Source organism: Bemisia tabaci, chromosome 7 (assembly GCF_918797505.1).
Source record: "Bemisia tabaci chromosome 7, PGI_BMITA_v3".
NCBI classification, from domain to species: domain Eukaryota; kingdom Metazoa; phylum Arthropoda; class Insecta; order Hemiptera; family Aleyrodidae; genus Bemisia; species Bemisia tabaci.
This window is the reverse complement of record NC_092799.1, coordinates 42,975,792-43,119,970: the sequence shown is the minus strand read 5'-3', so window position 1 is coordinate 43,119,970 and position 144,179 is coordinate 42,975,792. Positions and strand designations below refer to the sequence as shown.

At 38.6% G+C, this 144,179-nt stretch overlaps 6 protein-coding genes across 10 annotated transcripts in view; 4 read left to right on the top strand and 2 right to left on the bottom strand.

The window, feature by feature from the left end:
* LOC109034910 (solute carrier family 35 member F3) overlaps positions 1-50,138 on the bottom strand; it is a 60,531-nt gene extending 10,393 nt beyond the window's left edge. The window contains exons 1-11 of one of the 4 annotated variants that reach the window (XM_019048330.2): positions 49,962-50,138; positions 47,029-47,187; positions 42,428-42,537; positions 41,178-41,324; positions 38,421-38,589; positions 36,899-37,077; positions 34,419-34,547; positions 32,732-32,921; positions 5,536-5,625; positions 3,217-3,346; positions 1,408-1,437 (exon numbers count right to left, since the gene is read on the bottom strand). In XM_019048330.2, the coding sequence (XP_018903875.1) occupies positions 1,408-1,437; positions 3,217-3,346; positions 5,536-5,625; positions 32,732-32,921; positions 34,419-34,547; positions 36,899-37,077; positions 38,421-38,589; positions 41,178-41,324; positions 42,428-42,537; positions 47,029-47,167 (1,313 nt within the window). In that variant the 5' untranslated portion in view covers positions 47,168-47,187; positions 49,962-50,138. The remainder of the gene's footprint in view (positions 1-1,407; positions 1,438-3,216; positions 3,347-5,535; positions 5,626-32,731; positions 32,922-34,418; positions 34,548-36,898; positions 37,078-38,420; positions 38,590-41,177; positions 41,325-42,427; positions 42,538-47,028; positions 47,188-49,961) is intronic. The other 3 variants (XM_019048327.2, XM_019048329.2, XM_019048331.2) reach the window with 3 other exon arrangements.
* Positions 50,139-56,948: 6,810 nt separating this feature from the next.
* On the top strand, positions 56,949-91,781 carry LOC109034930 (zinc finger CCHC domain-containing protein 24). The gene is made up of 5 exons (XM_019048361.2): positions 56,949-57,095; positions 67,382-67,550; positions 68,701-68,822; positions 77,273-77,593; positions 89,814-91,781. Exons 1-4 carry the CDS (start codon positions 56,955-56,957, stop codon positions 77,591-77,593), a joined length of 753 nt encoding a protein of 250 aa, XP_018903906.2. The 5' UTR covers positions 56,949-56,954; the 3' UTR covers positions 89,814-91,781.
* A 5,260-nt stretch (positions 91,782-97,041) lies between these two features.
* garz (Sec7 domain-containing protein garz) lies at positions 97,042-114,683 on the top strand. The gene is made up of 14 exons (XM_019048326.2): positions 97,042-97,297; positions 98,593-98,692; positions 99,342-99,449; positions 100,036-100,148; positions 100,788-100,896; positions 101,486-101,586; positions 102,316-102,433; positions 103,128-103,265; positions 104,381-104,526; positions 105,705-105,822; positions 106,814-106,894; positions 107,449-107,684; positions 108,620-108,718; positions 109,160-114,683. Exons 1-14 carry the CDS (start codon positions 97,196-97,198, stop codon positions 113,042-113,044), a joined length of 5,454 nt encoding a protein of 1,817 aa, XP_018903871.2. The 5' UTR covers positions 97,042-97,195; the 3' UTR covers positions 113,045-114,683.
* Positions 114,684-117,281: 2,598 nt separating this feature from the next.
* GPHR (Golgi pH regulator) lies at positions 117,282-131,608 on the bottom strand. Of its 2 annotated transcripts, XM_019048317.2 has the most exons (10): positions 131,160-131,608; positions 130,425-130,588; positions 129,155-129,261; positions 128,205-128,430; positions 127,433-127,629; positions 126,839-127,020; positions 125,828-126,013; positions 125,089-125,154; positions 124,113-124,361; positions 117,282-119,781 (listed from the first exon to the last, which is right to left on the bottom strand). In XM_019048317.2, the coding sequence occupies exons 1-9, from the start codon at positions 131,199-131,201 to the stop codon at positions 124,143-124,145; spliced, it is 1,389 nt and encodes a 462-aa protein (XP_018903862.1). In that variant the 5' UTR covers positions 131,202-131,608; the 3' UTR covers positions 117,282-119,781; positions 124,113-124,142. The 2 variants fall into 2 exon arrangements, with proteins under 2 accessions (XP_018903862.1, XP_018903861.1); XM_019048316.2 differs by lacking the exon at positions 117,282-119,781 and having other exon boundaries at positions 123,762-124,361; positions 131,160-131,607.
* Positions 129,688-133,402, top strand: LOC109034906 (DNA-directed RNA polymerases I, II, and III subunit RPABC3). The gene is made up of 3 exons (XM_019048318.2): positions 129,688-130,327; positions 131,652-131,728; positions 132,832-133,402. The coding sequence occupies exon 3, from the start codon at positions 132,834-132,836 to the stop codon at positions 133,287-133,289; it is 456 nt and encodes a 151-aa protein (XP_018903863.1). The 5' UTR covers positions 129,688-130,327; positions 131,652-131,728; positions 132,832-132,833; the 3' UTR covers positions 133,290-133,402.
* Positions 133,403-138,707: 5,305 nt separating this feature from the next.
* Positions 138,708-143,395, top strand: LOC109034876 (F-box and leucine rich repeat protein jetlag). The gene is made up of 4 exons (XM_019048254.2): positions 138,708-139,380; positions 140,210-140,386; positions 141,167-141,327; positions 143,034-143,395. The coding sequence occupies exons 1-4, from the start codon at positions 139,186-139,188 to the stop codon at positions 143,242-143,244; spliced, it is 744 nt and encodes a 247-aa protein (XP_018903799.1). The 5' UTR covers positions 138,708-139,185; the 3' UTR covers positions 143,245-143,395.
* The last annotated feature ends 784 nt before the right edge of the window (positions 143,396-144,179 follow it).

Genomic DNA, 144,179 nt, shown 5'->3' with positions numbered 1-144,179 from the left:
TCAAGCAGGTAGTAATGGATTCTTATAGTTGTGCTATTTGCATTGTAGATAAGCAACTAGTCGTTGATTACGCGTTTCATATAGGTAACGCACCACCATGATCTAGGACTACCTACTGTATTTCCTGGGATCAAACATAATTAGATAGTCCAGAAACCCCTCCATTTTTCCCCCTTTATAGGCCGAACCTAATTTTTTAAAAATACCGTATAAATATGAAACTGGTTTCCGCTTTTTTCTTATTATGAAAACTAGTTGGTTTTGTGTGCGTGAAAGTGGTTCAATGTTCATTACTCTATATTCCATAGATATAGAATAAAACATAATATTATTTTTTTTTCAAAAAAAATCTAAAATATAAATTTTATAACTCCAAAGCAACTCAAATTCTTCTACATTGGATGAACGCCTATTTTTTTTTCATCAACAAAAGGATTTGTTGATTTAAACCAGAGGAAATAAGCAGCCTTTGACTAGAGTCCCTTTATACTGGTAGTATAGCAATGCGAATCCATTTTTGATTGGTTCCCGTTTTTAGGCCTTCACAGTGTCACAAACGGGAATAAAGATTAAATTTTCACCAATTGCAAAGCTTATAAACTGGAATGGACCGGGAAATTGGGGGTACGGCAAGGAGCAAATGGAATGAGAGAGGAAACGGAGATAGGAATTCGGGAATGGGTTGATCAAAGATTACAAAAAACGTCCTGATTTGTGTAATCATTATTCCGTTTGTGACATCCATAAATCGCGTTGTTCCAACTCTCTCTATAAGAGGACTCTACGCTTGACCAAAGCTGCTTGTTTTCCTCTTGTTGAAATCATCGTATTGCATGTGAAATATTCGGGAAAAGGATGTCAGATTAAATGAAAAATCCTCGTAGGCATATGCAAGTAACACTGAAATATTGATTTGCATTAAGTGTTCTCTGAATTCAAATGCAAAATGTCCAATAGTTATATAGAAGTAACGATGTTTAAAATCCATTAACGTCACATGCTAAACTTGTGGGAAAAAATGTAATCACGGAATCATCGGGCATTAAAAACATGCTTAAAACCGAAAAACATGTTTCAAAAGTTCACATAAAATTGATGACAAACATGCATTTTCAGATACTTAGGTATTCAGGGTTTTTTTGCTGTCATCCTGTCCTTGAACATCTTTCGTGTCAATCATTTTTGTACCCACGATTGTCACTAGTTCATATTTCTATCTTCTATTTCTTTTGGAATATAATTTCATTAAAATTATCAAAAATTTTCGAGTTGGTTGCCTTCACGTATATCATCAGGTTAAATCTTAAAAGAAAATGTTTATCGGACAGAAATTCTGAAGAACGATCGTATTTTTAACCCAGTTCACCATTTCTAATTCATGCTTACGATTTCCGGAAATAGACTTACCGCGCACTGTGCGTTAGTAAAATGATGTTTCTGTAAAATTGTAAAAAGAAAGAACATGAGAGCCTCATCATATTACATACGATTATAGTGTGTTAGATATTCTGTGAGTACCTCATGAGGTGCTTATGACCTTACGATGTTACACAAGCAAAGGTTTTCACGCGCTTGTAAAACCACCAAACCACCGTACGTCTTACATAAAACTATGGGATGATTTTATTCCCTTTAATTTAAGCAGGAAAAGTAATAGTGCTATGTGGAAGCCAATGGGTTTTATTTTCGCGCTACGTTTCAAAACTACTCAACCTTAGTGAACTTGGCCTCTTCGGAACATACAAAGTTGATTAGACCTAAGATTAAACTCAGATATCAATTGTCATACGGGGAGGGCAAGGTATGATCTAAATCACGCTTAATCTACTTTATTTACGACGAAAATCTAGAAAAAGGTACTGTAATTGAATTAATCAACTGGGTTGCTTCAACCCTTAGACGCCTAAGCCGGGTCAAAGTGGCCCAAGGCTTGATAAAAGCACGTGGTCCGCAGGTTGTGGGGGGCCGGCACATACGACCCTTAGGTATAGGTCGGGTTAGGTTAGGTAGGTTGGGTTAGGTTCTACAAATACACCCTTGAAAAAAACCCAGCCGAAGATAGCAGAGATGTAATCGGGCCTCGTTTTTAACTTTTGTCTCGAATCCGAGTGACATCCTTTGGCAGCATATAGCGGAGCATTCACGTCTCGCGCCAGCGCGCCTTCAATTTTGCAGATGCAACACGGACATCCATCAAGCACGAATAGTTGTATCTCTGCGCCGTCACGGACGCACGTCCTATCCTCCGCGCTATACCTACATACTGTGTTTGTTTCCGTTTGTCTAACTTTATAGTGATACTTCAGTGGCCGTGTAAGCGACACAGGCGCAGTTAAAACATACGTAATTTGGCCGTAACTTTCTTCCCGAATCCAAGCGACACCTCACTAGCAACACAGAGCGGAGCATGACGAACTGCCAAGAAGACCATTTTTAAGAGATCTCCCAAGTACCCTGAAGGGCACGTCTAGATATTAGTAGTTTGGTGAGAGTTGTTTCGTGTCAGTGTTTTTTTTTCTTTTTCTTTTTTGACGATTATCCCTACAAATCCCAAGCCGGGCCTATATTGTCCCGCCTGTCTTTTCTGTGGGATCAATACATGGCGGATGAGGAGTGGAGGAGAGAAGGTGCCAATTTTTATACCAAAAAGGTGAAATTTTCAAAAAAAGTATTTCTTATACCTTCAAAAACAGAGAAATCACATATCGACGGTGTAAGTCGGCAATCACATAACTCATTTGCGGTGCCTGAAAATCTCCGCCTCTATGTTCTTTTTTAAAGGTGAGCGAATGGCCATCATTCCGTGAAGTTTTAGCACAATTTCCATCACACAGAGAAGAAAAATCACGACAGTTTCAAAGAATTGCCGCCGAGTAGTTTTCCGTTTTAAAAAACAAAGTATGACAGGAAATCTGCGACGTCGCAAATCGAGTTATGTGATTGCCGACTTACACCGTCGATATATAATAATCCAAAAACTATCAGACTCAATGTATTTATAAGCACGAGTCAATTTGAAACTTCACGTATAGACAAAGTCTTGGACATCTAAGGGTTAAAGTATGTGAAGCTGGTAAAAAGACGGAACTTCTTTGAGGATCACATGAATAAGGAAGACTCCTACCGAGCTTTATCTCAATCAGCTTCTCTAGTAGAAAAGGAATCGATGTCTCCTTTATCGATGATTGCGGATAGAAATAAAAGCTTACTACATACCTGAGCACTCGAGTGATGTAATCCGGCCAGTTGTTGGGGAACATGACCAAGAAGAATCCTATTGATATTAAAATTATTCCCGCTAGTTTCATGCCTTTGAAATCTGCGCCGTATAGAACAACATCTAGAGCTGGAAAAGATTTTAAAAGTAAAGTTATGTACGTATTTATGTCAAATAGGGTGCTATAGAAATGTGATCATCAATAGCCATATGGCAAAAGGTCCTTAGTGCCGAAGATCTAATAGTTGAAGTATTAAAATATCTGCGTGGACAGGCGTACGGGCGTCTTACGTGCGAGTTGACACAGCAAACGACGAGAAGTATCCAACCGGACCGGTGCTAAGATGATTTAAAGTTTGCAGTTTGAAATATTACGATAGACCTAGGTACCTAGTGCGATAGACTGTTTAAAATAGGTAAAAAACTCGTAACTTTTAAAAGGATACCCTTAAAACCTATTAAGATGTTGGAGGTAGAAAACATTTTTGTTTTTTTTTTGTTTTTTTTTACGTAAAAATGCCATCTCACCTTCTCGCAAGTTTTTTTTATTACTTTACTTCGGTGAATTTTAAGTTATAATTCGTAAAAAATTTTAGTTCTTCACTTCGTATTTTTTGAAGTTTATTTAATGTTTAGTATCGATATGAGTGATTTCTAGAAGTCATCAAACTTCATTTACATACTTTTTTTATGACAAATTTCACATGAACATTACTTGAAAAAGAACAGAGGGGGTTTCCTAAGCGCGTACATGTTTTAATTTCTTTCTTTTTTTTTATTCGCTCATTTTAACAATATTTCAAAGTCCAACAGTTAATGCTATTTGAAGTTTCAATCTTCCATATTCGCAGCTAAAATTGTTGGATTTCACTTGTTTAATTTTTTCTATAGGTACAAAAGTGAAGTATATGAATAGCTCGTTCTTCGAAGTATATTACCCAAAACCTGACATTCTTATTAGTCGGTCAAACTTCACGAAAGTCTGCTCTATGTGAAATATCTCTCCGTGGAAGATACGATTTCTGCGGATAGTCAAGTGTTGCTTTTGAAGATCACTTACAATAGTATGAGAGAAGATTTGCTTGTTTCGTCAAAGCTGAAGCTCTCTTTGAATCATTGCACTTTTCACTGACCAACTTAAAGGTTTAAGGCGGAATTTTGAGTTTCACAGTTCTATTTTAATCTTCAAACTTATAAAATTGAAGAAACTCCAGAAAGCTCATCAAAATCAGAAAATTTTAATTATAATGCGCAGAATTCTGGCAGCGTGTTGTACGAGAGTATATTTTTAAATATACGAGGTCAAATATAGACCTGCTTATAAGCGCCCTGGTAAAAATTGGCGATAAGAGTTGCGTTTCAAAATACCATAGGAATTCTTATAGCCGGCTAAAAAAGGCTACAGAAAATCATATAGCTGGCTGTAGAATGCGGAGAAAATCATACGGCCGGGCTATACGAAGCGATAAAAAATTATGCAGCCGGGCTATAGTTCCTATAGCCGGGCTTTACACTTTATCGCCTGGCTGATGCTTTTTCGCCATCGATTATAAAAGGCTATAAGAAATTGTGTAGAAATTCGTGTGCTTTGGAAATCATTAAGTTTGATACGGAACCACCTTAATATTTACAAAACACACGTTATATTTTCCTTTAATACATATTTTTTTCATCAATTAAAACGAGAATAATCCATACAGGATGTGCAAACATTTCAAAATCATGAGTTGAATAACGCTGACTCCGCCAAATTAAATATAGAGCCTAACACAAAGAGGAGCGGCGACGCACTGGCGCCTACAAACCTAACAGGGATACTGCACGCATTGCGCAACGCGTGAAGTATCCCTGTTAGGTTTGTAGGCGCCGATGCGCGTCTCGCGCTGGCTGCCCGCCTGCCACACCGCAGCGTGCCACGGCGCTTGAAGCAACTATTTCACACCAGAGGTATTACACAGTATCATACGAAACTGAAGGCGCTCTAATATATTAGGAATGGCAGGCATCCATCAAAAGTACGGAGCTTTCCTCGCAAAATAAATCAAGATACTGCAGCCCAAAAAGAGAGCAGTGGTCCAAAAACTCACTAAGTCCTAGCATCCGTAATTAGTGACGTTTAGCATACACTTCATCGCCTGGCTGTGAGTTGCTTAATCGCCATCGGCTATAAAAGGCTGTAAGAAATTGTGTAGCCGGCTATAGAAGAATAGAAGCTATTGGAAATCTTACAGCCGGCCGTAGGTCTATGGTATTTTGGAACACAGATTCTACTGCCAATTTTTACCAGGGTGGTACGTAAACAATGATTTGCAACTTACCGGCTGACACAGGAACTGCAGTTATTAGTCCTAGAGTGATGAAAAGGTCGTAGGTCACAGCAACGCAGAAGTTACCGAGCAAATTTGCAACTGGAACACAAGTAGAAATTTATTAGGAAAAATGCAGTGAATAATGTCACTTCCCTTTAATCATAAAGGTGCAGCAGAATAAGACCCGGTATCCGCCTTGACCGCTGTGGCGATTCTTGAAAGTCTAAAAACTGATTTTCCTCCATTTAAATGTATGGAAAATAATCGATTCTTAGTGAGGCAGCTTGCCTCACGCAAAATCTATATTTTCAATGGATTTGAATGGATGGAGATCGGTTCCGCCGAGCCCGGCAAATAAACGGCGGAATCGACAGAAATGTCGGTCCTGAGTTTTTGTAAAGACCTTGGAGTTTTTCCTGTTTCCAGTATTGCCAATTTGGCAACTCTCGGATGTACATACGGCGTTTTTTCTTAGCGAGGTAGAGTGGATGGATTCATGCTTAGGAGAGTTGCGATCTCTTCTAGGTCTCGATAAGAGAATTTTCTCCGACACCGCGCCGCCGCACACAAGTCGGACAAAATCTGGAAACTTTGAAATGCTTGTGCTTTCGAAAATATGAAACGAAGCAGTTTGAGGGCGGTTTCATCGGCTTAATGGTGAAATTTCCCCTCATTAACATCCTCAGAAATTGAATTTGTAACGAAAAAAACATCTAAATTTCCAGTTTTAGTCAAAAATTTCACGTCCGACCTCTCCTGTAGACTCGTTCCACTGTGCGCCGGCCGGCCGGCCGCCAAACCGAGATTCTGCCGAACGGATGTTCAGCGTATCTGAAAACGCAGTGACCACCCCTACAACAGTCCTAGCTCCCCCCCTCCCCCCCTCCCGAGACTGATCGGACGCATGAAGTAAACGTCCTGCACGTGCCGCAGTCGGGCACGTTAAACCGAGGGAGGCGGTTCACCTCTATACAATAGCTTGCGATTTTGAGGAACTAATTTTTTCTGTAAAATTCGACAGTTCGCGGGCCCGATAAAAGCGATTGTGATTTTGAAACGCTACTTCTCCGGTCTAATTCTAGAGTTTGCTAAGTACCACCGTCAGCAGTGGAGCTAGTATTTTCTCATTCTTGTCAGTTGTGAGAGTTTTCGGTGGCATTTTTTTTTTCCGTGACTTTCATGATTTTCGGTTGGAGGATATCGTTCTGGAAGTCATTCTGTCCCTGAGTATGCGGTATGCGCTTCAGCAGTATTTATTTGGTGAGTTGCTTGCATTTATATCACTGAAAATTGTATTTCTTCGAAGGAGATATGGTTATGTGTAGTATACTGCCGTGCTAAGGAAGAGCGCCGTGCGAACATTCGAGAGTGGCCTTTCCTTCAGTAAAAGGTTTATTTTTTAGGAAAGCTAGGAATAATTTTCCTTGAAATTTTCAGGAACTTTGGGTGAAATTGCGAAAAACATTATCTGAAAAATTGGACGAAACATATTTATGAGTTTGTACTCGGAAATTCGTGTTTTATCAATAGGACTGGCTTAAACTGCGTTGCTCCTTAGCGTGGCAGTGTAAGACGTGTAAGCCCTCGGGAGGCGATTGTTTACGGAGGTGCAAAAATTGTGGAGGCTGAGATTTTTTTTTTTTTTGTTAGATATTTCAGATTTTCAACTATGGTAAAGGAATGCAACTCTGGCACACATTCTAAAATTAAAGCGGTAAATGCAGAAAGGGCATTATTTGGTTGCGGTGTTTTAGGATCGCGGTTAACGTTTCATCCACTAAAGTTAAAGCAAATCCATGGAATTCGTTAAAACTTTTACTGAATTTTCTTTACGATTTCACGATGCTAATAATTGAAAGTTTCAGAAAATTCACCCAATAATTTCATCTCTTAAACTTATACTAACAGTGAGGAATCTAAAACACCTCAACCAAGAAATACCCTTCCCGCACCCGAAAACTCAATTAATAAAAAATTCCACAAAATTTTGACCGGCGTGTTGTTATATCTTTTTGCGAAAACCCAGCGCATGGCAGAATATTGCGGAGGCCTAGAACAATTTCCACCCCCGATTGTTCATTTTGATTTTCTCGAAACCCCAAACAGTTGCACCCAACAGTTTCCTCTCTAATTAGTGGTAGAAATTCTGAAACACCGCACCCAAGAAATACCCTCTCTGCACCCAACGCCTCAATTGGACGTATTTCTATCAAACGAAACTATGCGCATTATGAAGTGAGCCCTGTTATGCACATATTCTTATGGGTCTCAGGGCTCATGTCTTAATCCACATAGTTGCGTTGGATAGTAATACGTCCAATGGACCACTAGACAAGGTACGGATTTTAGCATTCTGATACATGTTTCTTAATCAAAATTTCACGTAGAACACGATGCGCACAACGAAAATTACCAAAACTAACTCCTTAAAAAGATATTTAATGATTCTTGATGCGTGAATTCAAATCACCCGCGCATGAAAACTCAATGCTCTACGTAATTCGCATCGCGCACTAAACGTTATCATGACAGTATCTGCGATTTAAAAATCTGGTAACCTCAATTTTGACGCTTTGGCTCAGCTATAGCAAATTGCTTATAGTTTGAACAACACATGGTGGGAAATGAACATTGCTCGTTTGAGAAGCTTGCTGAAGCCGTTGTGGTGCGCGATTTGACTCACGTAGAGCTTTGAGTTTCTTGTGAGCGGGCAGTTCAAATTCCTCGGAACCAATGTGAAATAAAAACGTTAATATCTTTGTTAGAAATTGGTTTCATTAGTTTTTTTTGTGTGAATCGTGTTCTACGTGAAATTCTGGTTAAGGTGATTCGATGGACGCCATATTTTGTGTCAGAACGGCATGCGATATATCGCATCAATTTGTTCCATATTTTCAGCTACTCGTCATTTTTCTCCTATTTTGAGATCGCACTTCTGTTGTCAGGAGTCTAAAGCACTCACTTACCAATTTTAGCAAAGAAATTCAACTCAATAAAGGCGTGGTTTTTTCAGAGAGAAAACATCGCATTCGATACTGATATCGAAACTGCACTCGAATGCGATATTTTCTCTCTGAAAAAACCACGCCTTTATTACGTTGAATTTCTCTGCTAAAATTGGTAAGTGAGTGCTTTAGACTCCTGACAACAGAATTGCGATCTCAAAATAGGAGAAAAATGACGAGTAGCTGAAAATATGGAACCAATTGATGCGATATATCGCATGCCGTTCTGACACAAAATATGGCGTCCATCGAATCACCTTAAGAAACATGTATCAGATTGCTTAAATTCGTACCTTGTCTAGTGGTCCATTGCGACGTGGTTTCGTCCTCTTGCTTTACTTTGTCCTTTGTAGCAACGGAGCTAGAGATTCGTGCTTTGGGCAGGTGTGACTATCCGTCACCGTCCCACCCTTCCTTGCTTAAGTTTTCCCCCTGATATTTTGTCATCACCACTTCGACAACACCCGGGCTCTATCCCTTTTATACAGGGTTATTCAAAAGTCACGCACCACTGCCATGAGGGGGGTGGCCATTTGAAATGTTTGAGTTGCCCCCCCCGCCCCCCTCCCCCGAGTGAATAAAAAACTGGAATGTATCTAAAGAAGTTTCCCCCTCGATATGAGGAAAAACGTCTTAAACCGCAAGTCGATATCATAATTAGAACCAAAGTTATGGCCAGTGGTGAGTGACTTTTGAATGACCCTGTATACTGCCGATTTCCTTTTTCGTCGGAGCCTCGATAAGAGAATTTTCTCCGATACCGGCCACCGGCCGGGCTGGTGGTGCCTGTCGCCAAAAGACCAGACAGAGATTCTACCAAGCGGATGTTCGGCTTATCTGACCACCCATAGCCCCCTCCCTATCCCCTTACCAGAGACTGATCGGAGACGCTACCTGAAGCGTCTTGCGGCAGTCTAGTGCGCAGGGTCCGTGAAATCGGAGGTGACGGTTCAGTCCATTTCAGTGGGTTGTGATTTTGAAGAGTTGATTTTTCTGTCAAGTTTATTGATCCCTCGCCCCGCTATCACTTATTTTGAAACAAAACTTATTCTGTCCGATTCGATTTTTTGCTGAGTCGCTTTTGAGTCGGATGAGAAAACTTGTATCCGTTGTCATTGTGTGAATTTCCGCAGCCGTTTTTCCGCGATATTTCAATGATATTTGACCAGTCAGTTTGTTCATAAACCATTTAGTGTTAATTTGGTAAGTCACTTGCTCATATCATCAAAAATTGAAGGGTTGGGTGCAGAAAGCGCATTTTTTCGTTAAAGAATCTTCATTGTCGATTTCTATTATAGAGAGCGGAGCACTAGGAGAATTTTCTAATTTGTTTAATTTTCAGCATCAGTGGCGTGGCGTGAATTGCGATGTATCGATTGTTACGCCATTTAAATCTACGGTTAAGAATCGATTATTAAGGTGTTCGCTGCGAACACCCTGTTTATCGATCCCTTTCTATAGGTTTAAATGGCATAACAATCAATGTATCGCAATTCACGCCACGCCACTGTTCAGCATTGTAATATGTTATAGAGGATTCAGTTTAATTTTAAGGAATTTAATTAATTTACTTTCATTTTAGTGGATAAAACGCTAACGGGCATAAGACAAGAAAGAAAGCCCCATAAGAAGAAGAAGTAAGAAATGCCCATTTTGCACTCGGAGCTTCAATTTTCCTTTTTAAACGAAATGTTGTTACGTACTGAATCTGACCCGAGTCCCTAAGGGGCGATTTTCTCTTCAGATTTCCTCGGGATTTTTTTTAATTCTGGGAGTTTCACAATCAATGGAGTTACTTTTTTGTCACTCGTGCCGGTTGTCATTGTATGCGTTATCGGTAGCCTTTTTTTCATGATATTTGGTTTGAAGTTATCGTTTTGGAAGTCATTTTTATTTTTGTTCTTACGTTTACTCCCTCATAAGTCACTTGCTTTGATCGAAAAATCTTTTAACTACTCGAAGGAGATGTGGCCAAATACACTCGTACATCCTCTGACTTATGAGTCCTAAACGTAGGGGGGTGGAGGGAGGGAGGGAGGGGCGATCGTTTCTTTTGATTTTTCCTTTTGCAATCCTATGGGATAGATGTAAATGCGATGATACAGTAGTTTGTTGGATTTTTTCGCAGCAAATTGAATTTCTCTTTGAAAAGCTTGTACTGAGTAAAATATCAATTTTCCGGAAACTGGTGGGCATTGAGAAAGACTTGAGGTCATTTTCAGACGCAGCGCTGAAGATTACATAAGATTCAACCGGCATATTCCCAACGATCTTTTTTGCAGGCCTGCGTAATTTTTGAACCAAAATACGGTGCAAAAAATATTTTTCACTCAGGAAAAAAATTCAAGGCAATCAATGACCGATTTTCATTTTACAGGATATGTTTTTCTAAAGTACAGTGACGTGGCGTGGATTGCGATGTATCGATTGTTATGCCATTTAAACCTGTGAAAAAAGATCGATTATCGGGGTGTTCGCAGCGAACACCTTAGTAATCGATTCTTCACCGTAGCTTCTAATGGCGAGATATCGATAATCGATTATTCACGCCACGCCACTGCTAAAGTATTCCATGATAGTTTCCCGCTGTAAGATTTAGGGGCTGCGAGTTTTTGTAGACTTTCGTTAAAGTCACCCGTGCTGTCAGAGAGGTTGTTTCTAGGTTCCTTTCAGCCTCCCTCCTCCCATGTTGCAACCCTGCGCTGGCCAGTCGGAAAAATCAGGTCCCTACGTTCGTCCCTCTCGTCTCGTCTCGTCATGTCGGCGTCGTCAAAAAGAGAGCTAGACAGCTTCTTTTCATCAACAGGAAATCTTAGACAGATGACAGAGTCTAGACAGGGTAACAATAGAACCGGTCTGAAGAGGGAGATGGAACTGCCAAATCGGTTTCTCTAAACTTCGAAACGATTACATAATAGGGAGCGACAATGAGACTGAAACTCTGAAACGTCAAGGGTAGGAGAAGGGCTAGGCCCAGGCCCACAGCCCACACACGCACACGCCTTTCGCCAGACCAAAATCGCCGTGCTAAGGAAAAACGCCGGCGTATGAACATTCGAGAGTTGCCAAATTTCCCTCAATAAACGTTTATCAATGAGGAAAGTTGTGAATATTTTTCCTTGAAATTTTCAGGAACGTAGGGTAAACTTGCGAGCAAAATTATCTGAAAAATTGGAAGGAAAATATTCATAAGGTTACCAGGAAATTCGTGTTTTATCAAAGGAAATTTGGCATCGCCTGGAGGTTCCTACGGCGGTTTTCCTTATCGCGCGAAAAGTCCCGGTGGTTTCAGATCGTTCGAGCACACGTGCGAAACCCCCCCCCCCCCTCCCTTCAAACGATGCCCGGCCTATGGCATTTCCTTTTGCCAGTTACCTGTTCATCAGTCTAGTTCAGAGATTGCCTCCCATTTGCGCGCAGTATCCGACCGGTGACAGTAGCCGCGCTTAAAATTTAAAATCTGATCGCCATCGTCAAAACGTTTCTTTTACGGTTGTGCTGTTCTTCTTGAAGTGCTTGTCAACTGTCTTTTGAGGAAATTTCAAGGTGTCGTGAGCAAATCCTCGCTAAAAGTAATCGTGGTGAGAGAGGCATTTTCTTTGTAACGAATTCTTGATCCGATCAATTCACCCGCGTGTTGAAATTCAGTTTGCACCGCATCATCTGTGGTTGCTTCGGACTTTCAGGGGCGTTTCCGAAGGCTCCGTTTGCGTTCGCGAAATTCATAAATGACTCTACATGTGCGTACTCTCCTAATCGTGACATATTAGCAGCTTCAGCCTTACCTAGTTCGAAGTGAGTCTATCTTAATTAATGTTTCCATGGACGGTCGGATTATCAGACAATTGGATTGTGTTTTTACTTGGTCCTCTTAAAATGGGTCTTCAATATATTTACAACTCGATGTTTTTCTCCAATTTTTTAATCGAAGCGAGATTTTGCAATGATTGAAACATGTATGGGGTTTGATCATTTAAATGCCTTAATCGGGCATCACCTACGGTGTAAATTAATATTTCAGCTAGAAACAAGTAGGCACCTAGGGATTTATACGAAAATTTGAACTGTTCATGGGGCGATAAGTCATAATTTGCTGATTAGCTATTCGAGGATATTATATTGCAGGTGGAAATCAATTTGGGAAGTATCCAATATAGGATGATCCAGCAGGGTTAAACGGCCAGACTGCGGGAGCCGAGGTGTACCCCCTCTTTAAATTGAGATTTCGATTTTTGCGGATCATTTGTCGGCCTCCTATGGTGTAGTGGTTGTAGCGCTTGCTCTATAATCGGGAGGTCCCGGGTTCGACTCCCGGCCAGGCGACCCGGGTTTGATGGTCTCAAACAATGGTTGCCTGGGGCTGGTTCGGTAGGGACGGAGGGGGGATGGGACTTAAAGCGTGGGATTAGCCTTTGTGGGCTATTTGAAGTAGTAAAAAAAAAAAAAAAAAAAAAAAAAAAAAAAAAAAAAAAAAAAAAATTATGAATTTAGGGCTTAAAAGTGCAGGGGTGTACAAATTTTCATGAGATTTGGTTACAACCGTTGCCAAAATTCTGGATGAACTATCTACTTTCCGACATTTGGGGGGGGGGGGCGTAGCTTCGACTGGGGGCACTTTTGGAAAAAACTTTCTACAACAAAAATGTCTTATTTTGACCCATAGATCACGCTCCTGACCGTTTTAATTCTGGATCACCCTGGATAATACGATGGAAATGAATGACTTTACTGGTTTTTGCATCATTAACTTGGCCTTAAGAATCCCAAATCATGCTTTATCTAGTATTTTACCTTTGTGTAAGAGGATTTGTAAGGTGATTCGATGGACGCCATATTTTGTGGCAGAACGGCATGCGATATATCGCATCAATTGGTTCCATTCTTTCAGCTACTCGTCATTTTTCTCCAATTTTGAGATCGCAATTCTGTTGCCAGGAGACTAAAGCACTCACTTACCAATTTTAACAAAGGAATTCAACGTAATAAAGGCGTGGTTTTTTTCAGAGAGAAAACATCGCATTCGAGTGCAGTTTCGATATCAGTATTGAATGCGATTCTTTCTCTCTGAAAAAACCACGCCTTTATTACGTTGAATTTCTTTGTTAAAATTGGTAAGTGAGTGATTTAGTCTCCTAACAACAGAATTGCGATCTCGAAATTGGAAAAAAATGACGAGTAGCTGAAAAATGGAACCAATTTATGCGATATGACACAAAATATGGCGTCCATCGAATCACCTTAAGATCGAGTAGAAGTGATCACTCCTACCGCCTAAATTTCCACCACATATCTCCATCTGCGCAATCTACATAGTTTCAAACTCGTATTATTTTTATTATTCTAATTATAAACTTAAAATGTTCCGAATCCCATATTTAACTCGCAGACTTATTTCTCCCATCTTGAAAATAGTAGAGAAACAAGGGAAACGGGAAACGAGGCTAAAATAGATACAAGAAAAAAAGAAAAGAAAAGAAAAGAAAAAAAAAAAAAAAACTCCCGAGACGTTTCGACTCAAAACTGAGTCATTTTCAGTCCGAAATATTACAATAAAAATTTAAAAAAACTATGAAAAACCCGAGTTCTACATGGTGGTGGCCGGAAAATGTGACTCCCAATTTTCATTGTTATTCATGGCTCTAATCCTTTTGATACATTTCGATTATTATTTTCTTTTTGTTTTATTTTTCAGATTTTCCAGCTTTACAACTTGTCTGTTATGAACTTACGAGTCGCTGAAGGTATGTAGTCTTATTTTTTGATACTACCGTATGTTTCAAATTTTCCGCTTTTTCCCATTATGTTAACATTCCAATTATGCGTAGACTCAACTCGTTTTTCAATTTTCCCTGACAAATTATTTTCTCCTTCTGCATCGTATTTTATACGTGGCATTTGCAAAGAATCTAAATTCTTGTATTTACTGGCCGTTGACTTCCCTCCTCTCCGTTAATTCACCCCCCCCCCTCCCCCCGAAAGAACGTAACTCCATTTAAATGTTGCCAAATTTCCCCTCGCGAATTGCATATCGACAAGGAAAATTTCGGGCATTTCTAACTGAAAATTTCACTGATTATTCCTCAGATTTAATGGAATAAAACAGAAAAATGACTAAAAGTTGCACAAGTACATTTGAGTCAAATTGATGAATATTTTGAGTCAATTTGGCTACCTTGGAATGGGGTAACGTTCCACCGCCCGGGATACTACGCATTTGACCTGCCTCTCACGAAGGAGAAAAATCACGGGGTTTTTAAGAATTTATTTTAAGGTAGTATTTCACCTAAAAAATTATAAACGACAGAAAATCTGCAACGTCGCAAACCGAGCTACGAGGTTTGATTGTTGCACCGTCGATATGAGGTTAATAATCCATCAAACCTTAAAATGTTTGTCCTTTGCCCCTTCATCGGCCTCATTAAAACCCGTGCGGGATGAAGCATACGACTTATCGAGTTTTGCGTGTGCTGTGGTATCACTCGAAATTGAAGGCACTCTTTTATTCCTGTGAGCCTGTCGTTGCGTCACCCTGAATGTCTCTGTCTCTGTCAGTGGTCATACCGGATTTAAACTTTTCATTGGACTTTTTTTCGCTGTTTAGTGGTGAAAGTTATCTGGTTACGTGAATTTTAACTGGTTAAGTGAATTTCAACTGGTGAAAGTTATCTGGTTACGTGAATTTTACTGGTTAAGTGAATTTCAACTGGTTAAGTGAATTTTAACTGGTTAGTAGTGAAAAGGTTCAGCTTGAAACACTTTTACACCTGTTTCCTACAGGGGGGGGGGGGGAGAGGGGTTAATCAGTCGGCCAAAATGGCTTAGGTATATTATTTGAACGAGCCCCTCTTGAGAATTTTCTGTGTTGGATTTACCGATTTCTTCAACTTTCTTTTATAGTCAGTGCTACTAAGACGCGGCAACTGTCTCAATCATTTAGCGAAAATCTCATCGCCTTTGGATGTCAATAGACTGATTTAGTACCTACGTCATAGTTCAAGTGTAAACAAACACATGACCTTATCTATGATTCGAGTCCTTCGCGTCATGGTGGTCCAATTCGCCCGCAAGTGTTTCTTGCAATCGAAATTTCTTGTTCTTGATGAGTTCTCAATTGTTTATGGTCTGTCAATACCTAAATTGTAATGAATTAACTCACGAAGTTGCACGGGAGGTCATATAAGGTCAATATATCAGTTTTGGTTTGGACCAAGAATTTGATATCATATCAAATGACGTAGTCACTAAATCAGTCTATTCTGTTCATTCAAAGAAGACTATATTTTTAAGAAAATTTCCACATAGACTTCATACATTTGAGACATTTGGCTCATTTCATGGTGTCAAATGCCACGCTCAAAAGAAGTTACCTAGACGTCATGGCGCTTATGATGTTTTAAATTCTAATATACGGATTATAGAATGAGCACCTCTATAAACCTAGATTTCAAGCTTATTTCAGTAATGAATAAAATTTTTATGGATGAATTATTGTAGACTATACGTGCACTGAATTATGCCACAATGGAGAGAATGGAGATGTTGCATGTGTGAGGGATTTGCGATTTGACTGTTGTTTCTTATACAGGGTGGCCCAGACCTACCGTACCAGGCCTTTTTTTCGGTTAATTTGGGTCGCACGAAGTCCAGGATCGCGGGGATGAATAGGGAATTGACCCCAAGGAATCCGAATTTCATGGTTCCAGAGCCCCCCTGGCGTCCCTTGGGGAGTAAAAGGGGGGTCCGTACTTCAAAAGTCAGGGTTAATGTCCAAATTTTGAAATTATTTCATCGGAATCAGAACATACGGAAATTTTTAACTGAATCGACACCAAGAAATCCAAAATCGGACCATCCGGGTCCAAAATACCGACCCCTAAAGGTGGGGGACAGAGCCCCCTTTAAAAAAATATCAAGTTCGTTAAATTGACGTGGAGAGTCGGAAAAAATGTGTATTCATAGGTAATCGACCCCAAGAAATCCAAATTTGAGGGTCCCATTGTCCTCAGACACTTTTCTGATGGGGCACAGGGGGTCTCTGAACTTTTAAATTTAACTGGTGTGGAGGTTACCCCTGTGCCCCATCAGAAAAGTGTCTGAGGACAATGGGACCCTCAAATTTGGATTTCTTGGGGTCGATTACCTGTGAATACACATTTTTTCCGACTCTCCACGTCAATTCAACGAACTTGATATTTTTTTAAAGGGGGCTCTGTCCCCCACCTTTAGGGGTCGGTATTTTGGACCCGGATGGTCCGATTTTGGATTTCTTGGTGTCGATTCAGGTTAAAAATTTCCGTACGTTCCGATTCCGATGAAATAATTTCAAAATTTGGACATTAACCCTGACTTTTGAAGTACGGACCCCCCTTTTACGCCCCAAGGGACGCCAGGGGGGCTCTGGGACCATGAAATTCGGATTCCTTGGGGTCGATTCCCTACTCATCCCCGCGATCCTGGACTTCGTACGACCCAAATTAACCGAAAAAAAGGCCTGGTACGGTAGGTCTGGGCCACCCTGTATAAAAGTTCGCGGGAAACACGATGGTGCCACTGGTTTTCTCTGAAAAAAAAACCTCAAAAAAGCTCTCAAAGTGAGGCCAAAATGGAGGGGATATCCTGCCCTACCCTGAGAGTCCACCTCTACATCAAAACAAACTCTCCATGCAAAGATAGGGAGCAAATACATTAGCAGGGTTGCCGTGTTTTCAGTTTTGGAGTCCCCAAATGAAGTGGCAGCCCCGTCAATGTATTTGCTCCCTATCTTTGCATGGAGAGTTTGTTTTGATGTAAAGGTGGACTCTCAGAGTAGGGCGGGATATCCCCTCCATTTTGGCCTCACTTTGAGAGCTTTTTTTGAGCTTGGGAGATTATTTCACAGAAAACCAGTGGCACCATCGTGTTTCTCGCGAACTTTTACATAAGAATCAATGGTCAAATCGCAAATTCCTCACAAATGCAACAACTCCATTCTTTAAAGATCCTTTCAGAGGCGCAGAATTTCCACAAACCAACGACCGATTGGTCGTTCGCGAATTGCGTATAGGCGGTGGAAAAATTGCGTGGGCTACAACCTTGGATAATGGATGATAAAAAATGTACAGTGGATATCGGATATAACAACATCGGTTATAACGACATATCGGGCATAACGACGTAAACTGGTCGGTCCCGGCTGAAATCCCATTCATTCAATGTATTTATGTATCGGTTATAACGACATCGCATATAACGACATATCGGTCATAGCGACGGAGTTTTCGCGTCCCAACAGATGTGGTGATCGGTTATAACGACCTGAGCGACAGCAACAGAGGCCAAAGAGGAGAGGATCTCGTTTCCAGACGCCCTAGAAGCCATCACAACTGTTCAAAAATTCCTAATTTTGAACCCAGAATAGAACGATTCTACTTTATCACACTTTACGCTCGGCCCATAGAGCGTTACAAAAAGGGTACGCGAACACGATTGTGAAGCAAAAAGAAATCACGGACTGTTATTCAAATTAGAAGTTTTATACTTCTTCGGTATTGCGCATATGTATTGCAAACATAATGTAGTGTGTAGTGCATGTATTCTCAATATTATAAAATACCTTGTTTTTACAAATTCAAACAAAGTGTTTTAATTAAAATTAGTCCTAGAATAAAAAAATAAATGAATTAAATAAATATTCAATTCAAATAAAATTAGATAAAGCTAATAAACAAAGGTGTCACTGAAGAGATAATGAATCAGCAGCAAAATTCACCGGGCCCTGGAATCCCACCTACAGCACAGCCTTGTTCTCAGCTCTTTAACATAGGGTACGTGCGTAAAAATTCCACTATCGGTTATAACGACTATCGGCTATAACGACCGAATATGGCTGGTCCCTTCAAGGTCGTTATATCCGATATCCACTGTATTACGTTTTGATCAAAACGTGCTCCATTTTTGCGTGCACCTTCCGAAGTTTTGTGCGCGCACTGTCCCACGCATTTCCAAATTTCGCAACCGCATTTCGGAACCTATACAATGGAGATCGTCCAAAATTTGATGAATTATGCGTTTAAGTGGAAACTACTGAGTAAACTGTGCACGAGGATACCCTTCGTTCATGAATTTAACTATTATATGAGATGTATAACAAAGTGATCTATTCCGCTAAATTACGTGCGTTGAAATGGGAAATGTCGCTAGATGAAATCACTGGGTGCATTTTCTCACTTCGAAATCTATTTTTATACTATTTCCCATATCAGAAAAAAATTATAAAAAATACTGTGAAATCAGCTCTTTAAGGTGATTCGATGGACGCCATATTATGTGTCAGAACGGCATGCGATATATCGCATCAATTGGTTCCATTTATTTCAGCTACTAATCATTTTTCTCAAATTTTGAGATCGCAATTCTGTTGTCAGGAGACTAAAGCACTCACTTACCAATTTTAGCAAAGAAATTCAACGTAATAAAGGCGTGTTTTTTTTAGAGAGAAAGTATCGCATTCGAGTGCAGTTTCGATATCAGTATCGAATGCGATGTTTTCTCTCTAAAAAAACAACGCCTTTATTACGTTGAATTTCTTTGCTAAAATTGGTAAGTGAGTGCTTTAGTCTCCTGACAACAGAATTGCGATCTCAAAATTTGAGAAAAATGACAAGTAGCTGAATAAATGGAACCAATTGATGCGATATATCGCATGCCGTTCTGACACATAATATGGCGTCCATCGAATCACCTTAAGTACGTTCAGACGAAGCAATAAAAAATGTGCACGTAAATTCTCCATTAGAGCGATTCGCAGGGCAAGAGGCGAGAGCGAGAGCGGAGATCGTGCGATGTTTGAAGTATCCCAACAGTTTTGCAGGCGCCTCCCGTGATCGCTTTTCGCGCCAAGTTCAAAGTTTCGGAATATTTCTTCCGGAGGATGAGGTCTCTTTTCACAGATCCGGTCCCAGTTATATGAAGCAAGGAAGCAACGAAGCTTTCTCGCGTATCCGCAACAATGACAATGAGTTCGGTCTCTTTCCCGCTGTCTCGGAGGTTTAACATGGAGTAAAAAAGTTGGACGGGACGAAACGCGTGACGTAACCATTTCGATTTCCAAGAGGGTAAAAGTGAATCGGTCAGTAACAAAATGGCTCAAGTACCAGTTAGAAAAATACAAGAAAACAGTTGAAACTGTATTAACCAACCCGTTTCAAATAACAAATTAATTAATAACGTGATTAAGTAATTCATCGCTTTAATATTTTAGAGCTCTGAGATTTATACGGGGTCAATTAAAACGATTATCCCCATTTTTCTCGAATTCTCATTATTATTGGTGCTTGTCTCTTTTGTAACTGATTGATTCAATTGCGTTTCACACAATGGAGAAGACACCCCCCCCCCCCTCGACTTAGAGACTTCAACGCAGGAGTACAAAAGTTGAACACGTGATACAACTATTTCGACTTCCGAGGTGATAAAATTGCACATCGACGAAATGAAGGAGAATCTCTTCTCGGCTGACTCAAAGACCTTAACGCAGGAGTACAAAAGTTGAACGCGTGATACAACTATTTCGACTTGCAAGGTGATCAAATTGCACATCGACGAAATGAAGGAGAATCTCTTCTCGGCTGACTCAAAGACCTTAACGCAGGAGTAGACAAGTTGAATGGGCTAATTGTAAGATTCAAGAACCGAGAGCGAGACTAGACATCAGGTTGCACCGCAAGCTCGGCGAGATGGCGCGGCGCGATGCGTGAAGTATACGACGTATTCAGTTTTGCAGACTCTTCGCGATCGTTTTTTCGCGCGAAGTTCAAAGTTTTGGAATCAGAATTACATGCCTACCATACATAGAAACTTTTGCGTGCATTCTCTGCGATACGTTTTAAACTTCCGGGACTAGTAAGTCCTTCTAAGGTAGAGCTTGTAGTATTCATGAAGGATAGGCTTGTAGTGGCAATTAAACTTCAATTTTGGCTTTAGCACAACCCTAATAGCATGGAGTCCTATTTTCTGTCTGGCACTAATTTAGAAACTGTCTATTTTCGAGACAGAAAAATAAAATAGAAAGAAAATGGAAAGAAAATAGATGTATCAAATAGAAGTAAGAAAATTATTAGAAAACTTCTATTTCCTATCTGTCAAATACAAGGAAAACAGTAAATTTTGCTGTCTCCATTCAGTGTTTTTTCTTTCTGTTTTCTGAATTTTAAATTTCTCAGAAATAGATAAAGAAAATGTCCAATTTTTCTCTATTTTCCATTAGGTTTTTGGATCATTTTTCTTAAGGAAATAGCCCTATCAATTTTCTAGACGGAAAATAGATCCATTTTGTAGACAGGAAACTGACCTATTTTCTTTGGTAAATAGTGACACTCACTTTAAATTTTCTGTCTATTTTCCATAGTGCTAGCTACTTTGTCTTTATTTATTAAATTTTTTCCATTAATTCTTTTTTCATAAAATATTTTCACTTTGCTACTTGGGAAGGCGGCATCTTATAACCCGGGGCCTTATGTTCATTGTTCATCCTCATTTTTCTTTAGAGGTGTAAATGGCCTTAGATGCTAAAGCACCGCTTTAAAATAAAATTATTTTACTACTACTACACACGTTCATTTTTTCAACTTTTCTAAGGTGCGACTATAGCTTGTAAGAGGAGCATGTAATCTTTTGTTAAGTTATTCTAGACGCGTGTGGAGTAAGAATACTAATAATTGAAATGACGCACGGTAAACGCCTATTACCTCCTACACGCTGCGCTCTTTCTCATAACAGGTCCATCATTCATACTTCGCAAATATCCGTGCATTTCCGCGAGGTGGAAAAGGAAAGCTAACAAGTTTGCTTAAGTTTTCTTCCTAAATCTGTAAAAACCAATCCAGCCGCATATTTCAAAACCCAGGAATTTTTCTTTTTCTTTTTTCTTATTTTCTTCTTTTTTCTTTTTAAATTAACAAGTTAAACCCACAATCTGTATTTCGCAGATGAGCCATTATTGTGGTCGGTATAAAATTCCATTTTTCTGAGCCGTAGGGATCGTATACATACATCTTTATAACACGTCAAGGGGTAGATGGTGGGAGGATGGTGTCAAATTGTGCTTCCAAATAAAAACAGCGCAAGTTATGTTCCAATAAATTGCGATTACATGAGAAAGTTACTGCAATCAGATCGAAAAGATGCGTATCGACGGTGAAACTACCAAACCACGTATCTCGTTTGCGGTGTTTAAAAATCTACGCTCACATTTTATTTTTTTTAAGTAGACCAAATCAATATCATTCCTTGAAATTTTCACGGAATTTTCTCCGCACAAAGAGGAAAAATCACAGAAATTTTCAAGACTGGATGTTAAGTAGTTTTTCATTTAAAAAAATGAAGTATGACAGGAAGTTTGCGACGTCGCAAACCGAGATACGTGGTTTGGTAGTTTCACCGTCGGTATGTTGTCTATTCTCCATTTGAGGGACTCCTCTTTTCAAAATTTATTAGAATAAAATCGCGATAAGGCACACTTTTTTGTATTGCAAATTGCCTACTGCCCTATACATAGAACTATTTGATCGCTTACAATGGGAATTCATAAGATGTAAAAATAATGCAATTTAAATAGTAAAAATTGCAGTTTTTTCCATTAACTTGTACCATTCTTTCAAATTTCCATTGCTCTATGCTCCATGGGAACGATATTATTTATTGTATGACTATTTTATGTAGAATTTATCTATTAAATCATTATTTTCTTTCTTTTGCAGTTACGAGTATGTTGTGGTCTCTCCAACATTCGTCAAGGCGGTGTACGAAGACTAAGAATTTTCACTTTGCGTCAGAGCTGCTCCTGACTTTACGGATCATCGCTTCATCACGGTAAAATCTCTCCAACTCCTTCCTGCTCTCAGAATGAATTGCGAACGAATTGCAGAATATTGCAGAATATATGTAATTGCAATTACATTTTGCATAAGAACATTAATGGCACTTGCGCTGTTCTAAAAATGAGTCTTAAATATTAACTAGGGGCTTATGGGGCTGCTTCGCAGCCCCTTATTTTTCCTGTACACTTTTCACTTTCACATGTTTTTTTTTTTTTTTTATTTATTTTCATTTAATTTTCTGTTTTGTCTTTGAATCGGGTCTAATTATTTTTTTGAGAGAAGAAATATAACAAATGTTTTCAAAAATTGTAATTTTATTTAGTAAACTTTAAACTAAAATTTTGTTTTAATCTTCATACAAAATTATTTTTTAGGTTTTACATTTGTTTTCAAACTAATTTTAAAGAAGATCTTTTTTTATTTTTTAAATACTTTGCTTTTTTTTCGATTAAATTGTTGATTCTTCTTTTGCCATTTCTGTCCTGCTTTTCTTCCTATATTTCCTACAACTTTGCTCTTCTTCTTTCCTCCTTTTGTCTTTTCTTTTTTTGCTTCTTCTTTTTCTTCTTCAGTAGCTGTTCCTTCTGGTTCTTCTTCTTTTTCTGCTCCTGTTTTAACTTCATCTAATTTTTCCGCTTTTTCTTCTTCGTTTTTTCCATGTTCAGTCTGCATTCTGGTTCCGGTAATAAACTTACCTATATATGGATCCTTGAACTTTAAAGCAATAAGGTCCATCACCCGGAATATCAATTCGATTTGCAGAGAAAGAGGCAAAAGCAACAGCACTATTATAATTTCTGATATGCTTTATGAAATTTGGAGAATATAAAAATAATGATTTCAAATCGGTATTTGTCCGAATACTCGGTAAAGAAATTAAGCCATTTTGGCAGCAGTTATTAAAATGACCATTGGACATTTCACCCTGAAAATGGCGAGCATCACAATGATGACAAATTATATTCATTGAACCGACTGAAAATTTGGTAACAAAATTTTCATCAAAGTTCTGATCATCAATTTTATACTTCCGAAATGAAGAAATGAAACTTTGATTTTCAATACTAATAACAGAGTTAAGTTCTTGCTTCACTAAACGAACATGCAAAGAATTCTGGAAAACGCGACCACGTTTTGGAGGACGACCGCCTCGGTCATTGAAAATTTCACTCATAACAACTGTTAAATTTAAAATTAAAATTAGTAAAAATTATTATTATTTTAACAAAATCATAACTGAAAAGTTCAATTTTTAAATTAAAAAAAATAAATCAGAAGAAAAAGGATGAAATGAAAATGGAAATTAATAATAAACATATTTATACACATTGAAAAGAAACAGCGTGAAAAGTTCTGATCGGAAATGAGAAAAAAAACTTGGAGGTTATTGACTTAATGAGGAAAAATTAACAATAAGAAAAAGATGGAACCAATCATGAAAAACCGTAAAAAAAAAAAAAAAAAAAAAAAAAAAAACGCGGGAAAAGAAAAATGTAAGTTGATGGCAGTTGAGTGTTGGAAGTAACCTCACTTAATGATGATTGTTGAATGAAAACAGCTGATAAAAAGACAGCAAACGGTAAAGTAAGATGCGTAGCAACAAAACTTTTCCGAAAAACAAAAAACAAAAAACCCCCACTTCCCCTCATCCAATTTATGAGTTTTTAGGGATTTAAAAATCGGGGACGAACCCCAGAAAATAATTTATAGTTTTCCCGAAGCATTGAGAACAACACCTTTCAAATGAACCAACGCCCCTCGCAATTAGTACAGTGGTTGATTCACAATTTCATTCTATTTTTCAAATTAAATATTAAGATTCCTCATTGCAAAATAGTTTGACACCATAGGAATGAAGAATTTCTTTTGCTTCTTTTTTTTGTGGTGTCACGTTATCAAAAAGATTTCAGTTTTTTAATTTCTGAGCGGCAGGGATGTATCTAACATATGACGGTGAAACTACTAAACCGCGTATCTCGTTTCGATTGTATGAAATCATCGGAATGGATGGGAGTTATTGGTGAAAGAGGGGTGAATAGAGTCATCGTGAGGGTTGTACATTTGGAAAATCAAGAAAATTTAGAATGGAATTTGTGAATATTATCTTCTTTGTACATTCCATCGATTATCTTCATTTCGTTCCTCTTTTTTTTTATTAGTAATGATAGTTGCATCCTTGTTAAATATTTTATTCCATAGCAATAAATTATTTCATTAATACAATTTTTGTTCTGGGGCTGCAATGCTCCTCTCTCAAACATAAATTCAGAAATTTTGCAACGCTGGGCCTCCAAAGATTTGCCATTGATTCTGTGTTTTCTTGCATCAAAAAACTTTATCAATTGAGTGAGATTTATTCTGCTGGAGAAGAAATAGAGATAGGAGAAAAGAGAAGAAAAGAGAGGAAAAGAGAGAAGAAAAGAGAAGAAAGGAGAGAAGAAAGGAGAGAAGAAAGGAGAGAAGAAAGGAGAGAAGAAAAGAGAAGAAAGGAGAGAAGAAAGGAGAGAAGAAAGGAGAGAAGAAAGGAGAGAAGAAAGGAGAGAAGAAAGGAGAGAAGAAAGGAGAGAAGAAAGGAGAGAAGAAAGGAGAGAAGAAAGGAGAGAAGAAAGGAGAGAAGAAAGGAGAGAAGAAAGGAGAGAAGAAAAGGGAGAAGAAAAGGGAGAAGAAAAGGGAGAAGAAAAGGGAGAAGAAAAGGGAGAAGAAAAGGGAGAAGAAAAGGGAGAAGAAAAGGGAGAAGAAAAGGGAGAAGAAAAGGGAGAAGAAAAGGGAGAAGAAAAGGGAGAAGAAAAGATAAAGGAAAGCATGAAGAAAAGAGAGAATAAAAAAGAAAGAGAAGCATGAAGAGAACAGGAAGAAGAGCAGGAAGAAAAGAGATAGAGAGCAAGAAGAAAAGAGAAAGAAGAGCAGGAAGGAAAGAGAAAGAAGAGCAGGAAGAAAATAGAAAGAAGAGCAGGAAGAAAATAGGAAAAGAGGAGAAAAAGAAGAGAAGAGAATGAAGAGAAGAGAGAAAAAGAGAGGGGAAAGAAAAGAAGAGAGAAAAAGAAAAGAAAGCAGAACAAAAAAAGAACAAAAATTCAATTAACTTTCGTAGTTTCAGTCCCTCCCCCTCCCAAACAGAGAGTGGTCTTGGGGATTTTAAATATTCTAGCGTCCAGTTTTATTAGAATGGGGGGCGTACGCTACCGCAGCTTTTGGTTTGGGGCCGCAGTAGTGCTTGCACTTCCGTTGGACGGTCGGCAGCCATGGCATCCTTTGAAGGCCGAAACCAATGACCCAGGACCCGGGTGCACGGCAAGGCCTGAGGGCGGTAGAGGAAACCCCTTCAGCAGATAAAGAATGTCTGAGTTGGCAGGGGTCTATAATGACGGGACGAATAATTAAAACCTCCTCGTCCTCTCTGTTTTTTTCTTTCAGTTTTCGTTAAAGAGAGGATTGGTATAGGTCTAATGGGTAACGAACTATTTTTTTTTAACTTTTCTTGATAATTCAAACGCACAACACTCACGAAAATTCTATACCCTCCTCTTTCACCAATAACTTCCATCTATTCAGGTGACTTCATTTGATTATCTTCATTTCGTTTCTCTTCCTTTTAATTTGCAATGATAGTTGCATAATTGATAGTTATTTTTGCTAGCAATAAATTAGAGCTACTTACCCCTATCTTTTTCATTAGTACAATTTTTGTTTAGGTGTTAAAATGCTCCTTTCTCTGGCATACATTCATTATTAAATAGAATAAAGGATGATTAAGGAAATGAGTGGCTTGCGAAAAAGAGAAAGAAATAAAGAAATAAATAAATTAATAAATGAATAAAGAAAAAAAATCGATATAGAGAGTAAAAATGAGATGCTAAAAGTGCATTAGGAGTTTTAAAAATAGAGTTTGATGCCATTGAACAATATTTTCGCCGTAATACCCTTGAGACCCAAGGTGCCAAGGTGTCAATCTGCTTGCCCCCGTAGCGTCGCCTGAGTAGACCCGTGAAATTGTCATGCGTACGTCGGTAGAGTTCCCAATATTCGTGTTGCCCCGAATATATTAGATATTTGTTCTTTCACCGATAAAAAATTGATTGCCCGGAGATTTGATGGAAACAATTTTATTGAATCAAAGGAAAATATACCGTAAGTTCAGCTATACAAATTTAGAGTTGCAGTGCACGTCCAGTGCTCTTATTTACCTATGTGTCCTCCTAGCCTGACTGCTCATCGAAGCAAGCTACGTTTTTTAGCATCTCAAAAGCAGCATCAACTCCATTATGAATACTTGTGGGTAAGACACAATAGAGACATACGGATGAGAAAAGACAGACTCCATTAATACTTGGAGTTATTTTCATTCGAAATTCATTTGATTTGCAATCATTACAACATGCAGCCCCTGATAATGACAGGTTGAATCCTACCTACAGCAGATGGAGGCACCGTTTTTTGTCAAAGTTAATGATTCATCATCTTTAGACTAATGCATTTGATTAAATTTAATCGGTGACTGTGCTTTATTTGAACTAGTATCTGGACTTTAAAGAGATGAATAGGAGATGAATAGGAGATGAAAAGGAGATGAAAAGGAGATGAAAAGGAGATGAAAAGGAGATGAAAAGGAGATGAAAAGGAGATGAAAAGGAGATGAAAAGGAGATGAAAAGGAGATGAAAAGGAGATGAAAAGGAGATGAAAAGGAGATGAAAAGGAGATGAAAAGGAGATGAAAAGGAGATGAAAAGGAGATGAAAAGGATGAAAAGGAGATGAAAAGGAGATGAAAAGGAGATGAAAAGGAGATGAAAAGGAGATGAAAAGGAGATGAAAAGGAGATGAAAAGGAGATGAAACGGGGATAAAATGAAAAGGAGATGAAACGGGGATAAAATGAAAAGGAGATGAAACGGGGATAAAATGAAAAGGAGATGAAAAGAAGAGGCGATGAAAAGAAGAGGCGATGAAAAGAAGAGGAGGTGAATAGAAGAGGAGATGAGTAGAAGAGCGAGATGAATAGAAGAAGAGATGAGTAGAAGAGGAGATGAATAGAAGAGGAGATGAATAGAAGAGGAGATGAAAAGGAGATGAGATGAGTAGAGAGGAGATGAGATGAAAAAGAGACGAAAAGGAGATGAGTTGAAAAAGAGATATAAAGGAGAAAAAAAGGGGATGAAATGAAAAGAAGATGAAATGAAAAAGAGATGAAACGGAGATGACAAGGGGATGAAATGAAAAAGAGATGAAACGGAGATGAGAAGGGGATGAAATGAAAAAGAGATGAAAATGTGATGATAATGAGATAAAATGAAAATGAGATGAGATGAAATGAAAATGAGTTGTGATGAAATGGAAATGGGAAGAGATGAAATGAAAATGAGATGAAATGAAAATGAGATGAAAATGAAAATGAGATGAAAATGAAAATGAAAATGAGATGAAAATGAGAGGGGGGCGGGTCTGGTGCCGGAGCCTCCTCGTGGTGGACCTGGGGCGGGTCTCCGACTCGTGCCAAACGCCGGCAAACCTGTTGTGATTCTGCACCCTCCCTCGCCTCAGGTTGTTAGCCCATATCTCTTCACACATCGTAACGAGCAATTTAGGATCAAGCGCATCCTTGGTACGTTATTACCTTGGTTGTTAGCCCATATCCCTAATACGCTCGGGCATGGATCAACCGCTTCCTTGGTGCCCTGCTTCACGCGCAGCAAGGCTGTTTACACCTTGGATGTTAGGCCATATCCATTGCAGCCTTGGATCAAGCGGAACCTTGGTACGTTATTACCTTGGTTGTTAGTCCATATCCCTGGCTTACGGAAGAGATCAAGCGGAACCTGAGGAACTTGAGGGGAATGATGATCTTCAGAGGACCACTGATAGTAGTTAGGCCATATCCTTGAACCGCGAGGTGCAAGGATCAACCGGTACACAGTGGTCTGAAAATCCCGATCTGTGACCGACTTTGCGCGATTCGTCAGCGACCAAATGCAGGGGTGACCGATCGAAGCCTGGCAATCCTGTTCTGGTCAACCTCCGGTATCTGCCGATGCTTGCGCATAGCTAAAGCCGTCATCCCCCCGGGACACTTTAGACCAGGCAAAGTCGGAACCGGAGGGTCGGACGCCTCTCAAACGGGCTGGTGGTTGGGGCGATGTTGCAGATTGAAGTAGGTTTTGATGCAGGAGAGCCGAATACTTCACGAGAGTTCCGGGGCCTCGTGGCTCAGGGTATTCTGTTCTCCTGGGCCGAACAAGCCGGACAAAGTTTCAGCAATCTCTATCTCTGTAGAGAGTATCCAGCTACGAGTTTGTTGTCTCACTGCTGGATCGCACGGTGGTAGAGGAGTTCCCTGCATTCGGTCATTGGCGAATTGTTCACTGTTGTGAGTGAGGGTGCGCGACCTCGAGGCGACCCAACTCTTCATGGCATGAGATCTTGAAGAGGTCACTGGTTATCCTTACTAAATCTCACTCGACTAAACCTCTGATCTCGTAGGAACTGAGTAGATCCGTTGTGCTTCGTTCGCGCGGGAGTCCGTGTGAAAAAAGCAGAACGGAGAAGAGATCTTAAGGAGGAAACTGGTCGGTCCGGACCGGCTATAGGGCATCCGATCTCGAGTGAAACAAAGGCATGAGCCCCATGCCTTTGTCTTTTAAAATTTCTTCTCAATTTCTTCAAAATTTCTTCAAAATTTTGAATTTCAAATTAACGTAATGCCATGGGAGTTGTAAGTTGGACGGTGGAAGCGTTGCCGTCTGATGTCGGTTCCTCCTCGTGGTGGACGGTGGAAACGAGGGTTTTACCCTCGGCTAATCGCCGACAAATAGGTGCTGGTTTTGGTAGTAATACCTACACAGGGGTCGATAGCATAGACAAACTATTATGTCTCATGCTCCTCCTTTTAGCACCTTTCATGAATGAATGAAACACTAACTGATAGTTTTTGACCATTCTCTTGCATAAAAATGAAAAGTTTCACATGCGATCTTCTAGTTCTCACTGCCGCTCCTCCCAATTTGGTTTATCTCTCACAGGCAAGTAATCTTGACGAACGAAAGTTAGCTCATTTACGCGTACTGAAGCGTGAAACTAGAAACAATTCCATTGAAAATTACTGGAAATTCCAACTACATTGCTTCTTTTTTCTCGTTGAATTTTTTATTTAAAGTTCTGCAATTTTGGAGAAGTGCCACGTTTCTTCGCAAACTTGCTCGAATATTCGATTTAAAATATAAGAATTTGTATATTTTCTGTATATTATTAGTTTGGGTTTCTATGGTGTATTTTTATTTTAGAGTAAATGTGTGCAAATGCCACGCGAAGACAAAAGCGAATACATCGATTACAGATGAAGAATTTAGATTTTTTCGGAGTTGATCCAAAATGACTTAGCGTTTGATTAAAGAGAATTCGAAAGAAATGGGAAAAACTGTGAAGAGTTACTTTTCTTCTGATCGTATCAATGACCTGTGAACCAATATTCATGTTTTGCCGACAAGCGTATTGGAGACAATTAATCAATGCAAAAGTTATAGACAAAAGTAGCACGAATTGCAATAAGTAGCAATTACGTTGTAAAAATATTGCAATTCCACTGAGTGTTGTGTATGTTGCCCAGCTCCTATTTGAAGGGGTTCCATTCATTGAAACTTCTTGCAATAAAATTGAAATGAGTTGAAATTTTTCACTGCATTGCATATTGCGTATCTTTCTGACACATGAAGCTCATTCTGTTGATTGTTTAAAATCGTCATAAATTGACTAAATGATGTAAAAATATTGCAATTTGATGGTAAAATAATTACAATTTTATTGAAATCAAATTGCAATTTAATTTCAATATTATCGTTGCACTGTGCTACTATGGGAGATGTAATGACTATTCTTGACGTAGCAAGGTCGATTTGTACTTGGAATAGCCGACGAGATACTTTAGCAACGCTTGCCGACGCACTGCACTTGTATCTCCAAGTGCTCATATTGTTCTATGTTTTTTTTTTCTTCTTCTTAATTAGATTGTAAACAAAGGCATTTGGCTGATTGTAGGAATCTGTATTTTTTTAATCCAAATTTGTATTTACTTTCATAATCTCGTCTAAAAAACAAAGTTGTTCCTTCCTGGCGAGTGCAATGAAGCGTTATGCTCACAATAAATGATTGTTCACACCTCCGAAATACATTCGAGGGACTTGGAGCAGAAGGCACGTAAGTACAGTGTTTGAAAAAATTGAGATATTAATGAATTCATGTAAAATTAAGTCTTAATGCATATTCTGAGAAAAATTCGCTCCCAAATGCCAATTTTTAAGCATCAAAAAGTCAGTTTGAACTTTCTTTGCACCACAGGATCCGTGTAATTTCGAAACTTCAAACATGTATTTCTCAAAATAGCAGGAACTGCACTTGCGCCTTGTCCTCCAAGCCTTTCATTTAAGGCGCGCAAATCTACGATGCATGTTGAGGATCAACGACAAAATCATAATGTTGCGTTCAAAAAAATTTTGAAATTCTATTAATATCTTTCAGCAAATCTTCAAGCCAACTTCGGTCGTTAACTTCCGCGGTAGATTTGCACGCCTTAAGTACCTCATCTTTTAATTTATCGGCGGAAAGACTCCTAAAACGATATTTTCAAGTAGATACTCGAATATTTGAACTTTGAGGAGAATATATGCGAACGGCCTTCAAAATTTTGTTTATGCCACAAGGAAATCGGTTCAGCATTGGTAACCTAATGAACGTCTCTGTGCATCTATCATAATTCAGTGCAGATAGTTGATAATGCCGTATTCTTACAGAGCTTATGTAACTTTAATGTATTTACTTTTAAGACATCGACTGTTAGTTTAATACTTTTATTGCATGTAGAAAGGTACGAAACACCGTTAGCAACTGTTTAATTTCTTTCTAATTGGAGAAAATTGTATTTTTTTCAAAAAGAAAGAAGATTGTATGTAAAAAATTGTATTAAAATTGTATGTAAAAGTTTTCTTTGGTGGTTGGTAGAATTGTGAAAACAGAAATTTAAAATGAATGGGAAAAAAATAATTTTATCAAATAAAAGAAATTCTAATTTACAATTTTGTTACTTTATTAGAATTTTTGTGTCCTGTCTTATTCCGTTCGTCAAGATACCAGTTAGGTAGTAGTCGCAATTCGCAAGTGCATTCTGTTATTTATTATTTTCTTAGTTTGACTACATCAAACTTCTGAATTTTTTTTATTATACCTAGTGTGAGCCTATTGAGTATTATTTGTGTCTATTATTTCTTATTTATTGTAGTCATCTTCTCGTTTTTTAAAGAGACGGTTTCTTTTACAGCCGATTGCCGGAGGTAAATTAGACCTCTGGGGCCATCGCTTCAATTCATGACTTTTCGCTTTTTGTAGGGCCACCTGTAGCACTACTATTTTCTGCAGAGATGTTAGGTTGTACTCTGCTATTATTCTCTCCATTTCCTCGGTGATAATTTGTATTAGTGCACTTGTCTCGCCGATTTCAACAGGAATCGCTACTGTTTTAATAAAAACAGTTAATTTATTATTTTGATGCTTATTCATATTAGAGAAAATAAACTTCTCCTGTACAGTCTCTAAAAGTGCATAAAAAGGATGAAGGGAGGAAAGTAGAAATCGAATTGCTCAAGCTTTCTTTCCCTTTTTCCCATGTAAGAGGGCGTAAGTATTTAGGGGAGGAAGGTCTAATAATAAAGAAAGTGCATGACGTCAATTATAGATGGTCGCAAATGGTGTCTAAACTCTGGAGTGCTTTTATACTGAGGTCTTCTTAATTTACTTTTTCACTGTCAAATTAAATGTGACGGATTCCATTAGCTTTGCACAAATTTTGCGACTGCGGACCCTACATGATCTGTTAAAAAACATGTGCTAACATCACGTCACATGACTTCAGTAAAAAATACATAGTCCCTTTCCATCCACTCCTCCCCTCTGTCGGTAACTACACTCATATTTGTTATCAATCTAAGCATTTGTCAAACTTGTCATCTTGTGAGTGCATCCATTTTAATTCAGAGCTTATGTTAGTTATACCTAACTAACTCAATCATCTAAATCAAATGGATGGAACAATGCCTCAAAGTAAAGTACAGTGAAGGCTCACTTTTGTGAGACTACATAACCGTGGTAGAGCACACGTCAAATGACTTTACGCACATTTTGAATGCGACAAAAGAGTCGTAATCTTTTATAATTGTATTTTTACCTCCAACGCTAGACTGAAGACAGATGTTCCTCTGTCACATTAAGAGTGCGTAAATTTATTTGGAATGGCTTTGTTTGCTTTAAATTTTTCAAAAGTGAAACTTCAGAAGTTATTTCTACAAATATATTCTCGTGCACTCACCAAGAGATAGTATGCTTGCGGAAAGTAACGCAGGCCACGGTATTTGATCCCAGTGGATTACTTCGACGCCAGTGAAGTAAAGCGCCAGGCAAAGAGGCCACAGTAGAGCTGCGTTTATTAGGCCGATCACAGAAAAGAAGAGCGCTATTTGTCCGTAACTGGCATTTCCTATGACCTTCTTAAAAAGCACCTGCAATCGGAAGAAAAAATATGAAGATTGTTATTCAGAAAAAATATCTACCTATGTTTTCCTCAAGCTTTGTATCTTTGTGCGTGTTGAATACAGTAATCCTAAATTCATAGATTTGCCTAGTGGTGTTCAGTTTTTCCACCTCATATGATCTCGTTATGATCAGATTCGAATGTGACAATTTAGCCCCATGCAACAATGTAGGTAGCATCTTCCCTCAGCTTTTGATGGACTAATTCGATGTAATTGATAAATCGTCATCCTTTTAGGATGATAATGGACCACTAGACAAGGTACGAATTTAGCATTCTGATACATGTTTCGTAACCGAAATTTCACGTAGAACACGATGCGCACGACGAAAATTACCGAAATTAACTCCTTACGACGATATTTAATGATTCTTGATGCGTGAATTCAAACATCCTGCTCATGAAAATTCAATGCTCTACGTTATTCACAGTCTCTGCGATTTGAAAATCTGGCAACCTCAGTCCTGACGCTTTGACTTAGCTATAGCAAATGGGCCTGTTGCAAACTTTTGCTAGAGCAAAAATAAGAGTTGTTTCTTGTAGATAATGCCTCAAAAATCACGATGAGCGCATCGGCAAAGTCTGAGATGCACTCATAACTTCACAATCTGCGTAAGAAATTTGCGTTTTTTTAAGCTTCCCGCTTTAAAAACGATACTACGGCACAGGTGAACATTTTGTTAGAGGAGTCGCTCCATCGTCGGCGATATTCATCATGGCCGACGCTTGCGCGCAGTTCCGCGCATAATTCGAGGAGAGTTCAAGGTCAATCAATTCGGGCGTGGAAAATATGAACGATAACACACCGATTGTTATCTGGTCTAATCCAGTTCAGGTGTTATCTCGTCCCATCAAACGTGTTTTGGCGGATTGGCGTCGGCCATGATGATTATTGCCGACGATGGAACGACTCCTCTTACAAAATGTTCACCTGTGCCGTAGTATCGTTTTTGAAGCGGGAAGCTCAAAGAACCGCAAATTTCTTACGCAGACTGTGAAGTTATGAGTGCATTTCAGACTTTGCCGATGCGCTCATCGTGATTTTTGAGGCATTATCTATAAGAAACAACTCTTATTTTTGCTCTAGCAAAAGTTTGCAACAGGCCCATTGCTTAAAGTTTGAAAAATACATGGCGGGAAATGAACATTGCTCGGTTGAGAAGCTTCCTGAAACCGCTGTAGTGCGCCATTTGACTCACGTAGAGCTTTGAGTTTCTTGTGAGCGGGCAGTTCAAAATCATAGAGTACATTCAAAATCCTCGTAACCAGTGTGAAATAAAAACGTTAATATCTTCGTTAGGAGTTGGTTTCAGTGATTTTCGTTGTGTGAATTGTGTTCTACGTGAAATTCTGGTTAAGAAACATGTATCAGATTACTTAAATTCATACCTTGTCTAGTGGTCCATTGCCTTAAGCTTAATGTAAAGGCTGTTAATGGGATTATAGTAAAATAATGTATGCATACTTTGTAAACTGCTGATCCAGCGGCTGAAGATGCAGCTAAAACGACGCCGCCTAAAGTTGGACTGTCAGTAATGCCGTCCATGTACGCCAACAAAGCCACGCCAGTATCGCATAAAATCACAGCAACGATCTATGATAATACAGAGCAAAATAATTAGGTACTTACTCGCCTTTCCAAATCAATATTATTTTTTCTTTCCTGATTATTACAGTATGAATGGCTGAAGTCAAAAGATGTGCATCTCTGATAGCGGCTTTGTAAAACTCCGCTCATGGCGTATTTCTATGAGAAACCAATCACCAGCGACTAATAACCATTACCAACAATTTTCTGTAATATTTTCGGCGAATGTCATACCTTAATTCATCCAAAAATATTTATATAGACTATCAATGTGATATTTTTTCTTGTTACTTGTCAACAACGAAAAAAAGAAGCACCACTGAGGATTTTTGAACGACGAACATTTTTTTTTTATTTTAGCTTTCCATATATTTTTTCAAGTTTTGGTTTCAGATTTTTTCATGATGCACGGACTTTACCTTCTTCGTTATAATTCAAATAACAGGCTGTTACTTCATCTCAGGGAATCTCAATTTTTGTGTTGGTGTTATTGGAGGTCGCGTGATTAGACTAATGTTAGGGTCCCACTGTTGTCCCTGTGGTGGCTGTTATTTTTTATATGTTAATCCGCAAGGTAGAGAATATGTAAATCTTGGAGAAGTAGTCGGTCATATACTGATAGCCTACAATAGCTTTATAATGGCACGTGTCTCTTTACTCATAAAATTGTACTGAGTTAAGCAGAAAGGAACCAACCCACAATTTGGAAAAAATTGAGTTATGAGTGGTTTTGAACTCAACCACTACTCTCCTATCGATCGCCAAAAATTCAAAGTACTGGTGGGAGCAAATTTTGGAGAAATTGAACCTGAAGTTTATCTTTTACACTGAGTCTTATGCAGGAGCTAAACTTTAAACCTCTTTTTCTCGGTTCGATCCCGATGTGGCTTGGTTCCTTTCTCTTTAACTCCGTCCAATTATGGATTGATAGTTGCACTGCATAGATGAGAGGAAAATAATTAGTGAATATAAAATACAAGCGGAGCTTAAAATTATCTCTCGTTGAACAATAAAACTTTCATTAACCTTTAGATGCAAAAGACTTGTTTAAACACAAAATCCCAAAGGGGATCAATTTGACCCGACGCACAGTGGACCGAGTCAATAGAGCAGGTCGGACAAAATTTGGAAACTTTAAAAGCTTATAACTCCATTTTTACAAAATTTTGAGGTTCTGAAAGTGGCTCTCATGGTTTCCTCGTGAAATTTACTATTAGAAGCATCCCTTAAAATTTAAAATGTGACGAAAAAAACGTCAAAATTTGCAGTTTTAGTCAAATATTTCATGTCCGATCTCTCTAATCCACTGTGCGACGTGGGACCCGGTTAAGATTCAGGAGAAAAGTTAAAAAACGAGGCCCGATCAGCGATTACGCCTCTCCTATCTTCGTTATTGTTGCTTAGGTAGCTCTTGAGGCACCACTACAGATCAGGCAAACGGAACGGAACGACACAACTTGGAAATAAAATAGAGAACGAGTCAGGAGTGACAGGACCCGCGTTGATGCGGCGCTGAGATACAACTATTCGTGCTTAATGGATGTCCGTGTTGCGTCTGCAAAATTGAAGGCGCGATGGCGCAAGGCGTGAACTCCGCTCTATAGCAAGCTGCCATCAAGATGTCGCTCAGATTCGGGAGACAAGTTAAAACACGAGATCCGATTACATCTCTCTGATCTTCGGCTGGGTTGACACTAGATTCTCTCCTTTTTTTTCAATTCAATGTCTTATTTTTTTCTATGATGTATTTGACCCACGTCAAATGACCTACGTTTGATGATATTGACCTACGAATAAAACTTGCATATACCGGTATCATAACACCCGCAGAGAAGATAGTCGGGTCAATTTATCCTGGCTTGGGATTTCTAGGGGTAGTTGTCAACAAAAATTAACACCCTTTTTTTACGATGCATTTTGTAGAATTACATCTAAAGCTCATATGCAGCAGCCTCATACAATCCACGGGCGAGGTGTTTTCAGGAAGCCTCGGGTCAATTTAACCCGGGCTGATTATTGAAACTGATAGACAAAGCTATAGACAAAGACGACAAAAGGGATTTGGAGGGATCCTATTGGTGGAAGCGAGTGGTGGCAATGGACATAGGAGGTAGGTAATATACTAACTAACGGCAACCCACGAGAGACCCGACAGTTAGTCTATCATTTTCTCCCTTTGTCTATAGGAACCACCCATTTCAACCAATAGGATCGCTCCATACTCCCTATGTCTCCTTTGTCTATCAATTTCAACAATCGGCCCGCAGGCTCCGGCATCTAAGGGTTGATAAGGCTCAGGCACAGTCAGAATATAATGTTGGCAAATTAATCTTGTGAAAACCTCAAAGTAATCTTACCCGGACTCCGACAAACTGTTGGTGTAAAATTACCCACGATAAGAGGTAGACACAAGACACGTTGGTTGCAAAAAGGGCCATCACCTCTGTCGCCAGTAATATCCGCAATGAATAAACGAACATGTAACTCGTGCCGACCCATAGCATGCAGAATAAACTGCATCTTGTGAGGAACCTAGCTGTGGATTGAGAAAAAAATGAATTAAAATGACTTTTATTCGATGGAATCGGAAAATTGCGCTCTCGCACGTGGTAAATTTTGATACTTGTAAAAATTGACGGGGAAAATTACATTTATATTCACATCGTCAAAAAATAGATAAAAGTATTTGGTCTGCAAGAAAGGAACCTTGAGTCATTTTCATAAAATAATCATGTGGTTGGAGGAGGAACCGTGGCAGTCTAAGATATACGTGCATATCAGCTAGGTACAGTAATTGAGGGACTTGGAGGACAAAGGCTCGTACAAAGTGCAGTTTTTGCTATTTCGGGAAATATAAGTTCGAAGTTTCGAAATTGCACGGATCCTAGTGGCGGAAAGAAAGTTCAAACTGACTTTTTGATGCTTAAAAATTGGAATCTAAGAGCAAATTTTTCACAGAATATACATGAAGACTAGTTTTACTTCAAATCATTAATATCTCTATTTTTTCAAAAACTGCTCCTACGCGCTTTTTCCTCCAAGCCCCTCAATTAATCCTCCAGAAATTTAGATTATGTGGACTGCATTTTGGAATTTGGAGCTATAAATTCTGGCTCATCTGAAAAAAACACTTATGTGCATAGGGAAGCTAATGGCACCTACGTTGTTTTTAAACCGGGCCGGAATTTATAGTTCCTAATTGCAAAATGCATTCCATATAACATTTAGGTAATCATCGGGGAGCAGGAGAGCCCCCCCCCCCCCTCGGCGGGGCCCCGTCCAGTCCCACGGCCTACTTCCACACAAACACGCTACTCGGGTGAGGAGGGCCCTTACGACGAGCTGTGGGTAAGTCCTTTTATATATCATTCTAGATCAAAACTTTTTAAGGGATGTCAGCATTTTATTTTTTCGTAAAATAAAAGATACAAATCAAAAAACAGCTTGAATTATTGGTCCTTTATTAAGTAGTTGGCCTCTTTTTGATGAAAGTAAACAATTTTCTCTGTACAAATGCGTAAAAATTTAAAGGTTCAAAACCTAAGCCTTCTTGATCGCGCTACAAGCGTGAGATAGAACGTAAAGTCAGTAGGTGTCATGCCGCCAGTAATGCAACAATAAGAAAAAATTTTAGTGACAGAAAAGTACTCAGCAAGATTCATTTTGTGTCTTGTTTGAGTTAGCTATTAATTTAAAGGGAAACGAGTCGTAAATATATTTAATACCATAAAATCGTTTGATACCCATAGAAGATTTAGAGCAAAATAGTTCTTAAGCTTGTTCAAGTCAAGAAGCGGAAACAAAGAGTTTTTAATATGTTTTTTTTTTCTTTCATATATATATAAAAAAACCGTATCGAAAATATGAATGTACTCTTACCTGTTGTGAATCCTTTGTCTCTAAAATTTTGGAAGCTTTCTCGAATGAGTTCTGGCGTGGACGTACATTTGTTTACAGTTAATTGGTATATGAAATAAATTGGGAAAAATAGTGTGGTCCATGCTGTGCAGAACCATGTAGTAAAAAATGGAGCGTCAAAATGAACTAGCTGAAATTACAAATCGATTAAAGTGAGCGAGCAATGTCGAATAAAAGGTAAATGCAGTTCAGAAATAAGGCAGTATTGAAGGTTATAAGAATAAATCTGAAAGTTGAACTTGAATAATTCAGGACCTAAAGATGTCGATTGACAATTTTGGAATAATTGAGGAATCAGTTGTGTCGAGTAAACTTAGTCTCAAAATCAAACGCGAACATTGAAAGTCATATCTTAATTGTTATAGTCTTACAATACAGCTTTAAACTTATTTTAAATTCAAAATCTTACGTAATTTTCCAGCCTCGAAACATTTTCCACGAAATCATACAAGCGTAATTTAATATTTTTTTACACTTTACTTCTCAATTATCAAACTTAACGCTCAATCTAACATACGTACAAATCGACGGTGTAAGTCGGCAATCACATAACTCGGTTTGCGACGTCGCAGACTTCCTGTCGTACGTTAATTTTTAAGGGGAAACTACTCAACGGCATTTCTTTAAAACTTCCTTAATTTTTCTTCTCTGTGCAATGAAAATTCTGCATAAACTTCAAGGAATGATGTCAATTTGTTCTCATTTAATAAATAACATATAGAGGTGGAGATTTTCAGACACCGCAAACGAGTTATGTGATTGCCGACTTACACCGTCAAAATGCAAATTATTTCCTATACGCGGTCAGTAAACAAGCTTTAAATAATGAAAGTCCGTTGTTACTTAGATAGTAACTGAATATTTTTGGAGAGCATGATGTCTACTCTCCAATCAACATTCATTTTTGTATTATTTGTCCAAAAATCAATGTTGAATCATGTGTCATGGTCCTGATTTTTGAGACATTTTTTTCATGAGTCAACTTTTGTTGCACAGCGTCATGCCGTTATGAATATCGGCATTGCAAACGGTATTAAGGAAGATCTTCGCTAGTTTTCAGAGATGCCCGTATTTTTCAGAAAAAACTTGGCAACATCCAAGTCTACATACTGTGTTTTTCCTCAAACAGCAGAATGGAAGGCCCCTGAAGAGCGATTCGCATGCAAAATCAGTTGAACTGTTTATGGGCCAGCGAATTCTTGAACGTGTTAGGCTTATCAGTTTCCATGTGAGTAAATTGATGTTAATAGGGACAAGCCTTACTCATGCACGTGATGGTGTATTTGCGGATAAGTATTGGTGTAGTTAGAGGGTGGAGCAGGGTTAAGCAGCACCGTCGCGTGAGGCGGAAACGCCTTTGACCTTCATGTTTTTATCAATTTAGAATTAGCTCCGTTTTCGTCCTCAGGGTCCTGCTTCGCGGCCCGGAAAATCAATCATGATCGTTTTCTCGTGTCTCTACGTGATGACGAAACTGCGCAAATACGCATTTTAGTTGCTTCGTTTCGAAGCGAAAGCTGAATTTATTTATTTATATATGTAAACCAAGAAGAAACCAACCAGAAAAACGTAATCATTGAAATCAAGAAAATTTTAATTATTGAAATGACGATGAAATCATCAAGAAATCATCAGGGTATACAAACATAACCAAAGAAATAAAAAAAAATAGACCCAACCTAATCTTTAGTCTATAAGTAACTCAGCATAAGGTAACATGGCCGGCACCTGAGACGATTTGGGAAAAAATTTCGCTCACAGGGAGATGGTCAGAAAAAAGGGATTTACCAAAGATTTAATACGAAGAACATCGAGATTTTCTCGAAATCTTTCGCCGTCTTTTAAAATTCTGCGATCGTTCTTATATAGACGTCGGAAAATTAAAACTTGAAAGAGAAAAATTGAAAATTTTGGATGCAATCAAAATTAATGCCACCAAGTTTTCCTCTTTTTCCGCGATGCGGGTTGATCATTGGTTGAAATAAGCCGGAGAATAATTGTTTTCTTTCATTTGTAAGGGGGGGGGGGGAGAAAAGGGAAGGAGAACGATAGAAAGCTAGAGCGGTTTTTTTTTTACTAACTTTCATAGACGCTCTAATTTTAAGGCGGAAAAATTGCAGGTTTCTTCTCTAATAATAATAAGAAAGTATGATAGGAATAATGTACAACGTTGTAAACAGAGACACTTGCATTTATCATCAAATTATCCTATCTGTGCTTCTTCTTCTGTGTCCAGTCATGTCCCTTGCCGTCCCTTCACCAATATTTTATTCACCGTTAGTGAAGTGGGCAGGCGCGGTCATAGACATGACTTTGAGTGCGCCTTCAGATCGGAGGGTATGCAATTTGAGCTAACGGAAAGTTGAAATAGTTGTATCACTCCGCCTTGAATTCTTGAGTCCCTTAGTTTCTTCCTACTAATGATCACGTTAAAGTCGCGTCGAAGATTATAGGGGTCGCAGGGCTTCAATTTATGTGCTCAATCACTAGGATAGAACACAATTATAGATACTACATGTCCAACCAAGATTTTGAAAAACACATAGAAAGCCTTTGAGAACAAGAACCTCAGGCATTAGGCTGAAAAAAATTAAAATTAAAAAAAAATGGAAGGACAGCAGAAAAAAATGAGTTTTTGAAGAGAATTCTCTTACAATTTGAAGAAAATTCAACCTTTTGAGTACCCAAGGCGCTCAACAAATGAGAAAATTTACTCACTTTTGATTGATGTGTGGATGAAAAATTGCTATGTGGGTTGTAATGGTGATGTGTTTTGTTTCCGATGTAATAAAGGTACTTGAAAGAGTGAGTTGAGCCCACCCATGAGGCTGTCACGCATACTGTGACACATACTCCAAAATATATCTGTAAAATAAAAAGAAGTTTGCGTAAGCTGATGGTGGATGGTCATCGAGTTTTATCAGCAATGTGAAGGAATCATACCTGCCGCAATGCGCATTTGAATTTTAACGAACTTCGCGAAACTACTTAAAATCAATGGTGAAACTTCCAAATCACGAATCTCAGTTCGGGACGTTGCAGACCTCCTGATGTCATACTTCATTTTTTAAATGAAGCATTACTCAACGTCAATTTTTAAGAACTTCCGGGAGTTTTCTTTCCTCGTGTGCGCAGTAAATTCTGAAATAATTTCAAGGAATGATGTTCATTTGTCCTCCTTCAAAAATATAAAACAGGCATCGGAGATATTTAAAACACTGCAAACGAGATACTTGGTTTGGAAGTTTCACCGTCAAAATATACATCGAGACATCTCCTGACATTTGTGGCTGGGCCTTAACAATCAGTGCTGATGCTGGTTTGGCTCAATTTGAAGTAATGAGGGGGTTATCAATCTTGCCAGATCGCAATGAGAAGTATTTTTGATGCCAGGAAAGGAGGAATTTTGTGTTTAGGACTATATACCACGTAGCCATGGTCAGGTCCAGCAAGTTCGCAACATTGTTTTCTCTTTATTAACACCTATGGAAATGTATCGATTTTTGGAGGGACTGAGTGCTCCGACAAGAATCGATTATTCAACACAGGTTTAAATGTAAGGAGGCCAATTTTTACCAACCTGCTGGATCCGTCTCTACTACGCACAAAATAATTCAGTGAATCTGCAGAAACTATCCAAGGACTGTTTATGGGCGATAAAAAACTTATGATTTACTCAGTTTTCCACCTCACGATATTTGATGAGTAAAACTTATTGAATATTTTAAATATTGATGCAAGTTGGATTAAGCCATTTATGAAGCTAGTTTGTCAAACTAGATCTTGCTTGCTAAGCACATTGCATCGGAATAAAATCGTGTCGAATCCCGAAGGCGATACATTGTAGGAAACCTACACCACAGGATTTTTGAATATTTTCTTTGCTTCTACCTGGGAAAGGAAGATTTAATGAGACAATCATTTGTAACAACAAAATGCGCTATTTATCACAAGGAAGGTTGCATTACCTTTTTGGCAGATTTTGAACAACATGAGTTTCTACAGCTTTTCAGCTTTTCCCCGGCACCTCCACGTCTTGATTCATCTGGAAGGGAGTCTTTATTCTGACTGCCGGACACTAGAATTTTAAGTAAACAGGCCATACTTTAAAATTCAGTTAAAATACTACAAAGATACGTTCACACACTAAATCTTATCAGAGGTGATTTCAATTATGTTTATATTCATCTCTTTCTCTCTCTCCCTCTATCTGTCGATATTTTATATTTAATCTCACAACCGTAGTTTTCATCAATTGGGCAAGGTCACGGTCTTTTACGTTAAAACTAATATTTTACTCAAACATATACTTCTATCCCCAAAAACGTATGAGAACCCTTTAAAACTACACCTATTTTTCATTTTAAGATTATGCCTTCGACATAAATAGAAAAGGCTATCACGTCCTTTGCACATAAAAAATGTATTAAGAGAAGGGTGAGGCTATCATCGCCTTTCAGGCAAATAAGTTAATCACAAAGAAATCTTACAGAAGTACTTCAAAGCAAAACAACGTGAATTAAAACTCGTAAAATTAAAATGCGAGTTTTTTTTCTCTTTTGGAAACGAATGAACGGAACAACTTTTAACTGGAGAAATTTATTCGGAATTAACTGTAAGTACTTCTCTTCATCTAATTTCCTCTTATGCTTTATTTTTTTACAGGGAACTAATAAGCTACTCACCGCCTTCCGGCTCTCTTCAGCTTGCCGAAACTTTCTTTCAATATACCCGAGATTATGAAGCATATTTTACTCGCAAATTTCAAGTTTCAGCGTCGCTTCGTTTTCAGTTTTCTGTTTAAAAAATGAAGCTTGAGTGGAAATTAGGCAGGGTCTGATAAAATCAGTGTAGTTCCGGTTTAATAAGTCAACTCATTTTTCAGGATAATAGAGTGTCTCCCGTCGATAACTAATATTGAGACCCTTCAACTCATTTCACTGAAAAAGAAGTCCGGTCGCACGTACCAAAGTTCGGTGTTCCGTATCATCCCAAATAATTCGGTTCGTCAAACTGAATTTTCGGTTTGTCCAACTGAATTTTCGGTTTTTCAAACCGAACTTGTGTATCAAAGAGAACTGAAGCTGTTTGGTCATATATGCCGAACGTTTGGTTACACGAACCGAAAGTTCACTCTGGAACCGAATACTTGGGATGATATGGAACACCGGACGTTCGGTTCACACGACCGAATTTTTCTTATCAGTAATGACAAAAAATCTTTATCATGCAAAATTTGGTTTTACGGACGTTCACATTTCGTGCAAGACCACATGGAATCAACTAAGCCACGCACTGAAAAAAAAAATCTCGGTGTATTTACTAAGAAAAGGGTAAAATTACCAAAAATTCAGGGCTCTATTTGATCCCAGTTTTTTCTTGGTAAAATTACCATTTATGGAATTGGTAATCTTACCGAGAAATCTCGGTAAAATTATTGAACTTTCTTGGTAATTTTACTGGACCTTGGTAAAAACGCCAATATTTTTTATCGACTGTGGTAGGATTACCGAGATAAAATGGCAAAGTTACCGGGAATTGATCACCAATAAAAGTAGTATTCTTACCTAAAAAAAACAGTAAAAATACCGGTTTTTAGGTAAGCTTACCAGTCTGTCTTAGTAAAATTACCAATACTTGGTAAAAAAAAAGAGATGGTAAAGGTACCAACGGACCTTGGTAAAAACGCCGAGAATTTTTTTTCAGTGAAGTTCACTCTGGAACCGAATATTTGGGATGATATGGAACACCGGACGTTTGGTTCACATGATCGAATTTTTCTTATCAGTGATGACAAAAAATCTTTATCATGCAAAATTTGGTTTTACGGACGTTCACAATCACATTTCGTGCAAAACCACATGGCATCAACTAAGTCACGCCATGGCCATGCATTTACCGGTGCTTTTCGCAAACTGCGGCAGTACATTCACAGGCAAATACGTGAGCCTCGAATTGAAAAAGATATCCAGCGACTGACTCGACCGCGACCGCAGGCCGAGGGGCGACATTAACACCCCCTAATGCGGCGAATTGATTAAGAGTGACGGTTTTCGGGCCATCCCCGCGAAAAGCTCCCCGCCCTCGGACATTAATCTTCCGGCTGCCAACGAAGCTTTTGATTCGCACATCGCTGCCGCTGCACCGCTAAACATCCAAATTTTACCGCGAGAACCAACGCTAGTTACGCGGATTTCAACCTGGAATTCGCTGCGGTGGGTGGGTGGGTGCCCGCCTATTCAACCGCTTCCTCTATGGATCTTTCAAAAGGAGAACTTACCCATCAATCAGAGAAATTGACGTGAATTGCGAAAAATACGACTTGGAACGTGCCGCACCCCCATAAAACATGCTTAGGTTCGTGGAGAAAAACCTAGGATACACGAACCGAGAAGTTCAGTGGGCGCTTTTGTGCTCGGAGGACTGCTCTGCCGTGCTAAGGAAGAACGCCGTATGAACATTCGAGAGTTGCCAAATTTCCCCGCGTAAAACATGTATTTTTGAGGAAAGTTATGCATATTTCTCCTTGAAATTTTCAGTTATTTTAGATTAGATTGTGAACAAAATCGCCTGAAAAATTTGAGGAAAAATATTCACAATTTTCCCAGTTAATTCGGTTTTTATTGGAAGAAACTTGGCAACGCCGGAAGTTTCATACGGCGTTTTTCCTTAGCACGGCAGTGCTCTCTGTTGCGCGAGCCGATTTTTTGGTTGACTGAACCAACATTTAGTTGAGAGAATCGAAGGTTCTGTTCTTCAAGAGTCTCGATTCACCCATGGAGAATATTAGATTAAAATTAAATGGAGAAAACTTCCATCGATTAATTATTTGCACGGAATTTCTGAAGCGTAATTTTGACATCTATATAAGTTCTCATGAAGATGATGATCATTCTTGAAGAGCCAGTAACAATAAAACGAAAGGGAAAATATTGACCAACAACTCATGCAAATAAATAAAACAAAAAAATTAATCTAGAAGATCGTATCACATGTTAATAGAGTTCCACCATCTATACTGGTGACCTTAAATCCATACTAGCAGCTACCCATTTCATACCATAAAAGTCTTGAATTCGGAAACAAGCAGAGTAAATGAACAGAAAACAAAAATTCATTCATCTTCAGGATTCGAACAATAAACCGTAATTCCTAATATGCCGCAATGGCCCATTACGCAGACAATAACAAAATAAAGCACTACGTTTTACGTTTTGTTCTCAAAGTTTAACGTAGAAAACGAATCACGAGATGGGAAGTTCAGATGAAAATATCCGAGCAAGATATTAACATGTGTACTTTTAACATTTATCAAATAGAAAAAAAATATCATAGTCGTGATATCAATTGTATTTTTACCATTTGACTAATACAATTATAAATAATGATATTTTCATACGATTTGTTTTCCACACTTTACGACATGCGAATAATTTTTTCCGCGTTCGGAAGAGAAAACCACGTAAACGGAGTGCTTTAGTTCGAACCTTACAGTTCTCTAATCGTCGCTCCTCTAAATGGAGGAGCTAATGTAATGGCGTATCCCGATTTCCATGTGAGCCCTGTTCTCCGTGTATCCCTTCGCTTTCCGTGGGTCATGTGAAAATAGAGATCCGTCCTCACGTCAGAGGAGGGATGAAATTTCCCACTGAATGGCACCCACCGTCAACCCATTTCGATGGTGATTATTTCTAGAGTCCCTTTACAGAGAGAGTTGAGACAACACGGCTCATGGATGTCACAAACGGGAATCAAGATTACACAAATGGAGCGTTTTTCGTAATCTTTGATCAACTCATTCCCGAATTCCTATCTCCGTTCCCTCTCTCATTCCGTTTGTTCCTTGCCGAGCCCCTAATGGAGATGTTGCTTGTGTGAGGAATTTGCGATTTGACTGTCGATTCTTATGTAAAAGTTCGCGAGAAACACGACGGTGCTATTGGTTTTTTTTCTGAAATCAACTCCCAAGCTCAAAAAAAGCTCTCAAGTTGAGGCCAAAATGGAGGGGATATCCCTCCTTACCCTGAGAGTCCACCTCTACATCAAGACAAACTCCCCATGCAAAGATAGGGAGCAAATACATTAGCAGGGTTGCCGTGTTTTCAGTTTTCGAGTCCCCAAATAAAGTGGCAACCCTGCTAATGTATTTGCTCTTGTAGGGTGGGATATCCCCTCCATTTTGGCCTCAACTTGAGAGCTTTTTTTTGAGCTTGGGAGTTGATTTCAGAGAAAACCAGTAGCACCATCGTATTTCTCGCCAACTTTTACTTAGTAATCAACAGTCAAATCGCAAAAATCCTCACACATGCAACATCTCCATTCCCCGGTCCATTCCAGTTTAAGTATAATCTTTGCAATTGGTGAGAGTCTAATCTTTATTCCCGTGTGTGACACCGTGGAGACTTAAAATATGGGGTGTAATCAGAAATAGATTCTTATCGTCTTTACTCTCAGTATTATATAGGGACTCTAATTATTTCATGCTTGAGGATTGAAAACTGGCTAAGCATGCAGCATGCAGACTAAGTACGCGTGCTCAAAAATGTCATCCCGTATCTTAGGATGTTACCTGAATCTGAGTGAGTGAGTGCTGGCGAAAAGGGACCGTTGGAGGCGGTCCCTGTAACTACAAGATTAGGCGGTGCTCTCACTCGGTGCGGGTTAAAGATCGTGGGGATATCCCCTCCTCCCTCTACGCCTCTACTCATGATATCAGCATCTTACGTTCCTTCACACCATCCAACAGGGGGTAAAAAGAACAAAAATTAACCGCAACCCTTGACCGGCATGTCTACTATTTAAGCTTTATTGCACTGGAAAAAAAAAAACATTGGATCTAGAGTTCCGACTCTTAAAAACATCGAAAAGAAAAAATACTCTTGATTCAATCAGATTTAAGCTTAAATCAAGAACCAAGCCTCTTAATTTGAGCGGATTTTCTTTTGATTGAAGCTTAAATCTGATTGAATCAAGAGTACTTTTTCTTGTCAATGTTTTCAAGAGTCTGGACTCTAGATCCAATGTGTTTTTTTTTTCCGATGTCCTTCGTCAAGTGACCTTCATCGACAAAGCCTTGTCTCGCTGTGATATTTGTCCTACAATATCTGCGGGCTGATTGAATGAAAATTGACAAACAAAGCTATAGACCAAGAAGACAAAATGTCCCTTAGTCTATAGGAACCACCCATTTCAACAAATAGGAGCGCTCCATACTCCCTGTGTCTCCTTCCTCTATCGCTTTGTCTATCAATTTCAACAATCAGATTGACATTTCGACATTTCCACTAGACATTTTCGATCTAGCTTCAAGTTGGGTCGTAGTAGACTTTTTCCGTGGCAACATCATCCTATACATCGATGATCGATGGTTCCAACGTAAAAAAAAAACATAAAGTCAAAATTCTACGTTAAAAATTCATGGTTCAACCAGGGCCGGATTTACCTACTTGCCGCCCATGGGCTGCCTGTATTTTGCTGCCCCCTCCTCATTCGTTTTGAAACATCAATAAAAACCATCAAGTGAACGTGCCGGAGGAAGAGGGGTGCATAAGACGCGTTTACCTACTCGTGTTGAATACATTTTTTGCGAAAGCCCTGCCAACACTACTAGCAGAATTTCACGGAGCTTTGCGCGAAAGTCAAGTTCCGTAAACCTAGCTCTGTGTGGACAAGGTTCTCCATTTATAAGAAATGAACCAAAAAAATTATGGAAGAACAAACATAAATGTGCTTTAATTGTTTTAACTTCCGCCGCTGCGCCGCGCTGATCGCACTGTGTGTGGCGCAATGCATGAAGTATTCCTGCAGTCTTGTAGGCGCTATGCGTTTCGCGCCAACCGCTCCTGACCGCACTGTGTTTGGCGCAATGGGTGAAGTATTCATGCAGTCTTGTAGGCGCTAATATGTGTTACATGCCGACCGCTGCGCCGGGGGCTTGTCCTTTTCATCTCAAGTCCTCGTCATCATTCCTCTCTGCGCTGAGCCCCAGGCCAAATTGCGTGTTTAGTTCCTCTCTGAACTCGGCTAATTAAAGATGCTGTCTATTGTATCACCGAAAAACGACAAAATTAGAAATTACTATACTCTCAGGAAAGAAAGATTTTGTCCCCTTTTCTCATTGATAATTTTTTTTCTGCATCCGATTTTTTTTATACCTACATTTAAAAAAATTGCAAAATTTGCTGCCCCCTAAATTTGCCGCCATGGGCCGCGGCCCATGTGGTCACCCCCTTAATCCGGCCCTGGTAAAACTAATTGACTTATTGTTCTATTAACAAAATACGATTCCGTGATCCGCGCGCAACCGAATCATCTGGAAATGACAGATTTGGATGATTTTCCCAAATTTTACCCAGCTTGAGTAGTTGCACTCCATTTTCCCTCCAAACTAGATCATATTTTTACAATGTTTTCCGTGAAGATATATGATGAATTGATTTTTTCGGGACAAGTATTACTTCAATAATCTACTAATTTATTTATTTATAAGTCACCTTGGTGAGAAAATATATCCCTAAAAAAGAAAATACATATACTTAGGTATGTTTTTGCTTTATATTTTATCACGTCAAAAAATCTGTGGAACTAAGATGCTTCGCAATGCCTTTAAATTTGATGATTTTAATATCATTACATGACTAACACCGTTTCATCCTTTTATCATAAATGGTAAAAAGCACGTATCTCAATCCAAGATTTTGTAAATTTCCAGTCCGATTCAATTGAATTGCGAAAAACTAATCACTTTTTGTTGTAAACATCCAGTGTAATTTCTTTCAAATATTTTGAGAATATTGAAACATTTCACACGAAAATCACGGTTTTCGTTTAGTTTAAAACGAATATGAAATACCTACAGAGAAACATTAATAAACTTCTTATTTAATAATACTTTTTTGCCACATCTACGACTAACGAGCAGAATTGTTTATATACTAGTGAGCGTAATTTTTAAATTTTATCCCTGTCAATTTATTTCCATTGTCTATAAGCCTTTTGACTTAGTCATAGTCAACAAGATAAACTTTACTGCTGACCTACCTCACCGTAGATTCCAATTTCCTTCATCAGCTCACAAAAATCAAAACCTGCCGACGGATTCGCACGTGTTTTAACAGCTCAAAAATCTGGTCAAATCTCGCAATCTTATCCCTCGTGACCAATCCATAACTTATGTGTGCAACAGTTCGATATACTGGTGACATTCATCACGGGAGGCAAAACTGGCTGACCAGTGGCCGCAGGCTCAAACTTCCCTCGAATCACCAATCGATCCCCATCAATTGATTTCTGATGTTGCCGAGATTCCTCCCAATTCCCAATCTGATGTTGAATTAAAATAGGCTCCCGAGGAATGAGGACACACAGCACATTAAGTGTAACACTCGTGTGCAAGCGATTCGTGGCCCGATCACTTGCGGAGATTTGAGCAGAGTGCCATGAAAAATAAAGTAGGTTACGGGTCGCACGACGTATTGACGTATTGAAAGTATCGGAACTTACTCGGGGGGTTGCGACGGCGGGCTCAGCAGGGATGGCCTGGCATTCCGTCGGACGGGCTTTGTAAATAAACTGGGAAACTAGGGGGTGGATCGGGGCGACATCGATACCGCGGCAGGGACTCCGTGCGAGAATGGGAGACTGATCGAAGGCGAAGGGACCGTTGGGAAACCCTTGCGTCGGGGGTGCGTTGGCGCGCGCGCGCGTCTCGCTTTGCCCGGGCGCGGACCCGCGATTGTGTCGCCCCTGGCGGCGCGCCTCGGCACTTCGTCGATCCGTCCCTGCGTCGTCATTCAAACCGCTCGAGAGGACTCGTTTCCGTCCTTTGTCTCGCGCTAATCTGCTTCCGGACGGAAAACCGCGTAAGTTTTATGGATGCGCCGTGGGAGATAGGCGGTTTCTGCCCGACCGGGTGTAATCCCCCGTGGGCGATCCTCGAATGGGAACAAAGCAAATGGAAAAATTGAACCAGTGCAGACGTGCTTAGGAAAAACGTCCTATGAATATTCGACGCTGTCAGATTGTCCGTGATAAATTATTTAATAGAGGAAAGTTAGATTTAATTTTGCATTGAGGAATTACTATATCTGGCTCATTTGAGAAACGAGGTATGTGTCATAAGTTTCTCAGTGCAGATAGGTGTTTTTACGGATGAGTCACAAGTTGCGATTCCTTATTGTAAAAAGTCCAACTTTCCTCTAAAAAAAAATTTGTCACGGAGAATTTGACAACGTTGAATATTCGTTGAAATGAAGTCCGGTTATGACTACCTTTCATTGAAAATTTAGATACTATAGATTATTTGCGAATAAAATTACCACAAAAAATTGAAGGTAAAATAGACTGCATTTTGCAATTTGGACCTATGAATTCTGGCACATCTGAAAAAACACTTATGTGCATAGGGAAACTAATGGCACATACGTTGTTTTTAAACCGGGCCTGAATTTATACGTCCAAATTGCAAAATGCAGTCCAAATATGCAAAAGTTTTCCTGAAAAATTCGTACTTTATCGTAGGCAATTCGGCAACACCTGACACCTGGTAGGGAAAAAATACTTCTTTAGTTTTAACCCATTTGTACATCGATCTTTTAGGGTCAAATACGTCAAATCTTGAGCGTTTGGTTGCGCGTACACCTCGCTGCAGCACAGTGAAAGCACAAAATGTAAAAGAAAAAATTGAAGTGCTTTGGAAATCATTAAATTTGACACGGAACCACCAATATTAAAAAAAAAAATCACACATTATATTATTATTCTCCTTTGATAAATAGATACATATTTTTTCCCCATCGATTTAAATGAGAATTATCAATGCAGAGTGTGCAAACATTTCAAAGTCATGAGTTAAAAAACGCTGACTATGCGAGTATAAATATTAAAGCCTAACAGAGCGGAGCGGCGTGCTGCCAGCGCGAGAGGCTCAATGGCGCCTACAAACCTAAGTGGATACTTCGCGCATTGCACAATGCTTGAAGTATCCACTTAGGTTTGTAGGCGCCAATGCGCGTTCCGCGCTGGCCGCCCGCCTGCCGTGCGGCGCACGGTGGATCGAGTCAATGGTACAGGTCGGTCATGGGCGATTCGGGCGAATCGCATTTTTTAAGGGTCAAAAGTGTTCCTCAAGAGTTATATTTTAAGGATCTGACATTGATTTGGAACGAAACATGTTCATTTTTGTGACAGAAGGCATCAAAGAGGGGCTTTGCGTAACTCTTTATTTTAGCGAAAAATCGTCAGAGTCTTTCTATTCCATTTAACTTGCTTCTATTTACATTAATGCTAATTTCATTGACATATTCTTGTTCTTCAGAGTCTGGAGAACACATTGCACTAGTAATTTTTTGTATTCGGCCCATTTTTTAAATGATTATGTTTGCGCTAACGTGCTCATCTCAAAAAGCGAAAAAAAAAAGTTTAGGTAAACTTTTAACTACCCATCCGCCACCATCCGCCAGAAAAATGTGAATAGGCATGTTCGTAGAAGTCCTGAGAATACGATCCCGCAAAATTTGGGTGCCACTTTGCGCCACTTTGGCCGTGACGTCACTTTTTCTGTTGCGTTCCGAGATTGTGCGCGAGCCTTATCTCGAATATTAAGCGACCGGTTAGCTGCCGCGGCACTTAGCTTGCCTCTGTTTAAATTAATGCTGGTTTCATTAATTGATTCTTATTTTCCAGAGTCTGGAGAACACATACCGCTAATAATTTTTTGTATTCGGCCCATTTTTTTCAATGATTATGTTTGCACTAATGTGCTTATATCAAAATGCAGAAAAAAAAAGTTAAGGTAAACTTTTAACTACCCATCCGCCACCATCCGCCAGAAAAATTTGTATAGGCATGTTCGTAGGAGTCTTGAGAATACGATCCCGCAAAATTTGGGTGCCACTTTGCGCCACTTTGGCCGTGACGTCACTTTTTCTGTTGCGTTTCCGAGATTGCGCGCGAGCTTTATCTCGAAAATCAAGCGACCTGTAAACTCTCGTAACTGCTAAATGACCCAGGTAGGTATGATTCCTGTTCATCGGAAACTGAAAAACAAGTTTCACCATCAAGACGTGCTCTTTGTCCCGTTTTCCGTATTTTCATTATTTCCTAAACTACATATCTATAGGAGAACTAAAAAAAAAATCGGGCATATTTTCACTCGGACATCCCTTTATATCCCTTATAGAAAGCTTTTTTGGGACGTATGCGTAGATAGCTTGAGGAAACTTTTAGCAAGTAACCCCCCCCCCCCTTTACTTGCCTGGCCCCTAACTATGATGCCATTTTATCTGTTTGCCTCCGCGATCGCGCGCGACCGGTCACTGGTATAAACTCTGATAACTGATGCTTCTTTCAAATACGTACATATTTTTTAATTTTTCACCTTTTTCGATGTAAACAAAGCGCAGTTAGTGCGAAACTAATTACACTGCGAGTACGTTTTAACGTTACAAGTCCGGGAAATTTTGGAATTTTTGCGGTTTTTTGCGTTGCTTGTTTTTTAAGTTTGATGCGGTTTGAAGAGCGGAAGACGAGGATGAGAGTGATGGGGAACTGAATATGAAGAAGAAGAATAAGGAGAAGCAGATGACAGATGACTGTTACATGTTTAAATTTTTTTTTTCTTTTCTTTTTTTTTTCTAGCCATCTAGTGTTTTTCCTACTCTAAGTCCCTGTTCCGTCCTCTGAATGTAAATATGAATTTAAAGTAAAAGTGATCTTGAATATTTTTCAAAGAATTCATAAATGTATTTCATTTGTTTTCTCACCGATCTTTATGCAGAAGAATGATATCTTATGACAAAGTTTCGAAATTAACTTTGCAGCTTGAAGGGGATGATTTATCTAATGCAGCAGCTCATAACTGGGGAGGTATTTTTGCGTATTTGTGACACTTATTAGTAAGTTTTCATAATTTTATTCATAATTTATCCTCTTCCATCATGAAAAATTAAAAACTCCGTCCTACGAAGTAAAACACAGACGCCTAAACTTTGCACCTGTATAGTTTTCCCGACAAAATGCACAAATACGGGTCTTCAGGTACGTTTTTCACCAAAAATAACATCAAAAATGAATTCTACGCGAAAAATTACATGTGTTAAGTGATACATAATCGATCAAATGACCAGGAATATTCGTTATCCTCGTAATATTGGAAGCGCAACGCTCCATGACCGACCTCTCCCATTGACTCGATCCACCGTGCGGCGGCGCTTGAAGCAACTATTTCACAACAGAGTTGTTGCATTGTACTATACGAAATTGAACGTATTAGGAATGACAGGCATCCTTTAAAAGTACAGATCATTCCTCGCAAAATAAATCAAGATACTTATCGTGCACAGAAAAAATCTAAGAGCCTTTAGCTGAGGCAAATATAGAGATTTATCCGGTTCAGGTATAACAAGGTGGGAATTTCTTGAAAGATAATTAAGTCCTGTTACACCGAAGAGGTGTAGAGAGTCTTAGTGAATTTTGTCTGATGGAATTGACGCTCCCCCATTTGTACCAAAACTCTCAACTATATATTATTCTCCGTTGGACCAAACAGACAAAAAAATAAAAAAAAAACAAAACCTCATTCTTCCAAGACATCATACATTTTCATCCAAAAACGTCGTGAGCAATTGTCGTTTGTATTTACATCTGGGCCAATTAACTTTGGGTCTCAACTGGCTCGTGGACCAAAACTCCCGTGCCGAAAAATCGCGTGGACGTAAATTACTGGAAAAAACAGGTGCGTGGACAAAAAATCGTTGACGAAATGTCCTATATATAACCCTGTAGGTTGGTGATAGATGATGACACGCTTCACAGAGGATCGAGCCCATCAGAGAGGTCGGACAAAATTTGGAAACTTTAAACGCTTATAACTCCGTTTATACAAACCTTTGAATTTCTGAAAGTGGTTCCATTGGTTTACTCGTGAAATTTTCCTCAAGAGGCACCCCTTAGAGTTTAAAATGGGACGATAAAAACATAAAAATTTGCGGTTTTAGTAAAAAATTCATGCCCGACCACTTTAATTGACTCAATCCACTGTGCGCCGCGCCGATCACGGAGCTACTTGCTGCGAAGACACGACAAGCCAGAGCGCCTTCAGTTTTTTGAATATGCAACACGGACATCCGCAGAGCACGAATAGTTGCATCAAGGCGTTTTTATCAACTATTCAACACATCCGACAGCTTTCTTACGCACTATCCATAACTACTCATTCATTCTACGGGCTGTAGGAGAATTTATCAGATTTTTCGTGAGAGCTGAGTATATTCGAGACAGATTATACTTTCCTCATGAGAATGTATCATTCTGATCATCGAAAAGCTTGTGATTGAAGTCACGGGTCTAGATGCTTTGCCATAAATTATAATTTTAATAATAACTATTCACTTCATAAAATGTGCAGTTCACCAGGATTTATGGGGACAACTAGAGACCGGGATTTTTTTGATCGCCGTAATGGGCCACTAGAGAAGGTCTGAAGTAAAGGAAGTCTAGTTTTAGTTGAGTTCGTAAAAATCTAATATTTTTCAAAAACTGCACTTAAGCGCCTTGTCCTCCAAGCCTCTCAATAATTGATACAACTAATTCTGGCGTAGGAACATCCGCGCGTAAGTTGCCAGATTTCTGTTCATGAAACACTAATTTTCTATGGAATTTAGAGAGGAAGGGGAAAAAATCAATCTTTCAGTATGCACTTTAATCTCGTCTGTCAGATTTGGGGGAAATTATTTACAACTATCCTAAACAAGTAATATTGTATGAGGAGATATTTGGTAGCAGTCAAATGGACGCGCGCGTTAAACAGAAAGGAACCAAGCCACATCAGCTATTGCCAAATTTAATCGGGTAATTTAATTTTTTACACGAAAATGGTCGCGCAGATTTTCGTGCAAATTCTGGAGAACTTTCTTCACACACTGGAAAAAAAACACATTGGATCTAGAGTCCAGACTCTTAAAAACACCGACAAGAAAAAGTACTCTTGATTCAATCAAATTTAAGCTTAAATCAAGAACCAGCCTCTTAATTTGAGCGGATTTCCTTTTGATTTAAGCTTAAATCTGATTGAATCAAGAGTCATTTTTCTTGTCAATGTTTTCAAGGGTCTGGACTCTAGATCCAATGTGTTTTTTTTCCCAGTGCAGTACGAAGCACTTCCTAAAATTTTCAAAGGAATCCACAATCACGTTCTCTCGGAGAAAATTAAATTGCCCAGTTAAATTTGGCAATAGCTGATGTGACTTGGTTCCGTTCTGTTAAATGCGGTCCAAACGCTCTTACGACGTTCTTTCATAGCATTGCAGCGAACTCAGCGAAGCCTCCGCGAGAGTGGGCGAGAGTCGAAGGCCGTGGTCAGCGAAAACTGACCCTCGTGTAATCAGCAAGACGAGGACAGGAGGGGGATGACGGGCCACGCAAGACTTCGCTGCGTATGCCACGCGGCGTTATCAAACCCCAAAAAGAATGCTGCCGAGGAATCGGACCCCCGACTATGCAGATTGCCATGTATGCGGAGGAACTCCTCTCTTTTCTTCTCACCTAGAGTCCCTGTATACTGAGAGTCGAGACAATGTGAATCCATTTCTGATTGGTTCCCGTATTTTAGGTCTTCACAGTGTCGCAAACGGGAATAAAGATTACATTTTCGCCGATTGCAAGGATTATAATCTGGAATGGACCAGGGAGTTATGGGTTCGGCAAGGAACAAACGGAATGAGAGAAGGAACGGAGAAAGGAATTGAGAACGGGCCGACCGAAGATTACGAAAAACGTTCGATTTCTGTCATCTTTATTCCCGTTTGTGACTCCATGAGGGGGCGTTGTCTTGACTCTCAGTCTAAAGGGACTCTATTCCATAGAGTACATAGAGTCGTAATGTAAATGGGAGAGCTGGCGCCATGTTCTGCTCGACGAGTTCCGAGCCCGGCTTGCGCCGAGTTCGGGTCACTTTTTCGATACATGTTCGATCCAAATGGCGGTGTGGAATACGTGGTGATTCCTATCTTCTTTGTTTGCATCGGATGGCCGGGTACCCGTGTATCGCAAACAATCGATTATGTATCGAAAAAGTGACCCGGTGTCACACAGGTGTCTCGGAATTCGGGACCTGGAAAATGCTTAAAAGTGGCGCCAGCTCACCCACTTACATTACGACTCTATATACTCTATGCTCTATTCTCACCTATCATGGAAAAATCTAGGAATTTAACGAAATATTTGACAACGCTGCGGCCCGCAGCGCTGTCACATAGTTCATAAGCAAATGACATTTCCGCGTAAGATTTACTGGAGGCTGGGTGGATTTTGGCAAGGCCGTGCATGCAGCTTGCAAGGTGGGAAGGAGAGAGAGAAAGAAAAGTTGGCAGCGGCCCGACCTCGTGAGAAAAATGAAAGACGGGCATACTGGAGGGGGGTGGCCCCCCGCGCCCCGGGCAAGAGCCGGCGAGACGCTTAGCGGCACCGGCTCAGTACCACCGGAACCCGCGGTTGTTGATGCACCCCCGGCAAGTGACGAGTTTCCTCGAAAGTCGCGCCCCCTTTCCCGAGCCGAGTCTCTGGCTGGTGCCCGACCCCCCGCCCCCGCCGCCCCCACCGCAACGCGCCCCCAGGACCGTCTCGCCCACGACCATGCTGGTAAATCTCCCGTCTTATTCATGAGGGCAGTAGCGCCCAAATTTTCCAAGTCGACTTTTTTTTTTTTTTATTGTTTCTCAAACACAAGATATACATACAATGAACACTAATATTACAATGAACAAATCGTTATCAGTTCTCTAACCTTATCTGTAACAAATATAATATCCAATATGACATAGAGAAAAAAAAGGAGGTGTTTGCATCTTGAAAATTTGTACCCACCTACGTCATCAATGTAAACAAGACGCTCGTTGAGGGTTATATTGACGCTGTAAAAACGGACCATAATGTCCGATTTTTTTTACTTAAATCAACTCTTTATATAATTTCAAGCACTTGTTATAAAATGACTTTTTCCCTTAAATTACACCATTTCCAAGAAAATCGACAGGATAAAAACGTCGCTGTACCCAATGACGTCATCAAACCTATAGATACTCTATGAAAAATTCCAAGATGCCCGAAATGCAAACACCTCCTTTTTTTTCTCTATGAGATATACATACAATGAACACTAATATTACAATGAACAAATCGTTATCATTCCTCTAACCTTATCTGTAACAAATATAATATCCAATATGATACTTAAACTAAGTATCTGTGATTCGAGACACGCCGGAATTACCAATCGGTGCATCATCGGCTGGGGGGGGGGGGGGGGGGCAGTGGGTTAGCAACTGTTACTTAATTATTATATATTGTTTGCTTAGTAATTAAAATTCTCTGTATAAATTCACTTATCTGTTTCCATTTTAACTTATTCTCTGTCGTTTCTTTTACGATGTTATCTGGAGTAAGTGTGATTCCAAGTTCTGTATCAATTTTATTTTTCTCGCTTACAAATCTGGAGCACTCGAAGAAAGTATGTTCCGGCGTGTCTCGAACCCCAGTACAAAATTTACAATTAGCGCTATCGATCAATTTAAACCTGGACAAATAAGAACCAAGTCGACTTAGCCTTCTAAATTCCAAAAAACTAATTCAAATGAACTCCACGGAAAGAAATTAAATGTTGATTTAGCATTTATACTGTTAAAAAGATGTCCGACAAGTTTCAAATGTTGATTTTACATTTTAACAAATGCTAACGTAACTACGCCCACTGCAAAAGGTACAAATTAAAATGTTATGTTAGCATTTTTGTATTGTAAAATCAGCATTTGAAACTTGTCGGACATCTTTTTAACAGTATAAATGCTAAATCAACATTTAATTTTTTTCCGTGTCGGATGAAAAAGTAAACGTCGCACGGTGGATCAAGCCGATCAGAGAGGTCGGACATGAAAGTTTTGACTAGAACTGCAAATTTCGATGTTTATTTCGTCTTATTGTAAGTTTTAAGGTGTGCTTCTGGGAGAAAATTTTACGAGTAAACCAATGGATCCACTTTTAAAATCTCAAAATTTTGTTTAAACTGAGTTATAAGTTTTTGAAGTTCCCAAATTCTGTCCGGCCTCTCCCGTTGACTCGATCCGCTGTGCGTCGTCTAATTTGAAAAAAAAAAACAAAAGTTTTGGAAAAGCCGTATGTGCGCAAAATTTGACACAATTTTAGGCATTACAGCAGTGAGTCCACAAAATTCTACGAGGGGACTGTCAGGTGTCTTGAGCAAAACGATACCGTTTTCTTGCTAATTTCTAACCTTAAAATTTGTTTGTTGCCCGTCCAAAAAGGTAAACACGCCGAGGATATTCCATACTGCTGTCTTACCTTACATAAAATGAATAAGGCACTTTTTGCGTACGGTCATATTCAATAACTTAAAAAACGTTGATTTTAAATGTATCAAACAATTTCTAAGATTTCTTTTTTATGATAATCGGCGATTTTACAGAGGTCGGAGGATCCTTTCGAGAAAGTTTTCCACTATACGCTGCCATGTCTATGTTCTCGAAATACCATTTTTGCGCCTCCGGCAAAAACTGCGTCTACATATTCGGGGGCAAGTTTTTCCACCGTTCATACTTTAGAGGACAATAATATGCGTCCAATCCATCGCTCACCGATAGCAGCCGTTGATTTTTTTTTTTTTTTTTTTTTTTTTTTTTTTTTATATCATAACCAGTTAAAGGTATTGTTTCGATCTATTTTCAGGGGCCCCATTTTTCAGGAATATTTATTGTCGCTCCTCTGACGTAAGGGCTTATCTTGATTTTCACGTGAGCCATGTTTTACGTATGAGGCCACGCTTCCTGTGGCTCATGCGGAAATCAAGGTACGCCCTCACGTCAGAGGAGCGACGTTATGCTCCACTTAAAAACTGGCATAGAGAAAAAGAAGGGGGTGTTTGAATCTTGAGGTTTGTTTACCCTGTGACGTAGGTCGGTACAATACCTGCGGCCAGCGAAATCCGGAATTCGAAGTATGAAAAACGGACCATAATGTCCGATTTTTTTACTTAAATCAACTCATGATATAATTCCAAGCACTTTTTATAGAATGACTTTTTTCCATAAATTACACCATCGCCAAGAAAATCGATGATAAACTCGTTGTACCGACCTACGTCCTATACGTCATCCAAGATGCCCGAAATGCAAACACCTCCTTTTTTTCTCTATGAAAAACTGGAAATTCACTATTTTGAGAAAGTTTCCGTGAAATGAGATGCGCAATGAAAGTTCCACCGTCCCTTTAAGAAAATTTTCCTCTATATTTACAAAAAAAATGCTGCCTCTCCCTCCCACCGATTTTCGCTTTAAAGCTTTAAAACCTTGTTTTGTCATTCTATATCGATTGTACTCGATTTTTTGGAGATGTAATGAAGTTTTGTTCCTCACCTAGGCAGCTGCTTCCATCTCATAAATTCTGCCCCATGTGGTCCCAAGATTTGACTGAAACTGACCGAGCGTAACTACTTAGGGTGAATCTATACCGGAAGTTATAAAAAGCATCAAGTTATTAAACAGATTTTACACAAATGCTTTTAATTTGCTCTGCATCTGATTGATGAAATTGGTAGACAAAGCTATAGACAAAGAAGGCAAAAGGGATATGGAAGGATCCTATCGATGGAAACGGGTGGTTGCAATGGATAATGGAGGATGCAATGGATGCATACAATGGAGTCATGCAACACGGAAAAAAAAAAGAATTGCTGATTCAGCAATTCAATTGCTAAAAACAGTGAGTGCAATGTTTCAACGCAGATTTTACAACAAAAAAATGCTACTTTAACCACATTGTAAATTAATTTAACCACGGGGGTGGTTAAAGTAGCATTTTTTTGTTGTAAAATCTGCGTTGAAACATTGCACTCACTGTTTTCAGCAATTGAATTGCTGAATCAACAATTCTTTTTTTTCCGTGAATGGATAATAGACTAACTAACGGCATCCTACGAGACAGAAAGACGAGAAACCCACGATACCTATTCGTTCCAATCAAAAGGATCGCTCTATCTTCCCTTTGTTAACTTTTTCCATAGCTTTTTCTATCAAGTTTTAAAATCAGCCCGCAGGTTCAGGCTTTGTACGTGTGCTATGAGGTGGAAGACAACAGCTCACAATAGACCTGTGGTCAGAAAGTTACGCTTCTAATAAACTCAGTTTCCAGAATTTTTAAATCTATATAATTCCTGTACATTTTACTCCTCTAAAATTTTAATTAAAACTGAAAGTTCAGATGCAACTCCTGAAGTTACACAGTTAGAATAAGAACTAACATTCACGTGGTAATAATTTTACAATCTATAGTATCTAGTACAATAATTTAAATTAGAGTAATATATTCTCATGTTGGAGTTTGTCTATCTGCTGCTCGGATATCCTCATCAGCTTTTACGAAAAATCTGGTAAGTTCGTCTGCAGTGGATAGAACCATAGAGCACATAGAGTCGTAATGTAAATGAGAAAGCTGACGCCACTTTTAAGCATTATCCAAGTCCCAAATTCCGAGACTCCTGTATGACGCTGGGTCACTTTTTCGATGCATAATCGATTGTTTTCTATACACGGGAACCCGACCGGCGGATGTAAACAAAGAGGATAGAAATCATTACGTATTGTATCTACATCGCCATTTTGGATCGAAAATGTATTGAAAAGGTGACCGAAGCTCGGCGCACACCGGGCTCGGAGCTTGTCAACCAGAACATGGCGCCAGCTCTCTCATTTACATCACGACTCTATGTACTCTACGGATAGAATAAATGCGCTCAGCTATACTGTTAGTGAGTAAGTAAGCTGTTGAAAGCGACTATATGTTGATAAAAACTCCTTGATGCAACTATTCATGCTCTGCGGATGCTCGTGAAGCATATTCAATGAACTGAAGGCGCTCTGGCTTGTGTTGCTCGCGTAGCTATATGAGCTCTGCAAACGGCGGGGCCGCACAGTAGATCGAGTCAATCAGAAAGGTCGGACATAAAATATTTGACTAAAACTACAAATTTTCATGTTTATTTCGTCAAATTTTTAAGTTTAAGGGGTGCTTTTGAAAGTAAATTTTACGCGAAAACCTATGAGATCACTTTTAGGGCCTCGACGTTTTGTAATAATGGAGTTAAAAGCGTTTAAAGGTTCTACATTTTGTCCGACCATTACCATTGACACAGTCCACCTTGAGCCGGCGCGTCACTGCCAAGTTTCGCTTTATCCTCCATCAAAGTGAACGGTTTTAAAGATTTGGACTCGTATACCTTTCCGTATGAAAATTAGTTTTACAGATCACATTTATAACAGAATAATTTGTAAAAATAAATATCGACCGTGAAACTCCCATACCTCGTAACTCAATTTGCAACGTTACAGACTTCCTGCCATACTTTATTCTTTAAATGGGAAACTACTCAACGTTAATTTTTTAAACTTTCTGTGATTTTTCTTCTCTGAGCGAATAACATTTTGTGAAAACCTCCTGGAATGGTGTTGATTTATTTTTCCTGAAAAAATAAAATGAGAGCAGAATTTTTTAAACACCGCAAACGAGATATGTGGTCCGGGAATATCAACGTCGACATGAAACCAAAGTTTTGTGAAATTACATTCTTTATCGTGCTCAAATATTTTTCAACTGGGTATAGTCCTCATTAGAGCAAGAGGTTACAAAAAGGCCAGGAAAAACTTCAAGCACAATAAATAATATAACTTTACTTAGCTTTAGTTTTATATTCTGTTTACTTTCACATTTAACATGGCTATATTTAACACCAACAATAAGTCACTCAAGAATAGTTTTGTTCGTAGCAAGAATTAAAACGTTGAGACAAGATCTAGCCAAAATTTTTTTGTATCGAATGAAAGGATATGCCGTATGAGGTCCCATCGTGCCAAAAGAGGTTAGATTAATTAGAAGCCAGAAATACATAGAAATGTACCCCTGGCATGCCTAAAAACTTTAACTATGTACTCATCGTGATAAGTGAAGATTTCTCCGATAAAGTTTATCAGGAAGAACAGATGAAGTTCATAGTCATACAGACCAGGTATTTCTGTGTCTTTTTGCCTGCTAAACCTGCAGTAATTTTGGTTTTTTTCAAACTATGTTCAAAAGTGATTTTCTAAACTGGTACGTTCATGCACCAATTTTCCAGAAAATCGAATTATTGATGCAAAATTTCACTTTTCCAGGCAAAGTTCGATTTTCCGGAAAGTCTCGAAGTGTCCACACCCATGATTTTTGGATTCAGCACTAAATCATTTTAAGAACTACAATAATCGATTCAAAATATTTTCCTCTCTTCATAACCAAATTTATGAAATGAACATGTGTGCCTCAAAGAATATGTAGAGACTTCCAGCGTATTCATGTTAATGAGATAAAACATCTCTCAAAACACTCCCTCAAGAGTAGGAATATTCATTTAACTATTCAAGTGCTCTCTTAGCTCATCTATTTTTTCTCTTAAACGCATAGAATAACGCGACCCCAGGCGTGCAAATGTATACTTTTCAAGATAATAATTCTATCAAACGACCAGGAGATCCCGAGCAGTGGCGTGGCGTGCTTTGCGATACATCGATTGATTTGCCATTTAAACCTGTGGGAAAGGATCGATAGACAGGGTGTTCGTAGCGAACACCTTAATAATCGATTCTTTACCATAGCTTCAAATGGAGAAACATCGATAATCGATCATTCACGCCTCGCCACTGATTCCGAGTAGCCGTGCGCAAGAATGATGAAAAAGCAGAGGAAAGGGTTTTTAAAATCGAAAACTTTCCATAAAGTTAGTAAGAAATGGAAAATAGAGGGGGGGGGGGGGGGAATCAACGAATCCCCTCCGAAAATGAAGAGTTTTCAAAATAAAGTTTTATCAAAAAAATGATCTAGGACCGAGAACCTCCCGAGTCTAGCTGTAACGTCCCTCAAAATCTGTCACTGAGGGGCGCTCCTCGCCCAATAAGATTAGATTTATAGCCTTGCCAGCCGTATCACAAAGGAGAGCTTGTTGGAGGGACTAAAGAGAATTTTCGTGTTTAAAGTTTTATGATCGGAGGCTCGAGAAAGTAGTGGGGCATTACCTGCCGGTATCGGAGCCGTATTAATGATAAGGTGTGCCGGGGAGGCGCTGCGTCAAAGCACATTGTCTCCCTTTCCGTTGTTGAAGCGGAGCGCGTATTAATAGCATCTGAATCACGACATTAAACGAATTACCTCAAAACTCTAAGTTCCCGGCCGAGCCAGCTCCGGGACAATACAATGGAGCCATCGATCTGAAATTTTCGCCTGGAGTCCCGAATAAATTGAGGATTTTTCCGGCAAAATGGATTATGAGGCTTGCAATGCTGCTCAGATTGTGCTAGTTTTTATACACTGGAAAAATAACACATTGGATCTAGAGAATAACGGAGAGGGAAAAAAAACTTTGACGGTCAGAATTCATTGACCAGCATTGAGTTCAGATTCAAAATGAGAAACTGATCATATGTTACACATGCTGGTGCTTTGAATTCTCAAACATCAAAAGCTACATGAAGCGAGGGGTTCTGCAGTATTCAAAACTAAATGCCATTGCTACATCTGTTTGGAGCAAATATACCTTTGAGTATCAATTTAATGTCCTAATAGGACCGAGTTCATCAGAAAGGAACCAACCCACATTATGTTGAAACTGAGAAAAAGAGGTTTGAAGTTGCATTCCTGCATAAGGCTCAATGTGGCAAAAGAACTTCAACCCCTCTTTTCACAAACTAATTTCTGTTTTTCAACTTTCAATTTTTGACAGGAGACAATATACGGCTAGTGGAACTCAAAAACATTCTTAACTCAATTTTTTAAAAAATGTGGGTTGGTTCCTTTCTGATAAACTCGGTCCAATTAATGGTTGCTTAGGCCTCTGAAACTGATCATTTCATTCATGCAAGAATTTGAGAACCCTTGTACTTAACTTGATTCTTGCTGTTCAGCAGAAACATCTAAGAGCCATGAACTTTTGAGCCGCAGTGAATTTCCTTCATGTCTTAATTGTGTGCAATTATTAATAGAAAACTGTCATGTTCAAGTCTAGATTTTATGAAATGGCAAGAAAAACTTTAGAGAGATTAAGAGACAGCTGAGTATGAGAGCTCTCTTAGGAAATAGCTGAGTTTAGAAAAATTCCCAAAATGATGTTATCGCTTAAACTGAAAAATGATAAGTAATCCTTGAAATTGGTGTGCCGTGAGCCAGGCAGATAAGCAGACAAGATGGGCAGGTATAATGAGTGTTATCTTAGGGAATACTGCTCTAATTCACAGTAATAAGGCATGAATCTTATCATCGCAAAACTATTTTCACTCACAGCCCCTTGTAAACAAATGTTGATCTTGAGGGGAGTTGCCGATTTAAATTGCAACAGCATATACCAAAACATTAAGGATCAAATTAAATTATCATGTTCCTGCTCTCCTAAACCGTAAAAGTAGAGCAGTATTCTTCAAGAAGCAAACACCTTCCTAACAAAGATCAACACAAACAAAGATCTTCCTAAGTGTTAGCGGAGTGCAGAAAAATTCTAAAAGTGATTTAATTGCTTAACCTGAAAAGGAATGGGCAATCCTTGAGTTTGGTTTCCGGACCAAGCAAATGTTGAGCAGACACGATTGGGGGATATAACAAGTGTTAATCTTAGAGAATACTGTTCTCAGGTTACAGTTTTAATGCATGAATCTTATCGTGGCAAAAATATATTCACTCATGGCCCCTCGACAGATTTTGACCCTCCGAAGAGATATCGCTTCACATCCTTAATGCACATCACAACATTTAGGATCACAGCGGGGTATTTTAAATCATATTGTTCCTGCTCTATTAAACGGTTCAAATAGAAGAACAGCTGAGTAGAAATGATGCATGAATGAGACTCTAATAAATTTCAAAGGCTAAGTACCTGTTATATTCTAGTATCTAGTGATGAGTACATAGGTGAAAGCAGCGTAGGTAAATTCAACGACACGGAGCCGAAATTCTAGCGCACAGACCACAGAGTAAGAACTATCAGAAATGGCACTGATTTTAGTGTTTGGAATGTATCTCACAGTTGCACATTACACTTTTTACTTCAAAACTTTGACGGTACGATTGCACTTTTGCAAAATGCAAACAATGTGTTAACTTTACCTAACCTACAAGCTTGCGCTCACCGATGATGGAGGTATTCAAGCTGCACCATTCAACAAACCGGAACCGGAAATATCACTCCCGCGAAATATAAATTGCACGCGATCAATTTTTTCCAATCATTTACTTGTAACTCTCAGACATTTCCTACAATGCTACATATTGCCAGTCGCTTAGAACAAAATGGAACCGCCGTTGCGCGTGGGGAGGTACAAATTGGCCGTCTGCGCATGCGCCCCAGCGAGGAGAAACGAGAGTTGCAGCAATTTTTTCGGCAGGCGCATCTTGTCCTCACCTCATTCGCCTAACCGTGCTGAAAACAGGTGAGAATTTTTTTATCTCGTCTGGACGACAGTCACTCCTAGTCTTAGGGCCCTCCTTCCTGTGCCTCAGCACCAGCGCAGTTAAAACATTCTAAAAACGTGCTGTCCAGACTCTTGAAAACGTTGACAAGAAAAAATACTCTTGATTCAATCGGATTTTTGCTTGAATCGAAACGAAATCCGCTCAAATTAAGAGGCTTGGTTCTTGATTTAAGGTAGATTCTGATTGAATCAAGAGTACTTTTTCTTGTCGATGTTTTTAGGAGTCTGGACTCTAGATCCAATGTGTTTTTTTTTCCAGTGTAGTGTTTGCGGAGGATGAAATGAATCTACAGTCGACTTACTTCTTTAAAATTCTTTGAAATAAAGAGAGAAAACGAGGAGCAAGTTCGCGGAAAAATTCGTAGCAGAACTGTCGGATAAGTTACTTACAACTAAAGAACCACGTTGCACAAACTCAGCATCATTGGAAGTCTCATACGTCCTTTTTCCGAAGAATGCCTCAATTGATATACTCAACACAGTCGCCGTAAGTGTAGGAGAAGAGATATAGGAGAGGGGGCGTCATTTCGTCCATTTTTGGTAGTAATATCACAAGTGCCAAAGCTTCAAACTCATGACAAACGAAAAAAAAATTATAAAATACGAAGAATTTTTCAGACATTAACACTGCGAAAATGAAATTGTTATTTTTATTAAAATGTATTTGCATTCATTTCTCCTCTCCCCTCGTAAGGCTTCTGTTAAGTAGATTCTTATGCTGTAACATGTTCAGTACCAAACGCTCTCATCGGTCACCTTCCCTCCTCGAGCGTTACGCATTTTATGGACGCCCCGGAGTTTTTTTTTGTTTTTTATGGAAATCCCTTTTCTACGGAACGGTTAAAATCACAGTTTGAATACAGTTTTTTGAGAAAACAAATCATTTCTACCACCTATGACAATTTCCGAAGGCTTGCATTTGTTTAAAACTAATAAATCATTGTGTAAGTAGAGAGGGAATTAAAACATGGTTGATCAAGGCTAAAGCATTATAAAAGGACACTAAAAAGCAGGACGTTTTGACCTGTCACCAGCTTATTTTCAACTGAAAAAATGCAGTAAATAAATAAATAAATGAAAAATTGAAAAAAAAATCACCGAGTTCCAGTGGTTACGTGATAATGACTGGGGTCAGGTTACGGGTGACGTCGCTCAAATTTTTTTTATTTACTTATTTGTTGTGCTTTTGCAGCTGAAAATGAGCTGGTAACAGCTCAAAACGTCCTGCCTTTTAGTGTCTTTTTAATGTTTTATCCTTGTTTACCCACGTTTTAATTTCCTCCCTATTTATTCCTATATTCTGACTTTGTTTTTTTTTTCTTTTTTGTGCTTTATCGTTAAATTATTGTGTATTGCTTTTTTTGTCCTGGGTAGCACTCCCCAATCGTGCCGCAGCTATGGGGGCCATTTCCACACGCTCGACCAATGAGCAGGGCGGAGAGGTCCTACGACTCAAACATGAATCTGGTCCAGATACCTCCGTCCATGCCGTACGACTCCAATTGGGGCATCATGACACCTTCCAAATTTCCAGATCTCATGGGTGAGCTTATTTTTCAAATTCTTTGTTAAGACTACTAAACTCTTGTCCCCATGAGTTAAACTGGGAATTTTTTTTTTTCGAAAGGCACAGAGAGGCCAGTGGTGGCGGATCTAGAGACAGCTCGACGCTTCACTAGGTGGATCCAGCAATTTGGCAACACCGGATTTCTTCCCTTTAAACCTATGCTAAATAATCGATTCTTGTTGGAGCACCTGGCTCCTTTAAGGATCGATATATTTCCATAGATTTAAATGGGGAAAAGACAATGTTGCCAATTTGCTGGATCCGCCAATGCCTTCGTCCCGCTCTCGACTTATTTCGTCTGCATCTACCACAGCACCCTTGTATTACGACCAGAGTTGCAACATTTCATAAAGATAAAATTTCACAGTGAAACTCCGCTCCGGCGAATATATGGCAAATTTGGAATTCTGAAGAGGAAATCTTTTTTAGTTTGAACTTCAAAATGTCTTACCTAATGGGTCAGTTGCACTGATCACAGAATCGTGTTTTGATGCTTGATTTTTGTAGATAAGCTAGAAATAGTAAGATGTATTCCAACAGCAACTTTCTACGTTTACTACAAACCGAGATATCGCGCTTTGAAAAATTCGGTTCATGACGTCGTCCACCGCGGCAGTGACACCCTTGGTTTCTTCCACCTTGCTTTCATCCAAGTTTAACGTTGAGTAGCCAGTGCAAATGTGTGTCTCCCTAACTAATGTAAGGAAGGTAAAAGAAATCGAGGGTGTCACTACCGCGCTGGATGCCGTCATGAACCGAATTTTTCAAAGCGCGAAATCTCGGTTAATATTAAACGTGAAAAGTTGCGATTTGGACAGATCTTATTATTTTCAACTGATCTACAAGAATCAAGCTTCAAAAGACAATTTTGTCAGCAGCGCAACTGACCCATTCTCAGTTATTTGTCGTGGGTCTCACAGTCTCACACTAAGCCCGCGAAGGCTCTATGAAAATCTATGAAATTCTCCACCACGAATTGCATTAAATTTTACTGCGGGCCTTTACTACGGGTCGTTATTGAGGAGCCTTACACTCATAAGGGAAAAAATGCAATAATTGATGGTTCAATATCCTAACTTTTTGGGTTAAAATAATATTTTAATTGCGTGTGTTTTATTGCTTACAGAGGAGTTGACAGATAAATTTGAGGAGATCAACTTAGAACCTAAAACGTACAAAAAACCGCCCGAGAATTACATGTGTCATCTATGTTTTCAAAAAGGCCACTACATAACAGATTGCACTTTGGTGAGTAGCATCAGACCTCCATACCAATGTCATTTTAGATTTAGTCTCTTCTTTTTCCTCCAGTTCCAGGAGGAGCGAATTTTTTGACCCTTTGGTCGAAATCCTTATCAGGGAAAATGTCGCTTCAGCTAATCGTTAAGGGTACAGCGCAGCACAATAGGCTGTTTTGTCTGTTCATGAAGAATTCAGAGCTTTTTCTTTTCTTTGAAAACCCATTTTTTAAGTTGAAGTTTCAAAATTACGTCCTTCAAATGCTGAACTCAAAAGCAAAGCTCAATCCCGCAGAAAAAGGTAAATTAGCAATTGAAACGTGGAATTATGCAACCCCCCAATTGATGGTGAGTTTTTGTTATACGTATAACTCCTATCATTTAGTTCTTAATTGCCTCCAAGATTGATCACGTAAAAAATTATTTATTTTTTTTTTTAGTAAAAAAGTTATCAAATTAAAGATTATACATCAGCTTCAATAGGAAAAAAGTTTTAATACTCCAATTTATCAATACCATGTTTCATACACTCTCATAAGTTCTCGGTGTTTTAACTACTTTCCCTCCTATTTTGATTTTTGATTTTCCGAATCTCTGAAAATTGTTTTATTACACTAAATAAGGCCCCACATTACTGATAAACTCTACAGTATCACAATAAAAAATATCCATCTAAAATTATTTTGGAGACGAAAGTAGTCTCACTTCGTGAGGTATGCCGCTCCTGAATGCAAGTTCCGATTTAGAAAATCAGTGAGACGGACGCAAAATATTTACTACTTAGTCTCAATAAATTGCAAAAAGTACTCCAAAGAAAATGTGCAAAGCTGCAATATAATATGACACGTATGTTCCATCAAAGTTCCACGGTGACTCGATAGAATAACAATGCGGCATTCGGGAAAGGCAGAACTTTTTTTGGAACACTTTCAGTCCCTAGCGTAGACAATAGTATTTTTCTTGAATTTGAACAATATCCAAATCTCGTTTGATCTCTAGTTCACAAAGAGCTTAATCGCTCTACATACTTGTCATCATCTCAGACACGCACTATAGCCCAACATTGGACAGAATGGAGCGGTAAGCAGAGGGGATCGTAATAGTGACCTAGAGAACCTGTCGCTATGCTCGAATATCGTCGTAATGGAATGTTGAGTTTTACGAGTTTTCACTAATGCTGGGAGTCTAAACAAAGACGCTGTTTTTGACACAGATATCTGGGAGCCATTTATAAATTACGCATCGCACATAGAGGGAGGCGAACGCTGCGTTTCGTAATAGAAATTTTTCCAGGCATGAGTCTGTTGCTTACAATAGATACGAATAAATGAACTAATCTGTCATGGTTAAACCACCCAAAAACCACGATGAGCACGTTGAAAAAGTCCGAAATTCCTCCTCCACTTGCGTAGTTCGTATCATGTATTTCCAAATAGTTTTTTACAATTCATACTCTGCACTGGAAAAAAAAACACATTGGATCTAGAGTCCAGACTCTTAAAAACATCGACAAGAAAAAGTACTCTTGATTCAATCAGAATCTAGCTTAAATCAAGAACCAAGCCTCTTAATCTAAGCGGATTTTGTTTTGATTCAAGCAAAAATCCGATTGAGTCAAGAGTATTTTTTCTTGCCAATGTTTTCAAGAGTCTGGACTCTAGATACACAGGCCCGCCACATCCCATCTCAGGCCCTGGTACCACTTTTAAGGTCCGGGCCCCAAGCACGGAGGGGGGGGGGGGTCCGAGGGGCATCCCTCGAGAAATTTTAGAATTTATACGACTAATCGGACGCATTTTGAAGCTTCCATCAAAAAAGAATTTTTCCATCAATTTCTGCGGAATAATATTTTTTTTTTTTTTTATACTTTCAGCACAAAATACTTGAGAATTGTTGCATTCAAAACATCTGGAAAATTTTTATTTTTTTTTTTTGGGGGGGGGGGCATATGATACTATTTTCAGTTCTATGAGGGCCAGGCCCCCCTGGACTCCCCCTTCGTTTGTCTATGGCAAGGGAGTTGAGTCATGAGCCATTGAAGTCGAGGATGCCCAGACTGGAGACTCTTAGCATCTGACGACGGAAGAAAATGAAACGCAGTTACTAAAAAAATCCCTCTGTACTGAAAATCTTGAAAATAGATAGAAATTTTCCAAGAAGTATACTTCTTTGAAAATTTAAGAAGAATTCTACAGTGCCCCAGCGTGTTTCTGAAAATCTATTCACCTTTTGCGAAATTTTTAGGGTAAATTTTTCACTTTTTCTTATGAAACAAGGGTTGCATGTGAATTCGTAGTGGTTTTTCACGGGTAACACGGGCCCCCTCCGGGGTCCGGGCCCCGGTACCAGGGACCCAGTATCCCCCCCCCCCCTTGTGGCGGGCCTGTAGATACAATGTGTTTTTTTTTCCCACTGTGTAATATAAAACCACAAGAGTAACGCATAACGCATCAGACGCAAGCGGTCACGGGGCGTACCCCCTAGTTACAGACATATTTGATACGGATGATTCACCCCGATTTTACCAAGTCAGGCGAAGCTAAATATGAATGCCGTCATGCGACACACTCCGTAAATAAAATAAATGACAGGAAAATCCATACTTATTAAATTTTATTTAAGGGACTTGGAGGACAAGGCGCATAAGTGCGTTTTTGAAAAAGTTGAGATATGTATGAATGATTTCAAGTAAAACTAGTCCTAATGCATATTCTGTGAAAAATTCACTCCAAAATTCCAATTTTTAAGCATCAAAATGTCAATTTGAACTTTCTTTCCGCCTCAATGATCCATGTAATTTCGACATTTTAAACACGCATTTCTCGAAATAGCAAAAATTGCACTTATGCGCCTTTTCCTCCAAGCTCTTCATTTGAAATGCAGGAGAGGGAAGAAGCCTAGACAAATGGTCTTTGCTATGTTTTTTCCCTACCATTGAAAAAATGTATCGCATGAGAGTGGCCATTTTCAGTTACGCTGTGAATTTGAAACCAGAGTCATTCAGCTGTATCAAATTTTATCCTTGCCCTAGTGTCTATTACGAAGCGGAAAGCTCAAACTACGCGACTCTCTTATGCAGACTTCGAAATTATAATGTGACAGGATCCAGAACATCCCCTCGTGATCTCCTTTCAATTTCTTTGAAATCAGCACATCTAGGTGTAAATATCAGAGTGCAGTGAGACAGGAGCCAAATTTTTCGCCTTCAAATAGGCGTGATACTGCAAAACATCCTTCGTGTTCGAATAGTTGCTCGTTTTTTTGTAACTGTTGCAGGCGTGTCACGATTCTCTCACTTCTTTTATAGGCTGTAAGCCTCCCACAATCGGTCTCAATGTGTTATCACAGATAAAAATTAATTCAAAATACAGCCCGAAAATATGATTGTGAATTTTAAAAAATCTGGAGAAACAAGGCCGAAAAAATAACATAAAAAAACGAGACGTTTCGCCCAAAAACCTTGGAATTTTCAATCGAAACAAAAGGTAAACTACAATTGCATCCATCGCAGTATCGGAGTACAAAGCATATAGTTGCTCAGAGTACGAAGTACTCTGATCCTGTGATGTATGCACTCGTATTTTAGCTTTTGTTTCTTTTGTTTCGATTGAAAATGCCAAATATTTTTGGCCGAACGTCTCGTTTTTTGTGTTATTTTTTCAGCATTTTTTTTTTTTTTTAAAAAAAAAATCATAATCCTATGCTGTCACACATACTAACCGTTAATTGTGTAATTCCTAATAACTCTTAAAATTCTCTGATGTAAGTTTGTGTGCCTTGCTCCTCATGAAACTATTTGAAGTCATTGACACTGTGAGTACTCATCAATATTTATTTCCGCTATCTTTGCTGAAATCAAAATTGATGAGCTTATTATATGATGATGACTTCCATACATTATCTTATAACTTTCTTCGCCCTAGACCACAGTTCTGTCATCAGTGACTGTTTGAAACGACCACTGCCAGGGCCGGATTCACCTACTTGCCGCCCATGGGCCGCCTGTATTTTGCTGCCCCCTTCTCATTCGTTTTGAAACATCAATAAAAACCATCAAGTGAACGTGCCATCGGGGTTGGGGTGCATAAGACGCGTTTACTCGTGTTGGAAACATTTTTTGGGAAAGCCCTGTCAACACTTCTAGCAAAAATTCATCGAACTTTGCGCGAACGTTAAGTTTCGTAAACCTATCTCTGCGTGGACAAGGCCTTCCATTCATAAGAAATGAACAAAAAAATTATGAGAGAACAAACATAAATGTGGTTTAATGATTTTAACTTCCAGCGCCGCGCCGCGCAGACCGCACCGTGTTTGGAGCAATGCGTGACGTATTCCGACAGTTTTGTAGGCGCTATGAGTTTCACGCCGACGACCGCTGCTGAACGCACTGTTTGACGCAATGCGTGAGGTATTCACGCAGTCTTGTAGGCGCTATGCGTTTCACGCTGACTGCACTGTGTTTGATGCAATGCGTGAAGTATTCGTGCAGTCTTGTAGGCGCTAATATGTGTTACATGCCGATTGCCGCGCCGAGGGCTTCTCCTTTTCATCTCAAGTCCTCGTCATCATTTCTCTCTCAGTCGCGCCGTTCCTGGCCAAATTGCGTGTTTGATCTCTCTCTTAACTCGATTAATTAAAGGTGCTGTCTCGTGTATCACCGAAAGACGACAAAATTAGAAATTACTAACTCTCAGGAAATGAGAGATTTTGTTTGTAATTTTTTTTTAAATCCGATTTTTTTTTATACCTACATCTGAAAAAATTGCAAAATTTGCCGCCTCCTAGATTTTCCGCCATGGGCCGCGGCCCATGTGGCCACCCTCTTAATCCGGCCCTGACCACTGCACTTCCCCGCTGAAGAAAAGCGTCATAAGAACTATCATATGAGGAGCTTGGAGGACAGGATGCATAAGTGCAGTTTTTGCTATTTCGAGAAATATGTGTTTGAAATTTCGAAATTACATGGATCCTCATAGAGGAAGAAAGGTTCAAACTCCATGTTTTCACACAATATGCATTAAGACTAGTTTTACTTGAAATCATAAATATCTCAATTTTTTCAAAAACCGCTCTCAAACGACTTGTTCTCTAAGCTCCTCATATGTTTCTAGACTCCTTCAAATATAAGATTCCTAAGGAAAGGTATAAATATTTTTACTTGAAATTTTAAGGTGCTCTAGATTTAAAGGAAATTAATTAAATTTCTCGGCAAAATTGAAACAAAACTATTCAAAAATTATCCTAACAATTTGTACTCCAACAGAAATTCTCCAACGTCCGAAAGCTCCTTCAGTATTTTTCTTTATATTAGCACGACATGCGACAGTGCAAATCAGAGCATTTTTGCGTACTTAGCATAAAATACGACAATGACAGAAACCACAGTATGCATTAATGAGGCAATGAATCGTACTCGACACATCAAACAGGCGAGACTGTATCGATATCGATTGGTTTAACATGTAAACACGGCCTCCAAAGTCAATTGCGTAATCCGTGGGAACGGGTTTTTGTGATAGATTTTTACTTTTATGAGTACCACATGGCAATGAAAAGTAAAATTTTCAGGAATTTTCTCTTATCAGCTCTCTTTAACTTAAATCCTGAAATGTTTGTTCGAGGTTATGCTGTATAGTTTTGAAACAAACGATACCTCGAACCACTATCGACTACTTTCCATTCTGCCGTGCGAAGGAAGAACGCCATATGAACATTCGAGAGTTGCTGAGTTCCATCGATAAAATGTTTATTTTTCAGGAAAATTATGAATATTTTTCCTTAAAATTTTCAGACTTTTAGATCAAATTACAAACAAAATTATCTGAGATTGGTAGACAAATATTCAAAAATTTTCCTGAAAATTAGTGATATGCCAGGGGAAATTTGGCAACGCCTGAAGGCTACGCGTATTTCCTTTGCACGGCAGCATTTACGTCACGAGCGTGTTTTCCAAAGGCCAATATCATATTTTTTCAAGATTTCTCCGTAAGTGATTTTGCATCTTACAACTTTTTTGCAAATCTTTGAGACGTAATCATTCAAACGCAGATCTGCGACACATCCGGTAGACCTAACTCTCAGTATGAAGTATAACGAAATATTTACTCTTAAGTGACGACGCGACGCCTCCACAGGGTGGCGGGGGGGGGGGGGGGGGGGGCACGTATCAGCACTCTCAATGCGTCGCGTGCGTGGGAGGACACTCCACATGGCACACACAATGGGCTGTACTGTTGATAGTTTATCCGTCTCGACATGCCCCCCCCCCCCCCCGCTTTTCGTGGGCCCTTAACATCTTGTTACGTCCCGTCATACTACGGACGCGTGGTGACTCTTTCACACCACCGCCCCCCCCCCCCCCCCCGGCGTTGCGGGTGGCGGCCTATTAGCCCGCTCGCGTGCCAGATTGAGCTGCAGGCCATAACTTAGTTTTCGACGAGCTTTTAAAATTAGCCACGCTCGTTAAAGTGCGTATGGAAGTTCTATTCAACACGTTATTTCTCAGTTGATTTCGGGGGAGGGGGGGGGGGATTTGTTGTGAGAGCTTCTAATGACGTCATCCAGGGGAATTTTCTGCGATACTTTTTAAAGTAGCATTCTTCCTCGCTCTCTGAGCTTCATAATCTAAGATGCGCCGCACCAGGTTTTCTGGAAGCTTCAAACTTAAAAAACATTTAAAATGCGAGTTTGTACATTATCCAAGAGTTGAAAACCAACTTTCTGCCGCATTGAAGAAAACTTCGGCCGTGGGAGCCGTACTTACGGGCTATACGGACATACCATCCGTATTCCGGGTGCAGAGGCCGAAAGTTCCGAGCGTAGCACCCGGAGCAGTCGAAGCTACGGCTCCAACACCCGGAACTTTCGGCCTCTGTGATCGGAACGGACGGTATGTCTATATGGCCCAAAACTTTCTTTTCAGTGCGTGTGAATCGTTTTTTACACAAGATTTTAAAGAGAGTACACTCGATGGTTTTTTTCTAGTTAGTTTTCTTAGTGGCCCACTCTTGACGATTTCAGGGTAATAACCTGGAGCGATAAACTGGAGCACCGTCGAGTGAGGGCCCTGCGCGGGGGGGGGGGGGGGGGGGGGGTTGGAGTGTGCGATTGGCAGGCCGCACGCGTTGCAACAGGGAGCAGGGTGTCATTACGCAGGGGTCAAATTGCATTCCGAGCGTGTTCCCCGTGGCCCTAGCTTCGCGAACCCTCCCGGCCGCGTTTCGCGTTTTGGCATGGGACTCGCGCAGCCCCACGTGGAGCCAACGATAGAATTTGATCCTCACCGCTAACGGCCGCCGCACCCGCTTCCCGGTGTCCACGTGTCCCATCATCGGCCCATTTTTTTCCTACGGAAATAAGTTCGGCCGCGCTCACACTGACGGCCATCCTCCCCGCCGCACAATAGTTCGAGTTGATGAGAGAGGTCGGACAAAATTCGGAAACTTTACAAGCTCGTGACTCCGTCGATACAGAGCTTTAAGGTTTTAAAAGTGGTTGCATTGGTTTCCTCGTAAAGTTTTGTTTTAGACGCACCCGTTGAAATTTAAAATGTGACGAGTTAAGCATCAAAATTTGCAGTTTTAGTCAAAAATTTCATGTCCGACCTCTCTGATTGACTCGATCCGCTGTGCGTCGAGACAGAGCTCCCGTCACTCAACAGTCAACGGGGACTCGCTCGAATCGGGCCGCTGAGGTGCATCCAACTGCAAAATGGACCGCGTTAAGCAGAAAGGAACCAAGCCACATCGGATATTGCCAAATTTACCCGGGCACTTTAATTTTTAATGAAAATGGTTTTGCGGATTTTTGTGAAAATCTCAGTGAATTTTCTGCACAGTACGAAGCAAATTCCTTAAAATTTTCAAAGGAATCCGCACTTACACCCTCCTATAAAACATTAAATTGCCTTGTCAAATGTTGCAATAGCTGATGTGGCTTGGTTCCTTTCTGCTAAACGCGGTTCAAACACTTCGGGGACTCTGAGCTGGAGGAATGCGCGCAGAGAACATATATTTTAGAGCCCTCGCACTAACAATTTAAGCAATGCAATCGGGCGAGGTAAAGGTTAAGTCCGAAACTACTCAAGCACTTTTTAACATGATGATGATTGATCAGCGAAAAACGAAGAAATATCCTCCACTGGAAAAAAAAAACACATTGGATCTAGAGTCCAGACTCTTGAAAACATTGGCAAGAAAAAGGACTCTTGATTCAATCAGATTTAAGCTTAAATCAAAAGGAAATCCGCTCAAATTGAGACGCTTGGTTCTTGATTTAAGCAAAAATCCGATTGAATCAAGAGTATTTTTCCTTGCCGATGTTTTTAAGAGTCCGGACTCTAGATTCAATGTGTTTTTTTTTCCAGTGTCCTCCACCTGGAGCTGTCTCTTGATCGGCCACTATAAGAGGATTTTGCTTTAAAATGGGCGTTTGAGTAAGATGCTGGTTTGATTGTTGCAGGCCCGGCCGAAGGGTGACGGCATGACGCCGTACCAGGGGAAGAACCGATGCTTCGGCGAGTACCGGTGCTCCAAGTGCAAGCGGAAATGGATGTCGGGCAACAGCTGGGCGAACATGGGGCAGGAGTGCATCAAGTGCCGGATCAACGTCTACCCGCACAAGCAGCGCCCCCTCGAGCAGCCGGACGGCCTCGACGTCTCCGACCAGTCAAAGGTCCATCCGCAGAACCTTTGCGAGAAGTGCAAGAACCTCGGCTACTACTGCCGTCGAGTCCGCCCGCCCCAGATCGCCGACCTCTACCGACTCTCCACCTTTGGCTAGGTCAGTCCCGATAGTGTGTGTATGAGTCGCTTTTACGGCGCGCTAGGGCGCTCTGCGACGCCTACCCGCCACAGGAATCTGTCATGGTAGAGATCCCCTGGAAGCTGGCATCCCTCCATCTCTTGACGGATGCCCTCTACCCACCGTTTGGCTGGACGTCCTCTCCGAGGCCTACTTGGAGGGACCCCCTCCAACACCTTCTTCGGCAACCTGGTATCAGCCATTCTCTGCACATGCCCATACCATACCAACTGCCTGGTTATGATATCGTCCCCTTAGCGCCCATTATTTCCGGGGGACGTTCATACCTGCATAAAAAGCCCTATTTCTGCCAGAGGATTAACTTCAGGATTCGACTTATTGCCGGCTTGAGGCAATACAGGGATATACAAAGTTAAACTTGTTGTGAATGTCAACAGTTGACGGAATGTGGACGGAAGAGAAGCTGCAAACGAAGATGCTTGATTGGGTTCCTCCTGAGAAAAGACGAAAGGGACGCTAAAAGAACGGGTGGCGACATGGGTTTTAAATGAAACGAGGGAGTCGGCACCTTCCTGACGGGTTGTGGGAGTAATGTGGCAGTTGAGCGTCGCAGAGCGCCAGTGAGCGCTGTGAAAGCGACCCTTATGTATGTAAATTTTTAACTACAAAGTAAAACCGCCAGACTGCGGGTGCATATCGATGGCTAAAGTGCGATACCACGTATCGCCATCGGGGTATTTCAAAATCTCCGCTCCTAGTTCATTTTTTCAAAGAGGAATAATTCAAATTTATAGCTTGAAATGTAAACAGAATATTCTACTAACGGAGGAAAAATCAAGGAAGTTTTCAATAAATTACGTTGACAAGTTTTCCAAGGAAAAAATGAAGTATGACTCGAAGCCTATATACAGCGTCGCAAACGGAGTAACGTGATTTCTCACTTTAGTTATCGATATTTTATATGGGTAAAAATAAAACATTTGTCTTCTATAAAGTAGTTTTCTGAAAAGAGATTTGGCAACACCTGAGGGCTTTTACGGCGTTCTTCCTTAGCACGCGGGAGCATATTCTGCCGTATATCGAAATGCGGCGTACTTCTCAAATTTTCGAAATCGAGTTATCCTCAAAAATCGTCTAATATCGTTTAGATGAAATCACTGAAATAGCTCACACAGCAAAATTCATCTCAAGACGAAATTGTATGAAAGACAAGACATATAAGAAAGCTGTAAGTGCGCAAGAAAATACGTAATTTCAGACAGAACAGCCGCAAGGCGGCAAGGAGCATTGTACCCCCAGAGAGCCAATGAAAACAGTGCTTTTAAGTATAATGCCGCCCTCTTCTGCTAATTTCTAACCTGAAAATGTGTGTTTGTTGTGTGTCCAAAACGCAACCACTAACGCATGCAGAAGATGGCACTTACTGCTGTCTTGCTCAACACTAGCCCAATATGAAAATGAATAATACTATTTTTTACATTTGAAATAAAATTAGTCAAATTTTAATCATCCAAACGATTTCCAGGAGTCTTTGGATGATTGGTGACAATTTGACAAAAAATGAAGGCTTCCTTAATAAAAATTCCGCTCAGACGCTAGTGAGCCCGTTCCCTCAAAACTTCATCTTTGCACTTACGGCTCTCTTCATATCACGGGAGCATTGGCGACAATGCGACCTATGGTGGATGGAGGGGGAGAGGCAGAGAAGAGGCTAGCGCACCGCGCCGTGCCGGCCAGAGGTAGACAAATGAATAACCGTAGATCATGAGGATGGTGTTTATTTATACTCAACGACGGTACTGCGCGGCACTGTAATTGCTGTACTCACAACTACAATAAACAATTCTAGATGAGACTCGAAATTGGGTCGACAGCCGTCTCCGTCACCCCCCCCCCCACCTTACCATACTCCGCCCCTCGTTCTCCGATTGTCAAAAATCACGTGTGCACGGAAGACAAGGAAGATTCAGGGTTCTAGCGATAAAGGTGATTCGTCACGGCTTCGGGCGTGGTCCAACAGGTGTACAATATATCGCATCGATCATGTCAAAAATCACGCCCGATTTTTACTTTTTAGCCAAAAAAAAAACGGTAGCCCCTGCGCATGAGCCTAAAGAATCACTCCAAACTAAAAAGTTGGGAAAATTCAGAGAAATGAAAGCAGAATTTTTTTTTTTCGAAAAACCCGATATATTTATCTATACCTGTATCGAGTGCGAGGTTTTTCCCCGAAAAAGGATCCTGCTATCTTTCCTTTGAATTTTGCCAATTTTTTTGTTTAGAATGATTCTATAGGCTTATGCGCAGGGGCTTACGTTCTTTTTTTGGCTGTAAATTCAAAATCTGCCAAGATTTTTGACACGATTGAGACCTAAACGAAATGATTTCAGTCTTCCATGCTGAACTTTTTTTAATAATCTCCATGGCAGGAAACTGCATCAAATTTTCGAACCATACTTTGCAGTATGATGCGCACATGTAAAAAACGTTTGCAATGAATCATTTCTTAAGCTTGCAAAAATACCGACAATTTGGAACGGCCTCTCCCTTTCAAAACGAGACAACTATCCTCGACATCTGGGCAAACTTTATCTCAGTCTTCCTTAATTTCACAACTCTATTGAACCAAGACACTTTCGTAAAAAATACCGATGAGATGTGAAAAGTCAAGAGATGACAACAGAACGAGGGTCTCGACCTCACACGGCTCTTTCATACCACTATTCGTGCTTTATGGATGTGCTTGAAGTATCATCAAAATCGAAGGCGAAATATGAGCCATCTAGTCTCGACTCGGACGTTGTGCTGCGCTTGAGAACGACTTCTTCCATTTAAACGGAACGACTATCTCCGATATCCGAGCATACTTATGGAGAAACTGCGAATTCACGCAACTCACTTTGCGGCGTTGTAAATTTTTGTCGTATTTTGATGTTCCGAAAGATGACTAACCGTGATAGACACTTACTTCAATCATTTGGTGTTTTTACATAGTTTCGAGCTTCAGAGAAATCTGCGAAAATAATTTTGCAAAACATTTTAAAACCGAAAATTCAAGTCTGGTGATTTCTGTGCCATTCTGATAGGACTTGGGTTGTAAATTCAGGGTTTTGAACGATTGAGAAAACCTGCACTGAAAACAAAACTCGACAGAAAACTCTATAAAAAAATCCAAAATTTGAATTTTGGATAAATATACTAAAAACCTTGGGGATTATATCTCAAAGGCTTCCTTTTGAGGGTCACTTTTAAAAAAAGGAGCTGTCATAAGAAGGACTGGCAATAGTATCATTATCAATGTTTATTTCTACAACTCATGGCATGATTAGAAGGACATAATGATCGACTAAACGGACTTGTGGCAATTGCCGATTTGCAAGCTCGCAGGCAAATTCCTCCAAATTCGTCACTCCGCTAACGTAGGAACGTAACCATCTTTTTTGATGAGCCGTGTTGTTCGAATAAGTGCATGCTATCTAGGGCTCACGTGAATAGCAGTTACGTTTTCACGTCATTGGTGCGACGAATTTAGCCGTTAGCGTGGAAAACAGAACGCGATTTCATTGCGTTGCTCATTGTCAGACTTGGAGAGGCACGGATGGAAATGTGGATGGAGGTAGAAAGCCGACGAGCTTTTCAAATTTTGCACGCTGGTCAAAAAAAGGAGGCTAAGCTTCGTAAAGACCGAAACCAAAGAGAGAGGAACGCAGTGTTGCCAGCAGTCCCAGCAGTTTCCCTTTTTTGAACCGATGTAAAATACCCACATCTTTTAGCTAACCTGGCAACCTTGGACGAACATGTCACCGTTTGGCATTGCCGTTGTTAATGCGGCATTCCATCTTCGTGGAATTCAGAGACAATGCATTTTAGACTCTGAACTAACAATATAAGCAATGTAGTTGGGTATGAAGTAAAAGTTAAGTTCGAGGATTAACGCTTGTTATCGCCTGATGATAATTTATGAGCAACTTCTTGAGCGAATAATAGACTCTTGCATGTGTTGGGGATTTGCGATTTAAGTAATTTATCTTGCGTAAAATTTCGCGAAAAATACGCAGGGTACACCCCATGCTATCCTGAAAGTCCACCTCTATATCTTGTCAAACTCTACGCAAAGATAGGGAGCACCCGGAGCACCTGCCAATAATAGCAGGGTTGCTGTGTTTCCAGTTTTTGAGTCCTCAGACAAAGTGGCAACCCTGTTAATGTATTTTCTCCCTATCATTGCACGGAGAGTTTGACTTCATATCGTCACCTTCCAGGCAAAGTATCACAAGCGCCATGCGACGTTTAAAAATTTCCGCCGCCATTTTATTTTTTTACAGAGAAATTGTTCAACGAAGCTGTCCGAAAATTTCACTGAATTTTCTTTGTGCTGCCGATAAAATTTAGTGAAATTTCCAAACAGATTCAACCAACAATTTCTCAGTAAAGAAATAAAATGGCGGCGGAAATTTTTAAACGTCGCATGGGGCTTGTGATACTTTGCCTGGAAGGTGACGATATAGAGATGGGCTCTCAGGATAGCGAGGGATATCCCCTCTATTAAGACCTCAACTTTTAGAGCTTCTTCTCTCCACATCAAAAAGTGTGAAAGTTGATTGATCTTTAAAAAGATGGCACTTCGTGGTATGCAGGAAACTCAGAGCAGTTTTGCCATAAATTTTCGTCCACTCTGGAGAAAAAGACCGCGGGCAGTTTCGCCCTCGCTTCTCCGCGATGACAGCCATGCGGCGAATCATAATTTTAATCCGGCTTGGATTTACTTGCAAGCTTTTGGCACTGGACAACGAACTCACCTGAAAAATCCCAGCGTTGCCATCGTGGTCCGAATTAATTTAAAATTTATCGACTGAACATGAACTTCCTCAACAGAAGTTCTGCTATTTTCTCTGCACGTGTTTGTTAAAGGGGTATGCAGACAGTACGTCTACAGAAAAAAGGACTACAAAAAAAAGGGCTACCTTTTTTTGTCTACAGTCGAAACGTCTAAATTAAAATGCCTACTGAAATTATGTCTACAGTCAAATATGTCTACGCTATTAAAATGTCTACGGTTTGTTTGCCCACTTAGAAAATGTCAAAATATTTATGTTGGCTACTAAAATATATAATATATATTTATAAAATTATAAAATAAATAAAATATGCATAAAATATACATGTTGGTATTTATAGGGTCAATTTTTCGCGAAATGTGACTCAAAATGTTTACGCATCAGCTTCTGCAGCATCCACAGCCTCGTCCTGTCTTTGGGGATACAATTTCAAATGAGATTCTTATCAGACGACATAAATATTTTGACATTTTCTAAGTGGGCAAACAAACCTCAGACATTTTAATAGCGTAGACATATTTGACTGTAGACATAATTTCAGTAGGCATTTTCATGTAGACATTTTGACTGTAGACCAAAAAAGGTAGCCCTTTTTTCTGTAGCCCTTTTTCTTGTAGACCTACTGTCCGTAAACCGTTAAAGGGGGGGGGGGGGCTTCTGCACTTAGGAGAACGCTTGAGCAGTCAATAAATCAATAATTGATAATTTCTGGCGTGAATGATCGATCATCGATATCTCCTCATTTGAGGCTTTGGTATAAAGAATCGATTTTTAAGTTGTTCGTTGCGAACACCCTGTTTATCGATCCTTTTTCACAGGTTTAAATGTCAGATCAATCTATATATTACGAAGTACGTCGCGCCACTGTTTCGGATATTATAAGACATTTTTTAGCATAACATCACGCTGTACTCGTACATCAGGTATTTTTACAAAAAAATTGACCAGGAAACACTACTTCGAACTCCAAAAGTACGGTATATGAGCGGAGACTAACGACGGCACACACTTGAAGCTGAACACTTTTCGACTTTGGCCACCGATAATGGTTTAGGCATCTGTCATCGGGGCAAATATCATTGCAAAATCAAAATACCAGACTACGGATGATTCATTAATAGATGGTCATGCCGAGAACCGCGCTTCAAAATCTTGAAATAAAGTCGGATGTACTACATTCCGAAAGTTACTTTTGAAAGTGAATCAAAGTTTGCATTACTTCTTCCAAACTTATTATAAAGCTTTCATAAGTGATTTTTTCCGACCTGCCCAAGGTAGATTTACACAGGTATGGACAGAACTTAACAACTGGCCTCTGATTGGCTCTCCAGCGGCCCCTTAACGTCAGCCATTTTGAATGTTTTGATTATTCTGATATATTATGTTCGGTTTATCGTTTGTCAAAATTTTGTGGGATTTTTTGCACAATTTTGATAATGCGATATTAATTTTAACGTTTAAACGCACAAACGTTTGAATGTTAATTTGATTGTAATTTAATTAAAAAACGGGCCCCTTAACCTACGTCACGTAGTCATGTGACACGCACTGAGGCTCATGGGAAATTTTCAACTTTTCCATACCTGTGTAAATCTACCTTGGACCTGCCATGGTTGTAAATCATGGTACTAGTATTTGGGTTTTTCGATGACCATCACTAATTATTAAAACCTACAATACAGGAGATCCACGAAACTAAAGTTCGTGGATTCATTTTGCATCTTTCGTTTTCCAAACCTCAAATCTGGCAAATAATCGACGAGCTGGCATCCAAAGAGTAAGTTAATGAATAATGTTTGACACGCGTGATTTGAGTGGCGAGTTAGGAGGCTCAGTGTGACAGGGGCGACATCTCGCGACTTCAAAAATCGCGCCCGCGAGGAATCCGGGTGAAACAATGATAGAACTTTTCTAGCATCGCTGCCAAATTTTCGGCATTCCTTGATATTTGAAACAGTACTGAGGTAAGAAATTGATCCTGAATCCCTCTCATAGACGGGGGCATTCTCAAATCTTGAGCTGCCTGTCACTGTCATGGGCATAGAGAGATCCCGAGCGAATCAACCCAGTATAGGGAGTCGCAGTGGCGTGGTGTGAATTACGATATATCGATTGTTATGCCATTTAAACCTATGGTAAAGAATCGATTATTAAGGTATTCGCTGCAAACACCCTGTTAATCGATCCTTTTCCAAAGGTTTAAATGGCCTAACAATCGATATATCGCAATTCACGCCACGCCACTGATAGGGAGTGCTTATAGAGAGAGTATGCACAAGTCGGACTTGTTTAATGACGTATATTTGTCTTAGTTTTCAACTCGACGACATTTTATTCTAGCGGTAACTCGAATAATTTTAGTATTAATGTAGTATGATGATACCAAAAATGTTATAGCATATTCCACTTGGATGGGTCTAATGACGTATCTTTATCTTAATTTTCAACTCGAACATTTTATTCTAGCGGTATTATTTCGAATAATTTTATCATGAAATATAATGTGATGACACCAAACGTGTTACAGAATATCCTATTCGGATGATTTCTTTTTTTTTTTTTTAAAAAAAAAAAAAAAAAAAACTACCCACCCCTCATACTACCAGTCATTCCGTCGCTCACTATCGCGTGTTGGCGTGCAGTGATATTGACTTCATTCGCTGATGCCACTATTACGGCTCCGGTATACCCATTTTTGCCTATTCCATGCATCAAAGGAGAAATACTGTGTTTTCGTCGATTCAGCATGCGGAAACCACCTTTGTTATTCCTTTGAACCTACCTCCATCTAAATCTATTTTATTAGGTGAATGAAAAAACTGCCTTACATATGCATATCAAAAGACCTTGGAATTCTGCGGCATTACATTAGTGGCGAGGCGTGAATGGTCGATTATCGGTATCTTCCCATTTGAAGTTATGGTAGAGGAACGATCATTAAGGCGTTCGTTGCTAACACACTGTTTATCGATCCTTTGTCGTAGGTTTAAAAGAAATATCAATCGATCTATCAAGTACGCCATGCCACTGTTAGAGATCCAAGTTTGTTTTGTGATCAGGATCGGATTTATTTGTACATACTTGCCGCCCATGGGCCGCCTGTATTTTGCCGCCCCTTCTCATTCGTTTTGAAACATCGATACAAACCATCAAGTGAACGTGCCGGAGGAGGAGGGGTGCATAAGACGCGTTTACTCGTGTTGGGCACATTTTGTGTGAAAGCCCTGTCAACACTTGCAAAAGTTCACAGAACTTTGCGCAAAAATTAAGTTCCGTAAAAATATCTCTGTGTGGAGGAGGCCTATCATTTTTAAGAAAAGAACGAAAAAATTATGAAAGAATAAACATGAAAGTGGTTTAGTGATTTTAATTTCCGCCACCACGCCAGCCGCACTGTGTTTGGTGCAATGCTTGAAGTATTCCTTTAGTCTTGTAGGCGCTGTGCGTTTCACGCCGACCGCTGCTGACCGAACTGTTTTTGACGCAATGCGTGAAGTATCCATGCAGTCTTGTAGGCACTATGAGTTTCACGCCAACCGCTGCTGACCGCACTACGTTTGACGCAATGCGTGAAGTATTCATGGAGTCTTGTGGGCGCTAATATGTGTTTTATGCTGACCGGCGCGCCGAGGGCTTCTCCTTTCCGTCTCAAGTCCTCGCCATCATTGCTCTCTGCGCCGCGCCGCTCCTGGCCAAATTGCATTTTTGGTTTCTCTCTCAACTAGACTAATGAAAGGTGCTGTCTCTTGAATCACCGAAAGACGAACAAATTAGAGATTACTATACTTTAACTCTCAGGAAATGAGAGATTTTTTCGCCTTTTCTCGTTTGTAATTTTTTTGTGAATCAGATATTTTTCTTGATACCTACTTTTGAAAAAATTACAACATTTGCCGCCCCCTAAAGTCTAGAGTCCCCAAATAAAGTGGCAGCCCTGTCAACGTATTTGCTCCCTATCTTTGCATGAAGCGTTGCCATCGTTTCCAGCAGCTCCCCTTTCCAGCAATGGAGATGTTGCATATCGACGGTGAAACTACCAAACCACGTATCTCGGTTTGCAACGTCGCAGACTTCCTGTCATACTTTATTTTTCAAATGAAAAACTACTTAACGTCCAGTCTTGAAAATTTCTGTGATTTTTCCTCTTCGTGAGGAGAAAATTCCGTGAAAATTTTAAGGAATGATATTGATTTGGTCTACTGCAAAAAAATAAAATGTGAGCGTAGATGTTTAAACACCGCAAACGAGATACGTGGTTTGGTAGTTTCACCGTCGATATGTGAGGAATTTGCGATTTGACTGTTGGTTCTTCCGTAAAATAATGTTGTATTAGTCATTTTCATCGAGGTACACAGATAAAACGGAAGTGGAAGCTTACCCTCTATCACACATTAGCCACTTAGAAGTGGAACTTCAGATAATTGTTACGATGGCCATTTCGGAGTACTTAATTCTCCATCATCAGGTGTTGTTTGCTCCAGCCTTAAGGATGAAAATGGAGCAAACAACATCTGATGATGGAGGATTAAGTACTCCGAAATGGCCATCGTAACAATTATCTAAAGTTCCACTACTAAGTGGAAAATGTGTGATCGAGGGTAAGCTTCCACTTCCGTTTTTTCTTATGTAAAAGTTCGTGAGAAACACGATGGCGTCACTGGTTTTCCTTGAAATCAACTCCCAAATTCAAAAAAAGCTCTCAAAGTTGAGGGCGTAATGGATAGGATATCCCACGCTATCCTGAGAGTCCACTTCTACATCAAGACAAACTCTCCATGCAAAGATAGGGAGCAAATACATTGACAGGGATGCCACTTTATTTGGGGACTCTAAAACTGAAAACACAGCATCACTGCTAATGTATTTGCTCCCTATTCTTTGCATGGAGAGTTTGTCTTGATGTAGACGTGGACTCTCAGGGTAGGGTGGGATATCCCCTCCATTTTAGCGTCAACTTGAGAGTTTTTTTTAAGCTTGGGAGTTGATTTCAAAGAAAACCAGTGGGACCATCGTGTTTCTCGCGAACTTTTACACAAGAATCAACAGTCAAATCGCAAATTCCTCACACATGCAACATCTCCATTAATAACAGGTCAGGCTCGACTCGTCCCGAGTGAGTGTCCAACATTATGTGGATCGCATTTTGCAAAAAGGAACCACTAACATTGCAATGTTGCTGAGATTGTGCAACTTCTTTTGTCTTGGAGGAAAAACCCGATTATCCATTAATAGTTTCTATTTTACTCGCTAAAAACTGTAAATTTAAGACAAAAATTACCATCTAAGTTTCATAGTTTTTCACGATTTCCTCAATTTTATTGCAAAAGATGAAGATGCACAATCTTAGCATCATTGCAATGCAAGTGGTTCCTTTTTGCAAAATGCAATCCATGTTATCGACGGATCCCCGGGTCCCCTTAACGTTAGCCTAGTCAGCCTAGAGTACCTGTATAGGGAGAGTAGCGACAGATCGGTTCATGGAGGGCTTAGGGCCCAAAAGTGCAGCCACCCTTCTGAGCAACTTCTAACACACAAAATTTCACTGCCAGCCTACAGATTTCAATTCTAACCAAGAATGTACATAAATGAGCGTTCTTTCGCAAAAATAAGTAAATTTATGCAAAAAGTAAACCAAATACATGCTTTCTGAACGACGGTTCGTAACAATTGTATTTGTAAATCGCTCTGGACATTCGAAATTCATAGGTTGGCTGCTCTTTTGGGCCCTAACTTTATTCGCGGAGGCATCGGTGAAGGCCTGATGGACTTTCGGAGTTTCAGATCTGTCGCTACTCTCCCTCTACAGGTACTCTAAGTCAGCCCAATGGCCAACCTTTGGAACGGGACCCCTGAAATACTTTGTCTCCCGGCTCGGCTACGACAGTCGGAGAGGCAGGCAACAGCTGGGAAATAAAGCAGTCATCGTGGATTGTCGAAGAGGATCGACGAGCTCGGTGGGAATTGGCCGGGCGCACGGCGCAACGGAAGATTAATGTGGCCGCCTCGGACTCTTGGGCGGGACATCGGACATTGTTCGCGCCGCGAGTCTAATGAAGGGTATCTGTGCTAATTATTTGTCTACTTTGATCAAATACGCGATACGCCCGGATTAAAACAACGCGAAAAGCGGAAGAAAGGCACAGAAATAACCTCGCCGCGGTCAACTCCGCCGCCTTTCCCCGTTGCCGAGTCTCGCACCGGGAGGCGAAATTTCATGAAAAATAAAATCTCGAAATTTCACGTGAAATATTTCATGAAATACCAATTTCCAATTTCCAAAATTTATTGAAAAATATCGATTCCTATTCAGGTTTCGCAAAATGTAAAAATTGTGATTTTCTTTTATTTTTATGCGGTTTTCTTTATCCTTCGAGTGCGGGTTGCATACTCTAGCCCCTGAAAAATATGAGATATTTCACTGAAATTTTCATTCTTTCTTTTCTTTCTTACGTTCCACGCCACCCTGTCTCGCACTCCCGTCGCAGCGAAGAGGGCAGTAAGTGCGAAAATGAAGTTTTGAGGAAACGGGCTCAGGAGCGTCCGACCGGAAAATTTCATTTCTAAGGAGCCTCCGTTCTTCGTCAAATTGCCGCTAATCATTCGAAAGACTCTTATACAAAACCGTTTGCCCGCAGAAAAGTTCTACCGTGATAGCGAAGATGACAGTATAAGTGCAAAAATGAAGTTTCGAGAAAACGGGCTCAGAAGCGACCGACCGGAAAATTTTATTGAAAGGAACCTCCGTTCTTTATCAAATTGCCACGAATCATCCGAAAGACTCTTGGAAATCATTTGGATGATTCAAAATCGACCGATTTACGTCGGAGAGTAGGGGTAAAAACGTTTTCTCATGTATCAAGTGGTTGTTACTCCTCCTTAATTTTCGCCGCTGAAGCTGAAAATGCCTTCGTTATCTTCAAAAATCTACCGAAGTTTTGGAAAATTGATTTTCAAAAAAAAAAAGAAAAAAAAAAACGGTTTTTCAGCTTAAAAAAATCTCCGCTAGGTATCTGGAATTTTGATTTGCCGAAGGTTTTGGAAAAAAATGAATGGTATTTATGACTTCTGAGGCAAAAGTTGAGCGGAGGTCACGAACCACCTTCAAAACGCCTTCATAATTTGGTCAACTTTGCAACTTCATTCCAGTACTGGATTCATATCACGTGCCAGAATATCCGTCGTGAAAATAAATATGCACAAACATCCCGATTTCCAAAATTTTAACTTTAGAACCGTCACACTCATCGCTGATGGCATCAAAAATAGCTGTTTAACAATGAATCCGCGGTATGTCCAATTGATCGAACTCACACCCAATCCGCTGAGGGGCTGAATGAATAATTTTTTAAATGTAATTTTGCATGATATACATATGCTATTCATTTTTTGTGTGCTTTCAGATTTCTTCATGCGTTGTTTCTCCTTCGTTGCTCACCAACCGTCGAGGATGTTTATTTTTAAAGCAGTATAAACGTGAATCCATAACTTATCAACGAAGCCAACCCATGAATCTCCTTTTTTACGTTGGTCAGGATTTTATCCAACTTGATTTTTTAGTTACAGTGTGTGAAAAATGGGATAACGAGAGGAAGTCGAATTAATTTCACTGATTTCATGGAAGATATTTACTGTGCTCAATTGAAACAAAATCATTTTTAAAACTCTAAAATTTTGGCGCTGATTCAAGTACCCTCAAAAACCGCGTTAAACAGAAAGGAACCAAGCCGCATCAACTGCTGCCAATTTCAATCAGACAATTTATGTTTAACGTGAAAGCGGTTGTGCGGATTTTTGTGCAAATTTCAGTGAATTAAATGCATAGTATTAGGCAAACTTCTTAAAATTTTCAAATGAATTCGCACAAACGTTCTCTTGTAAAAAATTAAAGTGCCAAGTTAACTTTGGCAATAGCCGGTGTAACTTGGTTCCTTTCTGCTAAACAAGGTCCAAGTGATCACTCGATACTTAACTTGCACGATCTTACCTCGAAACGTACTTCCCCTTCGGAACTGCGAAAAACTGGGCAGGTTTTCAAAATATTAGGGTTTTTTTTTCCCAATTTCCTCAATTGATTCAATGTTTGCATCAACTTGCTTTACAAACCAATTTCTCTCCTCTAAAATTCGTAATCTACTTCCCTCAATTTTTAGAAATTATACTTTAGTATATATACCTGAAGTTTAATGTATTTTGAACAACTTGACTTCTCCATTAGGTAAGGCGTGGAATATTTGAATACCACTGCGCACAATAATCAGCCACAAAATTGTTAACTTGAGATCTCTAAAAAAAAAAATAATAATGAGAGAGGGTGAATGTATCAGTAAAATGCTTCTCAGCTATTAAATAGTGCAACATCGATAAATTGACATGTTAAAAATTTGAGAACCTAGTTTTAAAAATGAAAAAAAAGCAGTATTGCTCAAGTCTGAAGACTGAAACTGTGTACGAAACTTGACATCAGACCTTTCTTTTGGAGTCAACTCAAAATAATTGATCATCAATTTTTAAAATCAATACCTGCCGGACAATTTTTTTTTAAAGTTTAGTTTACAGAGATTTTTTCTCTTTTTTTTTGTCCTAGAATTTTGAAATATCAATTAGTTCATCGAATCTCAAATTGCACTCACTGGCAAACAAATCTCACAGTCTGGATGTTAAGGACCATAAACTTAACAAACGGCACTTGGAATAAACATTAACATGCAGTCAGTGACCTACCAATGTATTTATTGTATTCTAAATGGGACTCTAGGCAAGTTATCTATCGTAAAGCAGTATATACGCAACATATTTTCTCTTCAAAATTTCACGATAAAACAAGTCACACATTGGGAATTCTCGAAATCAACCCCTAAACAAGACATGAAGTGTTCTTAATTGTAAAATGCCAAACTCAAATAAATGACGTCATTTTATTATCTTACTTCCCCTTAATCTGCGTTAAATACTTGTAAATATCTTGTTTAGGACTTGATTTTTGAGCTTCTTGTCATGTGAATCATTCTCTACGTGAGATTTGGAAAGAAAACGTGGCATTTTTATCTAGTTCGGACCTTGTTTATAAGCCCCTTTAGCTACTACCTTTAGCTTTTGAAAATATCACGCTACGAAATAGGACAATCTAATGAAGGAGTAACATACAACAAAAGCCAATTACGAATTTTATCTGAAGGTGTTAATATTTTAATTTTTCTGTCTGTTGTGATTGATGTATAAATTTCTTTTCTCCGCTATTTTTCTTCCGAGGCATGCGCACCTCCCGTGTTCTTGCTCTCTAATAAAGACAAAGGAACAACATTCCCTTCACTTAAAGTTCTCACGTGTACCTATGTGTTTTTCAAGAATAAAATTATCTGTTGTTACTACTTCAAGCCTTTGTTTTTTTCCCTGTGTCTCTTCCTCTTCAACAGATCCTAAAGAAGGCACTACCTCCCTCTTCTCTTCCGCTCATGTCAGAGAAGGAAGAGGGCACAGAACCGGCAAAAAAAAGTGTGAAATTCGTCATTTTTTGAGCCAATGAGTAAAATTTAAGCCCCGTACTCCCTCCCCCTCCCTTGCAAGAGGTGATTGGATTCAGCTTTGTTCCTCGTTGTCACGACGAGGAACTGAGGATTACCATTTGGACTACATTATGCAATGAGGAAATACTATTTCTATCTCATCCATAAGAAACACCTATCTGTATAGGGTAAGCATGGCACATAAGTTGTTTCTACAGTGTGCCAAAAATGTCAGTTCATTAGTGTAAAATGTAGTCAATTTGTAGCTGCGCTGCAGTCGCTTATCATAGTGACGAAGAAGAGGTCGTCTCATTGAATCAGTGAGTTCGGAAACACACCAACTCGGAAAAAAAATTGTTCAGGAAACACCTAAAACAGCGCAGCGGACAAAGAAGTTAGTTTAATACCTTAGTTTAAAACCTTTTTGGTGCCAAAAAAACAAGTACTCAGAGACTTAGTAAAGCACTAAGTTGAAATCGATACACCATGTTTAATGATAGAGAATTAAGCGTTTACAAATTACCGAGTTGGTGTGTTTTCGTTCTCACCGACTTTTATATACTGATTTTTCATAGTCTGCCCTGAAAAATTTATCTTTTTCGACCTGAATAACGCTTGAATATTTCTATAACTTGATGATACAAGGTATGCATAAACCGAAAAAAGAAAACCGCGAAATCAGATAGTCACCCGTGTCCCTTGAATTGGCCAAAAATTTTGGTAGGTATTTCAGATGAAAAACTACGATTTTTCCCTTTTCCCGTCGCTGTTTCGAGCACTTCCGATTGCAATTTCGAAATTTCCTTTTGCGTGCCGATGCTTCTATCCATAAGTGTTACTAAACCGTAAAAAAGTGAAAATCGAAAAAAACCCGAGTTGGTGTGTTTTCGAACTCACTGATTCAATTGGACTACATTTTGCAATTGGGAACTACAATTTCTTGCTCAGTTTAGAAACAACGTATGTATACCTTTCGTTTCTCAATGCCCACAAACGTTTTTGCGGATGAGCCAGATTTTGTGGTTCTAACTTGCAAAATGAAGTCCAATTGGTTTTTGGCTCCCGCCAATCGAGTTCCTCGAGTTATCAAAAAACTCGCGAGTCGTCGAAATACAAGGACACTTGAACGGATAAAATCCAAAAGTGTCAGAAAAATGAAGGCAGAGCTGTCACACTCAAAAGTTCGTGATTTAAAAACGTAATACTTAGGAGGAAATGTTACTTGATCTAATGCTCTGTCATGTCCAGAACTCAACATGGTTCGGCTGAGGTACACATTTTCTTCAAATAAATAAAATCACTTGCAAAGTATCCTGCGGGACACTATGAGGAATTAATTTTATTCATTGATCTGTGGGATCATATCATACTAATCATACTGTGAGATACTAAAAAAAAATCACCAGTCGAAATTTTAAATTCTAATTTTTTTAGCTCAACTTCATTAGAATAGCCTTCTGAATGTTCATACAATGTCCCTTTAACCGTGAACGATCTAGACACCAACCAGTCAAAAGAGGTTGTTCCAAAAACGCCGATTTTGCCCCCCCCTGGATTTGGCCCCCAAACTTTGCTCAGATTTTACTAAGTTCCCCGAAGCTTGGGCAAAATTTCCCCCTCGATAATTTAGGGGGGAGGCCAGGGGCAAAGTTGCAATTTTTTTAAAAACTTTAAAAATCGATATCACCCGAAGGTTTGAGTGTAAGTTTGCGGTTGCGCTAAAAAACGTCAAATAAAATAGTTCTCCTACAAGAATAGTAATCTGTTTGCAAGTTTGCGTAATTTATCGCGGTCATAAACGATTTTGAAGTTCACGTTTTTTTCGTTGTTCGTCTCTCCTCTCTTGGGAATCGTTGCTACGTGAATAAAAACCTTGAGAGGTGAGTTTCCATGAAATTCTGCAGTCTACCAACATTGTTTTTATCTTGGGGAAACGATTCGTTCGTGCGTTATAGCAGTGTTTCTGCCGTTATCGGTTTACGCGCTGGGCGGGTTTAATGGCGGCGCTCCATCCCGCGCGGGGCAAGGCGAGGTTGTTCACCGCGAGGCCTTATCTTCATGCTGTAGTGGCTGTAATATCGATATGTTCTCCTCCCCCCACCCTTACCCAGCAATACAAATTTGTTTAATACTTTCGTATACAGGTATCCAGACCACCCGTAACAAGTCTTTTTCTCGCTCGTTTAGGTAGTACGATGGGAGCCGCGGGATTGAACAGGGAATTGACCCCATGAATCCGAATTTCACAGTCCCGAAACCCCCCATGCCCCCATTGTGAGGTAAGAGAGGGTCACGATCCCCAAGTCGGGAGACATTGTGCCCTCCCCCCTTTTAACCCACCCCGAGGGTGCTAGGGGGGCATCGGACCAGAAATTCGGATTCCCCTTAGGGGGTCAATTCCCTATTCAATCCCGCGGCCCCCCCATTCGTACTACCTAAACCAACCGAGAAAAAGACCTGTTACGGTGGTCAGGATACTCTGTCTAACGAAGTATTAAGAAATATGAATTGCAGGATAAGGTGGGGGAGGAGGAAAATATCGATAATTACAGCCTAAACATGAATATAAGCCCTAGCGGAAACAACCTCCTGCCTTGCACCGCGAATGGAGCGCCGCCGATAACCGCCCGCGCGTAACCGAAAGCGCAGAAAAATCGCTATAACTCAAGACGAATCGTTTTCCCCAAGATCAAACAATGTGTGGGAGATGCAGAATTTCAATGAGAAACACCTCAACATTTTTTTCTCGTATCAACGATTCCAAAGAGAGGAGAGACGAAACGAAAAAAAGTCGAACCTTCAAATCGATTTATGACCGCGATAAATTACGCCAACTTGCAAACAGCATGTAATATTCTTGTAGAAATATTTTTTGACGTTTTTTTAGCGCAAACCCAACACTTTACACTCAAACCCCTTCGCGAGAGTCTATTTTTAAAGTTTTAAAAAAATTCAACTTTGCCCTCCTGCCCCCGCCCCCCTAATTATCCGAGGGCGAAATTTTTGCCCAAGCATCGGGACACTATACAACATCTGACAAAGTTTGGGGCCAAATCCAGGGGGGGGCCGCCAAATCGGCGTTTTTGGAACAACCTCTTTACAACGAAGAAGTTCTACTGTTACGTGTGACGGTAAACGGTGTTAAGTAATGAATAAATCGAAAGCCGTTTTCACACGTGGGTAATTCTACAAAAGCTCCCTGGTAAAAATTGGCGATAGAAGCTGCGTTTCAAAATACCATAGGAGTTCTTATAGCCGACTGAAGAAGGCGATAGAAAATCATATAGCTGGCTGTAGAAAGTGGAAAAAATCATACGGCCGGGCTACACGAAGCGATGAAAAATTATACAGCCGGGCTATAGTTCCTATCACCGGACTTTACACTATATCGCCTGGCTGTTGCTTTTTCGCCATCGGCTATAAAAGGCTATAAGAAATTGTGTAGAAATTCGTGTGCTTTGTAAATCCTAAAGTTTGTACGGAATCACCTTAATATTTACAAAACGCACATTATATTTTCCTTTGCTACATATTTTTTTTTCATCAATTACAATGAGAATGATCCATACAGAGTGTGCAAACATTTCAAAGTCATGAGTTGAAAAACGCTGACTCCACGAGATTAAATATTAGAGCCTAACACAAAGCGGAGCGGCGGCGCACTGGCGCCTACAAACCTAACAGGGATACTGCACGCATTGCGCAATGCGTGAAGTATCCCTGTTAGGTTTGTAGGCGCCAATGCGCGTTTCGCGCTGGCTGCCGCCGCCGCGCCGTAGCGTACCACGGCGCTTGAAGCAACTATTTCCACACCAGAGGTATTGCACAGTATCATACGAAATTGAAGGCGCTCCAACATATTAGGAATGGCAGTCGTCCTTCAAAAGTACGGAGCTTTCCTCGCAAAATAAATCAAGATACTACGGCCCAAAAAGAGAGCGGTAGTCCAAAAACTCACTAAGTCCTAGCATCCGAAATTAGTAACGTTTAGCATACACTTTATCGCCAGGCTGTTGCTTAATCGCCATCGGCTATAAAAGGCTATAAGAAATTGTGTTGCCGGCTGAGAAGCTATTGGGAATCTTACAGCCGGCTGTAGGTCTATGGTATTTTGGAACACAGATTCTACTGCCAATTTTTACCAGTGCTATCCAATTTGACCTTAACTATGTTATTTTGGATTGAGAGTTTTGAAGATTTGGATCATAGGCGAATGCCCCCTTACCTTGAGTGAAAAGATTCTCAGGTTCTGCCATTATTCATTTAATATTTCCATTGTCGCTAGTAGCTATAATCCACAATTCGGAGAAAAAATGGGGAAACACCTTCAGACAAGCTCGTTTCCACACCACCTTAGGAGAGCCCGATCAGGTACTGCTCCCGGAGGTAGAGCTTTCGGTGCGTTTTTTTAACATGGTATCGCCAAGAGCCCTAATCCACGGAGGGAAGAGGGAAGAGGAGGGGAAGAGGGGAGAGGGAGGAAAGAGGAGAGGGAAGGAAGAGAGAAAACAAAATAAAACACTTACCAACGCTGCCGTAGCTCCATCCACTGCTCCATGTCGTTTTTGACACTGCCAAAAAAAAAATCTGTGCCCGCGGGAGACGAGAGTAGTGCCCTCTACAATTGATTAACGTGAACAATCAAAACGGTATCTTACCTTCGGTTGCGGGGACCAGCGTTCAGCAGCAGCAGCAGCTCCTTCAGATATTTCACCAAAGCGGAGTCGTCCTCCGATTAAGATATGAGTTTAAGTAAAATATCTACAATATTGTAATCAAGATTCAATCATTATTATTTTTTTTTTTTAAATCTAATTAGCCCTCAATGGCTAATCCCATCTGCCTACATAATCCGGTAGCTTGATAATACATCACGTGCTTAAGTCCTCGTAAATACGTTGTCCTAGAACTGCTTTCATTCTGAAGAGTTCAAAAGTATTCATTATCAGCCAAGCCAATACGACTGGAACTCTATCAGATCTGTAAGTAGGTAGTGGAGCGGACAAAATTTCCCGCCCCGCCAGTTTGAATCTTTGCCCGCAATTTCAAATCTTTGCCGTACAGCGCGCGCCTAAACACAGCGCGACACACGTCATCATCAGCTGTGCAACGCCACTCATCACAAAACCCTAACCTCAAAGTGTGATAGCAAAGCAAATGTATCAATGTAGCAAGTTCCGGAACTTCGAAATGTCTTGAATGATTGTGAAGTGTCACCAAAAAGTTCTTAATTGTGACAGTTTTTGTCCTTATATTTTTGTGTTTTCATGAATTAGATCATGTCTCTTCCAGGAAATGGCATTTACATCGTCCTGGGAGAGGTGTCCACCTTGCTGACAGCAATGAAACGGGGCAATAGGTGGTCTTCGCATTCTCAGCAGGTAATAATTTCATCAAGCCTTCAATGTTTTTTGAGCTTTGAATGAATCATAGGTCTTCAATTGCTCCTGCTCCTGTCATAAATGGTCAGAACCAACCGTCAAACTCCAGTACGGAATGTATGTTCACGAATGTCAAAGGACGATGAGTGCCCCGTCACTACTTCCAATATTGTCACAGTTCTATATTGACTGTCACCCTCAAAGTCCATATCAGTCATTCTGTGTAGAAATGAAAGCAGACTTGACTGATTGAAGCCATAATTTATGTCAAAGGTCATTTTATTTAGTAATCTACAGGTAACATAATCTTAAACGAAGCCAATTAAAGTCTGAATAGTGTTAAAACTACCAGTACTGACTCAATTTTGATCCTATTGGAATAGTGGGGATAACATAGTCTCCTAGTTAATAACGAACACTCTAATGATTTCACAGCTGTGTAGTTACGCTAGTTCAACAAAGTGTAGACGCCTTTAGCTGTCATCAAATAAGAATGCAACTGTGAAGGCAAGCACCACTTGAATGACAGTGTCAAACAGTCTGGATTGTAACGCAATATTGATAAATTTCAATTTTTCGCGGTGCCCTGTGTATGCTGAACTCTTTCCTTTTCAGCTCTAGACTACTGTTAAACGAAACATTATCACTGTTAACACCCTAGGCAGTAGTTGGTATCTATCATTACCCGCGGGAAATCCAAGAATCTGGCTGTCAACTTTGGTAGACTTTTCCTTGGGCTGAAAATCATTGATTTTTACATGTTAGAGCAATTACCTCTAATTTTTTAATGTTGTAGGTAAAGGTAAAGATCCCTAATATGTTAAATAATTGGTTTGTGAAGTGTCAGTGCAAAATTCCATCCTTTATCACACTACAGTTTATTTACCCAACAGCTTCGGAAGGAAATATTGAATTACCTACAATTTTTCTTGATAGTAGACAGTCTTTGAATGACTCCGAATTTTCTCTTCTTCATACACGGCTTTCATTTACATGCATGATTTGCTTCAACAAAGAAGGTTCATTAATTGATTATGTTACTTCAGGGTGTAGTGTAATTACCTGTAGGTATACCTATTCTAGTCTTGCCAACTGGAATTTGTACTGTAAGGAGACATGTCAAATCATTTTTGCGAGTCATTTTTTCCATATAAACCAGACTCGCTAAGAATTTAATCAAATTTATTATGTAATGAATTCTCTAATTCATCTCAATTTCAAACTGCTAAAGTTGAACGAAGTCTTGTATCTCAATTTCATTGTTTTTTTCTTTTCTTTTCTCTCTGAATATTCAGGATAAAAAGACAGAAGCTCTTATCAAAAACTTTAACAATTTGAAAGACTCACTAAATCAAGTTGGAGATCTCGAACTTGTGAGTCCAAGCTCCTATCTAGGTAAGTCACATTTGCGTATTTTTGGTCTCAAACCAATCTAGTATATTGAAGTTGGTGAAAAACAAAGCTCAGGATTTAAATTTTGAGATCTTGGTGTTATTTTTCGGGAAGGGGGGGATGGAGCTAGGTGAGTATTTTAAAGTAAACTTTGCAGACATTACCTCAGAAATTAAACTTTTAGGTCTGCAACATCAGTTTAAACTTGGTTTGACAGGCTGTATGAGCGGCAAGATTCAATGTCATCTTGAAACTTTAATTGAATTTTCTCAAAATCTCCAAGATGTTTTTCATTCTGGCATTGTTTGAGGCTCCAATTCATTCCTAAACCGTGCTCTTAGTCCAAATGTGATGGTTTGCGTTAATTGTCAATTTTCAATTTGTGCTGTCTTTTCATTTTGTGTAATAATCCGCTGATACATTCGTCAACTCTTGAATCTACAATCCTTTCTCATTTTTCAAACTCTTGTTTTTATTAAATGATTCAAATAAGTAGTACAGTATTGATGGCATGCTAGATCTTAAGGCAGATTAAACTTAGTCTAAAGACCACATAATGTATTTTTAAACGAGGACTATTTCATCATATTTTTATATCATATATAAATGTATTTTTTTACCTGTAAAATGTTTTTTTTTTGTTTTTCTGCAGGCCCGTTTCTTCAGACAATCAAGTCTGACCAAGGAGCCAGTGTTTCTGGTGCTGTAACCAGCCTCGCTATCTCATCAATAAACAAATTTCTGTCCTATGAATTGATTGGTAGGTATCAACTTAACCTTAATTTGTCTGTAAAACCAAAAGGCGTATCATTTAGTATGCCCACAGGACATACCTGTAGTTGATCCATTCTTCTCACCTAGTTTTAAATTGATTTCTGTCCCAAAATGTGTAGCTTTAGTGTGAGTGAATAGTTGAGGTTTTTGGAAAATTCTTTGGAGTCATGTAATTAGGAGAGACATTGGAAATACTAGGAAGAGGTCTACAACTGTCTCATTAGTTTTGTTGGTCCTTTCAAAATAAACTTCGGGAAACTTTGGTGTGTTTTCCGCAATTGAATGAGATGTTAAATAAATTAATAAATGATTGTTTTATTTGTAAGGAACAAAAAAAAATTATTCATAAAATATTTCATAGTATAAAAAATATTTTCACTCTACGAATGCCAGCCACCCAAAATGAATCTACAGTTACCAAGACTAGTAAGTAGCATAGAATGTTACTTGTTACATAAACAGCTAAAAAAGAATCCAGAAAAATGTTTTGTCAAAAAGATTGAAAGGAAAACGAAATTGTAGCCTTCACTCTCCTTACAAAGTGATAAATTTTGATCTAAATTTCCTTGCAGGCAAAAAAACCTCCCCTCAGACCATAGAGAAAATTGCTGATGCTGTCACACATGCTCGGTTCGTTGGTACGGATGAAGTGAATGATGCTGTTGTTTTAATGAAAATTCTCCAGGTATTTTTAATAATGATGTTTTGTTTTGTTTCGTTTCGTTTCTGTTTGTCTTAGATTCCTCTTAGTTAACTTGTTATATTTTTTCATTTTGTGCACGCAGCATTGAGTGAAAAAACATCCTTTTTATGAACCATGCTTCCTCGAGTATTATATATTACTGCCGTACTGAAGACGAACGCAGTGTCAACATTTGACACCTGCCAAATTTCTTCCTATAAATGTTTAATTTTTGAGGAAAGTTTTGAATATCATTCCATGACATTTTTACACACTTGAAATTTTATTGCAATCATTCATCTAAGCCTAAAAGCTGCGAAGAAAATGTGTTCAACTCAAACAGAATTTCATGTTCTGACTTCAGCAATAAAATGAGGAGAGCAAAAAATTTGAGTTTTTCTTCACAATACATCATGAAGTACATCAAATCATTATTTGGGTATTGGAAGCCTTCCTTTGTGGAATTGTTGTGCATTGTAAAATTTGGATTTTTCAAACTTTCCTGTGAAACTATTTTTTAAGGAAATTTCAATAAAAAGTCCTTAAAATTCAGGAGACAAAGCTATCAAAGTGTGTAAATAGTGCATACAACCCGCACTAATATTTGACTTTCTGTTCTTTTTATTTTTTCAATCATTTTAGGTGCTAAGGACACTGATGGTATCGCCTGCTGGTACAATGCTAAGCGATGAGAAAGTCTGTGAAATTATGTTTAGTTGTTTTAAAATCTGTTTCGAAACTAGATTGTCTGGTATGTTATATTTTTACTTTCACTTTCTTGTTTTGAAAATAGCCTGTAATTCAAAGTGTTTCTGAGAAAGAAGGAGATATTTTCCAAGAACTCGAAGTTCAGTTTCTGTTTCGCACAAAATTATGTAAAAATTGTTGCCTGTGTAAGTATAAAAGGACAAAAATAAATTTTCCCCATTACATCTTTAGTCATTTAGAAGCACTGCAGAAAAGTTCTGTTTTCAATTAATTAATTTATTTATTTAACTTTTTCACAAATAAAATCAATTAATCAAACAAAGCCAAATACAGAAGTAAGATACTAATCAACAAAGAATAATCAAGAACAGCAAACAGTCTATAATCAAAACTATCAAGACTGTTTCCGTTGAAGTGAGCTCGAACTAAGGATTGAAGAACTAGAGGCATGAGTAATAAGGACCTCAGTCTTTAACAATTAATTAAAGCCCAAGTAATTTAAGATTGCTGATTTAATTCCTATTAAAGGAAGTTTAGAATCTGCTCTTTGAAGTTTGATTTAGACCTTACTTCAGTAGAATTTGTTTTTATTGTACTATCAAATCTCATTGTCAAGGTTTCTGCTTTTACAGATTTATTAAGGAGATGTGCTGAACATTTTCTAAAGGACATGGTGCAGCTTGTATTTATGCGACTTCCTTATTTAGATAGTTATGTAATTCCTACTTCCAAAGTGAGTGATGATATTTCTATTATCATAGAAAGTTAATCAGCGGCATGGGGTGCTTTGCGATGTATCGATTGTTATGCCATTTAAACCTATGGAAAAGGATCGATAAACAGGGTGTTCACAGCAAACACCTTAATAATCGATTCTTTACTATAAGTATAAATGGCATAACAATCAATACATTGCAATTCACGCCACGCCACTGAAGTTAATAGTATGTCCCCTAAAAATTAGGGCAATTCCTTTATCAAAATATTTTCAATTTGAAACTCAAAACTAGAACAGTTTTTGCTTATCTACTCTCATTATTAGTTTTTACTCTTTAAACAGCTGGTTTTGATGCAATCTAACTAATTGCAGAAATGCAGGTTTCTGAAAATCCATCAATCAAACATCTTTGTAAAAACAGAATGTTTTTGCTAAATTCCAAGTTCGATAAAATTTGACTGGATAGTCTCAAAATGTCAAAACAGGCAACCTCTTGCTGCATCTGACGCAGAAATGTATTTTCCTTCACATTACTGTTCTTATAAGATTGCATGCCTGACTATTTTGTTCGCATAAAAGAGGGCGTTACACAGTTTCCTTGATGAAAAGAGTTTTGCGTTTACAAGTACCCTCACAATTTCAGAAACTAATCATTCTGTGCAGGCTTCGAAGTTGCTGTAATTTGTTCAAAACGTGGAATATTTTTCTTGACTAATTTTATGTTTTTTTTATCGATTTTCCCAGAAATTAGAGTTAAGATCTAGCAGTACGGATAATACTCGTAGCAGGAGAAAGTACCTTGGTTCTAAAAGTAAAACAAGTCAAAATGAGGGGAGCTCGCATGATACGCCAAAACCATCAGGTAAAAATTACAACATTTCATTATACCTTTACTACCCTATGTTTAATTTCAAAATTTCAGTTATGTATGCAGTAAACAGCTGTCAGTCACCCCTCCTATGCACGGTTGCATGGCAAAACGAAAAAACTACTCACACCAAAAATGGGCAGATGTACATGACATGACATTGCGAGCGCCTTCAGGCCCCAGGCAATCAACAAGTCAAAGATTAGGAAACTCTTCGTATCAAAAGAAAATTTTCAAAATCCGTATGGAAAACCACATCCTCCAGGAAATAATTCTCTGCCTCCTTGCACATTTAAAGCATTTTAAAATATTTTTTAAATGTCAACCAGTGCGTCATTTTCACCTTTTTACAATTTTAAAGTGCGCTGAAATATTGGTTTTTATTTTGTAAACGAGTATGTTACACCTAATTTTACAACGTCCTGAAAAAGAAAGTTGGTCAGAAAAAACAAACTGAGGATCCCAGATGAGTCGGGAAAAAACAAATTTCCTGCATCCCAGGGTTAGTCTAGGGCAAGTCTAGTCGTAGGTTTGATATGTAGTACACATTCGAAATATTCAATTTAAAAGGCACCTCTGTCCATGCTACTTGGCTCTGCCTTAATTTTTCCTTACTTTTTTCACAAGTGTATTGTGGATTTTTTATCCCCTCAAATCTCATTTCTGGTTTTGCTTTTTGCCCTATTAGGAAGTGCAGAGACGACATCAGAGGGGAAGCCAGAATCACACCTAGCAACAACTCCTCAGGCAGAGCAGTCAGGAAGTATAGTCGATATGCAAGGTGCAATCCATGATAGAGCACCAGGAACTGACCAGCTTAACTCGGGTAAGAGTCAGCTGAGCTAATGGCCCCCCAAAAAAAGCAAAAAAGGAAAGTTGAAGCCCATAGTGCAGCCGAGCTGAGGAAGAACACCGTACAATCATTCAAGTGTTGCCAATTTTCCCCAACTAATTATTTATTTTTAAGGAATGCTGCGTAAATTTTTCCTTGAACTCTTCAGATATTGTAGATTAAAGTGCGAACATTGCCGTCTAAAAAATTCCGAATTTTCCCAGTAAATTTTTTTTTATTGAAGAAAATGTAGCAACGCCTGAAGGCTCTTACAGCGTTTTTCCTAAGCATTGTAGAATGGATCAGCAGGCTGAGTCAGAACTTACCTGTTTATCTATTATCTAGCAGCATGCCATTGCCTCTAAAGTAAGTAATGGGTTGGTTCAATAACATCATAACATACCATTCAATGAGAAGTTTCAGAGAATCAGAGAAGTCAGGATCTCTTAGTCAAAAACAACGGATTTCCTAGCACGAGAAATGAAAATTTGCTGTTCAAAATTGATTCAAATCTCATTTAATAAAGGAATTTGAATTCTTTAGTTAAGAACTGTTGTTACACACAAAATAAATTTATCACCCATCCCACAGAAAACTGTTACAGCTCTTTTCGGCTGGAGAACATGACTGTTGTCCATGTCTAAAATCAAGACAAATATAATTTACTCAGTCATCACTCAGAAGATGCCAGACTCTATCAGGAAATTATTCAAAATATAAAATGTAACTTTGATTCTTCAAAATATCAAGGAAATTTACGTAGGGTTGAACAAAAATAACTTTGCCTTTGAGAAAGAGATTATAACTTTCATTGAGTTTTTCTCCTCGGCGAGTGACACGTTAAGATGGTATTGGTTTGTTGGTTAAATAATGACAGAATCGTTTCTTGATGGTTACATCGCACAGCTTGATTATGAATGTTTTACATCACATTCACAAAAAATGTCTTCATCATCTTTTCCTTAGAAATACATGGGATAATCCCAATGAACATCTCTTCTAACATGTTTGTGCGACTTTGAACAACAGTTCTTTTTTTTCTTTTAAAAATGAAATTTGCATTTTTAGCTTTTCGCTCACTTACTATGGATTATATTTTTTTCTTGCAGCACCTGATGTCAATCCCTCAACAGAAAATATGCAAGCTTCAATAGAGTGCACTGATTCCAGTCACTCAGTCAACCCAACGCAGTTCAATCAAAATGATGTAAAGATAGATATAATGGAGGAACACTTAGATGATCAAACAAAAGAGGTACTTAATGCTTTGTAAGATTTCGGAGAGTTAACCGTTTGCTTTAATAATCGTTTCTTGTGCACAGGTAGACTTTGTCATTCCTCTGGTAAAAATGAGTGAGATTCAATAGCTGTTCGTTATTTTGTGGTGTATTTCAGTCAAGATTGAAAATTGACTGGTTCTTTGTAACATTCGATTCTGTCTATGGAAGTAACGAGACATCTGAAATTATAAAGAATTTTCAGATGAGGTTCGAAGCATTCAAAACCTCAGAAAAAATTATATTGGTTTAAATTGGGGAGAAAACAGAGGGTTCAGAGGAAATAAATTTTTTGCATTTTAACAAGGAATAAGTTTCACCATAGTTCAATTCAGCTTTAACTCTAATTTTTTATTTTCTCTGGCGTTGATTTGATTTTTCTTCAGAATATCATTTTATTACAGTTTTCAACCCGTAATGTTAGTGATTTTCCTTCATTTACCTCATACCATAAAAAATTTGAAATCAGTTATTGAAATCACCAGCAAAGTGAGGTTTTAAAAGTTTTTTCAGCATTTTATAACTGAATCTTCATACGAAAACAAAAAATCATCCTGCACAATAATTTAAGTTGACAACTTTGCCAGTGGCGAGGTGTGAAAAAATATCAATATTTCCCCATTCGAAGCTATAGTAAATAATTCATTATTAAGGTGTTCGTTGCAAACACCCTGTTCTTCGATCCTTTGCCATAGGTTTAAATGACAGATCAATCGATATATTGCAAAGCATGCCACGTCACTGAATTTAGCCCCTTCTGTATCGAAAAATGGCCTAATTTGCTAGAAAACCATTGAAAATGTGCACATAGTGGCTTAAGTTTCGGGAAGAGTGGACTGCCCCTTGCAGTGAGGAACTGCTATCTCTGGCTCAACCACAAAAGCACCTATCTGAATAGGGAAATTAGTGGCACATATTGTTTCTAAAATGAATCAGAAATATGAGTTCCTCATTGAAAAATGCACGCCAATTGACATTCACCACATTGGCTCCGACCTTGTGTTGAAGAACCATGTCCAACTTGTCAAATTGAGTAAATGTGAATCAAAAGTTGTCCTCTTTTATGATTGTTAGCTCTAAAGAGCAATGCTTCATTGACTTTTGAAAAAATAAAACCTGCAAACCATTCATGTATGTACTCATTTGTCACATTCAGGAAGACGGATTTGTGAAGATCGATGCCAATAATGAGAATATTTATGGTGCTTCTATGGAAGAGAATGACTTTTCCAACCCAGAACCAACCCCCTCCAAAGCTGAAGCAGAAAGTAAAGGTAATTTCTAAATGATGAAGATCCTTTTTATTCTCGATCTTCTCTTTCTTTTTCAACATTTTATTTCCCATTTTAAAGAGGCAATTTTTTTATGTCCTGTGAGTAATGAAAAGAAAACTCTATCTCAAAAAAACTTGAGAAGTTTGTCGGGTTAGGTTTTTTTTATCTTTCATGTTCTTCATTTTAGGATGTTAAGTTTTTTATTCAGGGTGACAAAAGTTCCTGTACTTCAAAATTTCCTGACTTACCCCTAACTTCTCAAGGTTTTTTTTTTTGTTTGTTTGTTTGTTTGTTCGTTCTTTTGCATGATTTCTCATGAAAAAAAAAAAAAAAAAAAAAAAAAAAACTTTTCCAAAGAAATTTTAAAGTCCAAGTCTCTTAAAATTGAAAAAAAAAAATGGGATTTCTTGGTTGTAAAAGTAAAATGTCAATATTCCCCAGCAAAATTATCTGACTTTTCATGAATTTTCGGGATTTGGCACAGTTCCCTGACTTTTCTAGGTTTTCACTGACTTTTCAAGCATTTGTCACTCACTAGTTTGACAAATGAACCAGACAGTAGCTTTTTTCTCAAAAACAGCCTCCTATTGAGGAGTTTTTAAGACTAGCGTACTTAAAATTGTGCAAAAAGTAATTAAAGGTTGAAGAAATAAGGAAAACTAATTATGCAGTTATTTATTGAAAAATAACCTAGATGTCACTGTATACCTGGAAGCGGCAGGTAAAAGATGTAAGTGACTGTGCAAATGAGTTGATGTTATCCAAAAAAAGGAATAATTTTTTTGGCATATTTCAAAAATAATGTAACCGATTACAAGTTAAATGTTTTCATTCCTGCGCCAATGCATTCAGTCCCATTTCAATTGTACATTCCATATCCGTTTCAGATTAATTTTTGGTATCCTAGAGCTCCATAAAAAAAAAACCTGACCTCTCTACAAATCATTACACATTACAAAAGAGCACCCATTCATTTTCGTCTTTTTTTCAGATGAAGAGAAAGCCTTAGAATATGTCAATACCCAAGGGGTTAGATTCAAAACGCAAGATCCAATTCTAGATTCTTTAGAAGGTAAGCTGATTAAATTTTCATCAATCAATACATATTTATTTTTAAAAGGGTCTTATGTAATTTGCACACTTGTTTTTTCAAGTGACAACTTTAAGTGTCCGTTATTTACTGATAAAAATGTCAAATTATCTTAAATCCTAATGTACAGTCTCTGTACATTTTGCAGATAGCTAGGGCCGTTGCTCCGGCCCACCCATTATATTATTGTAAATAGTTCACAAGTTATAACAAATAGGGTTAATACATGTATTTTGTAGTTCTCTATATATTTAATAAAGAAAGAAAGAAAGAAAGAAAAAAAAAATTAAAATTAATTTTGCACACTTCCTGGTACAAAGATATCAACCTCAAAAGATGACTACAGTATGCATCAATCTACAATTAAAAACTGTCATTATCCAACAGAATTTCGAAAATTTGATAATAGTGTTATTTTTAAATAAAACTTTGCATTTAAACCAATTCCATTGGTCATTTCCCAACCTAAATAAATCGACTCATAAACTCGGTTTTGAAACTTTTGCAACTGACCAATTGTGCGCCTTTTGTTTCAGCTGGGCTTGAGTCTAAAGGGACCGAGATTATTCCTTATGGCTTAGGTTGTGTCATTGAACTTCTGAGGTTTCTGGTATCTCTTTGTAATTCGTATGACAAACAGAACACGGAGATCATGACTTTTACAAGTCTTTCACTTCTTACTGTGGCATTGGAGTTGGGAGCAGATCCCATGTCTAAACATCCAGCTCTGTTAGCCTTGATTAAAGACAGTATGTGTAGGAACTTCTTTTCGGTAAGTTTAGAACAAATTCCATGTTGGATTTACTGGAAAAATTCGGAGAATTTTGGAATAAAATTTACCAATGTAGCTTAAGAAAATGACTTTCAGAATAATGCAACTGTCCATAATTATGATACTCATATAAAAAATCTTGTTAGGAATTGAAGTGCTGAAAGTAGGAATAAAAACAAACTATGTTTTGATTAAGAGAAACAATTAATCTTACTTTTATATGTACCTGAAGATGGCAGTAAAAAGCTGAAACGATTATTGTGCATACAGATAGAAGCGATTATTCATCGGATAGGACAGGCAATAAAACCAGTCTCAAAATTTACCAGATCCATAGCACTTTTTTTCCTTTAATTTATTCCCTAAAAATACAAAGTGAAGTTAGCTTTTATGAATTTTTCGAAACTGTAAACGGCAAAGAAACCCCGTTTTGAGAATGCCAAAAATGGGACTCGTTTAAAACGATATTTTTGGCGGACTCTGATGACGAAACCAGGAGAAACAGTGTTTGATATTGGCTAAACTTAGCTTGAGGCATGGCCTTCCTATGTCAACTAGGCTGTCGAATTTTGATCAGCTTTTTCTCCCTTCAGAAATGCATATTTGAACTCTTTTATTTTTTCATAAAATTTTACATCAGAAAATTTTACTACAATCCTGCAAAAATTCCTTGCCTCCGTTTAATTGTTCACATTTTCCCACTAACAGTTTGCTTAGTTTAAAGCAGAAAAGCTTCCAGAAAATTTCTGGTACCCAACTATAAGGCCGCTCTCCGAATTAAGACTTTTTAAATTTTTGAAAGAACAGATAGTGAAAAATAATATTTTTAGGCACTGAATTTCTGATTTGTATATAGATTAATACGTGTATATCACAAACTGGTTATTTTGTTACATTTTATGAATGAATTATTTTTTTTTCTTTCTCCCTTTTAGCTTTTGAATACTGAGCGCATATCCTTATTGGCTGCTGATTTACGATGTTGTTTCTTGTTATTCGAATCACAGCGATCTCATCTCAAGTTTCAGCTAGAGGTAAGTTCACTTACTGGCAAGAATACCAAGCCCCTTTGTTTCTTTCTTTATTTTTCTAAATAATGGAAATTGGTGGTCAGAACATAAAATTTAAAGATATATTCAACCTTTCATTAAAAAGCCTGGTCGAAGTTTTCCACCGGAAAAAGAAATGCGAAAATAGTGAATTTCCTCAAAGCATTTTCAGAAAGTGATCCACTGAAAGGTCGACCATAACTATCATTCAAGACTGTTTGTAGCGAAGTACAGTCTAATTGAGGACATTTTGGTAAAATGGTATTTTTACCATGCTATCAGAGTTGACAAGTTTGCCCTGATTGCAACCTCAATTCTGACTGGTTTCGGATAAATGAACTTTAATTTCAGTGCAAACATTTTTAAGAGAGTAAGCTAATTACTTTATAGAGTGTTGTGCATTAAATAACCTGTTCTGTTTTTCAGGTTTATCTCAGTCGCCTAGCAGAGCTGATCTCTTCAGAGAAAAGCTCCTATGAAGTCCGTGAATTAGCCCTTGAAGCTCTAGTTCAGTTATGGCGTGTTCCTGGCCTCATCACAGAATTATACTTGAATTATGATTGTGATCTTTACTGTCCTAATTTATATGAGGACTTGACCAAGTTGCTATCAAAGAACGTTTTTCCTGTAACTGGTATTCATAGTACTAACCTCTTGGCGCTTGATGCTTTGCTTGCAGTCACCGATTCCATCGAGAGTCATTGTCATTCTCGAATCAGCAACAATATCGCCCAATCAGACTCAACAGACTCATTGGTAAGCTCTAAAAAATCCAGTCCACCGCAGAGTGCTCAAAAATATCCTAGTCAATCACCAAATAGCATCTTTATGCGAATTAAAGTCTCCGACTCAATCCCTAGTCATGAACAGTTGATGGCTGTCAAGCGGAAGAAAAAGCTTCTTGCCAGCGGTACAGATCATTTCAACGCTAAACCAAAAAAAGGAATTGAATTTTTGCAAGAACAGGGTCTTCTTTCATCACCTCTAGACCCCATTGAAGTTGTTCATTTTCTGAAAGAAAATCCACACCTCAGCAAAAAGATGATCGGTGAATTTATCAGTAACCGTGCAAATTTAGCAGTCTTGGATGCCTTCGTGAAGTCATTTGATTTTAGTGACACGCAAATTGATGAGGCCCTCAGGATGTACCTGGAAACTTTCCGTTTGCCAGGGGAGTCACCATTAATATCGCTTGTAATGGAACAGTTTGCAGATCACTGGCACAAATGCAACGGAGAACCATTTGTCAACTCTGATGCTGCATTCACTTTAGCTTACGCAGTGATAATGTTGAATGTGGATCAGCATAATTACAACGTGAAACGGCAAAATAATCCTATGACACCGGAAGAGTTCAAGCGTAACTTATCAAAAGTCAACGGTGGCCAGGACTTTGATCAAGACATGCTCGATGATATTTATCAGTCAATTAAAAATGAAGAAATCGTTATGCCTGCAGAGCATACTGGACTTGTCCGTGAAAATTACTTGTGGAAGGTTTTGTTGAGGCGGGGAAACAGCAAAGATGGAACCTACATTAGAGCTCCAGATGGGATGTTTGACCATGATCTTTTCTCCTTGATTTGGGGCCCAATAGTGGCTGCTCTGGGATTTGTATTCGACAAATCTAGTGACCCAAATATCTATATGAAAGCAATGATTGGCTTCCGAAAGTGTGCTACAATATCTGCTCATTATGGAATGAGCAACGAATTCGATAACCTCACAGTTTCTCTTTGTAAATTTTCAACTCTTTTGAGCACAGTCAGTAACTATGATAGCTTGACTGTTGCCTTTGGTGAAAATCATAAAGCAAGAGTTGCTACCAAAACAATGTTTAATTTGATTCATCGCCATGGCGACACATTGCGAGAAGGATGGAAAAGTGTCCTGGAGTGTATTTTACAACTGTACCGCTGTAATTTGCTGCCAAAAATACTTGTTGAAGCAGAAGATTTTATCGACTTGAGCGGAAAAATTTCTCTCGTTAGAGAGGAAACACCATTGAACACTAAGACTGAGTCTGGATTACTCAGTTCTCTTTACTCGTACATTGCTCTTGCAGCTGAAACTGGTAATCAAAGAACCGGCACTGCTGAAGATGAGGAGGCAATACAAATTGCCAGAGACTGCATTCATGAGTGTCACCTAGAACAGCTTATAACTGAGTCTAAATTTCTTCGGATTGACTCAATGCAACAGCTTGTGATTGCCCTAATACAAACATCGTACAGTCCTGAGGGGGTTGTAGCTCTTGGAACGCCTCAGAACGAGGATAAAGCTGTCTTCTTCCTTGAATTCATGTTAAAAATAGTCATTCAGAACAGAGATCGTGTAACAGTAGTTTGGGAAAATGTTAGAGACCACATTTACACTCTTCTGATGGGCGCTGCTGCCTGCGATCACCATTTTCTGGTTGAACGATCGGTGGTTGCTCTTTTACGGCTCTCAATCCGGCTCATGAGGCGGGAAGAAATGAGCCCAGTTGTGGTGCAGTCATTGCGGATGTTACTTCTCTTAAAGAGCTCAGTTTTGAATCGGGTTGTTTGTCAAATATCCTACGGCCTGTATGAATTACTGAAAACTAGTGCAGCGAACATACACTCTGCTGCTGATTGGACTATTATCTTCACCCTTCTTGAATGTGTGGGTGCCGGAATGCCACCACCAAAAGTCATCGGTAAAACTTACTCTCAGGAAATTAGTGGGACCAAGTCAGATGGTGAAATCTCAAGTGTTGCTGGGGAAGAAGATAGTGGGCTAGGAAATGAGAGAGGTTATACATCTGACTCGGAACTAAGCCGCCTGACTCCATCGCCTACATCTACTTTGTCTGAATCCAAGTCACTCGGAGGAATACTAGTCAGTAGAGAGGGCGAAGCAGAGCCTCTATCTGTTCGTCCATTCACTCAAACCAAATTCTCCTTGCCCTCAGACCAGGAATTACAACTACACGATCCGTTTGCATTAGTCAAATGTTGTGAAAGTCTAGCATTTCTAGTCCGAGATGTTGCACATATTACACCCTACAATTTTGAACGTTGCATCAGCTGTATTAGAACTTTTGTCGAAGCTAGTCTTATTACCATTGACAAGAAAAGTTTACGGAAAACTGTCAACGAGTCAAAAGCAGCTCCTGCGAAACCAAAACGGAAACTTCTTCTGAAGAAGAAAAATGAGGAATCAGGCAAAACGAAAACTCCGTCAAATCCTTATGATGGTGATGAAAGTGATTCGGAGGACTTGCCTAGCGGTTATCATCAAGTGCCTATTCAACTTTTAGACCTCATGCACACGTTGCACACAAGAACTGCTCAAATTCATCGATGGTGGGCAGAAGAAAACTCCGACGCTCAACTCACATCCCTCTGGGCGCAAGGGTGGTGTCCACTTCTTCAAGGAATAGCTCGCTTATGCTGTGATTCAAGGAAACAAGTTCGAATGAGTGCAATGACATATCTGCAGAGGGCTTTATTAGTCCATGACCTTCAAGCATTGACAGCTGATGAATGGGCAGCATGTTTCAATCAAGTTCTTTTTCCTCTCATGACAAGGCTATTGATTCCACCGGACTTGGACGAGACGAGAATGAGAGCTGCCACCCTATTATCAAAAGTGTTTCTTCACCACCTTACGCCCCTCCAATCTCTTCCATCTTTCCTAAATATCTGGCTAACAATCCTTGACCTTATGGGCAAGTACATGGTCGTTCACAACAGTGACCTCCTCTCAGAAGCGATCCCTGAGTCGCTGAAAAACATGCTGTTAGTCATGGACAGTGCCAAAGTTTTTTCACAAGGGGAGCAGAGGACAGCTCTTTGGGACATTACCTGGAACCGGATCAATGCCTTCTTGCCCAACTTGAAGGAGGAACTCTTCAAATCGCCGGAAGCTCCTCCTCCGCCTCCTCCACCAGTCAACCCAACATCATTTCAGCATCCATCTCCAGCCTCACCGCAAGTTCCAATGTCTTTACCCTTGCAGTTGCCGGAAACAATACAATCACCTCAGGTCCTACTCTCACCTCAAACATCTCATATCCCACAGACCGTTCAAATGCCTCAACCCCTCCAAGTACCCCCAAACCTCTTTACCCCGCAAATGTTCCCAACATCTCAAACCCCGCAAAACCTCCCAGTGCAGTCTCTTCCGCTTCAGGCGTTACAATTTTCACAGCCACTCCAAATTTCACAAACACTGCAACTGCCTCAAACACCCCTGGCACCTCACACACCTCAGTCGCCAACCTCTGAAATTCAAACTCCCCCTTTATCATCTGCTGGGACCCCTCACTCATATAGTAATATCTAAGTAATTTGTTATTCATTTTGTTGAAAAATAATTTGTCTCTATTGCAACGTCAATTATTTCATTCCAATTATTTTAGCATCATTAAGTGAAGCTGTGATGATCTAAAAAACCTGTTGCTCCTGGTTTTCCGCTGAACTAGTCTTTGTTACATGAGGCACTGAGACTTGAAGTTTCATCAAAGCAGACTATTATATAAAGCCTCCTTCTTAGCATAAGCGCTGTAGACTTATGAAACATTCGAGGAAAATCTGGGGTATTGTAATGAAATTTAACGGTGACAAAATACCTTGATATTGATCCTCTAAATCCAATTATAAGGACTGGAATGACATTCAGTGTCCATAATCAATATTTTTCTCTCCTTAAAATGCCAAAGCTAGTTTCTTAAGCATTATTATCATGAAAATAAATATGAATTCATTGCATTGCATAAATGAGTCCCTAAAAAGTTCATTTAATCCTATGAATTAGATTGCAATGAATAGCAGGGTCTTAACTTGTGAAATGCCCTCCAGTTCTCAGCAATGTAGATATTTTTTTAATTATAATTAATGTATCTTGGTTTTTCAGAGCATTGTTCTTGTAAGTGTGCTTTTTTCCTCCCTTTTTAGAAACGATCTTTTTACATAATTAATGGCTCACACAAACTGAATCCTGCCGAACTTTCGCCTTTTCATCAGTTAGACCGAGTTTAACAAAAACGTAGCAAGTCGCATTTTCGGGGAAAATGAGTTGGGAGTAGTTTAGAATTCAACTAGCTGCAAATTTTCTGATGTTGAAAATTTAAAGTCAGGGCAAAATTTTGAACAAGAAAGTGGTAGTTAAACTTTGTCCTTGTTAGTTGTTAGAGGAATAAAATTTCTTTTTCAGTGGGTACAAACTTGATGTGACATTGCGCATTCCTGTAAAGCTCGGTCCAATTGTGGCAATCATATCTGTGCAGTCAATTTGACCCATAGTTGGACGTATTTAAATTAAAAGGAAGCATTTCAATTGTGACCTGGGCCTTGAGGTATGTAAGAATACATGCATGTCAGGGTTAATGCCATAATGAAGATACATGGTTCATTTTTTGTTTACTTTGTTCAATTCAAAATCAGTGGAAATTTAAGTATATATTTCATCATAAAATTAATAGGCTGATCAATCATGAAATAAGGAAACATGCTTGCCGCAGCTAATCATTGTCTGAAGATTTATCTGTCTAAAGCTGTTTTTTAAAACTTGAGGAATTCAATGTTGAAATCGCTGTAGCTCTTTTAAATTCATTTAAAACAATTATTTTAGAATATGCAGGATTTATCTGGTGATTTAGCCATGAGGCTATTTATGCATAAAAATGGAAAGAAAATTTGGAAGCAACGACTATTTTTTCAGATTATCCTTCGAGTAATCTTTGAAATTAGATAACATGAAATGTTATCAGTGAGTCAGCATTTATAATCCACCTAAATTCTTCAGAGCATTTATGACTTGGATGTTTATACAAGGTGCTTTTCAAGTCCCCTCAACACATAGCACCAACATGGTATATGTTTGTAATTATTTGTACATACTTTTAATTTTATGTTAATTTTAACAGAAGGAATTTGTTTTTATTTTAGTTATCGAATTGAAGAATAAAAATTGCAATTTTAAATTTCTTTTTATTAAAGTTACATACTTCTGTACCCAGTCTACAAAAAAATATTCAATCCAAGCTGTTTGAAATTTAATTAAAATTTTAGGGAAATGGAACACTTAAAATTTAATACGTTGGAGCTGAAGAGTTAGATTTCTTATTCTTGAGAAAAAGGGATCTTGGCGAAAAATGTTTAGAAATTAAGACATTAATACCACAGCTTAGAGCATTGGTTTGTAAAAATTTTGACTGCCAAAAGAAAAAGAAATACAACTAAACTAAACCAGGGTTAGTAAAGTTTAACACTTGTAGTTGAAAAAAAACTTACTTTTGAGAAAAAGTTAGCCAAAATTTTAGTATGCTACATCAAGACTAAAAAAACGTTAGATCATAAATATTGTAAATTTTCACACACCGTTGACACGATTGGCAGAACTTAAATGCTTGCAACTTTTTATTTCGGGTGTGTTCTGGAGAAAATGAAAATTACGATTTTTTTACCAAACTTTGCAGGAAAATGCACCCCTCTAAAATTGTCTTTGAGCGCTGAAATCCTTTTTCCTGTGGATAGTAAATGTTACAAATTGACCGATTTCTGTGTTTGAAATTCTTCAGGACCAATAGAGAATAATGAACTTTTTAAAATATAACTTTCCTTTGGCTACTTTCATTGAAAATAAGATTTTCCATGGTTGAAAAAGCACATGTTTTCCTGAGGTTTTGGTGATGCAAAAAATAGAGATCCTGAATCACAAGCCACCTTTGAAAAGGCACCTTCTTATTGAGTTCATAAACTACAATGAATTTCGGAACATTTTCTCAATATTTTTTCAATCACCAAAAATTGAGAGAAAAAATTTCCCTCAATTATGATGTTGCACTGGTGGGATGAACTGTTAAAGTTTTCCCCATGAATCTAGAGCAACGTTTGGAGAAGTCTGAGATATCATATCTGAATACAGAGAAAATGAAAAGCAAATTCTGTTTTGTAAAAATAATATTTTATTTATACAATGTGAAAACACTTTATCAACAGTCGGTACAATTTACAGCCACAATTAAACAAAGATTTGTCCACAAATTAAAAATAAAAAAAACACAGGTGCCTAACTAGAGGTATACAAGAGAATCAATAATTTTGAAGAAGTGCAATATTAAATTATTTCACTTATACAAGAGAGTAGGAAATCATTCCAAGACTAATGAAATTTTTTTTTGCTTTCCTCGAAGATAAAAATGAAATCAGTTAAAATTGACTAACTTGAGTCATTAGAGGAGCTGGAAGGAGAAAAATAGAGTGGCTATGAAATTAAGGCTTGTCTGTAGCAGGAGAAAACATTTCCCATGAAAATAGTGAATTTAAAATTTGCCTTAGAATCAGTCTTGACTAGTAGCAACTCAATGAACTTTCTCAGGTTAGTTCTAAGGTATGGTAGACTGAAATTTTCTTCTTCAGGAGGTAAGGATTCAGTGGCTTGAGACACACAACTTACTAAAGTTTTGAGGGGTAAAAAGAAACTTCCAGGAATTTTCCCTTTCACTTAGTGTCTTTCCTCCCTGAACATAACAGCTTCTAGCCGCGACAAAATTTAGAATTCTAGAGCAAAACTATTCTAAAACTCTATATTTGAACCAATCTACTCAACCTTGTAATCAAAATTATAGATTCTTTTGCACAGGAAAAATTTCAAGATATTTAACCACTAATATAATTTTGCGTCATGACAGAAAGCAAAAAAACCCCAAAGTACAAATTATACATTTACTGGCAACCTTCGACTGGGATATCTTTCTTACTTATGTCCCAATCTCTGTTTGTAACAAAACAAAACTACAACTAATTTTTTATCACAGAAACGATACATTCTTAACCAAATGCAATGGTTGATAAGAAATCGAAAATAACGTTGTAGTTGTAAAAAAAGAAAAAGAAAATAATTAATCTGATCTTGCTGATAGGAGCAGAATGGCTTCTGTAGTGCAAATATGCACCTCTATAATGATTATTTAACAAAAATTATAATAATTCAATCTAATTACAGTCAATTTTTAAATACATTTTAAGACAAAAGAGGTAAAGAAATCTAGACATCTTTTATTCTAAAAAGGAACAGGCTATTATGACGCTCCTCAAGAATTATTAAATTGTTAAAAAAGAGAGGAAAATGTACAATTACAAGCATTATAATGTTGATCCCAATAGCTATCTATGAAATGGATAGCAATGCTGATTCTGCACGATAATTGAGGGCCCTCCCAGCAAGCAGTATTGTATTGATCCGTCCAATCAATACTAAACTCAACAATAAGAATGTGTTGATTTTTCCTTGAGAGGGAGAGATGACTTAGACGAATAAACAGTTAATTTCAATAGTTTCATTCTGAAAACAGTGCCTCAAAATGTCAACTCTCATTTAATTTTTGACAGAAAAAGAACCAACTTTGTAGATTGAAAAGCATGTTCTTCATAACCACGAGAGAGGAAAATAAGTTCCTATGAATGACATTCATTAGTTTCTTAGACGTAAAAGGGTGGGTATGATGTTTAAACATAAAATACATGTTCCCAGTAAAAAATAAGCAATCGAGGCAGTTTTGAAGATCTGACCTAATTGGTTGCTCTTTGTTTTTTCCTAAATCTTATCTACACTAAAAACTTTGATGAACACAAAAACGCTTAAAACTACATCAGTCTCCTGAGAAATGAAATGCAACTCCTAGGCACCAAAGCACTTGTTTCGTTCAATTACATGCAACATCCTCCATTTGAAAATTAGTTATGAAACTGATTTTTCGGACAGCATGAGTGAATGAGTTTAAAAATCAATTAGAGCTCTACTGCAGGTTGACTCTTGAAACTTAATCCCTTCTGCTTTGACTGATAAGCCACACGATAATAAGTTACTAATCTATGTTAAATAATCCACTTTCTGTCGAAAAAAAGAGTGAAAGGACGAAACTTCAAATCAGTTCAGAGGGTATAATTTCATCAATTAATAAAGTGAATGTAAAGGTTTTCTCAGCATAACAGGTGGTTAGTTAAGATGAAGACAATTTTTGACAAAATAATATTTATCACATGCAGCTTGAAAAATAAATATTCTCACTCAAAGCGCTCCGACTTAAATGATTCTTCTGCTAGGCTGGGTCGAAAAATGACTTTTTTCCCCGGAAACGAATCATGTTGAAAAAAAGTTGTATTACCATGTCAGAATAACGTACACAAAATTTGAAGCGCCTAAGTCAACTTTAGACCCCTCTGCCGTCGCGATTTAGGCGTAAATTTTAAAAATGCATTTAAAAGGACGAAAAAAGGTCGTTTTCCGTAGATTTTCCCGAGTTACTGGCATTTGGGGCAATAATTTTACGCATTTTGCCGTATTTTAAGTGGTTAAATGAGTAACCGGCGAGCGAATCATAAAAAAACAGCGACGCTGCAGGACGCGGCGCCTACGCTTGCCCCTAGCGCGACGCGCGGCTGAATACCTCCCGTTAGCCACTGATTGGGCGCATAAGGGAGGGGAATGAATGTATGATCGTGGTTAGAACTGATTTCTCCATGAATCAAACCCTTTCCTTCAACATTCTGATGTTCACCTTAAAGATCACCTATTTTTATACTTTCCTCAACAAAGAAAGCTTGAAGTGTGGAGAGTTCAGCCTATTTTTTCAATTTCCTTGGAGGATTAAGGATCCTAGGATTAAGGCAATTGCAAAAATAGTTAATTTGTTCTCATTTCTCCGGACCAATTTAACAGTTTTTAGCTGCTGAAATACTATTTGGAGCTGGGCACGAGGATGCACGCAATGCATGACGTTGAAGTCAGCGCGAGGGCGGGTTTTAACGCCGGCGTAAGACTCATTCGCTTCAGCTTGACAACCCACCGCCTGACCTCGGTCATTCCTAGATGAATGCTATCACCTGATTGGCTGCCAACTGAGGGTGAAAACTCATCCCAAAATTTGAAGTTCCTACGCTTGTCTTGTATTCAGTCACAAGATTTAGATTCGCCTTATCGTTTGAACAACAAACATCGAGTGAACGAGCCCGTCGAATTATTGTGCAATTTGATTAAGTTGTTAGTTGATTGAGTCGGTTTAGTTGATTAGGCTGTTGATCCGTCGATGAATGATACGCGAGTGTTGAGTTAACATTCGAAAATGATGAAGAAAGTGACGAGAAGCACAATTGAGTGCCCTTTTTTTGGTGTTTCCGCGCCCTCAAGTGGTTCAATGATGCCAACAAACCAGGAGGTGATGAAGTTCTTTTTTTACACTCGTGAACTTTTACGAGTCGAAAATTGTGGCCGGAAACCTATAATCCATATGATTGCTTCGTCCATCGCGAAAAAACTGTGTGAAATTAGGAGGAGAGCTTTAATCCCTACTAGCCGTGACAGAGAGAGCTGTTAAAGCTGCGATCATACGGTATCATCAAAAGTACAATGACATTAAGACGAGTACGTGTAAACCTCATAAAGGCGTGTCACTTACAAAGAAAATTGACGATTATAAAACAAATTCGCGGAAATTAATGAATATTTGCACTTGCAATTGTCAGCAAATTAAAAAATGTACTTGTAAACAAGGTTCAGAGGTTCCTGAATAAGAAGTGTCGTTTTTAATCGATCAACAGTGTGGCGGCGCGTCAGCACGCCACGCGCATCACTGAGAGTATGTATGCCATTCAAGATCACCATGTGAGTTCACGAGCGAAAGATGAAATCCTCGAAGAGCCCCAGCTTTCATCTACTCCCGCAGGAACTCTGGACCTCCCGGTATACAAATCTCGCTAATGCCACAGCGCGTGGCGCACTTCAGTCTCAAGAGCGCCAAAGTTATTGCATCTTCTCAAGAAGCCCTGAGCTCATCGTAGCCGAAAAGTGCATCCTTCTCTCAGTCGAGATCAATATCAACCGCACGATGGACGCGCTCCTGACTTCATTTGAAGACGCCTGGACCTTGGCCCCCGAAAACAAAAAACCGCTCCTCACTCAAGAACATCGCAAAAAAATGGCAGGAACACCGATCAGACCTTGGACACCTCAGCTATTCTCCATCAGTGAAAGTTCATCCCCAGTGTCTTCTTCCGACGTACAGTTCGCTAGTGATGACCCTAGAAACCCAAAAAACAAAAACATCACCCCAGGCCCCAGTGCCCCTTCAACCCTCAGTGCGCATCTTCCACCAGCCACACCCACCCCTAGTGCAAGTATGCCCAAACCAGACACCGTGAAGCCCAGCTCCGGTCCTACACCCCCAGCCGTTCAGTGCACTACACCACCGTGCAAAAACTCCAACACCCCTAGTGCGCTTATACCAAAATCACAAGTTGTCAAAACTTTCTCCACCTCTACACCCCCGGCAGTTCAGTGCGCTACAACACCATGCGCGAAATCCACCGCCCCTAGTGCGGTCCTGCCTAAGCCAGCACTAACCTCTGGGTTTATCATCAATTTTTTTGGAAATTTAGTATTTTGGAAAACAAAGAAACAAAGTATTGTTACTAAAAGTAGTACATTTGCTGAATATGTTGCTTTGTCGGAAGCCATTTCAGAATTATTATTTGTTAAAGAATTAGTTAAATTTTTTAATATAGAAATTAAAATGCCAATTAAAGTGTTTGAAGACAATTCAGGAGCCCTAGACATAGCTCAGCGTGGAAATTTTACAAAAAACTCCAAATATATCGAGATTCATTACCATTTCATTAATGACAACTATAAAAAGGGTGTAATTGATATTCTTCCCATTGATTCAGATGAGAACACTGCTGATTTATTTACGAAGCCACTTGGCAAAATTAAATTTGAAAAATTTCGTCGAAATTTAAATTTAAAGTGAGAGAAAATTGAAAAAAAAACAAGTTAAACAAGTCCAACACATTAAAAGTAAATAACATAAATTCAAACACAAATTTGAGAGGCGTATAAACTGAAATCTTTTTTGTAACAAATTTGTATTTAAATGTAAGTTTTTTCTTTGTATTTGAAATATTTGTTAATTCATCTTTGTACCTTCTTAGAGTAAAAGATAAATTTAAGGAGGCGTATTGATAATGTTGATTCACGCTAGAGAGCAGCACCTATTTCATGTGTGTGAAGAAGTCTCTACTTGTATTGGAATGATGTACTCATGTAATAATGGCGTCGGATGTCGGATATCGTGAAATGTACCGGTTCGGTTTAGTTTGGTTTTGTGGAATAAAGGAAACGAATAAGTCTATCGTGTAATGTCTATTTATTAATTTTCTCAACACCCTTCACCACCTCTAGAACTCCGGCAGCCCACTGCGCTAAGCCGCCATCCGCAAAACCCACCACCCCCAGTGTGGTTGTGCCCAAATCACCAGCCGTGAAAACTAACTCCGACTCTACAACCCGGGCAGTTCAGTGCGCAAGAAAATCTAACACCCCTAGTGCGGTTATGCCTAAATCGCCCGCCGTGAAAATTAACTCCAACTCTACAATCCCACCAGTCCAGTGCGCCAAAAAATCCAACACCCCTCGTGCGGTTATGCCTAAATCACAAGCCGTAAAAAGTACTTCCAACTCCACCACTCCGGCAGCTCAGTGCGCCAAGTCACCATGCGCAAAATCCACCCCCAGTTCCAAACAGTCGAGCGCCCTTCAACCGAAACCCTGGAAGTCGCGAGCCTGAAAAACCGATAATGCACCCTTGGACCCACAACCCAAGCAGACTACCCCCAAGACTACAATGGACACTCCTAGGACCAAAACGCCTGCACCAGCCCCTGGAAAACTAGCAACCACATGGAGAATTCCAAAGAAAACCAACGCACAGGATTCCATGCTACCTGGCACCACACACCCCCCGGCCAGGACTACTACCACACAACCAACATCTGACACCTCCAGGAAACGAAAATCACCATCCGAGTTGTTCCTCGAACTAGGCTTGGACCTACCGGACCTGGACCTGTTATCTCCACTACATTCGCCCGTCAGCGCACCTCCGCCACCTTCCAATGGACTTCCACCGGCCATACAGACTCCGCCATTCTCCCCACCCCCGATTCCGGAACACACTGCTACACCGTCAACAGCAGAATCACCAACGACACCAGGTCCCTCAGTGGCAGCGCCCCTGGAGTCCGAGCCCTTACCACTTTACGCCACAACAGATTAAGCGGCTTTTGGAAATCAGTGGCGTTGATATCAAGGAGACAGGGGTTTTGTTGAAAGGAGCGAGAAGAGCATCATCGCAGAGGAGTCTGGAAGCAAGGAACTCTGAAATTGATAAGGAACCCGATCCAGAAATTCAGGTTTCAGATGAAGAACCGCTCTCACAAACGTCTCATCAAGGATTTTCAACAGATGATGATAACTCGATCAGTTCAGTAGTTGACATGCTTCGTCAGGAAAAAATCGATATCAATTCTAATGTGTGCAAATCATTATCCGGGCAAATGCGTTTGCAATTACCAACAGTGACTGAAATTCTTGCGAGAACTGGTGTGCCCACTAGAGCTGCTGCTATGATTGTCACGACAACTTTAGTAGATGCTAAATTAATTAACGCGACGGACAAATCTAAAGTTGTAGACCGGAGTTATTTAAAACGTCAGAGGAAGTAAATGCTCAAGAAAATAGCCGATGTTGAAAAGAAAATATTTTTTTGGAGTATTTGTAATTCTAAGCAGACAGTACTTTAAAAAAAATTTCCCAAAAACAGGAGGTAGCAGAAGTAATAAAGTAAAGTGGGTTATCGGATTTAAAAAAAATCAAAATTTCCTCCCTTGATTGGTTCCCAACTACTCTTCATTTCCTATGATTCTCTACAAGCTGCTAAGTGCTTGCATGTACTCGTGAATTTATTAATTCTACAATTAACCATAACCTTTTCAAATAAATGCCATTTTTTAGTGCCATTATCGTGCTATTTTCAATTGTGTGCCTTATTGTGTAATTGGTGCTTCATATAGTTCAGTTACATAGTAGTTATGTAAATAAATGTTAACGTGGGCAGGCGAAAAACCGACTTCCCTAGAAGGCCAAAAGTGTTTTATGCTTTCATTTACAGCGAGTTTCAACCTGCTGATAATGTCGAGAAAAACTCAAAAAAGTGTAGGCGGTGTTCAAAAATTGTGAAAACAAGTTATGACACTAGCAATCTTTACCAACTTTTTTAAAATCACCACAAAAGTTTATACCAAACTTTACTCGATAAAGAATTATCCAAGAACAGAGGTAATACTTGTGTTTTTGTTTTTAAATTTTTTTATCTGATTGAAAATGGAATCGATTTTTTTGGAATCAAATCGATTTCCCGAAATCGATTTCTTCGAAAAAATCGCCATCATTATCTAGGAGTTTACACAACAGCCACCTCTCACAGAAAATTTGAACATCCTCAGTGGAAAGAGTTCTTAAGGAAGCCCACCCTTAAGATCCCTACAAGAAAGGACCACAAAGAATTACAGCACTTGGGTTAGACAAATCGAAAGACTCTGAACAGTTGATCAAAAAGCTTGATGAGTGGGCAAAATCACAAAAAAATGTAGCAATTGAACCCCTGAAGTTTAACAACAGAAGCCAAAATGTGAGTAAGTCTTTTGAAAAATTCAGCTCGGATCTAAAGAGGCTCCTTGTTCATTGTGACTACAGAACTCACCAGAACGAGATACTAAGAGACAAGATAATGATGGGTGTGTCAATCACGCTTCAAAGCAGTGCTTGTTTTGAACGGAATATCCAACCCGAGAAAAGATCGAGAAAACGCGCAAAGCGGTTGAGGTAGTGAGGACAAATGTGAAGTTGAGAGCTACATAACAAGAAGAGCTGGAGCGTAGCACTTGCTCATACGTCAGTAGATGTGAAATTACAATTTTTGTTGGATAGTAATGTTATCATGACGTCGTGTACTAGCATATTGCTTCAAATCTAAATTTCAGCCGAGTGCTAATTACCACAACTCCTAAATTCCTCGCCAATCAAGGAATTTCTATTGCTCTTTGCAATTCAGAATGTTATGGAGTTCCTCATCAAACCATCACTTCTTGAGGTGAACGAAGACATCCTCAAGAACTGGTTAAAATTCAGGAGGCAGTAGACCAAATACAGTGTGAGAGCTGAAATCAGCAAGAAGGACGCGACAGTTCCCTATATCAATTTTATTTTGAGGCAATTATTTCATGCATAGTGCCTCGAGGAAAAGTGGAGATTTGACTGGTTGTTTTCAGTGGCATCATCTCTTTCTCGACAGATGTGGATCAAGGCTCCAATAGTCTTAAGTTTAAAGAGCAACGATTTTTGTATAGTGAAGCGTACCCCTAAAAAGAAATTATAGTTTCTAGAGTGAGATTACAATGTTTTTGTAACAAGTGAGAATAAGCCAAATCAATACCTTTGACTTTTTTTTATCTTCCATTCACTCTGCGTTTCAGACAACCAGAACGCAAAGAAAAATGGAGGAGGTTAAACTTACTTTGGGGAAATCAGTCAGGAACTTATATTATCAGAGTCTTTGGTCAATTAGCTTTTCTTCTACAGGCGCATGTTTGTGTGCAAGGTATAGAAAGAGTATTGAGCTCAGGGCACTGACTAGGAAAATAACGTCAAACCATCGGTGATAAAAGCTGAACTGAAGCTCTCCCAGGACCTGGGTAATGATAATACGGTACTCGGGTGGCATGTTCATTCTCATCAAAAGAACTGAGGATACAAAATACATACCCTGCAACAGACATAGAAATAATTAGCACTTATAACTGCAGTAAGGTAAGTTGTAGAGGTAGTTCCTTTATCTTAAAACTGGTCACGGTTTTGTGAGTTTTTTCACAATGGCAAATTACGAGATGTCTTTGTTTTGTTTAGTTCGGGCTTTCAGTCTGCAATGTTAGTAAGTTCAGTATCTGTCCACGGATAAAACACTCCTGTATGCGAGACATGCCCTATATTTTGAGGTCCTTCGAGGGGAAAAAAATGAAGATCTCTTGCATTCCTTGAGACGCAGTCTAAATTTCCGTCATTACTGCGCACATTTTTCACCAACTTGGTAGTCTCTTGATTTGAGCGATGCTGTTTCTTTCTACAGTCACACTCAGCAGGGTTTGATACATTTCATTTGATCAAATAACCACCAGCATTTCAACATTGCATAACGTAAACAACCCATTCCCAAGTTTTGCAACATCCATCTTAAATCATTTTATAACCGCTAGAGCGTGTTATTCAATGTTCTTTGGCATATCATAATGCTACAAGCTTTATTTTTATTTTTTTCTTAACTTCAAATAAAATGAGGGAGAGTTCCATGTTAAGAGCTTCATCTTCCTCAGTCTTAACTCTATTACAAGCCCAAAATAACTGTTATTCGAGACCATAATGAGTTCAGTATGGATTAGAAGGGAAAATATTTGTAAAACTTAATAACCATTGAAAAAAAAAGTTTAAAAACTCACCATTATTTGAGCAAGAATTAGAACGATTATATTTGATGATTTGCTGCTTGATATTGCATAAAAAAACTGAAAGAAAAATTACAATAAATTAGTGTGAATCTAGAGAGTTCACCATGTTAAAAATCAATTTATCAATATCAACAACCCTTAACCTCTAACCCTAATAACAGGAATAAAAATGAACATTTAAACCATTTTTAACTGATAAAAACTTTAACATGTTGCCTGTCACAGTATTTTAGGTACATATTACCCTTTAAATATTTACCCTAGCACCAAAGTCCCCCTCCTAAAAGAAACGAACAAGAAATGAAAGTTCAGCGATGCATTTTCCATGATTTAGTGCCTGCCTTAAGCCATAAGCATATACTTGGTTCCGATAACAGCTGGCCTCGACTTTGGACCCTTAAAAAATGTTTCCTTCTTCTTCCTCATTTTCAGTCGCTCGCCCGGGAGCAAGTTCAGGTATTTACTGCACTCCTGCATTTAACTGTTACAGATTATCAGAATTTTCGATTTTGCAGACCTTTGTGAGTTTGGTGATTGCTTGTCCTGAGACTAAAGGCTTTCAGATTTTATTCTCATCCAGGGTGAACATTGAACATTTCCCCAGAAGGTTTCAGAATCTTTTTGAAAAAATGGATCAGCTCTTTGCATTTATATTAAAATGAATCTATTTTTTGTTCTTTGGGTTCTTATTCAAAATATTGACATCAATCATTAACACGACAGAACTCACCTTGGTAAGAGTTAAGAGAAGACCTCTGATGGATGTCACAACAATGCAACCAACTAAAAAGAAAGAGATATGCTGGGACCAGAAAGTTACATCAATGTTCAGCCCAACCCAGTGAACCAGAATCTCCATTCCTCTAGTTACAGGGTCTTTTTTTCCAACACGGTCAAATATGATATTGATTGTTGACTGAAACATAAGAAGATTTTGAATAAATAATTTAAACAGAGAACATTTGATTAAGTTTTCAATGAAACAATAGATAAGCTTCCATTTTTTTGAGTGAAAAGTTCTTGACGAGTATACAAAAAATGCAGGATAACCGATTCCATTAGGCAAAGTAAAAGTGATCAGGAAAGCACAACTTTTTTTCCTGTGGGTTAAGGTGACTATCGCCATCTCATGAGCAAATCTTAGGGATATAGTTGTGATCTTGCGAGTGCAAGCCCACTTTCCAGCCTGTTTTTCTTTAGGTCCAGTTTAATACATATATGCAAATATGAGCTTGCGATCTATTTGAGAGGGTTTCAAAACCCCTCTGATAAAATTTTCAATTTTCCGATTAAAAACAAATCTCTTAACTTATTCCAGATCCTGTGTAAAAGTTCCCACCCAATTCAATTCAAAAAAATTTTTCATTGGGAATTTAAAATTATTCTACAGAATCAAGAAATTTCCAAAAAAAATACCGCTTACCCCAGGAAAAGTGTAGAACTTTTTCCTATCTACATATGGAAGTCTAATCTCCTAGAAAAGTGTTTGTTGTCTCCTGGCACAATTGAAGTGTGTCGTAATGTTTGTCAATTTTCCGTCAAGGCTAATTGGATCCATGATTGGTGCAGCGCAGTAATTTATACTTCCATTTTACAAAATAAGGCACTAAAAGCTAATGATGCAATGCAAAATTTTTATCTCTATTCTGAGAGATGCTTTGCACCCAACTTTACTTCATTCGTTTACATTGTATCCATGGTTCAATATGCTCCAAAACTACTTGAAAGAATAAAAACTTACGATAAAAATTTTCCACAGACAATAAAGAGAGAAGAAGTAGCCGAGGAAATTAAAGTATTTTCCTCTCCATGTTTTAGCCCATTCTGCTCGCTCCATCATGTTACGTGTGTCATGTGCTTCAAGGAAGAGCTGACGACTGAGCTCTTCCAGTGCAGCTGCTTCTTGCTTCAGCTGATTGATATCTATCTTTAATTAAGGAAATAACCAGTAGAAATGATGATAGGAATTAGGAAACTCATTAAAGTATTCCAATTATGCAACAGCTGAATTTCAATCTTTTCTAAAATGATATTTTATTATATTTTCTCTGGTTCCTTCCCGTTAGGAAAAAAAAGATAAATTAAATCTTGTAAGAGACTTGGCTCCTTTCTAAATTTCCAATGAGTGATTCTAATTACAGAGAAATAAATCAAATTCTTACTAATCAACCAGCTTTTTGACAACCAACTGACAGAGTCCTCATTTTCAAAGAAACTCAGTTCCTGCGCGCTGAACTTTCATGAACAAAATATGACGTTTTATACAAAATGAAACAAAAAATAACAAAATAACTGAATTTAAAGGGAGCAAAGTTTTGAAAATTAAAAAGGATACTTTCAGATGATCCTTTCACTGAACTAGTGACAGTCCTCAGGATACCCCACAATCCATGTTGATTTCGATTCTGACTACCATTGGACAAAGCATTTCCACGCTTTGCTAGTGCTATTCTCTTCTTCTTTACTATTATCATGTCCATCGTTTGCATGAGTCGTTTTTCAATTGAATGGATGTCCGATGGCTTGACATTCCTAAGAAAAAAATTTAAATCAAATTAGTATAATTTTTCGAGCCCTGTGCAAGTGATAGAATTTATGATTTTAAATGATGGACCTCTACACAAAGTATAAATTAAAGCACCCAGATCCTATTCAAAATTCTACATAGAAGATGATTCAAGCAACAGGAAGTTAGGAAATCAGATTCTAAGCAAGATATAAACATGTGCTTTTAACACAATTGTTAAACTCGGCAAAAAAGTTGAGAGTATATAATATATAGCCAAAAAATTTCAAAATCAGCTTATTTTCTAGTTTTTCCCCATTTTTTGCTGGAGAAGCAAAAGAATTCCTAATGCGGCATGCAAAATTGACAGCAACTTCATTGTTTGAATGTAAAATGAGAATAATACATAGTGACTAACACAATCACTGATTGTTACACTGAAATCTGAAATCATTCAGATGTCCACAGAAAATAATTTTTTTCTGACGTTTTAGTGCAAGCCAGAACATAACCTTTCTTGGCTGGTAAAAATATCTGGCTTGGCACTCCACTGTACTTGCAACACATGTATTTCAAACTCATTAAAATAAACAAATGATACCTTATGAAGTATGCCATAGATGTATACGGGTAGTTGACAGCACCAAATCCTGAGAGAAGTGCCATGACGGTGACTCCGATGACCCCAATTCTACTGATTCCCTGTTCAATAGATAAAATACCTTGTTTGGGACTCAGAATTGGGAAGGGGTCGCCCAATTTCCAGAACAAGTAGAAGTAAAAGAAATAGATGAGGAATGTCAGAGGTCGAATCATCTGTAATCTCACTGAAACATCAAGACAAAAAAGTTACTATCAATAGATTGGAAAGCAACCCAGTAAAAAACTTTTGGACAAATATCACATCTTTAATGAAGGAATTTCTAAAGGATATTTTGTTGTAAGAGACTCAGTGGCTTGAATTTGGCGAAATTGATAGAGAAATTCTGATGATTAATGGAACATATTTTTTAGCTGAGAGGCATGAATACTCACTGTCAACATTTTCTTTTAACTTTTCAGTCCCGATTTTTCCATTATCTTTTTATTAAATATTTGCTCATATCACTATTCAGTATTCAAGCTGAAAGTTCCTTTTTCATTCTGAATTATGTTCATTAACCCTTTTATCCAGGACTATCAATTGCATGATGATTACTTGATCAACGAGATAAGAGACAACCAAGAGCAAAGCCCTCCAATCAGAAAGAGCCAATGAATGGCATGACTTCTGACATCTAACTCCCTTTAAATACTTAAGCTTCATTCGATTCTGGGCCTGTGGATCTTTTAATCCACAGGCATCATATTGCGTCTCTCTCAAATCATCGAACGTCTTTGACTCTCCGTGTTACGATCTAGCTTGTGTTTCCGTTTTGTGATTTTGTGCATTTTTAATAATTAATACAACATGACCAATGGCTTGAGCTCAAAATTTTTCGTAATTTTCTCTCGCTCTCCCATAAGCTTTCGTTAAACTTCCTTAATCAAATCTATTTATAAAACACTCACCGAACTGAACATTGCTCATTATGAAGTATGCAATGTAGAATGGTATTATTACAATGACCATGAACAGCATCATGTAAAGTCCAATATTCCAATGTAAATATCGAGAACTGAAACCAATCCAAGAGAGGAGAGTTTAAAAGAACAGAAAAAACTATAGGCAATTGGTTCTTTGTTTAGATTAAATACATACAAATGACAGTAATTTAACAATATAGACACAGAAAAAAAGGAGAATGAATTTGTAAATGAATTTGTAACAGCAATTTAGTATTTTATCAGTGGAATTTTACGATTGATCAGATTTGGAGTTAGATTTGTGGTAAGCTCAATTTTTCTCAATCTAATGGCAAGGTCATTGGTTATTTGATTAAGATCCTTTTAAAAATTTTATGCTGTTATCGCTCAAGTAACTTGTTTGGGTTCAAGTTTTAATATAATGTTCCTTAAGACCTGAGTACAATAAAATAAAATTTTTTGAGTATCAATCTAGAGAAAATCAGGTCTGAAAAGTGCATTTTTGGCATTTAAAGACAGTTTATCGTTCGGAGAAGTGCCACCAGTGAAGTTTGGCGTTAGCCTCCATAAAATTTTTACCATTTTCAGTTTAAGTGATATCATCGACGAAAGTACTGACAAATCCTTTTAGTGGCTTTGGGATGTCATAAGTGAACAGATTGTATAAGATAGGACCTAGCATGCTGCCCTGAGGAATACCTGCTGTTATTGGGTGGAATTTAGAGTATTAATTGTTGAAGCGAATTCTGAACTGTCTGTTGTGGAGATACGATTTCAGTAGTTGGAAGTGGTTTTTGGGCAACAGGACCCAAATCTTGCAGAGGAGACCTAGTTGCCATACTTTATCAAAGGCCTGCGCAATGTCAAGAAATGCTGCCGAATAGACTTTCTTGTTTTCTAAGATCCTCTCTACAAGAGCCGTCATCCTGTGTACCTGCTCAACAGTTGAGTGACCAGTGCGAAAACCGAACTGATGATTAGGAATGATGTTTCCCTCGTCTAGCATCATCTTACTCAGGAGATCGTAAGGAACATCAAATCAAAAAACTTCAAAATTGAGCTAGCATCAAATTTCTTGGTATTGGGGGTGGTGGCCCTCCGCAAGAATTCTATTTTCACAAGAATTTGTTGGCGGTTGAAACGTTTGTTTTGTTTCCTGTAAGTTTTTTATTATTTCTCATCTCTACATAGTTTGAGATATTATTTGTTTAATTTATTTTTGGCCTGTAGCTCAATTATTTTTTAAAAAAATTACCTTGAATTTAAGACATCGACTATTTCAAAAATAATCAGCTCAAACATTGTACATGACAGTGAAAAAGTGATTGAGAATATAAGCTGGACCAGGCGGTGATGAACTTCATAGTCTCGGAAAAGCTGCTTCACAAAGAAAAGCCATCCGCCCACAAAAAATATGGCCTGAAACAAGAAAACTAAATTGAAACAGGAAATCTAATTATTTATGAAAAGTTGGCATTTCGGCGATGCAAACTCTCTTCCTTTAGTCATTAATAGGTATCCTGTAACTCACATCAAAAGGTACATGTTGACTGTACTCTATAGATGTGACTTCTGGCTGTTTGATGCAAGTCATTGTCTACAGTGTCATACTGTCCTACAGTCATAGAGCTAATTAATCTAGGTGCCATAAAACCAACTTAGGCTCAGGGATCTGATAAGTAATTTCTTTTGATATTATTAAACTTCAACCCACTGCCCAAAAACCAAGCAGATAACTATCCAAATTTCAGGGATTCAGTTAAGTCAACATTTACTGATGCAATACATAAAAGAGTTGCGCTGAGCAACTAATACATGGCCTCTTGCTGATGTCAGTATGTAGACCAGTTTTACGCTGTCAATGCGCAAGACTTTCAATTTGTGGTACAGGTACGGAATTGATTGGATTCGGATTTGGGTGATTTGAATAGAAAGTGCCAATTTGTTTCTTTATTCAGAATGTTAAAAGTTCAAGAAGATATTGTATTACCTGAGTTACTAAAATAATGAGTGTGTCTTCGAGGAAGCCCATGACGATTGCTTTTGTGGAATTATTCAAGCACACGTTCGGTACAGAAGTATGACGTTGAAATGTTGATTAGGAGAAGCATAACGAATTACGGTGGAACCGACTTACTGCAAAAGTAAGTGTTGTAATGAAATAATTTGATTAAATTCAATCCACGTACAGTACAAAATTGGAAATGCACAGACACACCAACACTGGAGTTGACTGATGGATGACATCGATGGCTTTGTGTTGCCAAGTCGTACGAATCAGTAGTTAAATATAAGATAAAGCAAACAAAGTAATGCCTAGATGAGGTTTGATAAAATTTTTCTCTTTAGTTAAAATCTTTTTTATATTAAGTGTCTTTTAAAAATATTTATGATCCTATTCAAATTAAAAAATATATTTTTTGAAATTAGACAACGCTGTATACAACTGTTTATGTTCTAAATTGTTTACACATTTTTGCAGGTTAGTTTGCCTTTGCTTTTCACATGATTTTGCCGATCACCGGTGATTTTATTCTTAGCTATTTTGGCCGTTTCTAGGTAAGTTTTTAATCGTTATTTATAGTTTTATCACTCCGCGCATTACCCTTTGACATTCTTAAATTCTACCTCATTTGACCAATTGAGAGTCATTTGGATTTAACAGATGGAAGGTGTGATGTGAAACAAGTATTAGAAACTTCGAAGGTTGCAGACAACTTCTGTACCGTTTCTCTCTCCACTTTCCCACGATATCCTTTAAACTTCAACTCTCTATTTTTCTACCTATTTTGGCAAATAAATAAAATAAGTTGAGTTCAATTCAAACTCATCTATATCCCTTGCTTATTATTTGACAGCAAGCCTGCGGGCCGATTATTGAAAGCTTAAAGCAGCCCGATACGACATCGAATTGCGATATATTGCATGGTTAAGATAGGGCTATGTCTCGTCGTATTGTATCGACCTAGCTTCAATAATCGGGCCGTAGGATCTTTGAATGTGCAAATGTACCTTTCGTTTCTGCCCTTAAAGCAATACCACAGGACGGTTACTAAGTCTACCCCTCAGCTGCTACTTTTTGTGTTGTAGACTATAAACCCTGCAGTTTGAGATGAGTATCAAAATGTTAGTATTTGTGCACTAGAGACCTGATCAGACTGGTTAAAGCAACTGTTAGGTAGGCTGGCTTCTCGGCAAGTGAGGACGGTGGGACAGCGAAGAAAAAAAAATGTGAAGCGCGAATTTGATATGTAAATTTGAGGTTTATTACTTCGGACATAAAAGGTTCACATGAACATGAAGCAAAATATCACTGCAAGGCGAGACTCAACAAACAAATAAAAAATTGAAGCATGAGGAAAATCGAAGAAGGGACCAGTTTCAGAGCTCTTCCCTTTACCTCAAGAAGAAATCAAATGAATCACAAAATGGCCGGTCCATCTCTCTCCCAATCCGATGTTCGATTGTGACGCTGCGCGCGGAGAGGTTTGGAAGCTTCCTCATTTCGAGAAGGAGGCGGGAAGCAAACAGAGGTGATAACAGCAACTTATTTATTTATGAAAGCACTTTCCCATTTAGGGAAATCATAAGTGTATCTAATTATTTTTTTTTCTACAAGAAGCCAAAAGTGTTAGTTCTTCATTCTTTGTTTTATGTTTCAGAAATGGCCGGAGTACTATTCGAGGATATATTTAATGTCAAAGACATTGACCCAGGCGGCAAACAGTTCGATCGAGTCAGCAGACTTCACTGTGAGAGTGAATCTTTCAAAATGGATCTTATCTTAGACGTTAACACATGGCTATACCCAATGGAATTAGGAGACAAATTTAGGCTGGTTCTTGCAGTAACACTTCGAGAAGATGGTTATATCGACACTGGTGACTGGAATCCGATGGAGACAGAAGGCTCGCGAGCGGACTCCTTTGAGTATGTAATGCACGGCTCAATTTACAGAATAGAAGGTGAAGACAGTTCAAAAGAACCTTCAAAAACCAAACTAGCAGCCTATGTATCATTTGGTGGATTACTTATGCGACTGCAAGGCGATCCCAACAACTTGCACGGGTTTGAAGTAGATCAAAGCCTTTATCTACTAATGAAAAAACTTGCTTTCTGATTCTCTGTTTCACAATGTTTTGTATTGTACCTTTCAAGAATTATTTTTTGTAATGTTTAAACATCCTGCATGTATATATTTATTTATGAATTAAATGTAAATAACACCATCTTTATCATGCATCTTTAATTACATGACCCTCAAGTATCTGCAGACAATTTTAACAGCTTATCACAGAAATTATGTAGTCCTTTCCTTACCAACTGTACTTAATTTGGAAGCCTACTTTGCCACTTTGCCACACTTATTTTCCTGCATCAGTTCAATATGGCCTTCAAAAACAAAGTAATAATTTTTTGCTAATTACATGCAAAGGTTGGAACTTGGTCGAAAAATCATCATGAGTAAAGGGGAAGAAGTCATGGCAAATTTGGAAAAAGAGGCAATAGAGAAGGAGAGGTAGAATAATATATATATTAATCATAATCATTAGTAATAGAGAAGGAGCGGTAGAATAATATATACATAAAAGAATATAATTAGTAATATTTAAGTATTCCATGCATATTTTGTACATTCTATTAAAACAGTAACAGCAGCTAGGACCCCAGCGAAAAATGGAAGAAATTAACTATTGAAGTTCACCTTCCAACTACAGATTATTAAGGGAATATTTATTATCAAATCATGACGAACATTCACGAAGCCCACTCGGGGCTGCTATGTAGGGTTACTTTTCTGGGTGGTTTGTTTAACTAATGCTGATTACTCAAACTGATTTCAACCGCGAGTTAAATCCGGTTTGTCACACCAAGTTTTGCAAAAGTCCAACTCACTGATCAAATGGAATGCATAATTTATGAATGACATTCATATTTAAGTTTTTGCATTCGACTAATGTCAGTTATAATAAATACTTATATCTTTAGAATTGATTTTCGAACTTCACGTTGTGTGGAATTTTTCTTCGCAAAAATTGCGAAGACAAGGCATAGAGAAAAAAAAGGAGGTGTTTGCATTTCGGGCATCTTGGAATTTTTCATAGAGTATCTATAGCTTTGATGACGTCATTGGGTACAGCGACGTTTTTATCCTGTCGATTTTCTTGGAAATGGTGTAATTTAAGGGAAAAAGTCATTCTATAAAAAGTGCTTGAAATTAAATAAAGAGTTGATTTAAGTAAAAAAATCGGACATTATGGTCCGTTTTTACAGCGTCAACATAACCCTCAACGAGCGTCTTGTTTACATTGATGACGTAGGTGGGTACAAATCCTCAAGATGCAAACACCTCCTTTTTTTTCTCTATGAAGACAAGGAATGCAACAGTGCTTGCTTCAGATGCCGTTAGTGTCAAAACCCTTTTCTTGCGCGCGCGGAATTTTTTCTGGCGCGCGGAATTTTTTTCGGCGCGCGGAAAGAAAAAACCCGTTTTCGATGAAAATCTCTGAATTTCCGGATTCCGCGCCGGTATTCGATATATTTGCGCCGTTTGTGTCAAAACTATTTTTTCCGGCGCGGCGCTCCAAATCTGTTCCGCGCGCGGACTTTTCGATATATCGATTCCTGCTCGCCGCCGGCGCGGCGCTCCGAAATCTGTTCCGCGCGCAGAATTTTCGATATATCGATTCCTGCTCGCCGACTGTTTTTTCCGGCGCTGCACCAGAAAATAATTCCGCGCGCCACTTTTTCGATATATCGATTTTTCTGCGCGCGGAGAATATTATCTCTCTTTTGAACGATTTCCATTATCGATCCTCTGCGTGCCCCTGCCGTATGTGGGTCGTGTAAACAAACGCAGATTGATAACACAAATGATCCAAACAACTCGAAATCTCTTAATTTTAATTAATTTAAATCCATTTTCGACTTCAACCAAGCATTTGGCAATAATATTCATCGTATTTTACAACCTGGAGCCACGGCCTATCGGCTCATTTTAAGGTGCATTCTGAAAATCAGTTTTACAAGTCCAATGTCCAAACCCAGACTTTCTTCTTTCCCTTTTTTTTAACCATTCTCTTTTCACTTTCGCCTCAAATCAAATGTTTTGCAGTTTTTTTGTCTTAAGTAAGTGGTCCTGAATTCATTCAAGAGTTAGAAGTTAACGATTTATTTAGTATGATAGCCTTTTGACCTCTTAAGCTTTATCGATATGATCTCATGTAGTTCGAGGTTTCTTTGGCCCAAACCAAGTGATTACTTACACATCTGATGTGAGTCTTATGGCTCTTCAAATTCGCAGTGTAGAATTAAATCAGAGACTACAGTTACTTAATCCAGTTCTGCTCTCTTGTTCAATGTTTGTCATACGTGTTTGTTCGGTGACCACTGTAGTGCATATACACAGTTATGCTATCGGTACAGGTATTATTTCTTGTTTTCTACAGTCAGGACTTTCTCTTAAGCGCAATAATTTACCAAAGAAATTCACCTAGTTGCGTAAATAATTTGGTGTATAGATATTCTGTTAATGTCTCCTTGCGGTGATGCAAAGTTTCTGAGATCTGTCATAAGTGGATTTTGCATTTGGACGGTCACTCTTGCCTGATAAAATTACTGCTCTAGCAACTTCAAATTTATACTTTGATCTCTGATTCATCACTAAATGACACTCGTGCGGGGTCATTTATCTTTAATCAGTTCAAAGCTATTTCGACAATGAATCATCAAAGGTCCGATTGAAGAAGGAATTTTCTGGTGAGTGCTGCGGCTGAACCGACATCACAACTCAACTTTCAAAAGCATCAACTTATAAAAATTTATGAGGAAGTGGTAATGGTAAGTGGAAATCATGGTAGTGCTCGCTTCTTTCTTAAGCAAATTGTGCGCTCAAAATTTCAAAATCTACTCACCTGCATGTATATTTGAAGAGGAATACGACATGATATGTAGCAGGCTACACTTCATCTATTAATAATACGTAAATATGTCTTCCGAGCATTCTTAGGAAACTTCCACAATTTTTAGTTTTGTTCCTGAGAGAAAATTTTGAGATGACTCTGCTGGTATTCCCAGTGTCTTTTCAGAAATTTTGTACTTCGTAGGTATCATCAAATACTTAAGTATCAACAGATATTGTAGAAGATAGAAAATTTATTTGAGGATTCCTGCTAGTATGTTGTGTTTCCTGCAGCAACAAGGCTCATCACATTTCATGGAATGAAGTAATCAAAAACTACTTACTTACCTACAGCTTGGTCAGTTTCATGTCTTTCTAGAGTGAAGAAAATATTTTTTTTTCTCTCTATTTAAGAATTCAGGGTGAATCAAACCTGTCCAACAAAAATTTTAATAAAATGCCTTTGTTCAAAAACACATAAGAATCATTTCAATTGTAAAGATGCCGACGATTCTGGTTAAAAGTCCGAAAGTCGGCTGATTTACTGAATTTCTCAGGTACAGACGGATGGAAGGATTTTGAAAAGACATAGAATTACATCCTCCCATAAGAATAAGTCAGGAACATGGTTAAGGTTATCTGGGGATGACATTTGTAACATTTCGTTGCATGATTTTATAATCGAAGAGAAACAGAAAGTCTGAAAATTTGTAAATCTACGTACATGGTTTTCTAGTTAGGCTATGACATCGATATGCTCGTTTTGTTATCAATTAATCTCCATAAAGGTAAGCATACCTACAAACACTGTTCCACAAGAGATACGAATGTAACTTGTGATACCTAAGTGACTTTACCAATCTTACCTGTTAAACTACCAGCTACCTGATTATTGAAACTATGTCAGCCCGATATGAAAAGACATAGCCCTATCTTCTCCATGTAATATATCGGAATTTGTTGTCTTGTCGGGTTGCTCTAAGCCTTCAATAATCGGCCTGCTGATGAGTTGCAAAATATTTCCACTTCTAGACGAATGATCATGTCTTGGTTGATGCTTTCGATAGTAGAGTTGTGATGTCGGTTCAGCCGCAGCACTCACCAGAAAATTCCTTCTTCAATCGGACCTTTGATGATTCATTGTCGAAATAGCTTTGAACTGATTAAAGATAAATGACCCCGCACGAGTGTCATTTAGTGATGAATCAGAGATCAAAGTATAAATTTGAAGTTGCTAGAGCAGTAATTTTATCAGGCAAGAGTGACCGTCCAAATGCAAAATCCACTTATGACAGATCTCAGAAACTTTGCATCACCGCAAGGAGACATTAACAGAATATCTATACACCAAATTATTTACGCAACTAGGTGAATTTCTTTGGTAAATTATTGCGCTTAAGAGAAAGTCCTGACTGTAGAAAACAAGAAATAATACCTGTACCGATAGCATAACTGTGTATATGCACTACAGTGGTCACCGAACAAACACGTATGACAAACATTGAACAAGAGAGCAGAACTGGATTAAGTAACTGTAGTCTCTGATTTAATTCTACACTGCGAATTTGAAGAGCCATAAGACTCACATCAGATGTGTAAGTAATCACTTGGTTTGGGCCAAAGAAACCTCGAACTACATGAGATCATATCGATAAAGCTTAAGAGGTCAAAAGGCTATCATACTAAATAAATCGTTAACTTCTAACTCTTGAATGAATTCAGGACCACTTACTTAAGACAAAAAAACTGCAAAACATTTGATTTGAGGCGAAAGTGAAAAGAGAATGGTTAAAAAAAAGGGAAAGAAGAAAGTCTGGGTTTGGACATTGGACTTGTAAAACTGATTTTCAGAATGCACCTTAAAATGAGCCGATAGGCCGTGGCTCCAGGTTGTAAAATACGATGAATATTATTGCCAAATGCTTGGTTGAAGTCGAAAATGGATTTAAATTAATTAAAATTAAGAGATTTCGAGTTGTTTGGATCATTTGTGTTATCAATCTGCGTTTGTTTACACGACCCACATACGGCAGGGGCACGCAGAGGATCGATAATGGAAATCGTTCAAAAGAGAGATAATATTCTCCGCGCGCAGAAAAATCGATATATCGAAAAAGTGGCGCGCGGAATTATTTTCTGGTGCAGCGCCGGAAAAAACAGTCGGCGAGCAGGAATCGATATATCGAAAATTCTGCGCGCGGAACAGATTTCGGAGCGCCGCGCCGGCGGCGAGCAGGAATCGATATATCGAAAAGTCCGCGCGCGGAACAGATTTGGAGCGCCGCGCCGGAAAAAATAGTTTTGACACAAACGGCGCAAATATATCGAATACCGGCGCGGAATCCGGAAATTCAGAGATTTTCATCGAAAACGGGTTTTTTCTTTCCGCGCGCCGAAAAAAAATTCCGCGCGCCAGAAAAAATTCCGCGCGCGCAAGAAAAGGGTTTTGACACTAACGGCGTTCCATAGCTTCAGATCATATCATATCCGAATCATATCTTTTCTAGTCCTCATGGAAATTTCGACCGCATTCTCGAAGTTCCCGCTATTTAGATCACGTGACAATCTCAATACCAAATGGCCAATCAATGAGTTGCGTACTATTATTGCGCCGTAGTTTGTAATCTTTGGTGAGTGGTGACTTTCTTGACAGGTCTAGAATTTTTGATAAGAGATAACACGGCATAAACAGCGTAAACAACCGTTTAAAAGTATTAAATTATAGAAATCAGTGCGTAGTTAATTCAGTTCATCATATTTTTTATCTGTCGAGGGTCTTTGCATACCGAATTGGATCATCTAGCCCGGACTATGGAACTGTCATCGGATATTTCCTTACTTTGTTCAGTCAAGTAGTATGTATATACTAACATACGCACCCCTAATGTTGTATAATAACTGCTTCATGTCATGCTGCCTCTAAATCACTTTTGAATACATGAATAATGATTAAAGTTTCACCTCTAAAGGTCTTGATAGCTTTGAATATACTTCTATTTCTTCTTTGCGGTTTTATCCTCCTTCTAAAGTTTTTCGGAGTCCAGTGCGTTCTAATTCAGAGTATTTAACACATCCGCTATTAACGATCTCCATTGAACAATGAGCAATGTAGATCATGTCTGATCATTTCATCTCACTGCTCCAAGAGGATATCATCTATCCCTACATATTCAGCAAACTGTCACTGAAAGATTACTTCAACTTGCGATGCCTGTCAAAAGCGTACAAAGAACTTGTAGATTGTTATTTTCAGCAGTTGAAAACCTTGGATCTGTCCAACTACAAAAATTTTTCGGAGGATGCTTTTAGGGTAAGTTTGCATTCAATGTTGAAGCTTTTTTGAGATGATTGTAGATACTTGATGATAACTAGGATAAGCTCTGGGAAAACGTTCGTCTACCTCCCAACGAAAACTTTAGTAAGAATGGCGAGAAGTGAAAAGTATCAAAGTCAATTGATCTGAAGTGCTGAAGCACCTGGAGTGTGTCTGTGATTAGGGATATAAAATTTACTAAACTTTCTTTAAAAAAATGTGGAAAGTATTTTTTTTTTTATAACTGGACCATACATAGAACAAATGTACACCTATAATTGCTTAATTTTTTGTCTCCTTATGGTCTTAACGGAACATACAATGAATTGCTCACAAGGAATATGGTTTGTTTTTCCTCCCAATATCAGGACATTCCCGGGTTACGTAAGTCCCCAATGTTGTAATTTCCAACAACTCAAATTATTCTTTGAAACCCCAAGAATGGTTTTCCCAGATTGCAGAATATATTTTAAACTTGATCGCATCAGTTAAATATCGACGGTGTAAGTCGGCAATCACATAACTCGGTTTGCGATGTCGCAGACTTCCTGTCATACTTTATTTTTTAATTGGTAAACTACTCAACGGCAAGTCTTTAAAAATACCGTGATTTTTCTTCTCTGTGTGAAGAAAATTCTGCAAAAACTTCAAGTAATCATGTCCATTTGTTCTCCTTTGAAAAAATAACATAGTTGCGGAGATTTTCAGACACCACAAACGAGTTATGTGATTGCCGACTCACACTGTCGATATGTATCTTGAATCATTGTTAGTTCACATTTCCTAAAATTCCACCTAATTAACATTTTTACCGGTATTTTTGCAGATCTTGAATTTGAATTGTACTCACTTGACCTGTATTCAGTTGAAGTCTTGTCCGTGGATAACCAATGAACTCTTGATTCCTCTTTTTAAGAATAACAAGAATATTGTGTCTCTGAATCTCAGCCATTGTGAAAATCTCACTGCAGCCTGTTTACAACCAGTAATAGTATCCTGTAAGGTAAGGGCCTGGTCTCTCTTTTCGAGCTACTGTTCAATACCTATTTCAGTTTTTAAGAGACATCCATTTCACTGTTATCAGAGGCCTGCTGGGCATTCATTTTATTGTTCTCCATGGCTTACTTTTGTGAAAATAAAATTACCAATTTTTTTCAGATGTAAATTGTAGTAATCAGATACCTATACAAAAACCTACGATGAGTTCAATCCCAGGGAAAACATTGAGGTTGAAATTACATACCGATAAAATCTCATTCACTAAGCTATCCTTTTTTTTCTTTACCATTTCGAGAAAATACTCACTTATTCTCGGAAGAAAGCCTTGTTTAATAAGGTAACTTCACGTATCAAGGCTGGATTTTAAAGTAAATTTACCCCCCCCCCCCCTACCCAAAGCCCTCACCCACCCAATAACAATTATTGCTGTGAAAATACCAAACCAATGTATAAAGTTGGAGGGAGAGATGAACAAGTTGAATAAGTAATGATTTCTGTAGAACAATGACTGAATTTTAAAAAAAAAAGCCTTAGCTCAAAAGGTAGTCGAGGGACGCCAACTCCGGTCGCCAGATTTTCATCTCATACACAATGGTCCTCATTCTAATGAATGGCAAAGAACCAAAATCAATCTTCATTAGCCACCGAAATATACTCATAGGTAAGTCTTAAAACCCTTTTACTTTCTAAACCATCTACTCCCCACACATTTACCCCCGTATTCTTTTTATTATTGTCTCTAAAAAGGTAACATTCTAAACTTACATACTTGCTTCTTCCACAGGAACTAAAAGACTTGGATCTGAGCGGTAATCATTGGTTGACAAATGGTTGTTTAGAAGCTTTGATTTTTCACCACACAAATTTATGCTCATTGAATCTAGCTGACTGCTCTCAAATTTCTGATCAATCTGTGATTTACAATCTGCTACGCAAATTTACCAAGTGAGTATCATTCAACAATTTACATACCTACTCGCCTGCATGTGGTTGTAAGTAAACTCGTAACAAATAACATGGCTTCTGAATTTATTCTGTATCAAGTAGAGAATTGAGTTTCAGTAAGACTTGATGTGATACTTTACTTGCGCACTTCATAATTATTTTTCCTCATTTTCTTTTCCCAAGGTTCAGCAAATGAAAAGTTTAATTTCTTTTTGAAATATTGTTTCTTTTTCTTGCGCATTTCATAAGTAATTTCTTTTAGTTATTTTCTGCAACTTTTTAGCCCTTTGAATGTGAATATATTCGTGAGTTCTTTCTTGCGTTTTTATAGGTATATCCTCAATATTTTTGTTTTCAAGTTATTTTTTTTCCAATCATAAATAATTTTTCATCATAAAGAACTGAGTGAATCAGGAAAAAACCAACTCATATTCTTAGGAAGAGGAATTCGCCTGAAGCATTTTTTGAATAAACATACTATGTACATCAAAATTTACTTATATCAAGAGAGTGTTAGTGGAAACCTAAAGAACCCTGCAATATCATCTTATGAAGTGGAGCCCCATTAAGCCTGCTTTTTGGAAAATTTAAATTTCTACAGGATATGGATTAAATTTCAATTCCTCCTTTTCTGTGTAAGTTGACCAAAATTTTGTCAGACCCTTCAAGTGATCGTGCAGAAAATATAATGCTTAAAACTGTAAAATGCTCAAATTCATCAAAAACTCACAGTAGATAACTTACCAAGTTGCAATTTTGCATGCTGATGTAAAATATGCATGATGGAATATGTTTTCTGCATAGGAAATTTTTGAAATATTAATCCAAAAATTTTTAAAAAATTATAATAGAAAAAATTCCCTCTCAATTCAGACGATTTTTTTAGAATTATCAAGTTGATCCTTCAAGCCCAAAGGCTCCGCTTAAAAGTTCATAATTGCCTTCTTTTTACGGTATGAAGGGGATGAATTAAAAAAAACCTCAGATATTTGAGTTCTTTCATTTTTCCTAGGGTGTCGCATACAAGGAGTTTAAAACTGTGGATGTTGCAATTAAGTTGAAGAAAAATATTAATCTGTTGAGGTTTTTGTCTTATGGTTCCCATGCTTTTCACCATGAAATTTTGAATAAATACTAGGAATTGAAGTTCTTCATTATCTTAAAAAAGAGCCCTACAAAATGTAGTGCAATTTGAAAATGGTTGGTTTTCCTTCGTGCACAGTTCATTTCCATCATAATATTCAATTAAAAGAGCAGTAACGCATACCTAAGAAAATATATCCTTCAAATCTCCAACACAGCATACTCGTTGTGTTTCAGGATTTGATTTATTTAATTTTCACACTGAATCTGAGAGATGAATAGATATACGTTTTTGGAGTGGAGGAAAAGATGCTCCAGATTTTTTCAACAAATGCCTGAGAAACATCCTAAGACCCTTTCTGCCGTTTCATTCTTTTGTCAAACAGACTCTTTTGGATCACACTACGTACAAGTCAATGTGGCTCAGCTGAAAAGCAAAGAAAAGCATAGAAATTGAAAAAATTGTTGTAAGATTTTAGCCTCCTTTTCTTTAAAAACAATTCAAACTTTTTTAAAGTCTAACGGAACTGCAGCATAGGGAAAGTTAGTTCTTGTTCCACCTAAGTAAGTAAAAAAATACCAAAAAAACTTCATATTGACTGACTTTTCTTTTTTCATTACAGTTTAAATCAACTGGACCTCTCTAAAAATCCATCAATTGATAATCAGATCTTGGCTGTTGTCGCTGAATCCTGCTCAAACATGAAGAACCTCAAGTTGGTGGACTGTCCAAACATAAATCCCAGCAGTGATGTTATCCGATACTTACTGGAGAACTGTCATCTGGAAAATTTGACAATTATCAACAAAAATCCACGACGGTTCCCAACATGACAGCGGCTTGTGAAGGTTTAGCTTATTCTCAGGCGGAATGGACTTGGTATCATGAAGACCAGCTCACCTATATTGACTCTTCATTTCCAGATGTTGTGTGGTTAATGAAAATTCAGCCAATGCAGCTGTGTAATAAATGCAAGAAAGTAAACTTTTTTTCTCTATATTAGGGATACGGCGAGTTAGAATGAGTAGTTACAGAATGTTTTTAATCTCAACAACCCGGCGAAGAATTGAATGTGCTGGAAAGGTCCAATATTTTGTCTGCCTCTTGATCTGATCATCGAGTTGCCTGGTTATTCCAAGGACAATAGCTAGTGTCTCCACTACCTCTGTCTTTGCCACTGAAATGTGGAGACATTTACTTAAGTTGACCCTTATCCACACTAGCGATAAAAGGTAGGAGACATAGTTTAGAGAACATGGTCCGAGCATCATCGAAGTGGTTCAATCTGGGCTGTTCTATTCTTTGCTGGGAACTCGAGTTAAGGAGAACAACAAAACTTTATCTCCAAATAAATTGTTTTCAGTAGGTGCCAAAAAATACGTATGTATTCTGGAAAGTTCTGAAGCGAACTGAAAAACATGAAAATAAATTATAATAAGGAAATCAACTCTCTGATGATTGGTTAGGAGCTCAGTAAACAGGCTCCAACTTACAGAAGAATCTTAAAGTCATTCAAATAATACCAATATTTTTTTTAAAAAATCAAAAAAAAAAAAACGCTCCGTAAGAAATATTTAAATTTTAAATGAAGTTTCTCCTCTTTTGTAAATGTACTTTTCTATCCGAGTAGCATACATTGCAATAAATTGCAATTACATAGTAAAATTATCGCATTGAAGTGTTGTGTATGTTGCGTACCCACTGATAAAAGTGACATTTATCACAGTAAAATTGAAGTAAGTTGCAATTTGTCTTTGCTATGCAAATT

What these genes read in the sequence shown, in the direction of transcription:
- LOC109034930 (XM_019048361.2), top strand. Translation starts at nt 56,955, where the DNA reads ATGCACCCCCGGCAAGTGACGAGTTTCCTCGAAAGTCGCGCCCCCTTT. An exon ending in CAAATTTCCAGATCTCATGG is followed by an intron (nt 67,551 to 68,700) that starts GTGAGCTTATTT and finishes TATTGCTTACAG; the next exon opens with AGGAGTTGACAGATAAATTT. An exon ending in ACATAACAGATTGCACTTTG is followed by an intron (nt 68,823 to 77,272) that starts GTGAGTAGCATC and finishes TGATTGTTGCAG; the next exon opens with GCCCGGCCGAAGGGTGACGG.
- garz (XM_019048326.2), top strand. Translation starts at nt 97,196, where the DNA reads ATGTCTCTTCCAGGAAATGGCATTTACATCGTCCTGGGAGAGGTGTCC. An exon ending in TGATACGCCAAAACCATCAG is followed by an intron (nt 102,434 to 103,127) that starts GTAAAAATTACA and finishes TTGCCCTATTAG; the next exon opens with GAAGTGCAGAGACGACATCA. An exon ending in AGCTGAAGCAGAAAGTAAAG is followed by an intron (nt 105,823 to 106,813) that starts GTAATTTCTAAA and finishes TCTTTTTTTCAG; the next exon opens with ATGAAGAGAAAGCCTTAGAA.
- GPHR (XM_019048317.2), bottom strand. Translation starts at nt 131,201, where the DNA reads ATGGGCTTCCTCGAAGACACACTCATTATTTTAGTAACTCAG. An exon ending in TCTATGGCATACTTCATAAG is followed by an intron (nt 127,630 to 128,204) that starts GTATCATTTGTT and finishes TTTTTTTCTTAG; the next exon opens with GAATGTCAAGCCATCGGACA. An exon ending in GTCTGTGGAAAATTTTTATC is followed by an intron (nt 126,014 to 126,838) that starts GTAAGTTTTTAT and finishes CTTATGTTTCAG; the next exon opens with TCAACAATCAATATCATATT.
- LOC109034906 (XM_019048318.2), top strand. Translation starts at nt 132,834, where the DNA reads ATGGCCGGAGTACTATTCGAGGATATATTTAATGTCAAAGACATTGAC.
- LOC109034876 (XM_019048254.2), top strand. Translation starts at nt 139,186, where the DNA reads ATGTCTGATCATTTCATCTCACTGCTCCAAGAGGATATCATCTATCCC. An exon ending in TTTCGGAGGATGCTTTTAGG is followed by an intron (nt 139,381 to 140,209) that starts GTAAGTTTGCAT and finishes GTATTTTTGCAG; the next exon opens with ATCTTGAATTTGAATTGTAC. An exon ending in CTGCTACGCAAATTTACCAA is followed by an intron (nt 141,328 to 143,033) that starts GTGAGTATCATT and finishes TTTTCATTACAG; the next exon opens with TTTAAATCAACTGGACCTCT.